At 34.2% G+C, this 109,154-nt stretch overlaps 5 protein-coding genes across 6 annotated transcripts; 3 read left to right on the forward strand and 2 right to left on the reverse strand.

The window, feature by feature from the left end:
• Window positions 1-17,683: 17,683 nt before the first annotated feature.
• Window positions 17,684-25,336, reverse strand: LOC110100396 (O-fucosyltransferase 6). Its single transcript, XM_020827881.2, has 10 exons — window positions 25,115-25,336; window positions 24,966-25,025; window positions 24,781-24,871; window positions 24,378-24,454; window positions 23,666-23,754; window positions 23,377-23,563; window positions 19,214-19,395; window positions 18,899-19,001; window positions 18,339-18,670; window positions 17,684-18,268 (listed from the first exon to the last, which is right to left on the reverse strand). Exons 1-10 carry the CDS (start codon window positions 25,313-25,315, stop codon window positions 17,836-17,838), a joined length of 1,755 nt encoding a protein of 584 aa, XP_020683540.2. The 5' UTR covers window positions 25,316-25,336; the 3' UTR covers window positions 17,684-17,835.
• Window positions 25,337-37,090: 11,754 nt separating this feature from the next.
• LOC110100401 (protein STRICTOSIDINE SYNTHASE-LIKE 5) lies at window positions 37,091-46,331 on the forward strand. Its single transcript, XM_020827891.2, has 4 exons — window positions 37,091-37,699; window positions 38,905-39,212; window positions 45,355-45,487; window positions 45,874-46,331. Exons 1-4 carry the CDS (start codon window positions 37,277-37,279, stop codon window positions 46,141-46,143), a joined length of 1,134 nt encoding a protein of 377 aa, XP_020683550.1. The 5' UTR covers window positions 37,091-37,276; the 3' UTR covers window positions 46,144-46,331.
• Window positions 46,332-51,495: 5,164 nt separating this feature from the next.
• On the forward strand, window positions 51,496-55,998 carry LOC110100402 (ultraviolet-B receptor UVR8). Its single transcript, XM_020827892.2, has 5 exons — window positions 51,496-51,628; window positions 51,747-51,900; window positions 54,192-54,238; window positions 54,349-54,476; window positions 54,549-55,998. The coding sequence occupies exons 1-5, from the start codon at window positions 51,571-51,573 to the stop codon at window positions 55,815-55,817; spliced, it is 1,656 nt and encodes a 551-aa protein (XP_020683551.1). The 5' UTR covers window positions 51,496-51,570; the 3' UTR covers window positions 55,818-55,998.
• A 916-nt stretch (window positions 55,999-56,914) lies between these two features.
• On the reverse strand, window positions 56,915-64,785 carry LOC110100410 (vacuolar protein sorting-associated protein 20 homolog 2-like). The gene is made up of 6 exons (XM_020827905.2): window positions 64,110-64,785; window positions 62,535-62,687; window positions 62,277-62,429; window positions 59,280-59,363; window positions 57,502-57,718; window positions 56,915-57,413 (listed from the first exon to the last, which is right to left on the reverse strand). Exons 1-6 carry the CDS (start codon window positions 64,209-64,211, stop codon window positions 57,388-57,390), a joined length of 735 nt encoding a protein of 244 aa, XP_020683564.1. The 5' UTR covers window positions 64,212-64,785; the 3' UTR covers window positions 56,915-57,387.
• A 7,817-nt stretch (window positions 64,786-72,602) lies between these two features.
• LOC110100404 (penta-EF hand domain-containing protein 2-like) lies at window positions 72,603-108,147 on the forward strand. Of its 2 annotated transcripts, XM_020827895.2 has the most exons (10): window positions 72,603-72,760; window positions 72,875-72,933; window positions 73,023-73,063; window positions 74,604-74,635; window positions 77,237-77,265; window positions 81,264-81,300; window positions 86,061-86,117; window positions 96,377-96,453; window positions 107,300-107,373; window positions 107,815-108,147. In XM_020827895.2, the coding sequence occupies exons 1-10, from the start codon at window positions 72,677-72,679 to the stop codon at window positions 107,832-107,834; spliced, it is 510 nt and encodes a 169-aa protein (XP_020683554.1). In that variant the 5' UTR covers window positions 72,603-72,676; the 3' UTR covers window positions 107,835-108,147. The 2 variants fall into 2 exon arrangements, with proteins under 2 accessions (XP_020683554.1, XP_020683555.1); XM_020827896.2 differs by lacking the exon at window positions 107,300-107,373.
• The last annotated feature ends 1,007 nt before the right edge of the window (window positions 108,148-109,154 follow it).

The raw sequence follows: 109,154 nt of genomic DNA on the forward strand, positions 1-109,154 counted from the left end.
TTTTTTTTTTGTGACGAGTAAGCACTGTCCTTAGGCCAGTGAAAACCCTGGTCAACTTAGCATGCAACCCACACCAATTTACACGGGCCAACACTTAAGGCTTTCACCGCTTGCCAAGGGATTCGAACCAGGGACCTAGGCTTTGCCCAGCCGGCTCTTCACCACCCGGACAAGCAACGGTGGGTACTTTTTTTTGTGACGAGGAAGCACTATCCTTAAGCCAGTAAAAACCCCGGTCGACCTAGCATGCAACTCACACCAATTTATACGTGCCAACACTTAAGGCTTTCTCTACTTGCTAAAGGATTAGAATTAGGGACCTAAGCTTTGCCCAGCCGGCTCTTCACCACCCGAACAAGCAGCGGTGGATTAGAATCCCTCTTTAGATAGCGGTGTAATAATATGTTGTAATATATTGAGTATGGGCAAATTAATTAGAATATTATTCATGCTCTAAAATTTCTTCTTCACTGTGTTGAATTTACCGAAGTAGACTTCTTCTTTGATTTCATGTTTTCTATCTAAATTAATAAGTCATTTTTGTTGTTTTCATTCTTTCTTTGTTAAAAGGTCTTCTTTTCATGTGATTTTAGCCACTTTGTTACTGCGTTTAATAATGGAATTGAAGAAGGCACTTTGCTACTTCTATTACCTCAGCTTACCGAGCAGTTACTAGTTGTATGTTTGGTTTTATCATCCAAAGGACCAAAAGCAACATTCACTAATGGTTATTTAGTATAAGCCACTCGATATAATCTTATTGGCAATATAAATCGTAGGTCTTATTAATGTCATTGGCATTTGTGGAGTTTTTAGTCAATAAAGTTGGTGTTAAGGGGAGGGCGGCATTAACATTGTTTAGCTTCATCAGGGCATCGACCTTATTAGCAATGATGAGAGTTGGCATTGGTGATGATGGTAGCCATCGTGTTGGTGTTGATGATAGGCTTTGATTTTGGCGGTGACATTAGGAGTCAATTTTGACATCGATAGTGATCTTAAAAGTCATGCTTCAACATTAGTTGTTTGGAAGTGAAACTTTGTATTCACTTAGCTAAGTTTGAACAGAAATGAAGTTATATATGGTCTTAGTTTTGAGTTGGTTGCCATTATCTAAATTATTGGGGGTTTAAATAATGACTTCTATTAACTTCCCCTTTTGCCATTAACAAAAAACTCATATTATTTATTCTTTTCTAAATCATTTCTAATCCACTTGATTTTGGTTATTAGAATTATAGCGATCATAACAATTGAAGTCTTAATCACTTCAACAATATCTTAGTTTGATCTCTCCTCAACTATCATCATGTCCTTCTTGCCATCACTTATATCTACTCATTGCTTTAACTTCAGGGATAATGACTTAGATTCTTGACACAAAATAAAAAATTATCTCAAATCATAGGACGGAGGTGAAAAGGACCAAAGTGTCGGTGGGTGACGGAGGTTGGAAAGAATTTAGTCTAGCGATTAAGGTCAAATTATAATAGGTTGGAGGTGACGAATGTTAGAAGGATTTTAGTAAACATGTGACGAAGGTCTAAAGGACCGTAGTCAAAGCGATTAAGGTCGAAGGATTGTAGTGGGTCAATAGTTGTCAGAAGTATGGTAATCGATGGGTGATAGAGGTTAGAAGGAATGTAGTTGTGCGACAGAGATTAAAGAATAATACTCAATCATTAATGAAGGTCAAAAGTATCGTAACCTTTGGTGATGCTTTCTTACTTGGTTGGATTACTTGATTGGAGCGCTTTCTTCATCAAATTGCATGGTCCGTGCGTGCCTTCGGGTAAGCTAGGAGCCTCGGCCAATTACTGAGCCCTCACATTGATTTCACTTTGTATTTTCTATTTTTTTTTTTTTTTTTTTTTTTTTTGCATTTTCTCTTTTCCTCTTGTGCTTCCATTTTGGTTCAATATAATTTTGCTTTTGGTAAAAAAAAAAAAAGTATCGTATTTAGGTGATTGAGGTTTTGGACGACTATACTTGTTGGGCTACGAAGGTTAGAAGGGGGATAGTCCACAATTGGGAAAGTAGTGAAGGATCAAGGTCAAGCATCTGAGGTCAAAAGATAGTAGTAGAGCTACGACAGTCGGATTAGTTGTAGTCGACAACGAAATTTCAATATTTTGTATTTTTTTTATTTGGTCTCTTGAGAAGCCTATATAGTAGGATTTTATTTTTGACTTAAAATTGCCTCGCTTGAGATAAACTATTATTCTTAATAATTTTATGAATTCAAAGGAATTCATTTCATATTTTTCTAGCTTTTCTTGAAATTTTAATTAATTTTCAAATTTTTTGATCAATTAAGAAATTTGTTTCATTTTGCAGTGAAAAAGAGATGCTAATTGAATTATTTATTTATTTTATTGTTCATTAAGCTTTTATAAGTTTATAAAAATTTATTTGAGATTTTTTTAAAATTTCTAATATTTTTAGTGATTTTTCTAATACTTTTGTAATTTATTATTCTTTTATGGTTGGTGATTTTAATATGACTGGATCGATTTAATTTTGGTTTATTTAATTTGATATTATTTTAGGTCGGATTTGCCTTTTAGTTTAATTTGAGTTTAATTTTGTTATTTAATTCAAGCGTGTGTATTAATGAAATATCTATACAGTAAGCTCTCTGAATATTTGTTGGCTTAATAATTACAATCAAACTCATAATTTAAACTGAATGATAATGTTAACTTCAATTTCTAAACCTATTCGTAAATGCAATGCCTAAAATTTTAAATTTATCATAAAATTAATGTGTTTATGCATCAAATTATTGAAATTTAATAAAACTAAACATTTTACTCAACACTATGTCATATAGTTTAAAATTTAGATGATATTATCATATATATCGCATCCTAGGGTTCGCTTGGTGCGTCCTGGCGGCGGCCTTTGCCGCTTTCTGGCTCAGGGAAGTTCTTCTTCCCCATTTTTCTTTTGTTTTTCTCTTTTGTGCTAGTTGCTAGGGCTGGTATGGCGCCGTCGCGTCTGTTGGACACGGGTTTTTTATCTGGTTCTAGGTTTTTTTGTTCTTTTGTCGATGCTTTAGTGGTTTCCACTCCTAATGGAGATTTTCCATAGCTTACACCTTCGTCTTTCCTTGGCTTGCTATCCTTATGGATTTCCGAGGACGAAATTATGGCACTGGCTATTCCTTTCTGTTTCTCGCTTGTCGATTTGTTTCCTTCTCGTCATCCGAGTCTTGAATCAATAAGGAGGATTTTAGTTAATCTTAAACTAATAGCGGATTGCTCTGTCACGGTTTTGGATTCTTCTCACATTTTGGTGAAGCTTTTAAACGACCTTGATTACAGCTAGGTCTTCAACCATGGTTCATACCTAGTTTATAATTGCTATATGAAACTAACTAAATGGACCCCGACTTTGGACATCTCTACTTGATCTTCGAGTCTAGCTGGACTGGCTTCTTTGCAAAAAAAAAAAAAAAATCATAATGATGTTATTGATTAATCATTCAATTTCTACAAAATGCATGTTGGAGTTGCCTTAAATTTGGCTCGACCCCTATTTGTTTTTATCCTTGATCGTTGTACATTTCACATATATGTTGGGAGTCCAACGGGGCATTACCCCTTGACGGGGTTCGACCTAAAAACCCTTAGGGGGGGCAATTGCCTAAAAACCATAGTATTCTAAAATTTTTAGGGGTGCAATTGCCTAAAAACTCTTAAAATAACACCTCGCAGTTGCATAAAAACTCCTATAAACTACCTAAAAGGTCATATAATAAACCTGAACACATAGGGATTCCGCCCCTAGCCGTCATGAATATTTCGATCAATAACAATAATATTCATAACAGCTTTTAAAAAACACTACGTTCCTCAAAAAACTTCACAAACACTATTATAAATTGTTGAAGCCTTCCCAAATAAGGCCTTAGTATCAAAAAAAAAAAATCTATTCACATGCGCATTGAAATCATTTCAAAATCTAAATGCAATAAAAAAAAGGGAGAATCAAGTACATAAATTTAAATGACCCTTTAAATGTAAATTTTCAAAATCATCTAGAAAGTTCTTTAAAAATATTTTCTATATTCTGGAATTTAGAGATTTTAATCAACAAGATTGATGTCTAAGATTTAGTGGGGCATATTAAGAAAAAGAGATATACATATATTAATACATCATCATATATTAGAAATCATTTTACTGTTGGCAACCTAGTTGGCTCTTCTCTTTTGATTTTGTGTTTATCAGGGGATGGCCCCGCCCTGGCTACTCGAAGCTGGTCTGAGTCCGAGTCTTTCGGCCCTTATTCTTAATGGTATTTTCTTTGTTTTTGTTGTTCTTCCTGTAACTGTAAGCTTGTGTTATGGCCCTTTGTGAGGTCTTCTTTTGTAATATTTCTTTATTAATGTATTTGATGTTTTTGTTATATATATATTAGAAATCATTGTATTTTAGGCCAAAATTTTGTTTAGAAAATTGAGTTATTATTATGTTATTAATGTGTTCATGAAATAAAATTGTTCCACTTAGATAAGCTGCTTCTTTTAGAAGTACAAGTTAAACTGAAGGGAAATGTTTTGGTCTAATAATTGTGCCACTTCATGGATTGGCTACTAAAATTTGTTTATTTCTATGCTTAATCTACATTTTATACGGGTTGGTTTGATTATAATTTAATTTGGCTATTATTTTCTTGATGTTTTCTTATTTTTCTAAAAAAAAAAAAATGGGAGAGAAAGCTGTTTTCTATAATCATAATAGTGAAGTTGTTTTCTTCGCAACAACTTTATCACATCCCAAACATAACATTTTTTTTTTAACAAAAAGAAATATATTAAATAATGAGAAGGTTACATCAGTATGCGGAAAAAAATAAAAATGAGTTGCAAAATAAAAGACCTAGCAAAACACCCTCGAAAAACAAAAACGACAATCCAAACGATTCAAACGAGGGCTCAGTAGAACACCGAGACTACCAGCACCTCGAGACCACTCAAGGACCATCCAAAAGGCACCGGTTGCCACAAGAACGATGACGATGATGCGAGCCTCAGCACATCATAGCCCCTCAAATTAAAATCCATACGATAAGCAAACCGATGAAAACGCCAACACAAGCAAAGATAAAAACAAATTATCCTTTTCTACCACCTCGCTTCCAAAATTTCGGGTCAGCGGGTCGGGTTCGGGTCGAAACCGAGTTGACCCGGTTCTAAACGGGTCAACCCGAACCCGACCCATTTTTATAAATGGGTTGGCTTTTTCAACCCGGACCCGACCCGCTCGGGTTGCCGGGTTGACACGACCCGAACCGTATTTTTGAAATACTCCCGGCGGCGCAAGCGCAGCGGTAGCGGCAACACGCGACGCAGCGAGCCAGCGACCGCAATGCTTTGAGTTCGCCTGTTCGGGAGTCGAGACGCACCGCGGGTTTGCGCGTTCCACGCCACCGAGGCGACCGCGCACATGCGCACAGTGCTTCGGCCTTCGGGTTCGGCACGCAGACACGCAGCCGCGCATGCGATGGTTTGGCCTTCTGGACGCTTCGGGCCCGCCGCTCGGGACTCGACTGGTCGCTTCGGGACTCGGGATGCTTCGGGCGGCACGCGCAGCACGCGAACAGCGAACTCGGGTTCGACCATTTGACAGAGCAGGGCGGGCAGCAGACGTGGGCAGAGATTTTTGGGTCATTTTCGGGTTGCCGGGTCAACCCGAACCCGACCCTTTTTTTAAAATGGGTCAGTTTGTTGAACCCGAACCCGACCCTTTTCACAAACGGGTCGACCCGAACCCGGATATTTCTGGGTCAGGTCAAAAATTGACACCCCTAGTTGGTTAAGAGCTTAGGCAACAAACAAAGAGGTCTTGAGTTTGAGTCTTATGTATGTGATGTGTGTATGAATTTGCCTTAAGTGGCCAAATGTCCCAAAAAAATAAATAAAATTAAATTAAAAAGCTATCTCTTGTTCCGGTGAATCATAATTGACATATTTCTTTACAAAAGATTTTGTGTATTTTAGACTTTTGGTATGTTCTGTTTTTTTATAGCGCTTCTATGCATTTGTTGGAGAGTTCAATAAAAAGTTCTTTATTTATCTTAAGAAAATGCGTTTGACCGAGATAAATCATGATGCATTACTTATTTTGGAGACAGAAATAAATTCAAATCATTCACGTTCCAATTTTAAAAACTTAAAAGTCAAATTAAATATCTAACCATGGTTGAACATTACCAGAGAAACCTAACAACGCTGAAGTTTAATCGATTCAAGTACAAATAAGTCCAAATCAAACATTTGAAGGACGGTTAAGAACTTCAAATTATTAATTGAAAAATCAAATGATCTCTAAATATTACATTCTTATAATAATTTTGTGCATCTCTATAAGGTAAATCCAAGCAGCCCGAAATTGATTTCGAGGTCTTTAAGGTACTTGAATAATGAATGAGTGATTATTTATCAAATGATTCAATATGAATTATTTGATAGTTGAATCATTTGATAGTGTTACAAAATCTTGGATAGATTTATCAAAATGAAACTTCTAAAATACTATAAATAGACCGTCATTCTTCATTTGATGGGGACCTAAACTTGATTTTGTTGACAAGTTCGAGATATAAAGATTCTAGATCTCAATTTTACATTTAGATCGACAATGAGCACTCGCTACTGACGTAGTTTGACTATTGTCATCCGATCACTATCACTTCATTGTCTTCGTCTAATCATCTTAGCCAAAATTTCATAATACATTCATCGTCATTCAAACATTATTATTCGACCACCATCATCCAACCATCGTTGCACAACTCACATTTTGACTAGAATCAACCTATCGCCATCATCATCATCATCCCTCCACCACTCCAACATTACTTTTTGCTTTCTAAAATTTTCAAGTAAAAACTCCAGTGACACACAATAACTTTGAGTGGATTCACATATATGAGAAAATTATTTACAAATTTTCTTAGAAGCTTAGAACATTTACGCTCAACATTTTGATATATTCTATCTGTTTTACCAAAAGTTCGTTGCTTATAAAAAAACAATGGGTTGGTTTTAGAGATTGGGATATGTCTCGGGGATTAATTATTCTATGTGAATGTCAAACATCATCTTGAAATCAATTAAAATGTGTCACATCATCCTTCATACCGGTCGGTACTATGGCTCTCCGAACGATCTTCTGCCGCCTAGCTGCACTCAGAATAATATCTGTGATGCAGCGTTTAGAACTGCAGACATTAATATTTCAGGAATAGTTTATTCACTGTTTGTCTATTGTCTTTTCTTATTCGCCCTTTTCATCCCTCTTCTATTAAAATTGGTGGACTTTATTCCTTCGTAAAGGAATTTCTCTCTCACTGTACAGGAAACAGAGACTATAAAGCTGAAATAGTAAGAAAAACCGAAAAACCGGCACTTATATGCTCCGCTTCCTTCCAACACATCTTCTTTCTGCGTCTTTGGATCTCGGCCAATTGGCTTCCCTTCCATATCTTCAAGCGCTATGTTTGTCATTAAATAACTAAATTCCTCTGAAAATTTACAGAACACAGCAACTTCAATCAAAATAAAAGCTACTGCTACACTGACGAAAAACCCTAAACTTCTATTTTTGACGAATAGTTTGACAATTTGCCTCACACAGCATTGGTATTACTTCGTACAACAATTACAGGACAATATCAAACAGTACAAGCAAGAACATTTTGTTAACCGGAAATCAAAACGCAAACAAACAAAAAAGTTTCGTTTTTTTTTTTTGTTATTTTGTATATGACTGACCACATATGAGAGGTATATATGTTCTTCACTGCAACTAATTCAAGCAAACATCCAAATCCATATAACCTAGCTTGAACCGCCAAGCTTCAGATCCAAAACCAAACCAAACTCCCCTTCCTCACTCTCCAAAGGAGGCGGCGAATTTAGGTCGAACAACTGAAGCCGATACTGGTCATCAACAATCTCCCTCGCCCTTCTCTTCCTTCTTCTTCCATCACCCTTGTTAACCTGGCGAGGCCTCCAGATCGAGCCATTGAAGCAGAGGCCAGAGGAGAACCGGTCGGGGTCGGCGGGCGGGCCATTGGCGAGGAGGAGGAGAATGGCGGCGACCTGGAAATCCTCGTCCGTGAACTGTGCCCGGCGTGACGGAGGCGGGGGTTTAATGCCGCGCCATTGGCGTTCCGGATGGCATCGCATGTGGCCGAAGAGGGCTTTCGATGAGGAGAAACGCTTGCCGCATTCAGTGCAGGGAGGGGTGTCTTTGGGTGGGTTCAGGTTCGGGTCCCGGTCGGGCTTTCTCTTGGGCCGGGGTTTATGGTGAAGAGGAGTGTGAGTGGAGGTGAAGCTCATAGCGGTGGCGTTCGGGGGTTTCGATTGTAATGTGGGGGCGCAGAGAGTAGAAGAATGGAGGAACTGCGCGACGATTGATGTTGGAGCGGTTCCTGTGCGGCTCCTCTTTAGTTCCGTACTAAAGGTCTTCTTGGGAGTGAGTGTTGCGTGTTCTGCTAAACGGGTTTGGTTATTAGATTGCGGTTGTATCCGATTAATCCGGGTGTGTTATATCTTAGTTTTTAATTATTTTTTAAATGATTAATTGATCCGCTCTTTTGGTGAGTAGGAGAGAGAGGGATGCACGTGAGGGAAAGGGTAGGTTGCGGCGGGAGGGGCACACCGGCCTGAGCCGTGCAGGGAATGCTCGAGGCGATAGTACTGTTCGATCGGAACATGGCCGCGAATGCTTTCATGATTTCTTGATGGCCTTAAGAGGGGAGATATATATAGACAGGGGTACGTGTCAATTTCGGGTCACGGGTCGAACCTGAAAATGATCCGGTACTATTCGGGTCAACCCGACCCGACACGCGGACGGTTGACCCGAACCTGAAATTTCTGTGTCGTGTTCGGGTCGGGTTTTCGGGTCGTGTCAAATATTGACACCCCTATATATAGTTAAAAGGATTGTTGTTAGGTGTGCGAATATTTGACACGATCTTAAAATTCGACTTCAATCTTATCCGAAAATTTAGAGTTATGGTTAACCCGTATGTCAAACGGGTCGGATTTAGGTTGATTCTGAAATCCGAGAATGACTTGGAATTGACCCGACTTTTGAAATGAGTCGGTTTGTTGAACCCGAATCCGATCCATTTGACAAACGGTTTGATCCTAACAAGAAATTTTTGGGTTGGATTTTAGTCGGATTTTCAGATCCCCTATGACTCATTTAACGAGCAAATTTAGAAAAAAAAAAAAAAACTAATGATATCCTATTTCTATTTCTATTTATTTATAAGCTGTTTCGAACAAAACTGCTATTATACTAAGTAAAATTAAATTTATTAACCTGTGTACTAATCTACTTATATTCGGCATTATTTTTGTTGATAAAAGATATTAATCTTTGCAGAAGAAACTTATGTTATATATATTATGGAGAAGAAATTTCAAAGGGTGATAAGTAAGATTTGGAGAAATATAAATTGGATATATTAGAAATAACGAATTAGCAATCTTGTCTCAACAACTCCATAGCTATTTATCTGCAGTGTTATTTGAAATTATAAATATTACATTTTCAGGATTCTGCTTGAATTTCAAAAACTTCAGGATTCCATGATGTTTCTTCATAACTTACGTTTAGTTTGGGATGCCTTTCTGCTTTTTAAAACATCTTTTCAGTAAAAAAAAAAAATTATGCTAAAAAGATCTTGAAGAAGTATTAAGAAAACCGTCGCAAACAAAGCCTTAATAACATAAGAAATTTCTTATGGTTGTATTTAATTTGTTTTATGCTAATTATTTACCAATAACTCATCAAATATCCTTCTATTTCTCTCTTAAGAAAAAACAGCCACATTTATGTATCTCAAATCAATAATGTTTATGACAAATCCATTAATGTTTTTGATTTATTTCTATAAAAGTTAATTTCGGGTCACGGGTCGGGTTCGGGTCGAACCCTAAACTGACCTGGCACTATTCGGGTCAACCCGAAACCGACCCGTTTTTGAAAACGGATTAGTTTTACAGAGCCGAACCTGACCCGCTTCGGGTCCGGGTCAACCCGACACGACCCGAATGATCCATTTTCAACAAAAAAATTGCTAGTTTTCGGTTCAAAAATGGGTCTATCTCCTCTTTTTTAGGTCAAAAACGGGTCAATCTCGGATTGCCGAGTCAAAATCGGGTTTTTAGGTCAAAAACGGGTCATTTTCGGGTAAAGGGTTAACCCAACCAAATTTTTGAAATGGGTTGAAATGTTGAACCCGAACCCGACCGGTTTCGGGTTGACCCTAACCCGAAATTTTCAGATCAGGCTCAAGTCGGGCTTTCAGGTCATGTCAAATATTGACACCCCTACTTATTTCTATAAAATGTGATGCATTGTAGTATGATTTTTTTTTTTTTTCAAGTTCATTCTACTGTCATTAATAAACATACAAAGATCATCATAAAGTTACAAAAAAAAGTTAAAAACTCAGTAAAGCCAAATACAAACAAGAACTGATTGAAATATATTTAATCATAGACCACTACTTTCATGGCTATAAAATTTTCCCTTGTTCTTCTCAAACGATTTCATTATTCGAACATAGATTTGAAATCATATGAATGAAAACTTTTCTCTCAACATATTTCTTAAGTTCTTGAAAATTCGCATGAGTAGTATATAGAGAATTTAACGTCTTAATTTTGTACATAAATCCCTTACACAAAATAAGATAATACATGAGGCACCAAAACTTTTATGTGAAAATTCCATGGATGGCTTAACTATAATGGTTCGATAGTTATGGTTCAACGATGGTTCTGCAACGATATTTGTCTCGTGGTGGTTCAATGATAGAAGTTAGATAACGATGGAGTTTTTGTAAGAATACAGTGATGATTAAAGAAGAATGTATGTCAGATTAATTCAATAACCAATAATACTCAAATAAATATATTTGACAACCATGCGATAAACTAAGAATAAAAAATTATTAAAGTTTCATTTGTGACTGCTTTATTATTATTATTAAAGTAATTTCTTATTTAAAAAAAAAAATTGTGATAAAAAGCTACTTTAAATAGCTGTAAAAAACTTTATCAAACCAAGCCTAAGTTGCACTAAGAATCTTATTATTTCTCAAAATATTGCAGCATTATTCTAAATTCAACTTCACAATGCAATACTATACTTCTTTCGCTTGGCAACGAAGTATTGAGAGAAGTTGCGGAGGAACATTCAGCAATAGAGGTCTGGGAGAAGATTGAGACATTTTACTCGAAGCGATCGCTTTATATTTCAAGAAATCTTTGTATACATTTGTTAGTTTTAATGATCAAATTTCTGTATTTTTGTTGTTTGTTGTAAACAGTTTTTGTGTAGCCTTGTTTTTTCTTTATATTCACTTGTGTAAGTACTGTCAGGGATAGGTTACAAAGGGTAATCTGAATAAAATTCTATTCCTCTCTACATTCCTGTGTGTGCAAGTTCCTGGAGGTACCAAGAATTTCATCTCTTGTTTTTGGCTGCTTTGTTCTTGAAAACAGAATTCCCGGTTTTGAAAATTTGGCTTCAACTTCACATTAGAAGGGAGGTGAATTCATTTGTCTTTTTAAAACCAGACTGTGATTCTGCTTTCGGGCGTCGAACACAAGCCAGATATTCATTTAGTTCGTTAGATTATGAACAGAATTTGGCTTCTGCTTCGCCCCAGCAATCAGCAGCTCTTTTCTTTGTGAATTTCGTTTTCTATAATCAAGATTTCGCTTCAACAATTGGTATCAGAGTATAGAAAAATTCAAGATCATGTTCATGCAAAGATTTGAGATCGACAAATTCCCGAGCGAGAATGATTTAGTCTTTGGAGAATAAAAAAGAAGGCGTTGCTAGTCCATTAGGGACCATCAAAGGTGGTATCCAGAGACGAATTTGCGGCACTGACGGATCGAGTGAAGGCAAGAGAAATGCAATTGAAGGCTCGCAACACCATATTGCTTTCTCTTGGTGATGAAGTGTTACGTGAGGTTGCTGAAGAAGAAATGGCCATTGATGTATGGGAGAAGCTTGAATCATTGTTCTTGAAAAAGTCTTTAGCGCATTTTTTCTTCAAGAACTAACTGTACACATTATAAGTGGATGAATCAAAGGACCTCAAGAAGTACATGGATGAGTTCAATAAAATCATTATTGACTTTGCCTCCAATTTTCAAAACCTTGTTATTATCACTTCAGCGCATATATAATCATCTTTATAAAAAATTGTAGCGATCTCAAGCAAACCCTCAGACTGATTTTTTTATCCTTATGCCAATCGTAGTAGCATTTTCTCAGACCTTTATGGTACGGTACCATGCGCTTTTGTTCTTTTTGCGCCAATATATCTTCATGTTGACATATATGTTGTACATTTAGAAAAAAATTAACACACCTATCTGATGCTACCATGCCGAAAAAATTATTCTGTGCGGATACCGAACGCCGTCCGAAGACTAATAAAAATACACCACGTCACTCTTTTACTGTGCCACGGCTCAGTACCGCTCGGTACCACTGCATCCGGACATAGAGATGCGTCCAACGTCTGCACAGAATAATTTATCTTGATGTTGTGTTTGTTGCAATTAAAATTTTGAATTTCTATTGCAATTTTGGAAGCTAGTACTCTTCGAATAGCAAGTATTTTCATATTGCTTTAGGCTTCATTTGGGACGGCTTTTTACTGTTTTGCAAAGCTATTTTGTAGTTAAAAAAAATTCTTAAAAATATGAAAAAAAAAATAGTGATCTAAAGCTGTCTCAAATTAAAGTTTTGTTTGGGATAACTTTTCTGTTGCTTTTAAAAATAACTTTTTAGTATAAAAATTTTTTGAACTAGAATTTTTTATACTAGAAAGCTGTTTCAGAAAGCAATAAGAAAGCTGCTCCAAACGAAGCCTAAATCTTAAACATGCAAGAATTGTTTCTGCTTTGCATGATTATCTACCGGAATAAAACTATTTTTTGCAGTAGACAAGTTAATTAGAGGACAATTTCATAATTATCTTTTGTTTAAGAATAGTTGGGGAGGAACCCATCTCTTAATTAAGCATGGACTCCCCAGGCATGTAAAAAGTATTGCATGCAGTGGAAATTTCTTATGATGGGGATGGTTATAAAATTATGCAGAATACATGTTCTTCGCAGATGGATGGGTACATTTGCAAATGTGAATTTTAAAAGTTGAACCTATCTCTTAACTATGAAACCTAAAAATTGTTGCTGGTGCAAACGGCTAATAGTTTTCATTCCCCGAAAACCCTTTTCGCACCGCTTAGCCCTATCCCCTTCTAGAGGTATTTTAGTGATAGGTTCTATAGGAACTGGACGATCCTGTTAGGTCAAATACCTAGCGACAAACTCCTATGTTCCTTTCATTACGGTATTTCCGAACAAGTTCCTGGATGACAAGCCTAAAGGTTATCTTATTGATGATAGTGACGATATTGATGATAGTGATGATGACCTTGATATTGATACGGAGCTGCTAACTATGTATATGACGCCGAAAATAGACCGATTTGATATCACCCTTCAATTTTTTTTATAGTAGTGAATAAGCATTATTTGTAGAGAATTGGATATATATGAAGAGGTGCCTCATAATGCTCTGTGATATGTTGATTTCTTGAGGATTTGATGGAATTTATTAACGAATTATGCATACGAAGTTATATATTATATGCTGGTTTTAGTAGAAAGAACTATGCTTATGAAGCTTATTCATGAACAATAATGATAAAGCACCTAACAAGTTGCCTATTACACCATTAAGATGAATTATGAAAATTAATCTTTTGAGTGCAGTTCCTATTGGGAATGTACTGTAGAGAGGAAGAGAAGCCTTAGTTTGAATATTTATTATTTAAAAGGATTAGAACTTGGAAGGCATAGCTATGAGTGTCAGCTCATTCGGTGGTTTTACAAATTTTCAGGAAGGAGTCAGGATCAAGTATTAGAGTGAAGATACATATGAGATTCAAATTTTATTTTGTTTATGCATTTTGTTTAGTTTTATCTTTTTGTAGTCAAGAGTTAAAGATAGTGATGAATGAATGAATTAAACTCTTGGCTATTGTATAAAAATTTTGAATAATGAATATAATTTTATGTTTATTGAATTTCAAATAAGCTAACATATGCGATGGTAGCAGTAGTCGCCAACGAGGTTGCGGTGATGGTCATAGATGCGATAACGACTACTAGGTGGTGGTAATTGTTTTTAATTACTTAAAATACCTAAAAAAATTGTGTCGTTATTAAAAATAACTTTTTTTTTATTTTTTTTTATTTTATTTTTTTTTTTTAAATAACTTGATTTAAAATAAAGCCCAATTTGTTGAAGGCTTTGTTTGGTATGATTTTCTTACTATTTACTAAAGCTACTTAGTACAAAACTTATGCACTAAAAAACTACTTTAATAAACAGTAAGAAAGCTGTCCCAAACAAAACCTAAATGACGATTATAAGGGTATATCAACAAAGGAGCTACACCAAAATACATAAAGATTTCCATGAGCTAAAAAACAAAATGTAAAGGAAAAACTATTGACAAATGAGACACCCCCATTGAAACCTACCAAAAAGCAGGGATGGGTTCAGCTGAAAAGTTGAAAATAACAAGCACCGAATTTGAGATAACTTTTCTTACATCTTACCTATCGCTACCACACTTCTGTCACAAGTAATTTTGTTTAATTGGAGGAGCTGTCACTGTGGTGAGAATCAGCTTTCCACATTCAGATTGCTAGATGGTGGTAGCTGACGTTCAGCATTTTCTGGAAGACAAAAGTTTAAAATTCATAACAGTAATCAAACACTTTTTTTTTTTTTACAATTGTTTCAGATAGCTATCTCAAACAGTATCTATGAACCACTTTGTAGTGTAATCTGAAATGGATTTTAGGTCAGTGCAGGCAAGGAAAGCTGTTCATATTGCTGCACCTCTTCACCAATTTGTTGTTGGGCTTCATCAATTTTGTTTGAATTTATATCCTTTTTCGATCTTGTGAAGAAATGCTCATACTGTTTCAGTGGCCAAAAAATCACTTTTTTTTAGAAAAGCATTATCTATTGAAACAGCAAAAACTCCATCCAATTACTTAGTATTCTAAACTGTAATGAAAATTCTGCTTTCATCCCCGTAAAGCAAAGGACTTAGTTTCAATGCTTCAGTTATCTGATCTTAGTAAAGTTTGGCTGTGTTACCCGATTTGGAGAAAATTTTTCAGTTTCTAAATTCTAAGCTTGTTGGATATTAAAATTTGCATTTCGTGATCATTTCTTTGGATACAAAGAATAAAATTCTAAAGTAACATATTTTTTTTAATCATTTTATTATAATAATTATTTAAATAATAAATATTTAATTTTAAAAATAAATAAATAAATTCAAATTTATAAAATAAAGCTGGAGCTCGACTCATTTACATCTCCAGACCCACATACTCCAAAACTGTCAAATATACAACTAATTTTCCTTAATTAACAATAAACCGATTGATAATTTTCCTTTTGATGTAGCTCAAAATATAAATCAAAATTCAACCACGGCTACTCCGAAAATTGAAATCATGATAGCGATCAATTCCATGTATGGATGGATGTCTTCGACCGTTCGTGACGACATAATGGAACATTGCTTGCAGATGAAGAAGATGAACTAAGAGCCAATTATGTCGCAATCAAATATTTTTATTTATGTTCAGAGCATGTACTTTACCATTTGCGGGCTCCTCATTAAACGAAAGGTGTGTCGCTTCCTGGGGGCAATATTGTATGGTCAGATATTAAAGAAATTTCTTATTATAGGGATTGATAAGTGATGAACGGTGATCCGCCATTGACTGCTATAGGTACAATCCCTATAGAATTTTTTTTTCCCCCTGAGATGGTAGTAATAATGCATTGCAGTCGTCATAGATTCGCGTCTATGAAAAAGACTAATGTTTTGTTTGCACTTTGCATTGAAGAAATGGAATGGGAACATAATAATTTCTGAATTAATTATAAATTTGTAGTCAATATTTAAGATGAATAAATGTTATATTTCTTAAATAGAATGCTAAATTTTAAATATTTATAATTTTTTTTTACCTATTTATGCTGTTAAATGATCTGTGCAAGAAAATAAACTTTTATACTCGACTATTTTGATAAAAAATAAATACGATAAATCTCACAAAAATTTATAAATCTATTTTGAGATAATGGTAACTGATATGTCATCAAAAGTTTGTCTTGATTGAGCACGACTAACTATGCAAAAATAATATTAAAGTTTTAAAGAATTAAAATTGGGACCATCTGAACTACAATTTTAATAAGTTTATAGTCAAATTGAACATCTCGGCTAGACATATCCAACGACATCAAAATCGGTCCAATCCGGGTCACCCAAATGGGCCCAAATCAAGGGTCTAATGTATATTTGAAAGGTTTAATTCATTAATTAGATGATCAAATGATCATTCAATATGGCATGCTTATAGTCGAATCAAGCGGCTCGACGAGACAAATCCAACGAGCCCAAGATCGCTTAATTCTGATGTCATTAAAGCGCATAAATACTTGATAAACGCTCTATAATCAAAGCAATTATTAATAGTCATCTGATGGAACACGCCTAACATGCCATTAATTCCAACCATCGTCAAACTCCTTCATGTTTGTCGATCTTCTGCCTATTCTTTGATCACCATCAACAAATTTTCATTCTTTTGTCCACCATCCATTCAAGATCATAAGCACCGATTTAGATTTGGCAAAATATTCAACATATTATGTTTTCTTTGTATTTAAGTTTGGGAACAAATCAATCTCTGCTTTTAATTTGAACAATAGTAAAATCCTTTTAATTGGACGAGGCACCATAATTTTTCCCTTTTTAGAATTTTCCACATAGAAACCCTGATGTCCCTTTGTTCTTAATTCTTAAGTTCCTATTTGTGTGTTAAATTTTCGAGCATAACTAGGACGTAATTTCTCCGCTGCGAATTTCTCCGCCGCAACCATAACATATAAATAATTAATTAAAATAATATTATGCTCATTTTTAAATGAATTAAAATGCTAAAATTTATGAGGACAAAAAAATTGGACAGAATGTTCTTATTTAAATTTCCAAAAAAAAAAAAACTGCCAATCGAGCCCAGACCAACTTCTTGCCATAATACATTGACAATAGAACCTTAGAAAGAAAAAATAATAATAACACATGGACTGCAGCGTTACAAAGTAAATCATCTAAAATCCAACTTAGATGGAAGCAAAACACTGTACAGTTCTATCGTCAAAGCTTTTATGTACAATTTCAGTGATAGAAAGCAAGAAACACACCTTCTCCTGAGCATGATTCCTCCTTTATGCATCTACCTCTGCCTTACCAAAGCTCTACTTATGTGGCTAAAGTTGACTTGACTTGAACCTATTTGCTTGCTTCTGCATAGAAAATATGCTGAAATGACAAAATTTGTTAAATTCCATCATTTCACACACACAAGTAATGAAAAAAAAATGAAATCCTCATTTTCGAATGCATATTTTCTAGGTAGAAGCAAACAGTTGGGAATAAAGGCAAATTACTAGGTGCGGACATCGGACAGAGATAATTATCCGGATTTCTCTCTGTCTACAATAAAAGCTCCGTCAAAGCGCAGCTCAAAGCGCAGCTGCTAGAGCGGCGCTTTGACTATGCTTTTCCTGTAGACAGAGAAAAATCTAGGTGTTTCTCTCTGTCTGGTGTCCGAACCTAATAATTTCTCGGAAATAAAAAGAAAGAATGGCTGAAGCAAAAAAAAGAACTCAATTAATCAGAGAACTCTTCCAAATCTGTGTCTTCATTCTTGAGAAAATGATCATAATCCACGGCTGTTCTGTTGGGTAAAGCTTTTCCTACCGGTACTGTTTCTCCATAATCCCAGTCACCCCAGTCTTGCTCATCAGAACCTGATAAAGCCTCACTTCTGCTTAAATTATCCCTTCCATCTTTGATTTCCACTCTCTGCTGGACTTGGGCAGAAAAACCAGCTTCGCTCTTAGTTTCACATATGCAGGTTGAAGGGTTTTCATGAAATTCACCTCTTCCAGGTCTAATCTCATTGGGCTCTCCCATAAATCCTTTCTGAAATGTGCGGATCTTCGATGCAAACACATCCCAAGTCAAACTGGTTCTATTCTGACACAGAGAGTAAAGCTTTTTCGCATTAGGTCGAATGGTCCTTTTGTGCCCAAAATACCTCCTGCACAAAAGCAAACAAAATCTTCAAACATAATTCAAGTCCATAATTACTAAAATATCTTAGAACATACCTTCTTCCAGCTAACATTTTTGCCATGTTGCCGTTGTTATTGGTAACAAATACATCACTTTCATCGCAGACAATGTAATCAAGAGCTGCCATGCGTGATGAAAATGGCAAAAATGGTGAAAGCTCCTCCTTGCTTGCTAATGTGTCTTTGGAATGGAAGTTAGGGAAGAGTGCCTTAAGAGGCGCCAGTGTTTCCTCCCCTCCATATACTTCTCCAGATGCTACATAGATGTGAACATCATTTCCAAAACCTAATGCCCTCAGCATGAGGCCTACCTCTTCTGGAGTAAGCGGACACCTACCCTGCCTGCGTTCCTTATCTGGGTTGCTTTCCTGCAAATAATTCGATTAAGCTAATCAACTGCCCGCCCATAAGTTTTTTTTTTTTTTGGGGACATTTTGACCAATTAAGGCAGACTCATACATACATCTCATACACAAAGACTCAAATCCAAGACTTCTTAATTGATAGTCAAAGCTCCCAACCAACAGGTCAAGATGAGCTGTGTCGCACGGATAAGGTAAAATATTTGAATGCAAGAAGAAAAGTTATTCACTCACGTGTAAATTTTTCCACCTCTTCCGTATGGTGCCTAATTCCAATCTTTCCTTATCACCCCCACCATAATAGCAACCAGAAAAGGCAAGCATGTCGGGTTCAAATCTGTCACAATAATCGTCCATCATGAGCCATGGAAGAACACCATTTTTTTATTTTTTTTTCATTTTAGTGGTGCTTTTGAATATATATACAATTAGTAGTGCTGATGAAAATTACAATCATAAATAGTAAACTTGATATAAAACAAGAATAAAACCATTTTCAAATTAACAGAGGTTTGCATCAAAATGACACCGTCAAGAGAAGATAATTACCTAAGGTGAAGAGCAATGAAATGCTTACTCTTTGATTTCATTCTCTTTATCAACGTTTCACCCATCTTTCGTATTGGATCAGTGAATCTCAGAGCATGATAGTTAACTCTACAACGCAGTTTCTGAAGGTCATTTTCCAACTTATTTGAAAGCCTGTAATCAAACTTTGTCAGCTGAACCACCTGCACCATAGTAAAAAGAAAAAAAAAAATTGGCCTCTATAGCGATGATTTCTTGATACTAGAGAATGCAACAGATGTGAATTCCACATTTATCATATATAAGCCAGCTAAAAAAGTATGAATTGCAAAAGACTAACTTTATAGAAATTAGCATATAGGATTTACAGATGTCCATATTTCCTTTACATTGTCATGTAAACATGTGTAATTACTAGAGCAATACGAATGGAGTGCTTTAGGAACTTCCACTATGACAACATGGAAATCCACACTAAAAGTTGTGGGAACGAGTGAAATTTTGAGGATATAAATCATTTTTACTGATTGACACTTCTTATGAATTCAATAAATCAAAATTTAGTAGGCTATTTTTTAACTATTTATGAATTAGATAGGGATATTAAAACTGCAAATTATATTTCAAAATCATGCAGACTTCGTTGGCATCTTTTCAACTATTTATGGATCAGATTAGTAGATTGAAGCCATAAAATTTATTCACTTCTGGAATATAATTTTTATTTTGAATTACCATAAAATTAGAAAAACTAACTTCATTTGATATATAACCGAATGGCTTTCATGAATTTCACACACCTTGCTAATAATGACAAAAAGAAAAAAGCAGATTAAAAAAAATGGAGTCAGCCTGCTTTCGTGAACTGTAATCCAATTACCTATTACCCCAACTGGAACACTCGCACAAAGTTCCATAAAGTTGCGTACAATTTGTTTCAGAAGATGCATATCAGAAAAAAACCATCCAATTTTTGTGAACCAATAGTAAAGGCAATCCCGCATCACCCAAGACAATGGTGGAGGAAACAAGGAGCGCAAGAAGGAATGGAAGGGGGGATGAAGTAACAAATTAAATTGCAACTTCTACCTACCCCTTTTTCTTCAGTCCATAAATGAAACTAAACCAATTTAAAAACTCTTATCATCGATAATGGAATCCCTATCAAAAGCACCAATTGTTTGATTATCTTTTTAGAATTCATCATTTACAAGCAATTAGTTTATCTGCTCCATTTCCCTATAGCAAAAATGGTCCCTTTTTCCTGGAGCAAGTTGTTATTTCAAGTTTAGAGACCGTTAAGATAATAATTATCTGTATGTCCATACATGCCCATATAGGTATATCTCATATGCCAAGCAGGCTCACACTCAAGGAGCTCGGTCAAGAGATACGCTTGCCCAAGGTGAGCCTCGGCCCGAGGAGCATTCACCAGAATAAAGTTAGAGATAGACTGGTATTCATCCTAATGAAGCTCGCATTATAATGTATCAGTCTCTCAATCACATGCTCAGTAACAGCAAATCATTAACAATGAATCAATAAAAATAAATCAGTGTCTTATGTACATGTCCAAGCAACATATTAAAAAAAGAATTCCAGCTTGTGTGGTATTTTTAATCAGTCATATTAAACAACTAAGAAATTCTAGCTTGTGAGGTGTTTTAAGCAGTCATATTAAACAAGTAAGAAATTCAAGCCTATGAAATGTTTGACCAGCAAATATTCATAATTAAGTACTCGGGTGGCTTTAAGTAATCAGAGTCATCACTCTTGCCCGTCAACACAATATTTCTTCTTATGACCCCAATCAATAAATCACGTGAATCAATAGAGGATACCATCACACATCACAATATTTAAAGATAAGTTCGCCATCCACCATCCTATACATAAATAAATCAGCTTTCAACCAGTCTCGGTAATAACGCAGCCTTTCTTGTTGTTACACACATAATATCTTAAAAGTAATTATGATCAGCTATTACTCATTCGCATGCTCGTACATATTCACAATGCTTGCATTAAAAGTATAATCATATCAAAATACCCAAATCATTATTTTACTCAAATTGTACAAAATACAATAAATAATATTTTAACCAATAAAAACACAAAATCATTCAATCAAAATGATCAGAATATTCGGTACTACTATATACCAAAAGCTGTACGTACAGTGAAAATTCATTACATTAGGAGAAAATGTAATAAATATATATTTAAATAAAAGAATAAATCCCAAAATCAAAATATTTAAAAATAAAGATAGAATAGAAGTCATCTACAATTGAAGAAATTTCAAAGAAACAGTGAAACGAATCGGCGACCAAAAGCCTGCTTCCTCTCTCCTTACTCCCCTTCCCTTCTACCCCCTTCTTCCCTTCCTTTCTTGGCAAGCCAAACGAGAGAGGAAGAAACGGGCTAAGTGGAAAAAGAAATTTATATTAAAAAATATTTTTAGTACTTTGCACCGTAGTGGTCCAACCTGACGTCGTAGCACCGCATATTCATTCCATAGTTACTATAGAATATAGAGCATCGGCGCTACGACAACGAATTCCGGTGACCCTAGAGTCACGGCGCTCAAAATCTCGGCGCCACAATGCCACGGTGCAATTTTTTTAAAATTTTCAAATAAATTCATTTAAGAACTCTAGGTTGTTACATCACAGCTACACTCATTTATAAAACTCATTGCTCACCCCAACGGGCTTGCCACTTGTATGGGAGATTCGGCTTCATGGACTCGCCTAAAATGCCCATCCCAGAAGACTCATCCAAAGTACTCACCAGAATCAGCGACCAAAAACTCGCTTCCTCTCTCCTTTCTCCCCTTCCCTTCTACCCCCTTCTTCCCTTCCTTTCTTGGCAAGCCAAATGAGAGAGGGAGAAATGGGCTACGAGGAGAGAAATTTATATTAAAAAATATTTGTTAGTACCTAGCGTCATAGCGCTCCAACCCGGCACCGTAGCACTGCATGCTGATTCCATGGTTATTGTAGAATGAAGAGCATTGATGCCAAGATGTCAAATTGCGGCGCACCCATAGTTGCCCCCCCCCGCCGGAGTCAAAGCACTCAAAATCTCAGCGTTGCAGTGCCATGGTGCAAATTTTTTAATAAATCTATTTAAGAACTTTGGGTTGTCACATCACAACTACAGTCATTTAGGAAATTCATTGCTCGCCTTGAGGGGCATGCCACTTGTCTAGGAGGCTCGCCTTCATGGACTCGCCAAAAAATGTCCATCTCGAATGACGCATCCAAGCCACTCACCCTCTAGGATTTATCAAGGGCACTCACCCCCGAGTACTCGCTCAAGGTACTCATTATGGGCATCCCAAGCCACATCAGAGAGAAAGGGCAATATGTATACATTTCATCCTAGTCCATGTGTTTGTGTCAGTATATACTTAAATCATATATTATTTTTCTATTTTTTTAAAGTAGCCTAGCACTCTTACTCCTATAAAGGAGTTAAAAGCCATATTTTAGACATCATGTCATTTTTAATATTCATAAAGATTACTTAGCTTTTCATCTGCTCTCCATAATCACTGATTTCCCCTTTCTATTATCTTACTCTAGCTAGCCAAACTTATTAATAGGGTCTGGTGTCACCCAAGAATAAATTTGAATACAATGTTACCTAAGTGCAGCAGAACGCAATTGAAAATGAAACTCTTGCAATAGTTGCAGTTTACTAATAAGACAATTTTCTTTTTTGCAAGTATTAGCAGCACAATTGAGCTTATTGTTCTTAGCCTACGTGCCAACTACCTGCCAGATTTCAGAAAGATGATTTACTGATCTGTAAAAAAAAAACATGATATGTCCAAGGCCATCTTTTAGGAGAAAAGGTAATTAAATATGCCCTCCTCAAGTTGTAGATTATTATAACACCAAAACAATGATAACAAGAGATTATAATTCTAAACTTTAACGGCATTATTCATGAATTGCAGATATACCAAAAAGCAACAAGAAAATAGATTAGTATACTCTTTCATTTCCTTGCATCTTCAAACCCATTTGTATCGGTTATTTAAAAGGTTTAAAAACAAATATGAACTATAGTTAGAAAAAGAAGATTCAAAATGGCAGTAGTAGAAATATAAGTATATGCACGACAGAAACAACAGGGATATGAAGTTTTAGATCTTGCAGAAACTTGAAACTTACACGTTTTTTAAGAAGAGCAGGAAAAACACGATTTTGATAGCATCTTGGAGTGCATTTCCTTGGAACTCGCATTCTATAAGGAGTAGCAATAACTTTACCTCCCTTGCTTGGGAGCTCTTTTACTATCTTGACGTCTTTTGAGAGAGATGAGATGAACCATTCAACATCAAATACTTCAGTGAAATTGCTGTGAACATATAAAAACCAAATTCACAGCCACTTTACTCTTTAATCTTCTTTCCACGATTTTTTTTTAAGTATTTAAAAAAGTGCAGAAACTGAAGCAAACCTTGCATCCTTCCAGAATGACATTTGGTCCAGCGTAGGAACAACAAGGGTAGCATTCAATATTCGAGCGGCAACAACAGCATCAGTAATCTGAATCCATCAATAAGCCACAAGAGTTCTAAATCAATCAGTCTAAACTCGCAGAAACTTAAAAGATAACGTTCCATGAATTATGATCTCATTCAAGTCAATACAAAGGCTTGAATTAGAATGTAATCACGAACTATTTTCTTGATGACTTAATGTGCAAGAATAGGGTTCAATACTTTAACACAAGGCTAATACAACAATAACATGCATCCAAAATGGTAAATTATTGAAGAATTTAACTGCCACCAAAAAATCATGGAAAAGTTCCAATTTCGGGGAATCAGGCGAGGAGTGATTCAATCAAATATAAATAAGACATAAAGAAGATCATCATGCAACATATCAAAAATTTTATATAATCTCACCCAATTTATGTCCCGAAAAATTTATATAATTTTCCCCAATTTTTTTACTATGTTAATGCTGTCACATCAACGATTGAAAGCTAGATATAGGTAGACATATATACACACAACTCATTCTAAAAAAAATAAAAAATAAATCTCAATGCAAAAAATTATATGGAGAAGTGAATTTTGTCAGAAAAAATGAAAGGCTAATAAAAATTTTTTAAAAAAAATCACCAAAAAAATCTTTGTCAGAACGAACAAGAATAAACTCACCCCTGTTCTCTGTTGGTTTAACCCGCCACTTGTTGAAATCATCAGATACCTATCCGGATAAATGATCGCATCAGCTTCTGCGAACAAGGAAGCCATGTGAAATTCAGCATAGCTCTAAAGATTGCCAGAACAATGGTTATAACAAAAGTTCGAAAGAAAGCATGAAAGTTGGGTAAAACCACGAGGGCAATAAAGAAAAAAACATATCGAATTTAAATCCTTCCAATGTGGGAAAGTAGAGATGGGCAACATCAAATTTCAAAGAATCGAATAGACTCCAATGCAATCCTCCGGAGGAGATTCTTAAACCATCAGCAAATCCGGAAGGAACCATCGGATTCCCAACTCAAACACAGCGCGCGGAAACAGGAATTATAACAAGAAGTGAAGAACTAGCACTTACTCTCAAACTCCTTGCTCGCATTGCTACACCCATAGAAGTATCTCGATCCTTTCGATTCCCAGATATCACTCCCCTGCATATCGCCTCCGTTCTGCAATCCAAATCCTGATTAATCATCCAAGATCCCAAACAACACAGGATTCCCACCAAATCAAACCCAGAAGAAACGGATGAAAAGGACAAACCGGCACGCGAAAAATCTCGCCACCCGACACCTTCCCCTTCATCTCCATAGGATTCTCCAGCTGCGTAGGCATCAAATACAACCACAAACAATCATCATGGCATCGACCCAAAGAAAAAGGACCGAAAATAATAAGCCATTCTTAATTACCAGCATCGAGGAGCGCCTCGCCCTCCGCGAGTGCTCCGGCGGGTTGGGAAACGCCGGCTGGTCCACAAGCGGCGGCGCCAGCACCGTCAGGAATGCCAATACCATGAATATAAACAACGCCGCAGCCGATATCGCCGTCATCCCAGACATTCTCGCCGCCGTCACCATTCTCTCGTGGTGCCGCCTCCTCTGAAAAGCCATCTCTCTCTCTCTCTCTCTCTCTCTCTCTCTCTCTCTCCGTTGAAAGCAAAAAAAAAAAAAACTCTTCTCATACGAAGCGCGAAGTAGATGAAATAAAATAGGGAGGCGAATAAAAGAAATCAATTATAAGATAAATCAATAACAGCGATAATGGTAGTTTCCGTATCGTTTTCCATTTGCCTTCCGCCCTCAGCTTCTCTGATATACTTACCCTTTTGTTTTCTTTGGTGGGTAGAATTGTGTGCAGTGAACGCATAAAAAATGAGAGCAACCAACCGATGCCGATCCGCCAGCTTCGGCTCTGATTCTGACTCTTGTTATTATTTTGTTTTATTTTGGAAGAACTCCGATTCAGACTCGGTTCCTGTACCCTCCAGCCAATCACGTGACAGCAGCACGCTATCGGAATTAATATTTTTTTTTAGATAATTTTTTAGGATAATCATCACAGTGAGTTGGATAATCCGCCCTGTATATTACCCGTTTCAGTTATTTGGTTTTATCGATACTACAAACATAACGAAATAGTCAGCCGGCGCTCAGTATTTATTGAACATTTAGCCCAATTTAGACGAATTCTAAGTTGTTAAAATAATTAATAAGTTTGAGCAATTTTTAGCAAAAGCTAATAATTTTGAACATAATTTTTTACGCTCGTATTCATATTTATTTTTGTTGTGTGCGCCAGATTTTTCTCGTTAGACCGTCAATTGAAGCCGAATTTCTGCCTGACAGCTAAACGTCGCCGGATTTATAATCTCCTCTTGTTACTTTATTTCAACCCGAAGGTTGATTGTTATACTCTGATCATCCTCAATTTCAAGGACGAGTCAGCCACTTGTAGTTTAATCAAACACTAGTGGAATCATTTCAACTGGGTGTGAACCCGTGGCTTTTCCCTTTTCCAGAGTTTTTCATATAAAAATTATGATGTTACATTTTTCTTCTGTTTGTGTGCAGGATATGCATAAATGCTGACACGAAAATTCTTAACTCTATCGCCGTGTATATTCTAGCCCGCAACAATTATTTTAAACTGATTTTGTACACTCATATTTATGCACTCATTTTCATTTTAAAATTATTTTTATTATACAATTTTAAACTTATTTTAATTTTATTCTTATAAAAAATATGATAATTTAATATGACGAGTAGACGCGATTAGAATGGACTCATATTTTCACACTATCTAATTTTGCTGCTCTTACATTGAGCCATATTAGTTATCATATGATCATTTTATAAGCTGCTATATATATATACTATCCGAAATCTCAATTGACGATTATGTCCTTATGATAAGAACAAATTGCTAAAGTTAGCCCTATGCAGGAGGGAATTTAAGCTCATTCATATGGGCAGTTTTGCACTTTCAGTTTTATACCGCCCAAATATTCTTGGGCCAGGTTAGTACCTCAACACATGGAACAATTATTGGGAACAATTATTAGGTCAGGTGACCTGACGTAGCTATACGTTCGGACGCCAATAACATGTCGCCACGTGGTCTTAATCAATACCACGCGGCCCGACGACTTGACCCGGGATTGCTATGCTCGCGTATTGCTCGATATTTCTAGGTATTGCTCGGTATTGCTAGGTATTGCTTGGCAATAATAAAAAATATCGCTCTTATGCAGATAAATCTATTTATATAATTTTGTCTCCAGAATCCACAAACTGAACTTTTTTAACTTCTTACTTTAATTTGTACAATTTTTGTTATCTGGAGGTTACGGATTTGTGGCTAGGAAAAAGCCTATATGCAAAGCAGGGGTCGGGTAGGGCATGTGAGCTCCTCTCAAGAACCTACATTTCTGGAAGCCTCTGCATTTTATCTCTAGATTTTTATTACCATAGTTATGAAACTTGAAGCTGCTTTTATTCTCAGTTTTCAGATCTTATGGCGAATTCAATTAATTTATCCAATTTCAGAAGAACCATCTTGACTTGGTTTAGTATATCAGGGTCCGTGGATCCCCTAGGAACATCCCAAAAAAATACAATAATCTAGTGTATCTCACTTGGCTGTTGTGGTTAAAAAAAATCCAAAACAACAACATCAATCATTTATCCCACTGTTTGGGGGGGGGGGGCTACATGAATCATTTTTCTTTATTGTGTCCTATTAAGAGTCAAATTCTCATTTAAATATAATAAACAATGGTATTTCTAATACTTTTTAACCAAGTCTTTTTAGGTTTGCCTCTATCTTTCTTAACATATTTCGGATATAATACACCTAATCTCCTAACTAGGTTATTGGAAGGCCGATACTTTAGTTCAATATTATTTGAAAAATGTTGTTATCTCGATTAGAGTAGTAGTTGCATTTAAGTGCAACCTACCAATAATTATATGTTCGGTCCGCGATTAGATCTATAAAATACAAGCCAACATGAATGATCAGCAGTTGTTTATCTTTTGATTTTTATTTTTGGTTCCTTTTTCGTCGAGATATCTAGAAGCTAGGATCTAGATTGTTTGCCTGTTTCCTAGATTACAATTATCTTTAGTTGCAATATTGAGATGGCGCAGAAACAAACAAGCCTTATATGCTACTAGAATAATTTTGCATGTAATTTGTCAGCAAACCCAATTGCCTCTAAGTTTGGTCTTAGCTTTTTTGAGGTGGAGTGCATCATTTGCTATACTGCTAGAGTAAGAGTAGTATATGTGGTTAACTGAATGTTTCCGGTTATGTTATAGTTTTATACAGCAACATGTATCTTTTGTTTGGATAAGTTTATGAATTGCTGCGCAGCCTTTATACTTGCGTTTGAATGTCATTGAGGAAGAACCTTTTTTTACCGTTCACACTTTCATCTTTTGCCAAGAAGGAAATAAATACTCCTGTTCTCCTTGTTTTTTCAATTTCTTAAGCTGCAAACCCTCTTTATTAGTGGAACCCATGACTTCAGCATGAGACAATTTTCTGGCCAAAGTTAGAGTTTCATTATCAAGAAGTAATGTCTACGTTCTTTCCAGTTCATTTATGAATGCTCTTTTAGCTGAGTTGCTTGTTGAATTCACCTTTTTCATAAGTATTTTTGGAGATAACTGTAATCAAGTAATCAAGTGATCAAGCAATGTGACATTGATAGGTGGGATAAAAAATTGATAACTTCTGCAATACTAGAACTTCAGGAACCTTAAGCAAACTACCAGCTAATTAAAAGGAATGGAGAAGAAAAGATTACATAAATTACATGAAATAACAAACAACCACAAGAATTCCTTTTTCCTTGTTGTTCTTCACCAGATCAGGCCAAAAGAAGGATGCAGGGAAGTGCTCGTAACTGCTGCACCTCTGATTTGATGTTTCCCGTCACTTGTCACTTGTCACTTGTCACTTGCTACCTGACCGATTCCTCCCCTCTCCTCCTCCAATTGGTGTAACTTCTGCCCATCTTCCAAAAGTGGGCTGAAAAGAAGTTTTTGCTGGAATTCTAACAACCTGCAATTTAACTCAAGAAGAGAAAAGGCTAGATCAATGATGAACAAAGAAAAAGAATTAAACAAGCACAATTAGACAATAGAGAACCTGATGAAAGCACTTGTTGATTCAAGAAAACAGAAGGATTCCTTGGGTTTACAAGCTCCTAAGGTACAAAGATAAACCATGATGTCATCAAAGTATACTACGATGAACTTGCGAAAGAATGGCCGACAAATTTGAGTTGTAAAATGCATAAGGGTGTTGGGTGCTTTGGTACGGCCTAATGCATCTCCGTCCTTTTGTATAATCCATCTCATGTCTTAAATGTAGTCTTCCCTTTGTCTCCCATCTCCATGAGTATCTGATGGTACCCATTACACAAGTGAATTTTGGATTTAAGAGGCACTGTGTATTTGATTAAACATATTGTCTAATCAAGGAATTATGATTCAAATTTTTCTTGTAATATTATTTATTGTTCGACTATCAATACACATTTATCACATGTTGCCTTTCTTTAGGACTAGTAAAGTGGGTATAGTGCATGGAATGACACCCTTATTAATTAGGCATTTAGGAAGGAATTCTTTCACTTGATGTTGCAATTTTTCATATTCTTTGGGATGTGTTCAGTATACTAGCCAATGTGGAATTACAGCTCTTGAAACAATCTATCATTTGTTGTACATCCCTCATAGGAAGTAAACCAATTGGGTGATAGGGTGTAAATATGATGTAGACACACAAGCAAGAAAACCGACACAAAGAGAAAAATGGATAGAAATGAAACCAAGTTCTATTAAAAAGTAATAATCAACTAAAACATTCAAAATCCAACAAGAAAATACTAAGAGTTTTTAAAGAAACAAAGAAAGTAAAAAACAACGCTATCCTCAGACAACCGTCAGAGCGGGTTCCTCACATGCATCGAAATGTAGGTTAAATAAATAAGTGCATAGAACTAGCAAACCGATGGTCCACCACTGCAAGATTGTTCAATTTCCCCAACAAATGCTTCCAAATCAACCAAGATACGACACTCCAAAGTTGCTTCACTTTTGAGAAGAAGGATACAGATGGAGTGGTACTTGCGGAGAGACGAAAGAGGTTAGAAACCGAGATGAAAGGTTGGAAAGAGCTTGCAAGATTTCCGGAGGGGATGAGAAAGAAGGTGGACAAATCAATAGTAATTTTGCTCACAATAATCAACTCCATTCCTTTACAACAACTTCTCATATTTATAGGCAAGATAGGGGAATGCCAATAGTCTCTCTTTATGAATTTTCACAGAATTCCAAGCATCACTAGCATGGAAACCCCCCATTCATTCACGGGAAACAGCCCAAGCCCAGGAACCGAAGGAGAGGCCACGGGATCCAAAGAACTGCACGGAACCAGGCGCAAAAGGCCACGGGAAAGAACCCAGGCTCGGGAAACCAGCAGCCGGCCGGAAATCCAAGAGGCAAAGGCACGAAAAACAGCAACCCCACATGAATCCAAGACACCGATTTTAGCCATCATTTAAAACAAGTCACGGGATTCCAAGAGACAAGAAGAAAGGGGAAGGAGAAGGGACAAGACCACTCCAAAAGTAAATCCATCTTAATGAGTTACCTTTAGAGAATTAATGAGCTACTACACTTCAGCTCAAGTAACTAAGAGAAGGAGTTCAACCTCAACCTTCTCCAATTAACCCTTGAACCAGCAACAACAAATGGACCAATCAAGCCAGCAAATCAAAGGTCTACCAAGCCCCATGCACAACCTACCATGATCATTGGATGCTTTCCCATCATTAAATAGCTAAAAAAAGAAAAGAACATAAAACATACTATTGTTCAAATAAAAATAAAATTATAGAAATATTTGATAGCATCAGAATACATCTTGATATTGCTATAACAAAGGTTCAACTTTTTATTTTACATACCCCTCTTCGCGATTTTCTTTTAAAACCACGAGAGCATATACAAATGCGGAGTCTTGCATAGCTCGCGTGAAAATAAAATTATTGATTAATGTGTCAGCCCCCACTTGTTTAATTTCGTCAAATGAGAATGTCCAATTGTCCATCACTCCAGCTCTCAAAACCTCAGCCTAGGAGGAGAAATTAGAAGCAAAATATGATCCCAAGATTTATTTAAAAAAAAAAAAAGGCTTAAAAAGCCATATGGATTATTTTAGAAGGAAGTCAATAACTCATGCTTGAGACTCAAACACAGAACATGCATATGATATCCTTTATAATGAATTGCTTTTACTAATTGCAAAATTGCATTATAAAAGCTTAGAAAGAAACATTCTACTTTAAAAAAGAATTTTGCATGCTTAGAGAGGGAACATAGCATCTTGCAGCATGGTTTAGATGAGATGAACTCCTTGTATAAAATTTGAAAGGGAATATCATTTAATGTAAAAAGAGTTTTTTGGTTATGGATAAAATAAAGTATGTTTTATATGTTAGAATATGATCACTTACTAGTGCTAATCAAGATACGAGATAAAAACTAAATATATTAGCATCTTCCACTATACTACATTTCACTTACATGCACTATATAAACAACCATCGCATATTTCATCTACCACTGCCCATAATAAAAAAATTTAGAACAAATAAAAAGTTAATACATTCCATGTCAAGCATTAGATGTTACTCATGTGGTTTATATGGACATATAACAAAAATGTGCACTGACAGAAGATGCATGAGCACTAAGTACAGATGAGTACCTTATATTTAGGGCTGCGCATCATGGTTATTTGCTTCTTTTAGTGAACTCAAAATCAAAACCTATTTTTTCTGGATCAATCTCCATTGTAGGACTGGTGGAGGCATCTGTTACCTTGGCAATGGATTTTCGAGGCGATTGACTGGAGGTAAAATAAAAATCCTATCACTTTGATCCTGCTAAGGAGGTAAAGTTTCTTCCTATAGAGTGAAAATATGCATTGAGTCATTTGAAGGATGTAATTATTGTAGATCAATATGTGGGAGTTAGGATTAGGAATGAACTTAGGTTGGAAGTGAACCATATTGCATTTATTTCCTTGATAAAACCAACTAGAGTAGCAGCATTGGTCAATGAATTCTAGATAGTAGATAGTGGCTTTGTATGAGAAATCAAATCAATTAAGGGGCTGTTTGGTTGCCTGAAAAAGAAATGCAGTGTAAAGTAAATGCAATGTAAAGTAAATGTAATGCATTCTAAATACATTGAGCATGTTTGGTTGTATGCAAAATAAACGCAGGAGAATTGTTTCCCTTGTTTGGTTATGTATATCCAGAGTAAAGTAAAAACATATTTTTGTAATAATTTATTTTAGCATTAAAATAAGTATATTTATAAAAACAATGTATTTATAATAATTAGTATTATTTGATGTTATAATTTTTTTTATATAATTTAATTTATTTAAACCAAAATCGAATTAAGGTAAAATTTACTTCAATCAATTAAGCTATTTCAATATCTCTGACATAAATGGAATAAATAAGTGATAAACGGAAATGCTTCAAAATAAAACAAAATATAATGTAATGATTAATATTATGGCTTTAATGGCTAAGCTATTTGCTGAGTTGTTGAACCAAATTAATTCCTTATAGAAAAAGTCCTAAATAGAAATAATACACAGACCAAACTCAAAGTATGAATGCGGCGAGGGATGGCAAGGGAGAGGGAAGACCCATTCAAAGGGCTTGTGGGAGATGACCCAAAAAAATGTATACAATATTCACAAATTGTTTCATTAAGGATATTTTTAGGGATTTCACATATAAATTTCAGTTGCCTTCTATTTTCATTATAAAAAGGTGGTGTCATTATTAGAGTTTCAACACAATAGACTTAAAAAAAATGTAGAGAATGCATTACACTGTGCATATCTCCAGCAAAAACTTCACCATCTTCATCATAGTGGAAACTAAAGTACAGAAACAAGAAGTAGACACAATGAGGCGGACCTGAATAAAAACTCTACATGTTTTTGTGTATTGATTTTCTTCTAATTATTTGCTCTCAGTGATTTCAATTAGATCATTAACTAATTCACTTGCATCAAATAATTTATCTATCTGCCTCTACTTGCGTTAAGAGGAGATCAAATGAAATTCTTTGTCCCACTTCTTCGGCTACATATATGAGCTCTAAACAACCGAGCTTGGGATTCAACTTCTCCTCGCTCATTCAACGCCAGCAAGCAGAGTCGAATTACTTCTTCCTCCTAGCCTGCTCCCGTCATTTCTTAGATTTCTTCTTCTCCCTGCCATAAATCCCAAGCCGATTCCACCTGCTTTAGTTCAGACCTCAAATCCAGCCTTCCCATCGCTTTCAACCTCCGATAGAGCCTTCCTATCCGATTCTTCCTGAGTTCACCAACTCCACTGCTCCCAAACTCCACAGAAAACTTCTGATCTCCCCTGGCTGTGACGGCTTCTCATGCAAGCACTGAGAGATAGAGAGAAAGAAAGAGAGAACACCAATCTCTCGACTCCTTCTATAGTTCTATTTTCATTATAAAGAGGGGTGAAGGTGAGGAAGAGGAGGCAGCGGCCGGACCCAACTTGGTTTTCTTACGTCGGTGAATCTGCAGCGGTGGTGTTGGATGAGTCGTCTCTACTCCGGTGGCGAGGAGGGATGGAAGATAGGACTTGGATACCGCGGCTTTCAGCCGACACCGCTACGCCGTCGTACTCGTCGTTTCTATTGACGGCGGATCTCGTTTCCTAGAATGGCAAAGCGGCTTCAGGGAGGAGAATGAATTTTCGTCGAGCGAATTTAGAACCCGCTCGATATGAGCGGGTTTGTAATTCGCGTAAAACAGTGTCCGTAATACACCCCTAATTCTTCGGAGGATTTTCATTTATTCCACTCAAAATTAAACAAACAACCAAATTTAGTAAATACATGCATTTGTTTTACTTTACACTCCTAATTCAGGCTCCACTCACCGGCCACCATCTTTGAAGCTTATATTATATTCACTATTGTTCAAAACAAATAAAAAAAAAAAACATTCACCTGTATTAACTTTATACACATACAAATAACTCCAAAGTATTCATTTTAAATTACATTTCTTTTTTAGCAAACTAACATCCACTTAGTCAATTTTCAAATACAATATAGATTTTCGGTTGTTACTAACCGCCACTGCCCCTTACAGTCATGTATCTCCTACCATCACTTGCCTCCATCGGCCACTACCACAGTCACCACTATTGCCAACGATCGGCCACCATCATTAAGCTTTACATTACATTCAATTTATTTTAAGCTAAATAAAAAAATAACAATTAACATGCATTTATTTATACTCATCTAAATGACACAAAATTATTTTTAATATATTGCATTCTTTTTATATTGCATTTATTTAATTCTTTAACCCCTTTTCAACAAATTAAATAGCCCTTAAAAAAGTCCAATTAATATAGATGCTACGTGTTGTAAAATTGTGGACATTGAAGTTAGAGTTTAGTGTATCAGCATTGTACAAAAATTAAGCGTGCACAAATTAGAGGAACTTAAATTTTTTTGCATAGAAAATCTTAAAAGGTTAAAAACCATGGGCGTTACTTAGTTGCAATAAATATGTAAAATTAGATATACAATATCCATCATTTTCTCACGATTGAAGAATATGTGATTATTTATAATTGAGAACAAGTGATTGAATCCCATTGAAATTAAGGATTACATAATTTAGATGTCCACACATACAATTATAAACCCAACAATAGTGTTAGATCTTGACAAAAAATTGAAGGCAATAACAATGACTGCTAGAGATGTTTATCAACAGTGAGAGCTATAAAAAACAATAGAGCTCTTTCATTTTATGTGATGAAACTAATTATATACTATAAAATATTATTTCAATAAATTTTAGATGAGGATATCTTGATCATAAATAATTAGATGAAGTTTAAATTATTGAATATAATTTAATATGAATGGAATATATAAATAATTTATGCTATTCCCATTTTAACATATATTCAAAATTTTGAAAGCTAGATCAAATATTTAATTAGAATAATCTTACCTTTTTTTTATAGACACTGCAAGTTATAGTCCCCTTCTTTCTGGAGATTATTCTTTGTGGACTCCGGACGTAGCTTTACATTTTGACTCTAATTAAATTAAGACACATGAATTTCTTAAGACCTGATGATGTGACCCAACCCAGCTATGAAATTTTTGAAATCACAAAAGCTCTTAATATATATTTAGGATTTTTGTGGAATAAAACTTTTGGTGCCTGTTGAGAAAAAAATGAGAAATAGGCAATGAAGATGGAGATTGGTTTGGACTTTAAAGCCATTGGAAAAGAAGAAAAAGCTTATGCTTAAGGTGCTTTTTATTTACCTAATAATTTCTTTTCAATGTATATTATAAGACAATATAAGTTTTGTTGAGCTTAGTTTTTCAATAGAGAAATCTATCGTAAAGGCAAATACCATAGAACTGTATTCACCTTCACGGCATATCATGTTCTCAAACAAGCCCAAATACTTCAACGAGGAATTTATAAACTTTGCATCAATTGTTTATGTATTTTCTTGCGATGTTTCACACACATTCATTTAGAATGTATTCTTAAAAAATGTATATGCCGAATGCCGCAAAAACGCGTGCTTCTATAAATCAAATATGTAAAATTATAATTTTTTACGTTCATTTATTCTCTTAGATGTAATTATTATATATTTTTTATCATTCGTTTATGTATTCATTGTTGTGTATTGTTATATACTATTGTATATCGCTATGTACTACTGTGTAACACATTGTACTGCTATGTATTATTGTGTATTGTTGTGTACTACTATATACATCTATGTATTGTTGTTGTGTATAGTGATTTATTTTTCACATGAATTTGACATATGATTCCTAGAACAATTTCTGAAAGATATTTTACAAAGCTATGTGGTACAAAAGAGGCATGAGAAGATAATTGTTCAAATAAGAAATACAAAATAAATAACATCACTTTTTTTTATTCAATTAATCTAAAAGCACCCATTCTCCACATTCAATGTTTCATCATACAACTTTCTGCATTGCTTATTAAGCCTTAAAGATTTTATTTGCATGTACATAATGGGTTATGCAACTCAATCTATTCATTTAAAGAATAATAATGATGCAGATCGATGTTAGATACAATTATTTTGGGCAGCTGATGTTTTTCATATGCAGTACATATCAACAATACACTGTAAACATATTAGTACACTATAATACATAGCAGTAAATAGCAGTATATAATAGCAATACACAGCAATGTACAGTAGTACACAACAATAATTCACAATAATACACAGCAGTACACAGTAGTATATAGCAATACAAATCAATAATACACAACAGTACGCGTCAACAATACATAGTTAAAAAAAATCAACATACTTTCCGTAATACACATCTGTGAAAAAGCTATGAAATCTTTAAAATGAATAAAAATATCATTGAAAATTTTACATAATTGATTTGCATAAGTATGCATTTTCCCGTCAGGGCATGTCAACCTTGCGCTTTTATTACAATCTTCAAAAGACAAATGATCTGCAAATCACAGAGTACAAACGACTTACAAACTATAAAAACAAACGAAACTTAAAAATTACTCTTATAATCAAAATTTGTTTCACGGGCCCTGCCCCTTGACCCTGCGACATGACCAGTTAAACCCAGCTAGGGGCGTTGCCCCCTTGGACCCCTCTGGCTTTTTTCAACCTCAAGTCTTTTTCTTCATAGACATTTACATACCTCCCTTCGAATTCCACATCTTATGGACATATCATCTGCTTGAAAAACACAACGTCCTCCTCCAAACTAATATTCATCTTTATTGGCTCTTCCTCATTTTTTCTTTGTCAATAGATACCAAAAATTTTATTATGCAAAAACACTAAATATTTGAGAGCTTTTATGAGATTTTTTTTTTAACATAAACAAATAAGTGGGCTGCCGGGATTCCGAGAGATTATTAGGTGCGGAATGCAGACGGGAAGAACCGTCCGCACACTAGTATAAAATCCAGCTAGGTACCGTTCGGTACCGCTGGGTACCGCTTGGTACCCTGTGTCTGTGTCCCCGTCTGCACTCCGCACCTAATAATTTTTCCGGGATTCCAAAATTCTTATAAGTGGGCTGAGTCGAATCAAGGGGTCTTATGAAATCCACGTGTCTAAATTTAATTGGAGTAAGTCCCTACGTCAGGAGTCAATAATTTCTCCCAGCTTTCACTATAGTTTGTTGTATGTTCAAATAAAACATACTCTATCCTTTCTCGGACTCCTTAATCCTACTCGCTTACCCATGGCTAAGCCAAACCACTCCGGTCACAGCGGTCCACGTGGCCGTCTCGCCCTCCGCCTACTCCTCTTAGTCCCGACCCCCCTTCTAGTAGCTTTTCTTCCCCGCCGCCCAACTCGTTGACTTCAAATAAAACATACTCTATCCTTTCTTGTCCTCAATCCAATTCCTATTCCTACTCGCTTACGCATGGCTAAGCCAAACCAGTCCGCCGGTCGCCGCAGTCCACGTGTCCGTCTCGCCCTCCGCCTACTCCTCTTGATCCTGACCCCCCTTCTAGTAGCTTTTCTTCTCGCCGCCCAACTTGGTGACTTCGATCCAGTGCCCTTTCCGGCAGGCTTCGACTCACCGGAGATCGCGGCAGTTTACAAAAATCACCGGGCGGTGCTCGGAAAAGAGAGCGAACGCTTAGGCGATGGCCTGTTGCCGGGGCCCGAGGATTTGGCCTATGATGCGAAAGAGGGGTTTATTTACACCGGTTGCAATGATGGGTGGATCAGGAGATTCCGGCCGGCGGAAAAGGGCGTTGAAGACTGGGCTTACGTCGGCGGACGGCCGCTTGGTGTTGCTCTCTCGCCAGATGGAAGCATTGTGGTTGCCGAAGCTTACAAGGTCATTTTCTTTTGGAAAATCTTAAGATCAATTCAATTTCTGTGATTAAAAAAAATAGTTTTAATTTTTTTTTAAGAGATATGTCAGAATATTTTGATATAAAATATTTTTTAATGTGCTTTAAAATCTGTAAATTTATTTTGCATTTGAGTCTTGACATACCATATATAATATTAATTTTGAAGCTTATAAAAATATTCTGATATATTATTTTATAAAAAAATTATATGAAGTAATAAAATATGTACGGATGCTTTTGAAACAATTTTTGTCTTTTATATTTTATATTTATTTTATGTTGTCTTTTTTTAAATACTTCCAGCTTCTCTTTTGGCTTTTTGAAAAAATTGACTTAAAATACTTTGATTAAAAAATATTTTAATGTAACAGAATAAACTTCAAGAATTATATTTATTTATTATTATTTTTAATTCGAGTACTCACCCTGCTGGTAAAAAAGATTACTATAAATATAAAAATCTTTAAAGCTCATGCTTTCTGGACATTTGATATATGTGGCATAATTTTTTTCATTAAAGAAAATATTTATAAGCTTTTAAGATAAAATTATGTATAAATAAAATGTACTTTTCTGATTATTAAATTCTCATTTTAATTATATTACAATTTTGAGGGGCGCAACTCCCTTTTTATTTGTTTAATTCATTTTATAGGCAACCATTTAAAGTATTATTAAAATTTAATTAATTTAATTATAACAATAATATGTAGGCTGTTAAAGGCTGGATATACATCATGATCCAATTAAAGTTTGGGCACAACTGATTTGACTCCCCCCCCCCAAAAAAAAAAGCTTAGCTCTTTAATCTTTGGGAGAGATTATTCCGGAGGCCAATCAGGGGCCACCACATCACGCAATGCATTGTGCATTGGGTGATGTGGCGACTCCTGATTAGCATCCGAACGCGCACGTAATAAATTTTTCATCTTTAGGGGAGCAAGAGCTTTGCTCTTTTTAAGCTGCACTTCTGTTCTTTAGTAAATGTGAATGAGATACACTTAACGTTGTTTGGATTTCTCACAGTAGAAAAAAAAAATCTTCCTATGCCATAATATTTAGGGCAGTATAAGAGCTTAACGTTTACACACATAAAGATTAGTAGTTTGTGGATTATAAGAAGCACAGGATTTTTAACATGTTGAGGAACTTTAATTTGCATGTTGCCTTCTATGGCAAATGGCAGGGACTCTTGAAAGTGAATGAAGATGGGGAAGTAAACTTGCTAACAGATGAGGCTGAAGGTCTAAAATTTAAATTGACAGACGGCGTTGATGTTTCATCGGACGGCTTGATTTACTTCACTGACGCATCACATAAGTATGACATAGAGGACCATGTTTTGGAATTTCTTGAAGGAAGGCCTAATGGACGGTTGATTAGCTTTGATCCATCAAATAATCAAACAGCAGTGCTTGCACGTGATCTCTATTTTGCTAATGGTGTAGCTGTTTCTCCTGACCAACTCTCTCTCATCTTCTGTGAATCCTCTCTGTAAGTAGCCATTTTCAGAATCCAATTCATTTTAGGAGAAAGTATTTTGCGAGTTCCTCTTATGTTTTTAATGATATTTAAAACTGAAGTTTAGTCATCCTACAATTAATATAATTGGAGGAGATGAATTACAAAGGTAGAAAAATATTTTGAGGTTGATAATCTTAACACTCCCTCTCAAGTTGGTGCATAGATTTCACACACACCTAACTTGTCTAAAAAGTTTGAGAGTACCTGATTGAATACACCTTTGTTAAGAACATCTACTACTAAAATTTCTGACTGAATCCTTGGTAGCTTTGCAACCTTATCATCCAGTTTCTCTTTAAAGAAGAATATATCTGCCTCGACGTGCTTTGTACAATCATGCTGAACTAATTATGAACTATACCACTTGCGTTACTATCACATCATAGTTGGATTGGTTGCTTTTGGGAATGGCTAGGTTTGGTAAGAGAAATTTTAGCCACAATACTTCAAAAATTCCTAAGATCATTCCTCCATACTCTGTTTCTGGCTTTTCCTTGTAACTAAGTTCCCACATACAAAAGTATAGTATATTGATATTGATCTCATGTCATCAATTGGTCCTGCCTAATCAACATCTGTATATACCTCGATATTTTATTCATTTATAATTTAATTCAATAGAATTTCTTTCTCTGGGGCAGATTTAAGATACTCAAAATGCATATGACTATATTCATATGTTGCTTTCTAGGACTATACATGAACTAACTAGGTATACTCATAGCATGGGCAAGATTTGATCTTGGAAGAGCTAAGTACATTAGTCTTTCAACAAGTCTCCATTATCTCCCACTGGTTACTAGTACTTGGCTTGCTCAACATAGCTTCAAACCTTCTTCCATTAGAGTGTCAACTGATTTGTAAGCTAATATACTAGTTTCATGTGGTAGATCTAATTCACACTTTCTTTGTGATAGGAAAATTTATTTTCTTAATTGAAACACCAGAAGATTAACATAATGGGCACAACCAGCTCAATGGTCTTCCTTCCTAGCCCATCATAGATACCAATGTCTAATAAAATATTAAAAAAAAATTTAATAAAAATACAGGGACTTATTAAGAATGAACAAAATTTTAGTAAAACATAATTTTATGGGGTTCAGTGTATACTTGATTTTAGAGTTCTCACTTTTCAAGCCACTTGAAATTTCAGATGTATTACAGAACACTTGTGATCAGATGTTCACTTGCACTTGACTTTCACATTTCATCAGGGTTCATATAGAAATTCAAAATTTGCTAATATTCAATTCAGAATATCACATATACCTTGATTCTTTAAATTATTAATGTATGTAATGCATGATTACAATACACATGTATCGTGCATGTTTATAATTCCACTACCACTTATACCTTCCTTTAACCTCCCACACCTGCATATAGTAAGTGGAATCATAATTAGAACAAAATAGTACCACATAACCTCCTACGCGTGCTTTTAGCAAATAGGGTTAGAATCCCGCCCACATTCACATTAAGTAAATGAGGCCATAATAGAACATATAGACCCTTATATTATAATAGAGAGTGTATTTTTCACATATCAGAACTCTTCCAATGTCATGTTATAGGTAGTTAAATGCAAATACAACAATAATTAACTATGATTTTAATGCAATACTTGGATAATATATGAATTGTCAGAATTACCAATAAGGAGCCGCGTTGCTCGTTTAATTATACTCACTAAACTTTTTATGTTCAAATTCCAACTTCATAGGGATATTCACTTGAACATTTTGAAACTTTTATATCACTATTATAATTTCCAGAAAAATCTCAATTGACTTAGATCTCAAAAGTTTGTGTAGGAAAAACAAATCGGTGAAATTTAATTTCTTATAGTCAAATTATTCAGAATAAAACATACAATAACATATTAAAAGTTATACGGTAAAAACATTATAAAATCTTTTAAAAAAATATTTTTTCTTCCATAACTTTTTGTAAACCCATAGTTTGCACATTGTTGCACATGACTCCATGACGCTTCTCATCCGCTCACACCCTCGGATTTGAGTTCGTGCGTTACAATGCATTTGTCGTCATAAATAATTGTGCGTGCAATGGGCAAGATGTTGAAATCACAAATCATTTATGAGAAATATATGCATGCAAGCTTTTTCTAAGTCAAATCTTCACTTACATAAAAATTTACGATCGAGATATTATTTTGTAAAACAAACAGCATGAGCATGTTTTGATCATCTAGACAGTTTGAATAAGCTCGTCCGCGAAGATAAAAAAACAAAGCATCTACAAATGGCCCCGCTCAAATCTTGTGCTTGCCTTCTTCACCACTAAATCTTTCACCGATCAATAACATCTTCGTCATGGGGACCCCTATGCCATTTTGCACCACTTAAGAGTCCAAGTGCATTCTATCTTTATCTTCATCAACTGTATCTCCGTTAGTTTGTAGTGTAGAAACGTAATCTTTGAATCTTTACAGGAACAAGAAAACAAGTGAGAAAGGGAAAGTAAACAGAGAGATATTATTCATTTTCATATTTGCTTCATATGATACATGTGTATTTATAGATTGTACTTGATACATAAAAGGCTATATGCTATATAAGCTACAGATTACAATTTAAGTAAATTAAGTATTCTTGTGTTGCTGCTCTAATATGTAGTTCATGTCGTTATTATAAAACTCATAATTTACATTTTCATGCTTATCAAATACTACTTCTATTTCATTGGAACTTCTCCACTTTGGGCGTTTATATCTGTTTAACAACCTCTTATAAATACTACAAATACTATGTTGTAGTTGTTGATCTCTTTAATGGATACATCTAGCTCTATCATGTTAAGAAAAATGTAAGTTTCTCTCCATTTTCTCACTTTAAAGCCTTGTTAGAAAATTACATAGCTTTAAAAACTTTTCTTGACTCCGCTGGCAGTGCTTATTTCACCAGTCTTCACATTTCAAAACATAATGATCTATGTGAATATGTTCATCTTTTTCAGACAGATCTTACTCTACTTTATCAAGCACATATGCCACTTACATTTTGGCCTCTTGTCCTCTCCACCACCACCCATCTTTTGCAAACTGACGCCCTTCACGTATACGATATTTTATCTGCCGACCAACTTGCTAATGCTCAAACCAAACCTCTTGTCTCAATCAATTACATGTCAACATTGATGTCATCTCCAAAGACTCCATCTTGAAGGAGTTTATTTGAAGAAACTCCTAAATGAATATTTTTTGCATTTGTAATTTTCCTTATTTTTATCTTTTTTTATGCTATCAAATATTTCTGTAATTTTATTTTTATTTGAACAATAGTATATTTTAAGTTTTTTTTTTTAGCTATCCAATGATGGGAAAGCATCCAATGAACATGATAGGTTGTGCATAGGGCTTGGTAGACCTTTGGTTTGCTGGCTCGATTGGTCCTTTGGTTGCTGCTGGTTCACGGGTTAGTTGTTTGGAGCCTTTGGTGATAAATGGAGAAAGTTGGGGTTGAGCTCATTCCCTTAGCTGTTTGAGTTGAAGTTTAGTAGCTCATTAATGTTCAAAAGGTTGCTCATTATGAAGGATTCAATTTTGGGGTGGACTTGTCCCTTCTCCTTCCCGTTTCTTCTTGTCTCTTGGGAACCCGTGGCTTGTTTTAAACGATGGCTGAATTCTGTGCCTTGAATTCATGTGGGGTTGCTGTTTCCGAGCATTGTCTCCTTAGTTCCTTCATCGGCTGCTAGTTTTCCGAGCCTGGGGAAGTTTCCCGTGGCTTTGGCGCCTTGGTTCCGTGCTGTAAAACCCCCTCCAAAGCTGATTTTTTTTAGTGCAGTTAGTCCGTACGAACTGGATTTAGTACGGGACGAACTGAAGAAAATTGTGAAGAATCTGTCAATTTCGTCTGTACGAACCTGGAAGGGTCGGGACGATCCGTCTGGACGAAATTTGTCTAGAGAGCAAGTCGTCCGGACGCTATTTAATTTCGTCTGGACGAAATTCTGCCAGAGGGCAAATCGTCCCAGGACGAAATTGGATCGTCCGGGACGATCAGTGTTAATAAATATCCGATAGAGATATTTTGGATTCATTTGAAGAGAGAGAAAGAGAAATCAGGAGAGAGAAAGAGAAGGAAAGAAATGAAAAGCTTGGTTTCGGAGGCCGCGGAGCGATTTTCGTCCGTCGTCGTTGTTAGAAGATTTGTTCGTCTTGCAGTAAAGACTCCGAATCCTATTTCTGTTTTCTTTACCGATTGATAATATTGACCAAAGATGATTGATTTGATTGATTCGATATTGATTTAACTGATATCGAGACGATGATTTTCCTCTACCGATTTGATCGAGATTTCATTGGATCCTTACGAGATTTATCGTATGTACTGATTTATTGAGCTTTACGGATTTCTTCCTGCTGTTTAACGATTCTTCTACTGCTGACTACGGATTTTATTGAATGTGCATTAACTACTGATTTCCGTATCTGCATTGATTCACTGATCATGTGCAACTGACTGTTATAGATTCGACTGATTGACATGCATATTGCTTCTGTACCGTACTTTGATTTCAGTTGTAGGTTTTTAGTGACCTGCTGGGCTTTTTGAAGCTCATTATATGTGGTTAACAATTTCAGGTCCGAGCAAGGGAGCAGGAATGGAGATTGATCGAGACTGTCAGACGAATCCTTTCACTATGTATGCCTGGGGTGTCACACGTGCGGCCTCCTTGATTCCTGTGGTTGCTCCTTCGGTTTCTTAAGCTGGGCTGTTTTTCCGTGAAAAGCAAATGGGAAATTCCATAAACTTGGTGCTTGGGTTCTTGTGGAAAATTAATGTATGTGACTAATGGTATTCTCCTATCTTGCCTATAAATATGAGAAGTTGTTGTGAAGGAAGGGAGTTGATTATTTGAGCATATTTGCTATTGACCTGCGGGTTATTGGAAAAGCTTGCGAGCTTGTTCCATTCTTCTTTCTCATCCCCTCCGGAAATCTTGCGAGCTCTTTCTAACCTTTCGTCTTGGCTTCTAACCTCTTTCGTCTCTCCGCAAGTTCCAATTCATCTGTATCCTTCTTCTTGAGCTTTGGTGATGATTGTTGGTTGATTTGGAAGAATTGGACGATCTTGCAGTGGTGGACCATCGGTTTGCTAGTCCTATGCACTTATCTTATTTAACCTACAAATCGATGCATGAGAGAAACCCGCTCTGACTGTTGTCTGAGGATAGCGTTGTTTTTCTCTTTATTTCTTTAAAAATCCCTTAGAGTTTTCTTGTTGGATTTTGAACGTTTTAGTTGATTGCTACTTTTAATAGAATTTGGTTTCATTTCTATCCACTGTTCTCTTTGTGTCGGTTTTCTTGCTTGTGTGTCTACATCATTTCTTTATTAGGTAGAGCAATTAATTACGTGTTAACACCCCTTCCACTTATTTCTCGATGCTATAATTATATATCGCACTATCACATGTGGACACACGAAATAAAAATAATTGTCTTTCGTATCAAATCTTTCTTCTCTACATGACCAAACATCCAAAGTACTTCTTTAATCATTTATTTTAATTCAAAGTGAAATGAAAACCTAAGGTTTTGTTTGGGATAGCTTTCTTACTGCTTTGTAGAGCAAAGTCCTAATATAAATATTTCTAGTTCAAGAAATTTTTGTACTAGAAAGCCGTTTTAGAAAGTAATAAGAAAGTTGTCTCAAACGAAGCCTAAATACAATAAATGCAATATGGCACAACTCAAACTATGATCATCAATAACTCTGATAGAGCTACTATTAAGTTGGGTGGTGGGTCTCATGTCAGTAGTCAGTCTTCATTTGAACAAAATTTGATTTTCTTTATTATTTTATTTCAATTTTGGATGTAAATGTAATAATTTTAAATCTTAACTGAGACAATCAAAATGGTAAGGATCAAAACGAAGTCAGAGCCAAAGTATTGCATTTATAAGAAAAAAGGATTGATTCTTCTATTTTTATCCGTTGGAATATCAGTACAGAACAAATTAAATAATTAACATTAAAGATACAAAACAAGCCAAAAACAAGGGAGAGAATCGCACGCTTCATTCATCATTGTAAAGTTCCTAAATTTATTATAAGCTTAATTCTTCATTTTACTTTATGCAGGAGAAGATGCAGTAGATATTTCATTAAAGGTGAGAAGAAAGGGGAAATTGACAAGTTTGTTGAGAACTTACCAGGATATCCAGATAACATTAAATATGATGGAGAAGGTCAATATTGGATTGGGTTAAGTGGGGTAATTACTCATGCCTTCTCTTTTTGGATTTTATATAATCAAATTACTGATAAACATAAACCAGCTCAGCTCAAATAAAAATAAGTTATTTAGTTAAAAAAGGTAAGGTATCTCACATATAGGCTTTGTTTGGGACGACTTTTCTACTGCTTCTTAAAGCAGCTTTCTAGTTAAAAAAATATTTTTTTTCTGTTAGAAAGTTGCTTTATGAAGCAGCAAGAAAACCGTCCCAAACAAACTCATATTCATGATTAAATGCATTAAAATAAGTTCTTTCATTTTTCATAGCAGCTGATGTTGCATGATAAAAAATTTTTAAGCAACAAGTCTAAAGTTTATAAACCAAATTAGTTATAATGTCCCAAGCTTCTTGTTGGTTTTTACAGGGAAGGTCCAAGTTATGGGATCTGATATTGAAATATCCCCTACTTAGAAAATTTTTGATGATTCTTTCTAAGCTGATGAGTCTTCCCCCACCTAAGGAAGGTGGTGTGTTAAGTGTAAATTTGGAAGGAAGACTAAAAGCTCTTTATTCAGATCGAGATTTGCCCTCCGTCACATGTGGACTAAAAGTGGGGAAGCATCTCTATCTAGGCTCGATTTCTAAAGGCTATATTCTCAGGATTGACCTGCTCAAATTTGAAGCAGATATATGATCATGTGGAAAATAAAAATTTGGCTGTGAGTATTCTGAATTGAGTTTCTTTCAAAAATATAAGATTACTGGTTTTGAACTGCAAGATAGTTATGTTTATTTTACACAATAATTGTTAAGTAAAGTTTAACTCTGGATCTTAGTTTTATCCCTTAATGAATGTGCTGGGTGTATGTTATCATTGTTACTTGTTGAGGCCTAGTTTGATTGGATGTTTTTTGTGCTTATTACTTTTTAAAAACGATAACGTTATTTCTTTTTTATTGTTTGGTTTCTCAAACCACGTTCCTAATAATAACATTTTTTAATTTTTCTGTTGTTTTGATAAAGCTTTTTATATGTGCTTTCTCCGTTAGAAAACTCATCTTTCTGAGCCATTATTTTTTAAAACTGCCTTTTACAAAAGTACATAATAACCAAACGAAACCTGAGTGTTGCATGCAATGATTTTTGTATGGGTTGAATTAGTGGAGCTGTGATGTTTTTCATATACAAAACATTTGTTTCTCAATATGATGAGTGACTTTGCATTTCTTTGTTTTGAACTACATGCCATAACTGAATTGCACTCAATTGACTTTTTAGGAGAATGACACTAAGGCTTCATTTGGGCCAGGTTTCTTACTATTTTTTAAAGTAATTTTTTAGTATAAAATTTTTTGAACTAGAAATTTTTGTACTAGAAACTCGCTTTAGAAAAGCAATAAGAAAGCAGTCTCAAACGAAACCTTTGTTTGGGATGGCTTTCTTGTTGTTTTTTAAACAACTTTTTAATAAAAAATTAAAAAATTTATAGTAGAAAGCTAACTCAAGAAATAGTAAGAAAGCCATCCCAAACGAAATCTTAATGTCATATATTCTTGGTCCTCTCAATGTTAATGCAATATAACATGCTCTAAGAATATTCCTGTTGTGCTTATGTGATTCTTAACTTATTTTTGAGTTTGAAAGTATCTATTGTAGCCTTATTGAGAAGGGCATAGAATTTAACCTTTGAAATTTGGATTATGTGATAACAAAGTATAGAGAGCTTTCAATCCCTCTAATATAATGACTCCATTTTGGCTCAGGAAATCAAACTCCTACCTTAGTTTCAAGAAATTATAAGGTGGATGAAATTGTTAAAGCCATCATATGCACATCTGACATAACTAAAAAATATTCATCATCTCTCAAACAAATTGACTAAGTTGTTAAATAGTCATTTTCATATGAATCAACTCATTTCTTCGAGAGAAATAATTTAAGACTGCCACATCTATACGTTTGGAGGAATTTTTATTCGGTCTGGTGTCCTGATGTAGCTCTACGTTCGGACGCCAGTAAAATGGTGCCACGTGCTCTTACTCTTTACTGTGCGGTCCGACGACCCGACCCGGACCTGACCCGGGATTGTTATGTATTGGCTGATTTGTGCAGATCAGGGTATTGCTAGGTATTTCTCGATATTGCTCGACAATAACAAGAAATATCATTATGTCAAGATCAATACCTAGCAATATCGAGCAATACCTCTGTTTTGCTAGGTATTGCTCGGTATTGCTAGTTTTTGATCTTGACAAAGTGGTATTTCTCGTTATTGTCAAGCAATACCGAGCAATACCTAGCACTACCCGAACATAGCAATACCTGGTTCTGGTCCGGGTCGAGTCGTTGGGTCACGCAGTAAAAAGTAAGAGCACATGGCGACATGTTATTGGCCTCCGGATGTAGAGCTACGTCCTGTGTCCGGACCTAATAATTGTTTCGTTTGGAGAGGCTAGATGCAAGAGAGACCTAGTTAGTTTAGAACCCTCTAAGCTATTGATTTGATCGATTTAGATGCCCAAGAACTCGGTGCAACATATTAAACATTATAGATGAACTTATTTTGAGTTTGTTCATCTCCAATTTGACCAAATAAGGTAAAATCATACACTAATTTAGTTCACACATATGAAAAATTTATATTAAAATATTCTAACATTTTTTTTATATTAGGATGAGTAGACAAATAATCAAACTTATATGGATAATAATGCTCAAAAGTATAGGATATTTGGACATAAATAAAAACACGTAAACTCTTACAAATTGGTAATTAATGTTAGTTTCTATTTTAATGAATAGAATATTTATTCGTACTTTGATTACTTATCTTCTCAACTTCACACTAAAATGAATCAAAATATCATGTTTTCACATATTTCATCTGATTGAGCGTAACTTTTGAAAAAATTATGAATATTAAGGCATGCAAAGTTGAACCAATAACTTCTGAAAATTATTTGGATTAGTAAAAGGACTTTAAATCTTGCAAAATTATAATCAAAATGATTAACTCATCTCAATAATTCAAATAACATTAAAACATTAAATTCATAAGCATTTGGGTCATGGATCAATCAATTCAAGCCCCTTTTTCATAAGTTATAAAGCACTTGATTGGGGATCACCAGCATCACACACCAACTGGTTGGAGGGCTGATCTCAACCACCCATCCTCCATGAGTGATCATCCTATGGCCTCAAATCATTCTAAAGCTCATCAAATTTTGATCATTTATCCATTTAGATCTAAACATGTTAGACCTCTTGTGACCATTATAGAACTGATTCACAAGGTATTCACGTCATTGGATTGCTTTAAATAAAACAAAAATTTTGAACCCAAAAAAAAAAAATTGGAAGCCTAAATAATAGGGCTGCAAATGAATCAAATCAAGCCGTATGTGAGTGTTCATGTTTGAGTTCATTTATTATTAGCTTGTTCGGTTCATGTTTGATTCAAGCTTTATTATTTGTATTCATGTTTGATTCGTTTAAATTAATAGTGTTCATGTTTGGTTCATGTTTGATTCATTTAGTGCTTATCGAGCTTTAAACAAACACCTTCATTAACAGGCTATGTTCATGAACATATTTAACGAATTTTTTTACACTATCAAACAAGCATGTTCATGAATAAATTTAGTGAGTATTCTTGAGCTATCAAATGAGTAAGATCATGAATATATACAGAACTAGTATTTTCAAGCTACCAAATGAGCTCGTTCACTAACAAATGATTTATGATTCATCTTAAATTTGTTCATGAACATTTTAAATAAATAATCTAGCAAACATTGACAACTATGAAATGTCTTTTGGTCTTGAACAAAATTATTCTACTAAAGGTGTAAAATAAAATGAAATTAAATTTATAATAAAAGCAGTTGTTTATTTAAAATGAAAAATATGATTAATCTATATGAATATTTTTATCGAGCTTATTCACGAGTTCTAAATCGAACACGAATGGAGCTTTTATCGAGCTTAATGTCAAGCTTGTTCACAAGCTTCAAATGAGTTGTTCATGAACATAAATGAACCGAACACATTAGTGTTCAAGCTTGTTTATTTAATGACCGAGTATTAAAAATGTTGTTCAAGTTTGCTTGTTTAGTTATTTAAACGATCACAAATGAGCTTTAATCGAATCGAGCAACGAGTAACTCCTCAAATATTTGGTTCGTTTGCAACCCTAAGCCTAATATGGCAAATTTTTGTGACCATAAATTTGATCTCAACTTCATCCTGAAATTAATGGAGCTCATATTGCGCTTTGATTCATAGATCATTTGCAATATTAAATTCCTCTTGAGGGAATAAATATTTGATGTTATTTTGTGGCCTATCATTAGTATTTTCCAACAACCTTAATTTGATTCAAGAATAATTTTAGAATTATTCAGCCTAACTCAACCATGAATAAATATGAATATTAGTATTTTAAAAATATTACTTATTTTCTGAATGATTTTAGGAATATTTAATACTTAAATCATTTTTTAATAATATTTTTTAGGGATATTAACGCAATATTATCCAATTATAAATAGTTGAATTTTTTTATGAATGCAATAATTAAAAGGCTTTCTTTATAAAATTATTGTGGAAGAGTTTTAGAGAAAACAAAAGTATTCGTCATCATGTATCCTTATTTGCTTGAGCTTTTTATAATGTCTTTTTCTTTCTATCTCTTAGGCATTTCATAAAGAGCTTTTATAATTTGTAAGTTTTTCTATTTATTTGACGACATTTTATTGGCGTCCAGATGTAGAGCTACATCAGGTGTCCGAACCTAATAAAAATTCAAAAAATACACAGTAAAAAGTAGTTTCAAATAAAACCTAAAATATCTAATATTACATATAAATTAATAAATAGAGAGCCATTAATGATTTAGGCCTCATTTGCGACGGATTTTTACGGTCCTACCCGGTTGCGTAGCAAAGCAGAATTTATCCATGTTAGCAACTAGCAAGGAGAATTTCTTCACGTTAGGAAACGTTAGGCTACCTTACCTGTACCCATAAATAATTTCGAAGCTGCCGGGGAACAATCCATGTGGCTAAATACGTTTGGTGAAAGCATACATAAAGTTGGAATTAATTTTATTGCCAATAATGCGTAACATAAAATATATATTTATTTTAGCTTGAGTATGATATACAATTAGAGATAAAAATAAAAATAGATTTTTTATTTTTTTATATAGATTAAAATAATTTTTTACTATTTAAAATTTTTATATTGATCTTTTAAAATAATTTTGATTGGTATGTAAAGGAGGAATACACAAAATAAATATTTTATATAATTGAAGATTATTTTCATCATTTAAAAAGAGTTCATGGTAGATTTTTTTATATAATTAAATATTTATAATTTATATAATGTTTATTTTAAAATAAATTTAATTGCTAAACTTGATTAAAGATGTTCAAATCTAAATTACTTTTACTTATTTTCATTAATTTATAAACAGTAATTCACACAATATTTTTGTATGCTAAAAATATTTATATATTTTTATGCTCAGTTTTCAAACTTTGATATAATGATATGATATAAATATAACATGAACAGCACATATTAAATATTTTTTATGTGAAATAAATCATGAGTTAACCGTTAGAGTAATTTTTTTTTTTAAATCATAAATTTGAGGTATATATTTAAAATTTATTATTTACTAATATAAGAAAAAATTAAACATTCTGTTTATACATTTTAAAATAATATAAATTATATAAATAAAATAAACACAAAAATAAAAACAAACTTTTTTTTTTTTTTGCAAAATTAGTAATCTTTCAGTCTTTGCATAAGTAGTGAGGCACATTTTATCTATCCTACACGTACACAACTCTTCTTGGCCTATTGGTTGAGAGCTTAGGCTTCTAACTAAGAGGTCCAAGGTTCGAGTTCATGTGTATGCGTTGTGTGTATGAGTTTGCCTTAAATGGTCTAAATGTCCCAAAAAAAAAAATCTATCCTACACGTGTCAAACCATTTGATATATTATAAATGTGTCCACTGATTTCCGAATCTCACGTTCAGGTTGTTCTTCTCGTCGTCGACCACAGACGACGGTCTCAACCGCAAGCTCATCGGAATCGTCAGGATGACGAAGAAGGTCGTAAGCATCGCAGCTGGCGAAGCCCATACGCTCGCTCTCACTGGTTTCACTTTCTCTCCCTCACTGGTTTGGGAATTTTGTTCTTCTGCACTCTGAGAAGAGAAAGGATGCAATTCGTTGTTAATTGGCGTGAAAGGTAATTTAGATTTTTGGAATCTCAGGAGACGGTAGTGTATTTTCATGGGGAAGAGGCACTTTTGGACGATTAGGTACAGGGAAAGAGACGGACGAGCTTTCCCCTGTCCGAGTATCCTTCAGGGGAGGAAGTGGAGGAAGAGGGGAACCTAAGTTTGTTGGAGTCGCCGCTGGGGCATAAGTTAGGCCCAAACTCAAGTTAGATGCCTAGTCAAACTTAGGTTAAACACAAAAATCTAATTGGATTGATGGAGCATACAAGGCTACAAGGACACTACAAGCGGACAACTTTTAATTCAAGAGGAGCTTGAATTTAAAATCCAAAAACCTCTCCCTTATAAGCATGGTTCAACGACCATGAGGAAGGAGAAAAGAGATTGCATTTTAAATTTAAAAGATTTATCATAACGTAGAAGAAATTATTCAAATAAATGAATAAGATTATCAAAATAATAGGAATTATCCAACAACAACAACATCAAGCTTTTGTCCCATTATGTGGGGTTGACTATATAAATCTTTTTTATCCATTTTGTCCTGTTAAAATTCAAATTCTCATTTAAATCTAATAACTAAATATCATTTCTAATATTTTCTAACAAAGTCTTTTTAGGTCTACATCTACCTTTCTTAACATAAGTCAACTCTAATACCTCTACTTTCCTAACCGGGTCATCGAAAGGCTGTCGTTTTATGTGACCAAACCATCTAAGGCAACTCTCTCTAATCTTATCTTCCATTGGTGCTACTCCAACATTTTCACGTATATGCTCATTTCGTATCCTATCTCTAAGGGTAAAGCCACTCATCCACCTGAGCATCCTCATCTCTGCAACACTTAACTTAGTATTATGCTTCTCTTTTAATGGCCAACATTTGGCACCATAAAGCATTGCAGGTCTCACCACTATCTTATAGAATTTTCACTTAAGTTTGAGGGGGACTTTTCTATCACACAACAAGCCCGATGCATTCCTCCATTTCAACTATCCAACTTGAATTCTGCTGATAATATCCTCATCTATTTTACCATCAATCAAAACAATAGATCCAAGATATCTAAAATATGTACTCTTATTAATAACTTGATCTCCCAAAGTCACAATCCCCTCACTAGGTCTATTCTATTGAAATTACACTCCATATATTCAGTTTTAGATCTACTCAAGTGAAAACCTTTAGACTCTAAGGTTGACCTCCATAATTCAAGTTTACCTTCAACTCCCTTTCTAGTCTTATCAACAAGAAGAATATCATCAGCAAAAAGCATACACCAAGGTACATCCTCTTGCAAATGTCTAGTGAGAACATCCATGACTAAAGCAAAAAGATATGGGCTTAATGCTAATCCTTGTTAATAAGAATTCTCTTGCAAGTAATAAGAATTATCCAATCTAATAATTTATCTCATGCATGCATGTAATAACGAATTAGTCATATCATTATTTAGATTTTATTAAAACTATGCATTTAGGAGTCTGAATATAATAGATTGTATGTAGGCTAAATCAATTCCAATCAAATTCAACCAAGGAATGAATTCAACCATGAAAGAAATTCATGGCATGTTGATGTCTTTCCACTCCCCTGCTCTCTCTAGCTGACCAAACATTAGTTTACTTGCAAAATTTAACCAACATTAGGTAAACCTTCTCCAAGTCCAAGCTGTCGTTTCTCTTTCATTAGAAGTTCCTCTCCCTCTCTCTCTAATTCTTTCTCTACCTTGAGCCAAGAAAAAGATGAGAAGGATCTTGGTCCATTCATCAAGTAGGAAGGAAGCTTTCACAGAGGCAATCAAGCAAGGAGAGGATCAAGGTGCAAGTGAGCAAAGAACACAAGAAGGAGAATATCCAACCAAGAGCAAAGGAGCTAACTTGGGTAAAGTGTAAGAACCGGTATGTGAACCAACCAGTTAAAAAAAAAAAAAAAAAAAAAAAAAACCCAACCAGTTAATAAAACAGGCAGAGATGAACAAAGCGGGAGGGCGTGAGCGGATCGGACAGTCCGCATGTGCGAGCTACCCAGAATGGAGACGAATCGCGCCATTGAGCAAAGGATCGCGTATGAGGGAAAAAGTAGCGACTCCTCGTGTAAAATAACTGTGATTTGCTCCCTTTTTTTGAACCGAATAGGCTTTAAATGAGAGGAAGCTGTGCCAAGTGGAAAAAGGAGAAGGGAAAAACTAGAGAGAAAGAGAAGGAAAAAGGGAGGAAGAAGGAAGACAAGTTTGTGCAAGTTAGAGTTCGGATATGATCAGCAAGCAAGGGAGATCGAGAGCCAGCGAAACCTACGTATAACATTCATTTTTTTTTAACATTTTTTAAAACTTGTTATATGATTATTATCTTCACTAGTCCTAGGTAATTTTACGATTTAGTAGCACTAGTTTTCTTTCACAACTCACTTTATTGTCTGCTGCAAAATCTCATACAATCTTGGCATCGTTTGGTATGTTAACTTCAATTTCTTACTCATATGGCAGATGACGGTTCAGTTTGGTCATGGGGTTATAACATCTGTATCCTTTTTCATTTAATCATGCCATAAATGGATGAATCAATCAATACAGGATTCACTAAGAGAATGTTCCATTCTAATAAAGAATCACTTTCCTTGACAAATTTATGGATGGCCAGCTCGGCCATGGTGAAGAGAATTCTTCAGTGCCAAAAATCATAGAGCAGTTCAAAGAGTTGGGTGCGCCAAACTCCCTGTCAAGGGATCAAAATGCAAACCGCCAAACTACTCCTTTGAAGGTAGGTTATATTCAGTAAAAGTGCTTGAATCCAAACATGATTTCATCAATCTAAAATTTGCAATTTTTGCAGGTTTCTTCTATCAAAGCTGGAGGAATGATGTCGCTTGCCATTGATAACCTTGGGGCTTTGTGGATATGGGGCAACAGCCCTCAGCCTAGCAGCACTGAAGAAGAGATTTTCAGCCTAGTGAGCAGCTCTTCTCCTTTACCCGTTTGGGACTTTCATGGCCATACCGTCGTCAAAGTGGCCTGTGGAAATGAGCATGTGGTGGCCGCCGTTAGTGCCGGCGAGAACTTTAGTGGCACTGATCTCGTGTGCTATGCGTGGGGCAACAACAACCATGGGCAACTTGGTTTAGGTGACAAGGAAGGCAGGGCTCGCCCACAAGCCATCTCAACATTTGGTGAGGATTCCCCTTGGGCTATCTATGAGATTTCTTGTGGAGCCTTCCACACTGCCATTCTCACACATAAGAAGTCATACGACCAGGAGATTGAATCTAGGTGCTGGACCTTTGGCCTAGGCGAGAATGGGCAGCTTGGCCACGGGACTGCAATGAGCACATCATTACCTGAACCTGTTGATGGATTGCCTATGGAAACCATTTTGATTTCTCTCGATTGTGGACTGTTCCACACATCGGTCCTCTCTGCAAGCGGAGAAGTCTGGTCCTGGGGAATGGAGAAGGGTCTTGGCTTGTGCCCTGATGCTAGCTTGGCAGGAGACAATGCTGGTGATGCTCTCTTCCCCATAAGGCATCGTTGCAGTGAGACACCTGGAGGTCTATTTCCTGTTCCAGTGCAACTGGCATGTGGGGCTGCGCATACTGTTCTAGTTGCAGGCGATGGAGAAAAGCTCTGGGCTTGGGGAAGGGGACGAAGTGGCGTGCTTGGGAGAGGTCAAACTGCCGATAGCTTTGTCCCAGTTCCTTTGATGTGGCCATCACTCGAAGCAGGCTTGAAGAGGAACTATGAAAGCAAGGCTAGTTTTCATCGAAGCGGGAGTAGTAGTTCGGAGACATCGGCAATGGAGGAATTGAGTGTTCTTCGCGAGAAGCTGACGCTAATGGAGCGGTATGCGACAGTGCTCCATGTCTCGATCTTTAGGAAATCTCTTGATCAGAGGAACTTGCCGAAGTCACTGTATGATTCTGAAGTGTTTGATATCAAAAGAGAGTTAGAAAATGTGATGGAGGCTGCCGACACAGACGAGCTTGCCAGGCTGAAGATGTTCTATGAGGGCATGCTTTCTGCGGTGAAGGATCGGTTGATGAAGAGAAGGATACAGGAGGTTGTCAAGGAGTATATTCGTTCTCTTTCGTTGGGGAGGCAACCATGATCAGTTTATGTGTGTAAGGTGGTTATACGTGTGATGTCTGTATGCGGGAATAAGCGCTTAATGGTTTTATAGAATTGAAGTGCGAGGTTTGATTGCTTGATGGATTGGTTTTGAATTAGTATATGTATGATTTTTGTTTAAAAAACTAATATTTCAATAATGGTGTGTAGAATTTTTATTAGGTCCGGACACCTGACGTAGCTCTACATCCGGACGTCAATAAAATGTCGTCACGTGCTCTTACTCTTTACCGCGCGGCACAACGACCCGACCCGGAACGGAAACCCGATATTGCTATGTTCGTGTATTGCTTGATTCAATTTGGTTTGATCCATTCATGTATGGAGCTGTTTGCTCAATAAACACACATTAAATCTCTTTCAAAAATAAAAAGCTTTGTTTTATTTCATCTCTTCAACAAATTTAATAATAATAATATAAACAAATTCAATCGAATATTTTTTTATTATTATTATGTTGAACTCCATGTATCCCTCTATCCCTAAAGTACATTAAATATATAAAAATGAATAAAATTCTCTTATTATTTATGAACTTCCAAAAGGAAAATTTCTTAATAATGCTCAGTAAAAAATACATATGACATCAAGTAGTGCGGAGTCTGGAGACAAAGAATCGTTCGATTTTATAACTATAAACAATAAAAACACAATTACTATTCACGCCTACGCTTTTACTATTCACAATTACAAAACCGAACGATTTTTTGTGTCCGAACTCCCCATGTATTAATATCTCGATGTCAATATCTATTTTTTAATTATATGTTTTCATCATCTTAACAAAATTTTGGATTTGAATCTTGTATATATTATATGTGTGTGAATTTGACTTAATTGGCCTAAAGATCTAATAAAAAAATAAATAAAAAGAAAACAATGATATATTGGTTAGGAGCTTTGACTACAAGCTAATAGATCTTGTATTCAGATCTTGCGTATGTGATGTGTGCATAAATTTACTTTAATTGGTCTAAATATAAAAAAAAAAATTCTGAAAAGTTCTTCAACTGCTTAGGGTGTGTGAGCATTCCCCTTCCTTACTACTTGTTTTAACTTAAAAAATAGCAGAGTTAGTAGCAGCAAGCAGGTCGCATATTTTTTATTTTACAGGGAATCATGAGAGAACAAATAATCAATACAAACCAATAATTCTAAGCAAATTCCAATAAACTGGATGCAAAATCAAGTGCATCCAACACCTATGAGAGATTATTATGTGCAAACACTGGACGGAGAGAATCATCCGATTTTCTCTTTGTCTATAGTCAAAGCGCAGTTACGGTAGCAGATGCGCTTTTACTATGGGCAGCGAGAAAATCGGTCGATTCTTTCCATCCGGTGTCTGCCCAAAACAAAAAAGTCCAACGCCTATACAATTGTCCAAAAATAGAGTTCATTGCAAATTGGTGATAACATTTTTTAGATACCTGGATACACGTGAAGGGACAACAGAGTAGTATTTCAGGAAACTACCTTCTTCTCCTTTACAAATATGGATATAACAAATGATAGGAAGGTGATAATGAAGTTAAATCCCTCGCCTCTTCTCAGGAAAGCAGTGGTTCCTCTAGAACTGCAATTATATAATTCATAAGAAGCGGTTAGATAATGGAAAAGTGAATAAATAATTAATAGCCTTTTCTTAAAATCAACAAAGAAACCTTTTGTTCTATTAGGTGCTTTATTTGAGATATTTTCTGTAGTAGCTTCATTCACCGCGGCAGTAACTGGCTTGGTAGGTACATCTGGAAGCTTTAGATCTTCTTCGTCGCTGTTTTCTGCAATCTCACCAACCGGAGGTTGTTTTGCTTCAGCTAAGTTTTCAGAAACCTTAGCTTCTGCTGATTCCGGAACTTCTGGCAAACTTTCAAGAGTAACCTGCCAAGTGGAAAGGTAAATTATCACGTTTTGGTCCGTTATTCTACAAGTAATAGAACTGTGATCAAAACAAATCTAATATCCCATCTTCCTTCAGATGTTAATGAAGTAAAACTCTGGCTAGCAAAAGCTATTTTGAAAAGAAAAACATATCTAATATCCCATCTTTCCACAGATGTTGAAGCCATACATAGAATTATTGAAACAACAAATAATTTTCTAAATTGAAACAATGATAAGCGCACCAATTATATGAATCGTGGACTTCTTTAACATTCATTACAAGCACATAAAAATTGTGCCTCAAATTTCAAATAGTAATTTATAATTAAATGAGGCAAAAGTATTAATGTATTATAGAGGCCAACAGCAGACAAATCATTCTAATCGGACTAGACAAGATAACTTTTCTGGTCAGAGAAGAAATTTACTAGACAGTTATAGCACCTAAATTTCAGGAGTATTTAGCCATCATTGTTGCTCCTAAATCCCTATGAATAGTGATAGAATGTTCCCTAATTTCTTGTAAATGGTTTTTTATACACTTCAAAGGTCAACTTTATCTTCCCATGGCTTTCACCAAGTTGCCATAAATAATGATAAACTATATGGGGATGTTTAAATTCTCCACCACCAATTGAAATATTTATACATGATAATCTCGATATTGCATAGATACAATTGCAAATTGAGTTTGTCTTACCATAGCTACCAACATGTGACTACTGAATTTTGCATGATACTTAAATCTAAAGTCTCCAAATTAGATGCCATGCATCATGTCTACACATGTCGAAGATTCAAGAGATATTCATAATGCAGCTACAGCCCCGCTATAGAAACCATAATTCCATGAAAAGAGCTAATGCATACCACTTACAGAGAAGAGATCTATGGTATCCCATGCGAATTAAATTGGGATTACCTTTATTTTTAAGAATAAAGTCTTGGTTATTTTTAAGAATATTCTCCCATTTAAATTATTTTAGGTGTATTTCTATATTTTATTTTATTATTGGGATTACCTTTATTCAAATGATATGACTAGTAAAAATTATAAAGATTTATATTAGATTTTGACACAATTTGATTTGATAATAGCTTAATAACACTTTATAAATAGGAGACTTACAATTTGATTGAATAATTGATTAAATTAAAGATTCCTAATTTATTTGCATTAAGTTTCCTTCAGTTTGAACGTGATTTCATTTCAAGTCCAGAATATGGAAATAAGAGCAGATTCACTGAATTTAGCAGATAAAGCAATGTTGGACGAATAAAACCATTTTATAGAAAGATTCAAGGAGGTTGCTTATGCCCCTTGCACGATATACAATCATTCAGTTCATGATCTTTGAATTTAATATTAAGTTTATAGAGCATTACTACAGAATAAATCTCTTAAAAATTCTTAAGTTTATAAAGAAAGCAGCTAATTTTCAGGGTTATAATTTGTGGAAGACATAAAGCCAACGTGGCATGCTTTTAGTTAACAATTTCTGCAATTACAATATTACAAAACTTAAAAAATATACAGAGAATAGGATAGCAGACATACCTCAGTTTCCAATGCTTCAAATTCAGCCAAAACATTTTCCTCATCTTCAACAGAAAGACGCTCCCCTAAAATTGCATTTATTTCCTTCAATGACCAAAGAAGAGCCTCAGAATGAAGCTCCATTTCATATCAATAACAATGGCGTGCGAGTAAGATTAAATGTGTGCTTGGTAATGCATTCCACCAGAGACTAAAGATTCATATCTTCGTTGGATTTTAATACCATAAATTCTTTCATGTTTCAATCAGTTTATCTTGAAAACATTTTCAACTAGAGCACATTGAGCCACAAAACAGATAAAGAATATAAGTAGCAACACAAAACAACCATTCAAAGTTATATCTTTCACATCATCAATTAAAATCTTTGATCGGCTTTCTATTTATAAAATCATTTCATATTTCAATCACTTTCTTTGAAATGGCATTTGTCTTTATAAAGCATAATTCCCTACAACTATGATAAACCATACTATCAACCCAAAGAAGCTAGAACATGCTGATCATTTCATAAAAAACGAACAACAAAGGAAACCAGAATGAAGTACCATAACATAAAACCAAAGATTAAAAAAAAAAACTTCACCTTCGATTAAAAAAATAAAGTAAAAATCTAATACATTATCCTAAAACATTCAGACAAAGAGAAGAAAAAAGATTTCACATGAAAGAATTCATGCTCAAAATTGAATAAGCAATGGTTACTACTACAATGAACCGATCCAACCAAAACTAGCCTTCTTACACAAAAAAAGAGAGGTAAAAAGCCAAAATCAAATAGGGTGAATATGAATTAGAACCCATGGACATAATCCTTACAATCTTCGCAACTCCAAAAAAGATAATGAAGCAAGAATAATTCCATTCCTAGATGTTCTTGTTAAAAATGAGTTCAAAGGTGCTCTGCAACTTGGAGATGGTACGATTTCACAAACATTGCTGGGATATATAATTCTCACTCATGGTTACTGTTTCCCATCAAATTTTACTGATTATTTCCACAAATACTGCAGTTTTTCTAGATATAATTCAAAAACTCAGAAGCAAGCGTCAAGTGAGCAATGCTAAACATACAGCAAAGTTCTCCAAATAAAATATAAGCTAGGTTTAGCGAATTTACAATTACCTGTCAACAATATCTGATTTATACGAAAAATATAACTTTAATTGCCAGATGTTGAAGTATAGAAAGATTAAGAAAATTGGGATCAAGACGTGGCTATATGAGACTGAATAGTACAGCAAAACAACTGGCAGAGAATGACATGGCTAACGGGAGCTAAATAACAGCTTTTTTTTTTAATAATAGCTAAATATGACGTTACTGAACGATGAATAATCGAAAATAGTTATACATAAATGAATAAACCACACACAAAAAAAAATTATGTAGTGATAAATAAAATCCCAGTCATAACACTTCATTCAATTTAAGTACCCAAAATTTATTTTGAAAACCTACAGCTAAGATATAAGGTTCTAATACAAATACAACAAAACGTGACCTAAAATTATATTTTGTGGGGAATGCCAAGTGCTCAATGGAGACACTATGGCATTTAGAATGAAATGAAATTCACTAAAAAATAAAATATAGGTATGGTCATGTTGTTTCTGCCGAAAAAGTCAGACATATAAGAAGGATAATTATAGGAAGACGTAAATGTAAATTGGAAATTAAGGACATGTCATTTTTTCTCATGACACGAAAATAGCACAATTTCCAGGTCCTACAAACAAATATCTGAGAAAACTAGTTTAGCATATGAAGGTATATTTCCCGGAACTCTGTGCCAGAAAGAAACCTATAATGCTGATAACTAAGGCAAACAGGGGGACACAATAAAAATGTGGAATAAGTAGGGTAAACCAAATCCATTTCTATCTATCTCTTCTAAGTAAAAAAGCCAAGAAAAGTATTGATCTAACTCATGATAGAAAATGGGATGAGGCGCAAAAGGGGATTATTAGATGCTAAAATTCCATAATAAGTAGGGTGAATGGAGAGCATGTTGAATGGGAATCATTAAATGAGGTATCTTCTCCTGGGAGAGCTAGCCTTAAGGGAGTGATAAGAAGTGGGATTTTGCAATTCAAGTTGAAAGTTTGAATTTTTTTTGTTTTCTCTGCTTGTGCTTTATAGTTAAAGTAAATGAACTTTTTTCCAAAAGAGAGAGGATATCTTGTCATTTTAGTTCAAACTCTTGACTTTAGCATTCAAACTTATAGTAAAAAGGCCCAAAAGTCTTGTGCAGCATGGATTTATTCTACAGATCTATTCTTAGTACCTCGTTAAAAGAAGTTTCAAGTCTCCAAGCTATACCAGATAAATAGAGCAGACTCGGGTGAGATTATACATGAAAGTGTAGAAATCAATCTTCATTGCAGAACTACAACCATTAGCAATTTAGCATGTAAACCAGATACCCATACCAAAGAAAATTGGCAGTGAAAAAGGGTAAGCAAAGACTTTGGCCATTTATCCTCTACAAGGACCATCTTAAAATGGACACATTTCCTAGGTCAGAAACTACAAATTGACTTTTGGGAGCTCTCTTTAACCTCAAAATACAAAGTATTTAGACAATATTTCACATCAAACCTAGGGAAATTAATGAGAACGTGCTAAAAAGGAAGCGCTTTGTCTCAAAACAATTACTTCTTACAGTCATTCATCCTAATGATGTGTTTAAATTGTACCAAACTATAGAAAAGAGTTTAAAAAGGTAAAAAAAATAATTGGTCAGCCTTTGACAAATATCAAAGAAGCTAATATAAGGTTCATTAAAATTTATATATCTAAATTCCATGGCTTGGGTGAAACTCTTTTTGTTGAGAGTTGATTAATTATATTAACTATTATCCACGTCATCACACAAAATCAGGCCAACCTATTCATAGAATGAAACATGTTTTAATTGCAGCAATTTACGCAGAAGTGTAGCAAAGCTTCAAACATAACAGAGTGGGAAAAGCAAAGATCTAAAGCAAACTCACGTCTTGATATGCCTTTGCCTCAGCAGAATCATCCATCAATTTCTGGACATCTTCCAAGTTTATTTCACTTTGAATAGCTTTCAAAGCATTATTCCCTGCCTTTAAACTTTCAAATACAGCCTTCTGCTTGCTAGCTAGTTCAATGTCTGCCAACTATAAGTCAACAATCAATACATAACAAATAAGAAAATTCTAACTAATTGGTACTCTAAATGAAAACTAAAAGGACAATTGTGTTGCTAAGAATTTATTTTATACCTGTTGCTCGACATTAATGAGCCAGGTATCAACTTGCTTCAATAATTCTTCCTGGACCTTCTTCTTCTTCAAAGCTATCAAGGCCCTATCCTTCCTCTTCTGTCGAAGTAGTTCCCTTGCAGCTTGCTTCTCAGCTTCAATAACAACATCAAGCTGGAAGAGCAATCAAATGCAGTAATCAAGAACATCTTGAAGAACTACAATAATAACATCAAGGTGGAAAAGCAATCAAATGCAGTAATCAATAACATCTTGAAGAAATAGTGGAGAAGGCACAAGTTTCACATCTAGAACTATGTTGGATCTGTTTACTTCAGCAACTAAAGCAAGTAGCAAAAATAAAACTGACTGCATATCCCAAATTTTCAGACGGTACCATTCAAGGAGAGTCACCAACACAAGCAAAAAGGTTGTAAAAGTATTGAACCGGAAAACTTGAAAGATCAAAAGGTGTCAAGCAAGCCTTACAATCAATAAAAAAAAAAGGCCAAATCAAATCTATGAAACTTAACCTCAGATCTTACAACCAAATGCAATAAGACGCTAGCAAAGACGTATAGCATTAATCCATAATCAATATTACCATTTGAAACAAATGAGTGTACAACACTAACAGTTTTGTTTTCCAATTTTACATGTATACCCAAAGTGTTCCTACAGTGATATGATGGCTTAAAAAAAACAAAAAAAAACTGAAAAATATAACTGAATGGAACAAGATTTATCCCTGGTTATAAATCATTTGAGCAGAAAACTACCATGCCCATTTGAAAGAAAAAAAAAATCAACAAATGGACAGTTAAAAACAAAATATAGAGAAGTTTTCAAAGCTTATAGCAGATTCGATACAGATAAAAAAAAAGACTGTATTATATCAAAGGTATGCACAAATCAAGAGTGTTTTATAGGAAACCTAATCGCAAAAATTCAACTTTAAGAGAACAGAGATTATAAGCTAATTAAATAATCAATGCGAGAAAAAAAAAAGCTGATAAGAAAGAAAATGAATATTTAGCAAAAACAAAGAATAGGGAAGAGGTGGGCTACGAAAAAGAATATGTAAAATCTTTTACAAGCATAAATACTTGAAATAAGATAAATGGGAACAAGAAAAATGAATCAAAAAAGAATTCGGGCAAAAATAAAATGATTTCCTTGCTTTCTTATTTATTCAGCCTTTGACAGCCAAAAACACATATATTGGAGCCCACTTAACCAACAATCTATGATCCGGATGATGTTTAAATATTCATCAATAATCTTTTCCATAATTGACCAATTTTCCTGCATTTGGTACACATGTCATAGCATAATCTCCTAGTTTTAGAAAAATTTCTAAAATTCTGGTTTTTTCAGGATTTTAAGAATATGATTCTGTTTTGTTGTAAAGAAGAGAATTGGCAAGCAAGGAACGTAAATAGCAGAGTTAACAGAGGTTGGAACTTCAAAGAAACATCGACAACTGAGAATTTGATACCCCATAGTAATCAAAACACCATAAGCAAACGTCACAACAAGGCAAAAATGAAATGTCAAAAATTCACGAGACGTGAGACAGCAAAAAAGGCAACGAACCTTCTGCTGATACTGTGCTAGCTTTCGACGTGTAGTCTTCAGGGTAAGAATGGCGCGATCGACCTCAGTGATCTTGGGCTTCTTCACAAAAATGTTCCCCATCTCCAAGACCAAAACCCTAACCCAAAAACTATCCCAGCTTAAAGGCAGAAGATGTGGGAGACTATATATTTTCGTCGTAGCCAAGATTTTCAGCTTCTCGCCAAAATTCGAAGAGAAATCCCGTCGAACGCTGGATGATCGACGATCGCCTCCGCGGATGAAAGGTTGATGACACACCTTGGCTTCCTTTTGGGGCTGTTTGGATGCAGGATTTAGGTCGGATTTGAAGCGGATTTGAGATAAATCCAGCCAAACGGCCAAAAATGCAAAACCAATCTCACGGTAAATCAAAGCCTCGGTTGACGGAAAATTCCCTCTTTCCGTGGTAAATCCCGGATTTACGAAATCCTTTGGTTTGGCGGATTTACGGGATTTGGCCGAAGAAGGAGAAAGTTATCTTTACAGCAAGCGAGCTCCCGTTGTTGCTTCCGATCCAAAAAAATGTCGTAACTTCCGATCCAACAGGAAGGGAACTTCGTCGAAGGAGTAAAGTCGACAGCTACGAAGAAGAACTCGTGCAAAACTACACTCATATGAAGGAACGAAGCCGAAGCCGAAGCCGAAGCCGAACGAAATAGAGAAGGGAAATGTAAATTCCCAAATGTAAAACCTACTACTAGACTCCTCTAAGTTATTGTTGAATAATTTAATTAATATAATTTAAAATAGTAATAATTAAGTGAAATTAATTAAATAATATTTAAATAATTAATAAAATTATTACTTAAATACTTACTTATTTCAAAATAATTAATAGGATTATATATAATTTTAAATAAAAAAAATTTATTATAAAATATTATAAATATTAATTAAATAATTTATTAGTATTGATAAGCTTTGTTATATTTTATTTAAACTTCTATTGTTGTACTTTAATTATCCTAACAATGCATGTCAACTCATTTTATAGCTTTAAATCCTAAATTAAACAATCAAATAGTCACAAAGAATTTAACAGAATTAATCATGAATGTTACCAAACAATTTTTAGGATTTAACCCCCCCCCTCGATTTCGTAAATCCATATCGGAGGATTTACAAAATCCTACTTAAATGAAATCCTAGGGGCTACCAAACAGGCCCTTTAGTTTTGGACCGATGGTTTGTCTGGACCGACCAGCCCATACATAGGATGCATTTGGAGCAGAGCACGAATGCTGTCGAACACGAAGCTCCGCAAGACGCGTGTCCTGGGCCTAGGGGTGTAATGGTGGAGTCGACTCAAATTTTGGCAATTCTTAAGTGGGCCCAATTAAGTGCGGGCCAGAAAATTTTTTGGATGGTGTCTCTTCTAGGTCAACTGAGGATTAGTCATGCCGTCAAGCACCCTTTCAGGGGTGGCATCAGGTCGATTCCCCTTTCTAAAAAAAAATTAGGCAATTTGAGATTATCTAACTAAGCTCATTTTGCCCATGCTGAGCTCGAGCTCATCTCGGGCTCATTTAATGAGCTCAAGCTCAACTCGTTTTAAGAAAATAAGATCAAGCTTGTCTTAATTAATTGGTCCGTTTAAAAAGCTTAAACTCTACTCGTTTATAAAGCTCGATTCTTATTGTTATAAATTTAAAAATTGAGGTTATTTTATTTTTATTTGTAATTTAAGGGGAAAAAAGATAACTTCATTAAAATATTGATTTTCACTTCGAAGAAGTGTAAATAAATATATATGAAATTTAAAATAAAAGTTAATAAATAAGAAGTGAAATTAAATATTATTTTTTAAAAAATCAATAAGTTGTGAACTTGTGTTGCAAGATGATTTTGAAGTAAACTTAAATAGAAAAAATAATTATCAATTTAAGAAACAATCTCAAAGCAAAACCACATAAAAGTTATACTATTCAAGTATATCAATATATTTACAGCATTTTATAAAAATATATTTACATCATTTTATAAAATGTGCTAAAAAATATTACAACTTTTCTTGGGAATAATCCCAACTCAGAACTCGGGAAAATAAATTACATCCCAAGAATTAGTAGGATATATAAAGCAACATGGGCAAAATTCTCCTTATGCCAGAAGTGATCATCCATTTGATGGTTGTCATTTGCAAAGAGTTGAAATATATAGTATCTGTCCACAAATATAATATGCGGCCATCCAATTATAATTACCAAATCGACCAACACAGGAAGATAATTGGGGATATAATTAATTCATCATCTTTCATCTGTTAGAGTTCAAAAATCCTCAATAATGCTTGTCACCTATAATAGAAAACTACTACACCTCCCACATACAGCAGAAGGCAACACTACCTCTCATGTACGTCAAAAAACACAAATATCAAGTTAATGATTGCAGGAAAATACAACATCAACCTTTACATTTGAGAAAATATACAGCATAAATCAAACCAACCTTCTCACATATAGCATAAAAAATAAAATGTCAAGTTAATGATTACAGAAAACAACAGCATAAATCTAAACTACTCGCACGCTTACACCAAACAAAATGCACGAAACAATAGGATTATAGAAATCCAAACAACCCAAATGCTTATATCAAAAATAAAATAAAATAAGCAATTAATCATTGCATCAAAGGCAGACTCTCAAAGTTAACTTCATAAGCAAAACATTAGTAAAGCACTAAAGCATGACAGATATTAATAACTAATTTGTCCTCCATGATGCAACCAATAGAAAGATCATCTTGTTCACAACAACCAAAAATAACTGCAAATTTATAAAGTTTATTAATTGCATTCTTAAAGATATGTATCTTTATCATTCCCTTCAGTACATAGTGGCAACGAATCCAATTTGAATCACACAAAAGAGCTTGTACTATTTTCACTCCTACTTTAGAATGACATGTGTCAACCACCCGTTCACCTACACTAGAAGTGGACTCTGAAGCTATTGTATTTATTGATATTGATAGAATATCCACAGCCATTTTCGTAAGTACACAATATTTCGTTTGATTGCTCTTCCACCGTGTAATAACATCATTTTTTTTACCTTCATTATTAATTTCTAATCCATCATCCAAATATTTATCTACATTGGATTTAATAGGTTTTGTGCTTGTTTTAGCCGATACATATGAAGTGAAGTCATGCCAACCACTATATTTCTTTGATTCATTATGTATTTTTGTTACTTTGCTTTGAACTGCTTGTGCTCCTAGAAGGCACAATGTTGTTGCCTTTAACTTCTTCTAATTTTGGTCTGAAACTTAAAACATACTCATACAACCATATATGACATCCTTTGATTTTTGAATGTCTATAAGTTAGTTGCAACAAATTATTTTATTAATGATCTTCAAAGCATTTTTCAACTTTCTTTTTTTTTCGTCTTACATACCAACATAACATCGTTTCTTGTTGTTGCATGTGAAAACATCAGGAAGTAAAGTGACATGGTTTTCAAAACAAGATTGAACCCATGCTCTTCAACAATAAAAAAACAGTTTATAATTTATGAGAATATGATGAGCAATAGATCCCCTAACTTTGTCATGAGCATACTTGAAACTTGTTAACATGCCTCATTGACTAGATTGTGCACATGAGTTATCAATTTCAACATTTTGAAATTTATAAGCTTTTGCTTCTTCAAAGCACAAATCCTAGCTAAACAACGTTCCAAATGTTGTTTAAAATGAGTGGTGGAACCTATACTACTCAAAGCTAGCTTATTCTTACAATGAAAACATTATGCTTTCTCTACCCATCAGTAAGAGCCACTTCCTTGAATTCATCCCAAACTTTTGATATTTTTCTCTTTTTCCTCTCAATAGCATTTTCATTTTCTGGAACTCCATCATTCACTCTTCCACCATCATTCTCAACTTCGTTAATATTGTTACAAATCTCATTATCAATTAGAACCTCATTCACTTGCTCACTAGCAATATCAGAGTGAGACTATCTATGAATACTTATATTTTCAACATTTATTTATTCACTGAATTCATTTGTTGTGCCTCTTGGGGTTGACATTATAAATTGAAAAAAATGACCATTATTCTCCAAAATCAAAGAACAAACCAGCATTGAATTGGAATAACAAAACAATACTCCACTAATTGAACACATATCCATTAACTTCAACAAACACCCACAAACATTAAAGGGAATTGAAAATACATCCACATACTTCAATATACATCCACTATCTTCAATATACAATCACTGACTTCAACAAATATCCATTGACTTCAACATACATCCACTGAGTTGAACATACAGGCACTAAGTTCAACTCAACAACTTTTAAAATACGAATGTGAGGATTCATGATAAGAAAATTTTAATCAAACATCTATACCCCTTGCTCCCCTGATTGCCCAACGACCATCAAAGGGGATAAAAGTCTAATTATTAAGACAATAACATCATCATTCTTGGCAAATAACATTATCTCATCAGACCTTAAATTTTAGAAAACACAATGACAAGATGAACTAGAATCAAAACTAGAAAGGCAGCATAAGCAGTGCAATAGATTATGTATTCTAGTTAATGGTTGTTTGTTTAAGTTAGTGGCAGCAAGACACCTTAGCTTAAAAATAGAAAACCAACTACAACATGAACTAGGATCAAATAGAGAGGGGACTCAGGGGAGAACCAACAATAACTATTGATCAAATTGTATGTTCAAATTAGCAGTGGAAAGCCACCATACTATCTCACTCCCCCTGGTTGCCAATCAACCATCCAAGGAGAGAAGTTCTACTTATCAAGGGAACAACATCATTGACAAACACAAAAAAATAAAACCCTAGCAAACCTCAAAAGATATAAAATTAAATGACAACTAGAAGAAACGAAAGGTAGCAACAACAGAGCACCATAGTGAGATAATAGAGGAGAATTATAGAATAAAACTAGGCCATGTCACAGAGAGTTCGGTCTTTTCGAATCCAATTGTAGAAAATAACACCAGAAAAAAATTTACAGAGCTTCAGGGTAATCAATCTTTAGAGTAACGGAGCTCCTTATATATATATATATATATATATATATATTATTTAACCTACGAAATCACTGGATGTCGCTCCAAGGCATGGAAGGAGAAATTCTCAAATGGTCGCATGTCAAAACTAGGGGTGTCAATATTTGTCACGATCTAAAATATCGACCATAATATTTTGGGTTAGGGCCAATATGTTTTCCATACAAGTCACATTTATATTCAACAAACTAACCTGTTTCAAAAATTAGGCCACACTTGGGTTGACCTAAAAGCCCAAAAGCTACTAAATTGACTTGGATCTAACCTCCCAATTCATCCCATATATGCTTCTCCCGTGCATGGGTATGTACTCACCTCTCTGTCCCATGCACGACTCCATCATCTGCATTTTCCTGGTCAATGGTTGCTCTTGCGACTCTCGTGTCACACATTTACACTCGACTTAGGGCCTCAGACTGTGCCGGTTCTGTTGCTTTCATATCCATCTCGACACTTACATAATGTGTGACCTGTTGACGCTACGTCCACTCTCACCTCATTGTCACTGTGATGCATTTGTAGTCTGCACAATTGCACCCAATGGCCCGCATATAACAACACGTTCTCAACCTAGGAAATTCGGGTTACCTTTTCAAGTTGGGTCAACCTAATAACCCAAATGGGTCGGGTCTGTGTCTAAACTATTGACCCGTTTATATAACCGAGTCAGGTTGGGGTCAACCCATTTAAACTCTGGTTAGTTCAGGTTAGACCTGATCCGAAACCCAATTTTAACACCCCTAGTCGCAGCCTTCACAAATCACAAGCTCTTAAGGCCAATTTAATGAGAAACACTATTGTTGCGTCCTAAAAAATTCGTGCGGTAGAGAATGATAAAGTTTATCATCTCAGCGTTGTATGAAGATCCAGAACACAAGCATAAAAAGGGAGGGTGTATCGTTCATAAGAGACACTAGAGTTTTTTACGTGGAAACCCTTGAAAAAGGGGAAAAAATTACGGGGCCTGGCCAAGTTTGAAACAATCCACTAGTATTTGCAGTTGATTACAAATGAGGCCCTTCCTTGAGAGAAGGCTTTGGCTTGATGTTATAAATATACATCATATATAACGCATCAACATAGACATATTTATTTGGTTGGCATGACCATAGTCGATATGACAGAGGTCAGAAAGACCGTAGTAGGTGATGGAAGTTGTAAGCATCGTAGTCGGTAGAAGATAGGGGTCAGAAAGACCGTTGTCTGGCGAGGGAGGTCAGAAGGACCATAGTTGGTAGAAGACCAAGGTCAGAAAGACCATAGTTGGCGAGGGAGGTTACCATAGTAGGCAACGGAGGTCGGAAGGACCGTAGTCGACAAAAGACTGGGGCTAGAAAGGCCATAGTAGTAGGACGATACTCCGGCAGAACTCCGGGCATCAGATGGTGGTCCGACAGAAGTCCGAGTCTTAGGTGTTGGTTCGACAGCACTTCGATGTCAAGCGGTGGTCCGTTAGTGGCACTTCAGCATTAGGGGGCACTCCGCCTTCGGGTGGCACTCCGGTGTCCCCTGGTGGTCCGACGATGGTGCGGTAGAACTTCAGAGTTGGTGCGTCAGAACTCCAGCGTCCCTTGGTGGTCCGGCGGTGGTGCGGCAGAACTCTGGCGGTGGTCGAAGAGGAGCTAGGCCGCTGGAGCTTTCTTCCTTCTCTTCCTTCTTCTCTTTTGCCTTCTTCCCTCTTGCCTTCTTCCCCCCTTTCAAGAGGAAATGGGGTTTTTATTTATAGAATTCTTGAGTGGCATGACTTGCAAATAAGTGGAAGATCAATGGTAAATTGGGAGTGGTTTGGATGGACGTCCGATATTGATTCATACGATTGTACGCCGTTCAATGGACCTTTGATTGTCTTAATGATATCAGAATTTGATGATCTTGAGCTCGTTGGATTCGTCTTGTCGAGCCGTTCGATTCGATTATAAGCATGTCACAATTGGAGACCGTTTGGTAACCCAAATTGTGGTTAGATTCTTCCAAAAGTGCTTCGAGTCTTTGATTTGGACTAATTTGGGCTCGGATTGGGTCAATTTTGGTGTCGTTGGGTTCATGTTTCTGAGATGCTCGGTTTGACTGTAAGTTTGCTGAAATCAGAATTTGAATGGTCTCCGATTTAATTTTTGAAGTTTCCAACTTGATTTTGCCCTGAGATTCGTGCTCGATCAAGGTAAATTTTTTACGATGTATCAACTATATATAGGGGTCGAGGCTTCAGACCGGACAACAGATTGCTTGTGGGTCGTTGGTTCGACCGACCAATTTAATCAATTGTGCCGCTCAATGAGTGTTCAAGTAGGGCTCAACTCGAAAACCGAACTTATATATTATTCGAGCTCGATTGAAAGCTCGAACTAAATACTCGATAAGCTCAATTTTTGATATCGTTAATGAGTCAATTTCAAGCTTACTTATGAGTCAGGTTGAGTCACTTACACCCCTGCTTAAGCTGGGGCTGTTCTCTTTTTGTACGAAAATAAATTTTTTATAGAAAGAGTAATTATATGTAGATTTAGGAGGAAAAGAGAATGTCCATGCTTACTAAATTCTTAATATATATATTTTTATAAAAGTTATATTAATAATTTTATGTTACTTGCATTAGTATTATTTTGATTAACGCACTCATCAATAAATGCCTAAAATGTAAATTAACAAAAAAAATAAATTTTATTTTGGATAAATTTTTTATTATTTTATTTTTTAGGTCATAATCATAATTTTTATTTAACTATTTTTTATTATTTAAAAAAATTATAGTAAAAAGTTATTTTTATAACAATTTTTTTTTAAAATATTTTCTTTATAATATTTTATAGCGGTTTTAAAAAAATCCAAATCCTTAATTTTTACCACTAAAAAGATATTGTTTTATTTTTCTTATGACGTGTTTTTATTTAATTATCATGCATAAAATATTTTTTGGTGTTTATTATATCCATCTTTTAAGGTGATATAGTATTAGTTAAAAAAATTTTATGCGAGTGCTATATCAATGTTGCATTATTTCTATATAAATTTGTAAATATTTTTCATACGATTAGACTTTCTTCTATTATTTTGATAAACCAGATATAATGGATTGATGCAATTTATTTTTTAATGACATGTCTACTTTAAAATTTTTTACTTCTAAGCTATAAAGTTATGATTAATAAGGCCTAAAATAATAAAATAAAAATTGAAAAATTATGAATTGCTTTGGAATCCAATAAAAACTTATAAGATGATAAAATAAATTCGCTCAATTAATATATTGAATATTTTTATTACTAATATGTATTATAACAGACGTAAAGATTGTGAGATAATAAAGAATATTTCTATATTTTTATTTTTATTATATTTCAAATTTCTTAATAAAACAATTTGAGATTTGTCTAAACTCTAAACCGGTTTTTTTTTTTGCATGGATAAATACTGACCTGCAAATTCCTTAAACCCCGCGGGGCGCTATTGCTGCGTTAAACCGGGCGGGGCAATTGGTTGGAAGGAATGGAGAACCCTAAAGTGTTGAAGGAGTGGTTTCATCGCGTAGATTCCAACAATAATGGAAGCATCAACGCTTCTCAGCTTAAGGTTTCCTTTATAGCTATTGTTCGTTCTATTTTCTAGTTAGCGCCATATGATTGAATTCTAGCCCTAACTGATTATTCGATTGTTATCTCGTTCTTGTAACTAAATTCTTATTAGAATGCTCTTGCCGTTGGGAACCTAGACTTCCCTCTAGCTGTGGTTCAGCAAATGATTAGGTATTCACATTCTATCCGTTCCTTATCTTCTTCATTTATCCATATTTCTTATTTTTGGAATTTATTTTTTTGTATTAAATTTTCTACAGGATGTATGATTTTGATAGAAATGGGACTATGGATTTTGAAGGTTGGTTCAGTTACAGCTTTTCTGTATATTTTTAAAAAAATATTTTAAGAATATCGTTCTTTGCGACATGATCGTGTCGGCTACTTGTAGATCTATCATTCTGTCAGCTTAACAGCATTTATCCTCCTAGACCTTGAAGCTCCCAGCTATTTCATATTACTTAAGGGTCAATGCATTCAATTATAATTATCTTATGCAACTAGCCAAATCGCTGAAGTTTAGCATTTCCTTAGATCATCACCAAATCCAGACTTAATCCATATTCCATAGTTAGTATAAAACAGGACAGCCCTTGATAATTGAAAATGTCAGTTTGTAATATTTTTTGCACAGTATTAACATACTTATTATGAAATTAACGTTGACTAATGAAGTGCTTTCTACCATTGATGAAATTTATGATATCACTTTTGTTATGTTTATGTTTGCATCTTACTTATGTTTCCGTGAAGAACCAAATTGTTTTAAAGTGAGTTTCCAATTAGGTGAGTTTCAATGATCTCTGTTTGTTTAAAAGAAGACAACTTGTTAATACCTTGGTTATCGTGCTTGATTGAACTGCAGTGAATTTCAATTTGCCCACCATATCATTATGTTTATAGAATATTATTATTATTGCAAGTAAAAGTAATTTTCTAACCCATCATTCAATTAATTTAAAGTTATTCCATTACTATTAGATTTTAAAAGCCAAACCAAAGGCGATTTTTACACCCATGTGATTGGAACTAACTGCTCAACTATATGAAGATTTGTTTAAAATATAGGGACCCACTTTCGTTAATTTTTAAAAATGTGTTTGAACTCAGTTTCAAAGTAAGTTGCAATTACTTCCATCCTCCAATCTAAATAAAAACTAGCCCTAAATGTAAAGCAAGGTTATAAAGAATAGTTAAGTACTTGAGGAATAGAGCATAGAATCTAGCTATTGATTAGGATGATCAATTATCATATGGGTTTGTAATGTTGTAGATTGACGAATACAATAGTTTTGTCTGAGAAACATTGTTTTGAAAGAAAAAAATGAAAATACCAATTAAATATTTCAATCAAATAAGTTACAAATTGTGATATGTATTAAACTGGATTACTTTATGAAAACAGTAATTAAACCTTACAATATTCACTTGGACTTATATTAATTGTTGTTGTTGACCCATTTAGATGGTGGTTCCTCCTACCCCCCATGACGTGCATTCCTTATTTGATGGGAATGGGGTTCTCCTAATCTGGTCTATATTTGACCTTGTTTCTATCAGCAGGCAATCCATCTAGTGAACATTATGCAATATTTTGGATGTTATTCCTTGTACAATTGAGGCCTTTTTCATTTTCTTATTGAATTCATTTTCAAACCTCAAGATTAACCAACTAAAGATCTAATTTTGTTGTTTTGCATTGTGGCTATGAACTCAAACAGCTTGTTGTAAATAGAATTCAAGGTTATAGAGCTTTTCTAAATATTTTCATTGTTGATTTCTATGAGGGATGATTATGGCATATTTATTCACTTCATTTCATTCCATGTGTAATCTTGCAGAATTTGTTGCTCTTAACAAGTTTCTACTAAAGGTCAGTAGCCCTAAACATTGAATTCAGTAAGTTGAATAACATTTTTTTTGTAAGAATTATTCTCTTAACTTAGCCTTCGCTCCTTCTACAAATGTTATGCTGAAAAAAAAAAAGCTAGAAGTTCATTTCTTGATGTCAAGCTTTATAACCACAAACCTCAAATTCTTGCTATGCACTGAATTTTGCTGCAAAATTTTCGGACAAATAGTTCCTAAAATTATTTGTCCTAAAATTTTTAACTAATATCCTAAACTAGTTTAGTTACCAACATGTCTCATTATTATTAATGAATTTCTAGAAAAGGATTAATGAGATTTAAAACAAATTGGTTTACAGTTGATTTTCATTCATTATGGAGATTCATGAATTTATTAAAATTATTTTTGTGGGCTATTGTATAAAAATCTCTAGTTTGCCCTTTTTGCGTTAAAGAATATTTTTTTTAAATTTTTTGTAAACAAGTACAATAATGTAACCAATCTGCAAATAAGTAAAACTAACCCTTACATACTTTTGACGATTTCTTGAAACCTTAGCACGTATGCATATGTTTCTAGTAAATATTGGCATTACTACTTGAGTTTGTTTTGAAAATCGGGTATTGTTGCTAGAGTAATGCCTAGTTTGTATGCTAGGGACTCAGGGTTAGTTGTTCTTATTTACAAAATATCATAAACTATTATGCTCGTTTACAAAATTTCAAAACTATCATTATTTTTCACAAAAAGACCAAACTACATGAATGCCTATGTTTCTAGGAGTTTGTTTTGAAACTCTGGTATTGTTAATAGAGGAATGCCTAGTTGGTAAGTTAGGGTTATTTCTTATCTACAAAATAACATATATTGTTATCCTTGCATGCAAAGTTTCAAAACTATTGTTCTTTTCTCACAAAAAAAGGCCAAACTACAAGGAGTAACCATATTTTTAATCATTGAGATCATTACCTTCATCATTTAAAAGGATATTAAGTTTATGTAGGACAGCACATGATATGTCTACTTATATGAATTTGATTTCTATGACCATGAAACTAAAAAAAAAAATTCTCAGCCATCTGATAAATGAAAATTATGCTCAAATGCTTATTTTTCTATGTAAAATTTAACTATAAATTGTTTTCCACATTTTTCTGTTTGAGATATTTATTAAGAAATTAAAAAGGCACAGTTGCATCAAATTTTTTTTACATCACCACATTGTGGTTGTGTTTCCTTGTGCTTTGGTTCTTCATTTATCTTTCCATATTTTGTTGACATGTAGACTCAAAGTCGTCGTTAGGTGTGATTAGTTTATTGATTTTACCCATCCTTTGAGTTACCGCAGTTAAATGTTTGATTACAACTCAGTTTATTAGTTAATCCTCCTTGATCCTATTTCATTTTTCTTATTTAGTGCCCATAAGTTTTTGGTGCTCAACAATTTTCATCACTTGCATTAATGTTATCTTCATGAACAATGTCTAAGTTGTTTGTCATTGCATAACTATTTCATAGGTTCTCTACATATTTCATAATTGAATCTTACCAAAGTGTGTTGGGAATTAGTTTTGTTGCAATCATGCATGTGACGCAAAATGGCGCGCACCATGGCGTCTGCTATTTTGTCAAATTGTTATAAATTTCAAATTATAAATTATAATTAAAATTTTTAAGATTTATATATTAATATCACTGTTAATTATTAATTAATTATACATCAAATTTATAAAATATAAAAAATATAAAAAAACATTAAAGGATTTGCCTTTTTTTTGTAGGATTTAAAGCTATCTTTTGTTCTATTTGGCGATATTTAGACTAAATTGTGCTTACATCTTGCTCGAATCTATTGATGTAAGTTTATGTAGGATTTAAAATTGTCATTTGTTATTTGACAGGATATTTATGTTTAAATTATGCTTTAATCAACCTATTGTTTGCTATTTAATGATATTTAATATTAACAATATATATATTTTAATTATTTTACATTATGCTTCATGTTTAAAATGGCGCGCCACGCTTTTTGCTGTGTTCATGTTTAAAATGGCACGCCACGCTGTGTGCTATGCACCATAGCTCCACAATGAATTTTGCGCCTTGGTGCACCTTTCACCATTGACAAGTATAGTTGCAATACAATAATCAACTTTGGTCTGGTCATGTTCTGAGTGTTTTGGTGGCTTTATGTTCTAGAGTCTCTTACTGGATATCAGTAGATTGTGTGGACTAGCTATCGGTTTGATGTAAATCATAATGTGCCAAATCTAAAAAAAAATGTTTTATTGTGTTCACCGTTCAAGCTGAATGAAGTTTTAATTATTAATGAAATGAACTGAAGGAATTTGTAACAGGCTGTAGAGGAGGATTTCATTCATCTTAATTCATCTCAGTGCTTTATTTTCAGTCAATTGTCTCTCTTTTTCTGTTTTTGGAGTTAAAATTGTTTTGAATAGATTAGTACTTTTCATTAAGTTTAGTCATGCCCATTAGCTTCATTTCAACTTCAGAAACATAACTTTATGATAAAAAATCAAAGAACCGGGTGGCAAAATTTTCATATTTTGAAAACATTAAATTATTATTTTTCCACTGTAGCTCATTTTTACTATTGTTTCAGGTTCAAAATGCATTCTCTCAGCTAGACAGGTATCTTATTTTGGCGTACATTAACTCATGCTACTTTGTCTTAACTTTTATTTTACCTTGAGAATGTCGCCTTGTTTCAAGTTTTGAAAATTTTTGCAGTCCTTCCAATGACTAGTTTATGCTTTCATGCATTAATATTTTTTTAAGAGGTGATTTCCATGAGTAATTATATTTTGTCGATGTTTGCTGCATTGCATGTAAAAAATAGCAATGCCAGGACCCTACATGCTCCGCTCATCTCAGTCTCTCCAAGCCCATGATAACTCATTAAACTAAATGAACGGGACAAATTATTTGTTTTTAAGGTCATGGGTAATTGTAACAGCTTTTTTAGTGGTTGCAGGGGCGGTGTAGTCACGAAGAATATTGTCTAAAATTTCGTCAATTCAAGATGCAGTTGGAGTTGTGCTTTTGTAGAAATTTTCAGCAATATCTAAAGATGGCAAGTGCTTTGGAAAGCAGGCTAGTTAACCAATAAATTTATGATGTGATAATACTTTTTAAAGAGTGCTAGCACTGTTAGGCCGAGTAAGAGTAATCTGAGCATCACTTCAGCCTCAATCTTTTCTAGACGATTCGCTTAAAACATCAAAGTCTTGGTAGTTTCTGAATCAGTCATTAACTACTTTAGCGAAGCATCTCTTAGTCTCAGGCAATTATTTTGTCTTTAACTTTCGATATGGCAAGCAATTTTAAGTGTATTGATCCATTTTGATAGCTGCAAAATAGGTTGACGCATCATAAAACAGTCAACAAGAATAAATTGAGAATGCGGAGTCATAAAATTAATCTCAAATGATTAGGATAAAGCAAATGATGATGATGAATGTTGGCCTGGAAAAGTGCCGCTTGACCAATTTTGTGTAGAAATTGATTATTTTCAAAAGGCAGCTTAAGCAGTGAAAAATCACTACCCAAAAATGCCACCATCTTGCAAAAAACTTAACCTTCTTAGTTCAAAGCTTCTCTTGGGCCAATCCCCCATGATTAATCACCCTCTTGTGAGGGAGAACTTTTGACATTAACAGTATAGACTCCTTAGTTGATTGGTTGTTACAGTGGCTCTCTTGGTGATATGGAAAAGGTGATTCGCTCTAATGCTTTGTAGGTTTTGTTTGGGGATTTGATATCCCATGATTGTGTTATCCTAAATGGTCATGACAATGATCTATTTAATCAGAGCGGAGGAATTCTATCTAACCAAACTTCAAGATGATCCTTTTCTTTAGTCATGCAAGGAGACTTCATAAATTGAGGGCCGAAGTTGATTGAGTGGCTAATTTCATACTAAATACTGACATTGACAGAGGTCTTTGGCTCTAGCAGATGTCTTAGGCTAAAGTATAAGCGGGAATGCATGTCATTGGGAAGCATATAAACAGTTGTCATAATGGTAGCATAGTGGGTAAAAAAAAAATGGTAGCATAGTGGGACTTGTGTTATCCATGCTAACCACCTAATTAGAAGACGTTTTACATGCTTACGTGGATTTTTGAGCTAGTATTGCTTGAAGATATTTGATACGACATTGTCTCGTTTGTGGACTTATTCGAATTTACATTTGATGCTTCTAATCAACTTAATGTTGAGGGCAAAATTTACTCAAGGTACAAAATGATTGATATATATATATATATATATTTCATTTTTTTTGAAGATATTGCATATTTAATGTTTGTAGGTTTTGTTTGGGGATTTTAACAGGACACAATGGCGAAAAAGGATTCATGTAGCCGACCCCACGTAGTGGGACAAAGACTTGTTTTTGTTGTTGTTGTATTGCATATTTAATGTTTTTTTCCTTAATGTTTTAAGATAACTTTCATAGATTTTGGAATTTGTTGCTCCTTTTATCTTTATAAAGAGGTCATTCATGACTAAAATTTTTTTAGGGCATATATGTATTTATGAGAGAATCAAAGGATTTGGAGGTTTTAGGGGATGATGGCTTTGGTAAACAATATATATATATATATATATATATATATATATATATATATGAATTTATTTGTGACTTTGAAATTGAATAAATTTTACATGTTGAGATTGTTAAATCAATTGAGCAAACTAATAATATTATTCCTTAGATATTATTTATTAAAATTTTCCATGGGTCAACAAATCACTCATATTGATTTTATTTTTGGTTCTTGATTTCTTCATTTGAAGATCCTTATTCAGCAACTCCAATTGTGCCAGTACATTAAAATAGATTTATTCATGATAACCATTTTTAAGACATTATGAAATTTAAAATTCATTGCATGGTTGAATCCATAGGTACATAATCATTATGTTTTATCTTTAATTCAATTAGATTACCTTTTTTAGATGATGTCAGAGCATATAATAATTAGGCCTTATTAAATAGAACATGTGTGTGGCTTGCTAGTTACTTGAAGAAAGTATTATGGAATCGTACAAATAATCATTTGAGTATTCTTCAATATTTTCTTTTCTTGAAATGATTTATAGTGTATTAGTTAGAAAGCATATAAGTATTTTACCATTACTTTATATGCATTATCTATTAAACGTTTGCATGATTTGATGAAAATAGTCGTCATAAGTTTCTTGTTAAGGAGATTAGTTCATGTCCATCTAAATTCAAAATATTATCTTCTGTTAACCCTGTAGAAATCAATTGTAAGAAAAGTAATTCAAGAAAAATTCGTGCAACTAATTGGAACTAAAACATAAAAGTTAGAAATCTAAAGAAATTTTTTAATATCAATACTAGTTTTAATGAATATAACATGGCTACATGTCATATTTTTAATGAATGTGATTTAACCTTATATCATGAGCCATTAATCAATGTTATGGATTCGTCTTTTTTTGCAGCCCTAACTTCTAGTTTGACATCGAATTTGTCTACAAGTTTTATAAATGGTTATATTAATCTTATGTGTTAAACCATAATTAGTGAAATTCTATCTAGTTGTGATGGTAGTTATTAATGGTTATTTCATGGGGCGGAGAGACATGGCTACATGAAATGCATCATATATATCTCTGTAGAAAATTTAATAATTATGCCCATATCTATTGGATGAATATCCACTAATAGTTCATGGGAGCCAAATATTTGCTAGCCTACAGATTTGATGTTTCCAATCTTTCGTTTATTTTTTGATAACAAGGTATGTGTGGCTCTTCATGCAGAATTAGCTCTCCTTCTATTATGTCTATTTTGCAACTGTTTCAATGGGTTATCTTTCTTTCAATCCTGATATCATGGTCGGAAGATGATATTGTGGATATATTGGGATTTCTACGACATTTTTGAGGTTTTAGCTGCTGTTATCTCTTGTTAGTGTGGTTATTTGGTAGTTACTATTGTTTTTTCTTTTGGTGGCTGCTTCTTAGGAGATTTATTTATTCCATTGGTTGATTATAGGTAGGGTTATAGTGAACCTAATAAACAAACCTTAGTTGTGGAAAATTTTGCTTTGTATGAGCAAATCTTTTATTTGGGACTCAACTCCTTGATGAACTATGAGACTTAAAACTCGAACTAAGGCTATCCTCTTCTACAAGCATGCTGTTTATTTACCCTCTGGCTTTCCTTTTCTTTCTTATCCTTTCCCTCCTTGCAGTCATTTTTGTTATTAGTTGAAAGACTGATTTCCAAAATTTGCTATAATATGATTTTTTTTTTGGCATGAAATTTCAATTAATTTTGTTGCTTCATGATCCTCAATTTTCTTGTTACTAGTTTATGGTAAAAGATGATAAAACTTCTCTTAAATTGAATTTTATCAATTTTTGGGTTTTCTTCAAACAGGGTAAATAATTATTTAAGAGTAATAGATTGCCAAAATTTCGTGTTGCATAATTTTCTGTATGGGATGCTAGGTTTGCATTGGAAACCCTAGACCTTATGACGCCTTCTTGATCTCACTCTCTCTTACACACAATACACGTTATGGGAATTGGTATAAATAATTTCTTAGTCGGCTTCCATGCATTCACTCATGTTTCCACTCTTTTGATAGGGGGAATGGATTTCTCACGCTAGATGATGTTTATCAGGTACTTTTATATCTAGATGAGAGTGCCTCTTCTCTTGGATAAATGTAGACATACGAAATTTTGCTTATATTTATTTTAATTTCTGGGTGGTGTTTCATTACTTATTCTCCTTTTTTAGGTTACATTTTGGAACATTATCTTGATGTGATAATTGCTTTTCTTTGTGTTGTTTTGTCAGATTGAGGACTTAAAACCTTGTAGAGAAGCTAAAGATCTAAGATGATCTTTAATTATAGGAAATTAGAGGTTTAGTGAAGATTGCAAGTTAAGAAAAGATCATTTGGATCATTGTAATGTGACAATATTACCTAGATGTTTTCTTATGACAGCATTGCTAACTTTCACCACTATATTGATGAGTTGAAGAGATAGTAGTTATAACTTTAAGTAACGTGTAACTAATAAAACTATTATTTCAATGATACGAGATACTAAAAGACAAATATTCTGATGCTTTTTGGAAGTAAAAACAACAAGGTAACAATCAGAAAATTATAGGAATTTCAAAATAGGGGTTGAGTTTGATTAATTCTTCAACAATAATGAAATATACAATTGATCTACTATTTGAGAGGTAGATCCGCTCTCCCAAAAATCTAGATGCTGCTAGGAAACTCACCAAGAGAAAAGCTACAACATAAATAAATTGTATAAACTCAAAATACAATATAATTAGTCCTAAATAGTCTCCCCTAATTCTCTCCAAAATCAGCTTACTTTTCCCAAATGATTTCCTCTCTTATTTGAATTTAATTTGGATCTTTCCCTAAATAATTTCCTCTCAATTTTAATTAAAACCTTCCTAATTATCTCTCCCTCTATTTATCCTCCTTCCATATTAAATTACAGCTCTCTTGGCCCCACAAGAGGATCCGAAATCCCCTCCCTATTCACGCCCAGCTTTTTTGCTGGGTTCAGTTCTTCCCTATGCCAAAATAATCGATCCTGTATAGAAGTTGACTGGGAACGACCAAAATCGTCAATCTCCCACCAAATAATCTCCTCAGAAGGCTCAATTATGGGCATTAACGGAGATCTCCTCCAATCGAACATCATTACCTGACAAAAAAAAGGACAATGTACATATAAACAGTGACTGCAACAAATTCATCCCGTGAAAAGTCGCACAATGAATTCGTGAAAAGTCTTACAATGAATTCGTTGGGAGGCAATTTGTTGGCTTTTTTAAAAAATAAAAAAAGAGAAAAAAATGAACAATTGCACTGCTTCAAAAAGCGAATAATTGATCGAACAGTTGTAATATTTCACGAAATGATGCATCCCTTTGTCTATACAATCGATAAATACACACTGAAAACTGAACGGAAAAAAAAAAATAGATGCTTGCAATACCTGCTCTCGAATTTGACTCCAAGCTATCTGTTCTCCCGCACTGTCTTCCATTAGTAGCCTTGAGCGGATACTTATCCGCTCCAATCGAACCCAATCCACAGCTCTGACCAAAGCCTGTCGATCCGCCGACCTTTCCACTCCATATCCGTATGCTTGCAATGATCGCTCACCCTCGACCGCGACCCAGTCTCCGATTTCAATTCGGACGAACACACTTCGTTCGATCTGCTCTCGTGTGAGACTGCACGACCTGACCTCTCCTCATGAGAACACACACAACCCGCTTCAACTCACACGCGAGCGTCTGCCTCCGGCCCCTCAAACAACCCATGTGTCTTTTCCATTTGCACGCAAGGCCGGCCTTCTTCTGTATGCCCCAGCCTACAACGACCCACTTATACGCACACACGACCCCCTTCGGCCTGCCATACCCCGCCTCCGTCTGATATGTACATCACAAGTGATTGCTCTGATTCGGCTTGACTCCAACACACTAGAAATCCTTTTGTGTTCCGTTTATTCCAGATTGAGGAGACAACAATCCATATTGCTTGCCATTGCATTATACTTCTTCTCCAACCGATCACAATTGAGTTGAATAATAAAAATAAAATTGTTGTATAATTTGTATTGTTTGGCAAAGCAACATGTATTATAATTTTAAGACCTGTGCCATCGATTTTTGATTTGGACGGATGAATTTTAAATTCGAAGACCACGCCGTGATCTTTGATCCAGGCGGACAAATCTCCAATCTCAAGCTCCTACGCTATTGATCTTTGATCCGAGTATGATGAGTTTATATTTCGAAGACCTCGCGCTGCAGATCTTTGATCTGGGTGGGTAGAAATCATGACAAGCGTCGTCCTCACTTCCCCTTACAGGGAGGGGATGCCGGGAGGTTGCCGAAATAATTGTAGGGAGGCTGACAAATTTTATTTAAAAAAGAAAATTTTGTTTGAAAAATTGGGGAGCAATTTGAGAGCAATAATGTAATTAATTGAATAATTATAGCTAAATCTAATTAATTAACTAAAACATAAAATTTAAAAAATTTTAATTAATAAAACTAAAGCTTTAATCATTTAGTAATTGAAACTAAAATTGTAATCATTTTATAATTTATAAAAAACTCTAAACTTTAATTAGTTAAAACATAAACCTTTAATTAACTAAATAAATTTAAATCAATTTAATAAAAATCTAATTAATTGATCAATTTAAAACAAATTTAAAATCTACTTAACCAATTTAAAACCTCATTTAAGTAAACTAAAATTAAATAGTTTAAAATCCATTCAATGGAATAATTAAAATCTAAAAATTTAATCTATCAATTTAAAATGAATTTAAAAACTAATTAATTAAATTAAATTAAAATTTTAATTAGTTAACCAATTAATCAACTTATTAATCAACCAATTTAAAAATCAATTTAATCAATTAAATGAAAAAAATACAAAAGAAAATACATAATAAAAAGTGTTCACACTAAGTATCCTAAAACAAACTCACACCAACTAAAAATCGAACTCCTAAAACTAAAACTCAAAACTCAAACAAAGCTCTCCAAAATTTTTAACTCTTGTTCAAACTCCAAGGCATCTGTGCAAGCTCCAAAATTTCTGGAATTGCTCCAAAGTAGCTCGAACTCCTGCAAACGAACAAGCAGACAAAAAATCAGTAACATCAACAAAAAATGCAGTGCAAGAAAAGAAAAGAACTAGTACTGTAGTGCAAGGAAAAGAAACCGTCGAAACTAAGAACACTGTTAAAGCGAGAAAAATGAAACTTTTGTAACAAAAATACTAGTGGCGGACTAGTAAACAATTGAAAACCAAATTGTAGTGCAGGACTAGTAAACAATTGAAAACCAAATTGTAGTGCAAGACTAGTAAAAAATTGTAAGCCAAAATACCTAATGTACAATCTACCGAAATCTATATGCTACTTCCCAAGGGAATTAGTAAGACCTATCCATACAAATCCCTGGCCGCTTTGCTTATAGGGTTTGGTTGTAAGACCCATATTCATGCTACTTCTAAGCACAAAAGCCGTAAGATCTACCAAAAAAATTCAGGCATCTTTTGAGGGAAGTTGTAAGAAATGCTATTTAAAAAGCCTCTACAAGAAATGAGCAACCTTCAACAAAACCATTAGGCTACTTCTAAATATAGATGCCGAAGGCCTTCTCAAACAATCAAACATCTTCCAAAAATAGCTGTAAGACTTGTTTTCTGAGAGACTTCCAAGAGTAGTACTAACAACTAAACTTACGGGCAGCTTTCAATGAAAGTCGTAAGTCCCAACCCAAATTCAAACCTCCGGGCAACTTCTAAACAAAGCCGTAAGCCCCAAACTAAAACTAAACATACGGACAACTTTTAATTAAAACTATAAGACCCATTTTTAAAACAATCGGGCTACTTTCAATAAAAGCTGTAAGACCCATTTCTAAAACGATAGGACAACTTTCAATGAAAGACGTAAGACCCATTTCTAAAATAGTCGGGCAACTTTCAATGAAAGCCGTAAGACCCATTTCTAAAATAGTCAGGCTACTTTCAATAAAAGCCGTAAGACCAATTTCTAAAACAATTGGGCTACTTCTAATGGAAGTCGTAAGCCCTAAACCAATTCAATTAACCGGGTGACTTTTAAATGAAGTCATAAATTCCAAACTAAATTAACTACTAAGTATTCTAACAGTTTTAAACCCCAAACCTCTATTACAATCTACCTTAACCACCTTAATTTACTCCGGATCTCTGAGAAGAGGCAATCCATGACTGCTAATCAGATTATCTGGACATTATGATCAACGATCACTAATATTGGTTAACTGAAATCTACGGTATTCCCTGCACGATGAAACCATGAGATCTTGATCGGGTTTATCTCCATTTCCCCTACAACTGAGACTAAAACACCTAAAATTATTCATTCTTAATTGAGATTTCTCTTTTACGCTGTAAGAGGTGTATTAACTATGAGGGCTTGCACTCATAGGAAGTACAGACTTATATCTAAATAAACCCTGATACCATGCTCAGAAGAAATTTGGTTAACTACTATCTGCCTTAAGGAGAGTGTAATCCTATGTTTGTAATGCGGGATTTAGGCGGACGTGCCATTTTTCTTGAGCAAATATGCATCATGCAAAAGTAGGAATTATTTTAGCATGTTCATCAGAAAGATGAAAGCTGTTGATGGCGTTTACTTGCAATTTCTGAGAAATGTAAAGTTCTATAGTATTAATCTTTATCTTGGATGCCGACCTTATCAAATTTATTCCTTCTATTGCATGGATCTTTTGACTTTATATTATGTCGCCATGAAAGGTTTTTTTTTTTTTTTCTATTTTATGGTAAACTTAAATGCGGGTAAATTTGGCACATCTTTGACAGGCTCTGGTGAAACTTGGTTTCTCCCTGGACTCTCCTGCCTTTTTCACTGTCTGTGAGGTAATTTGTTTATGTTTTTCCCTTCATTGCTTTAAGGAATAGATATTTTTATGTTCATCTTGCTTTTATTATCTAATAGATGAAAGAGTATCTATTTATTGAGGGGGGCAAGCAGGTAGGGGTGTGATGGAGAGCAGTATAAAGCTGAAAAAAAAAAAAATTTCAGTTTATTTTATGGTCTTTGTGGTGGGTGCTTAGCCAAATTGGCACCAGCATGGTTTGGATCTTGCGCAAACTGAAGAAGGTTTATATTATCAAACCTCAGGCTGGCTTTAGTCTTAATATAACTGATTGCTTAAGTTGTACCCAATCATGTAAGGCCTATTATTCGAACAAACCAAATAAAATCATGAGATATCCAAATAAAATCGTGACTGACCAAATTTAACTGAACAGAATGAATTCAAATTACATTATGTAATTTTTTTAAATTGATAACCCAACTTAACTTTTATGCTTTGTTGCACTTCAATTCTAACCCATCTTGGTTTCAATTGGGAACTTAATTGCTCATTTGGGGCTGGACAGTGGTCAATAAGGTGCAGCCAATGTATCTCTGAAATATCTGCAGATGGATAGTGAAGTAGGTTGTTCCATTAAGTGTTAAAATTTTTTTTATTATATTGGTGATTCTAATTGTTAATGAATTTTTTCCCCTTCTATTCTACTCAAGTGCTTGCTTAATTGGTACTTAATGTTCATATTTTAGGTTGTTCGGGCACATTCATCATGGATGTGACTGGGCTTTGAACGAGTAGTTTTTAGAGCACCTAATTTTTGAACAAACAGGTTAAGGATTTGTTTGGTCTGCGTTATGTAGGGCAGGCGTTGTGCACTGGCTGTGTGCACTAACACCTACCTATATAATAAAAAGTTCATTTTCTGGCACTAGTTTCCCTCACCACAAAACAAACTCTAAATGTCCTTTTTTGAGCAAATTAAAAATGCCTGCCCTTCTTTTGGGCTAGCTTGGAAAGTGTCTGTGAGGGTTTTTTTTCCAAGCAACACCACAAATAATTTGTTAGTATGCATCTTACATGACACAAGGAATCATCTTGCTCAAGTACACAACTTCCGCCAACATCAAGAATTTGGTTCCCCTCACCCCCATTGTTAAGGATTTATCTTGCGACCGTTGGGCTTGGTAGGAGATTGTCATTGATGATGCTGAGCACCAAAGCTTGTGGACTAATTCATGTCTCATGTTGGAGGAAAATGCTATTTGGGTTGCATGGTGAATAATAACTTGAAGGTCTAAAGTGGTTGAATGGGCGGGAGGTAGAGACATTAGGGTGATACTATTTGATAATGGTTAATGGTAGGAGACATAAGGATAAAAAATGTTTGACTAGGGCTTGAAAAGTGGAGAAAAGTGGTTGAGCAGGGCTGGAGTTTGGAGACAACAGATATTAAGGAATTAAGTTTAGGCTAAAAAAATTGGAGCTCGACAAATTAGTGAATTGCTTCAACGTGCCGCAAGTTTCAAATCTTGGATTAAGTTTTATGCTTGTTCTATGACTTGCCCTGAATTTAGTAAAAATAAATAGCCTAGCCAGATTTGTCTTTGATTACGTTAGCAGGCAAATAAAAGCTTCTTTTAAGTTAGTCCACTAGCAAAGGATCTATGGAATTTATGTTTATACTTTTGGAAATTGTTATATTTAAAAAAAAAAAGGCGCTCGGTAGATTTTCCAAGCTTAAATGATGATCAAGTCTAGAAGATATTTCTAATATTAATGATTTATGGGATCTAGATGTTTGAATCTTGTGTTATCCTTAAAGACTAACAATTGAAGGGTATGATCGCCGAGGCACGTCTGGGAACTATACATGTGCCTGTACTTGAAGAATTGAATCTAGTCCTTGACCATTAAAAATTGAAAAGAAGCATAGTCAATAATAGGAAATTTTGAATAGTATGGATGGAAAGTGAAGTGAGATGGCATTTGAGAGGCATATAAAACAATGGTTATATGGATGCCATATGATGTCTGGATTGAATTTATCTGTCTGCAAACGTACTATTAGACTTCTTTCATACGACAACTAAAATTTGAGTTATGTTGTCTTTTGAAGTTCTATTACCTAATGGACAGTTTCTATAGGGCCTCATTAGCACAATTTGTATGAAGTGCCACGTATGGCATGCTAGGGCACTTGTGAGAAAATATGACGATTTAAGATACCTCTTATAATTGGTTATTATCCAAGAAACCAAATTTTTGCTTGAAACGTCCTAGTATTCTGCTTTCAGTGATGAGATGGCATTTCTTCGGTCTACATCAGCTTTGTTTTAGTCTAGAAATAGAAATATGCTTCCACCCCAATCATGAAGTAATGGTTGTGTCTTGTCTTCAACTTACACCGACCTCCTCTATGATTAAGAAGTAGAGATTGTTGTATGGCTTCATCCTATGCAATCCTCTTTGTTAAGAAGCAGAGGTGTTAGTTTGGCTTGGCCTACGGTAGCTTCTTGTTTTCTCAAGAAGGTGAGATTTCTGTGTGGCTTCAACCAATGCTAGCCTCTTGTCCTTTCAAGAAGTATAGGTCCTTGGATGGATTCCGATTGTTAGCCACCATTCCATTAAATAAACAAATGCATTGCCATGGCCCTGATCTACACTAGCCCTTTCTGCACTTAGAAGTGAGGACAGTGCTTACATTAAGCTTTAGGCTCTGTTTGGAAACTCAATGATTTAGAATCTGTGTGCACAAAAGTGTCATGAGTTTAGCTTACATCAATATTTAGCCTAGGATTGGAAATTCAATGACCTTTATCCGGGAACCTCAATCTTTTTTGGATCTCTTAGTCCGATGGAGAGGAAAAGAGGGGGGAGCTATTGAAATTCTAAAGTAATTTATGACAATGCCATCTAACTTCCTTCGACTTTTTTGTCCTATTGTTGTACCGACATGTATTGCTGGTCATTTATTTTGTTGGATACTATTGATTAATCAAATAAAATGCTGCATGCAAGTTGACACTATAGTAGTAGGTTCCTCAACCTTCAACCAATAGGTCCAATACTAATGCGAACAATTGACTTTGATGTTTCCTTGTCTTTCTTTGTATAAGAATAGGATCAAAATAAATGATGTCTTCCTGATGTGAAACATAATGCATGGATGATATACTTAATGAATTTGCACGCTTAATTTTAGAGAGAACAAATAAATATGTCTTTATGATGATTTGAACGACGAGATAAAACGTTAAGAGCGGTAAAATGAGCTTAGGCTAAATCACATAAGGAATTAAGATCGTAAAACATTCAATTTAATCTAACGATGCCTACGTGATTGGTTTTCAACGATGAATCCCTAAAATAACAGTGAGATTAGTCACTACAAGAAGATCCTTCACACAACTCTTCCAATTACTAGGTTAACGCGGAGAAGCATTTATATTAGGACAATTATGCATTATTCTATAATCATTTATTTTTTTATTAAGATATCTTGTATAGATCTATAAATAAGGATAGTTTTATATGATAAAAAGGTCTTTTCCCTCTCAAAATCTCGTAATTTAACATCGAGTTTCAAACAAACGAGACTTATCGAGCTATGAACTAACTTTACTTTCTAATTGTTCATTAGCTTAATAAACGAGCCTTATCTAGCTTATTAAAAAATAATAACCATAGAACCTATTCACGAATATATTTATTGATGTTTTCGAGCTTCAGAATGAGCTCATTCACGAACATATCTAGCGAGTGTTTTCAAGTTACCGTTCACAGATAAATGAGCTTATAAAATAATTCTTCTTATAAACAAGCTTGTTCAGGAACATTTTAAATAAACAATCTAGAAAACATGAATAAATAGCTCTTATTCTTGAACAAATTCATTGTAATGAAAGATTATAACATGAAAAATGAAATTAATTTTTTATTAAATATTTTTTTATCATAATAAATTAAAAAATTATGTGAAAATATACCAAATAAATAGATATTTATGAATAGAAATAGTTATAATTAAGATATGTAATATTAATTTAGTAGATATTTATGTTTTATTTTAATTAGTGTATGCTATAATGTTTAATTATTTTTAAAATTTATTAATTAATGATTATTATATTATTAAATTATAATAAATATAAAATATTTATATTTGATTATTCATCATTTTCATAACTAGACTTAATCGTCCCCATATCAAAGATTGATCAAGTTTTTTAGCTAGCTTGTTCATAATCTTTATATTGAACATGAATTGAGCTTCTTAGCAAGCTTCTTATTGAGCTTCATATCGAGCTTGCTTACGAGTTTTAAACAATATTGTTCATGAACATAAATGAGTAGAACATAGAGTTGGTCAAGCTTGTTTATTTAACTATCAAGTAATTAAAAAAAATATTCTAGCTTATTTGATTATTTAATCAAACATCACTAATAAGTTATAATCAAGCTGAGCCACTAGTAGCTCGTCAAACGCTTTGTTTGTTTGCATCCTTAGCAGCAATGCAATGATGAAGAGGAGCTTATGACTATTTTGTTTAAATCAGTATCATTTTGCGCAAGCATATGTTCAAGAGCTTGTCTTTACTCAAGCTACTAAATGAATGACCTGAATATAATCTTATTTAACCTTTGAATTTATTTTAAAATGTTTTTTTAATGTTTATGTTAATTGTGTTGATTTGAAATATATAATGTTTATTTTCTTCTTTCTGAAAAAATTGATTTGAAATATATATGTTGTTTTTTCTAAAAAAGTAATTTCAAATAAAGCAAAAAATAAGCTTTATTCTTTCAAAAAAATAATTTCAATTAATAAAAAATAGCAAAGTTAGCTATAAACAAATTTAAAATTAATCAACTTAATATATATTTTGTTCTCTCTAAAAAAATTAATTTCAATATAATCAATATACAAATTTAAAATAATGATATTCTAAAACAAAAAATGTAAACTCATTCTATTTTCTTATAATGGAATGAGGATAACATAAATATTAAACAAATCTGTGATAAAAAAAAGCTCAACACCCTGCATAATCTTATTCAACTCCTACTTATACATGAAGTTAGTTGTTGTACCCAACCAATTATGATCAGAAAATTATATTTACTTAAAATTCATGATGAAAAAACATATTCTAAATATATCCTATTTTTAATACCATTAATTCAAATTTTTATTTTCGTCCTTGTTTAAGAGTTTGGGGACTAAATTGGGATTTTTATATGGTTTGGGATCATTTTGGTCCTTCGTAGATAGTCAAGGGATTATTTGTGTCATTTTCTCTCCTATGCATTGCTAACACTATCAATATGTTAACGGAAAGTTAGTCACGTAGCATGGACGCATCACTCATTTTTTGCATTTGAAGTATTAACGCACACTCTTCAATCATGGCAAAGCATTCGCCTCACAAACTAGCACCATTGTGCAAGGAGGTTTTGTAAAACAAGCATCAAAAGTCTTAGAAAAGTGAAGATTCAGTTTGAAATAATTTATATAAATTGTTGATGCAAAAGCTTCAAATTATGGCGATGAATCTTAAGGATGGAGAAGAGTGTGAGGAGAAAGTGGAAGAAAGGGCAAGAGACCTATTAATTGAAAGATTGAAACATCTTTATGTGAATGTATAAAGGCCCAAATATCGAGAAGGTTCTAAAAAAATTTACTTGTTTTTCATGCAAAATTTTATCCATTTTATCATCAGTTGGTCTATCGTAGATTGAAAATCTAGAATTAGTGATGCATGCAAGGGGGGGGGGGGGGGGGGGGCAAAAAAAAATGGATATTTTCTTCTTAGGGGGGGGGGGAGGGTCAAAACAAAATGGATATTTTGCTTGCATCAATTTGGTATCAGAGCAAGTTGTGTGTATCTTGGTGTCATGATGGTTGTGTGTGAGTCTTGTTATCAAGTTATTTAAGTTGAGTTTTTTTTAGAAAAATGAAAAAAAAACAAAAATAGTGATCCAGTGGAAGAATGCAACCCAGAAGATTCTGAAATTCAAAGTCCAATGGACAGATGGATGCCGTCAGAAGGGAGTTCAACTAATCCACTTCAGAATGAATTATACAAACTTCAATTGAAGATGCATGTGTACGGAGAAGTACATGAAAAAGAAGCAACTGTTGCAAGCTCAGTTTATACAAGAACAAGAAGAAATTCTGAAGAAGTATGCGGCAAAGATTCAAGAGTTAGATGTACTTCCACCGTCTCCTCGGATCAAATCAAAAGACAACTCATCAGGAGATGAGGTTTTCAAGTAGGGGAGTATCTGATGCATGCAGGGGGGGGGGGTTCAAAAGTCAAAACAAAATGGATATTTTGCTTGCATCAATTTAATTGATGTAAGCAAAAATTTGGGAGAGGACCCCAAATTTTTGCTAACAAAATTGACTCTTCCTAGATAATATAAGATACACAAAATACTAAAAGACACCTTTTATATCATATAAAGACACTTACAACTCTTGAACACTAACACCTTACAAATTTGGACACAAACACCTTACAAAACTTGGGCACAACAAACCTAAAGGAACTTGCCAATCGTTGAGAAGAAGGATACAAGTGAGGTGGATACTTGCGGGAAGAAGAATTAGATTAGAAGCCAAGACGAAGGAGACGAGTAACTCACAAGTTATCCCAAGATAGAGAAGAAGAAGAAGTGGACAAAGCTCTCAAGCTTTTCCAAAAAAACCTCTCAGGTTTTTATCCAAAAATCATCATCATAAGCAATTCTCTTTTTACATCCCATAACACCTCCTATTTATAGAAGAAGAGGGCAGCCAAACAGCCACCTAAAACTATTAAATATAGAAGGCCAAAAGTCACCAAATGGAAGGCCAAAAGACAGCAAGAAGAAGGCTAAAAGATAGCCCAAAAACTACAGCAGAAAACTGCACAGAAAACCAAGAGGTAGCCACCGAAATCCCCACCCAACAGCCACCAAACAGCAGCCCACATTCGGTACAGGAAACAAAGAAGAGAAGCCACGGGAACCAAGCAGCCAGCCATGGGAACCAAAGGGCCAGCCACGGGAACCAAGCAGCCATCCACGGGAACCAAGCAGTCAGCCACAGGAACCAAAGTGCCAAGCCACGGGAACAAAACAACCATCCACGGGAGCCAAGCAGCCAGCCACGGGAACCAAACAACCATCCACGAGATCCAAGCAGGTAGCCAAGAGAAACCGAGGAGACAAGGAGGAAACCGAGAGAAAATATGTGGAAGAGAAAGGGCCAAGATCCACCGTAATGAGCTTCCACTAAACTTACATAAATGACCTAAACTTTTTTACTTCAGTAAATGAACTAAAAAACAGCTCATAATGGGCTAAATTTCAGCTCAAAGTATTAATGTAGTCAAAACCAAAATTTAGGATTTGATTTGACCCCCTTGCTTACATCAATTAGTAAGAGCAATGGATCAAATATGGTCAAATTGAAGACCCATATTATTGTTTCGTCGGTGACTATAATGAAATGGGCAAACTGCTTGCTTATTATCATGTCCATGGTGCACATGCAAAGAGTAGGGAGTATGGTCAAACCTTAATCAAATAAATAATATGGATAAAAATTGGATCCCAAAATTTCCCTGCACAATTTAAAAAGCATAAAATATTAGATATATGGCCATAGCAGTAGCATAACATTTTGAAACAAGGATAAACTATAGAATAAATTTGGAAGCATAATCATAGTTTTTACGTTTCATTTAAAAGTCATGCATTAACTGAAGAATAATCATAGCATTTTATGAAAACTCTAAAATAGTGCTGCTACATGTACGCTACTCATGCCAATACTAAGAATTTTATTAAAGAATCATGGTAAATTCATAGCATAACTTTTGCATAATGAACATATTATAGTAGAAAAATTGAATTAATAAGTGCACTCTATTGCAATAGGTCTAGTGGAAGGAAACATCACTCTTAAATAGAAATATAATTAACCACATTAACGCCATTAGGTGAGCTGGCTTATCAACCTCAACATCAAGTCATCCTTATTTATTCTCCATGCAGCAGCAACAACAACAACAATAGTATCCTTGCTTATTCTCTATAAGAAAAATAAATTGCTAAATGTGTGGCATAAACCTATTGAAATTACAGAAAATTTTTCTTATAAAAACATTGCAACCTAATACTTTCAGCTTGCATGTATTTGTTAAACCTCAACTTAGGGCCAATTTGGCTCAGAACATTAACAAGGATTAACTTGGGGTTTAAAATTTACCTTTTTTGGGTGGAGAGAAGGAAGTTATTTTGCCATCTCTTTTCTTCAACAATGCTTAGCGTGCATTTGTTAAAGACCATCTCTCATCGTGCATTTGTTAAAGGTCATCTCTCTCATTTTTCTCTTTGATCAACCCTAGAAATCGCCCGTGACTCCTCTCTCTCATTTTATCACTCCTAGAGCTGCTTGCTCGAGCTCTAATCGAAGTTCGTTGTTTCTTTGGCTCAAACTCGCTCTCTCTTGTTTTCTCGCTTGTGCCCCATCTCTCGCATGAAGCCCTAGCTTGTTATCTTATTGGCCTTCTCATTGCCTCCATTGCATTATTTGTTTTTCGTGACACCTCTTAATTGTTTTTAAGAATCTATTAACTATTACCAAGCTTAATATATTTTGAGCAAATTGATAATCAAGCTTTATTAATTTTGCTATGAATTCTCAATTAGTCATGATATGCCTTCATGAATTTAGGATCATTACACTATGAGGTATGAACGTCATAGAACAAATGTTGGCATGAAAATCGAAGTCCACCATTGTGGCACTCATCCCATAATGTTGATAACTGGTCATAGATGTGTGATCATGGCATGATTTTCAAAGTGTGATCATGTTATGATCATTAAAGTGTGATAATGGCATGGATCCTGGAGCCTAATCATGACCATCAACTCCAACAGAAATCATGGAGCTAGCATGATACTAATCCATTTGCTTATAGGCTTAAGAACAATCGAGTCATGTGACTTTGTTGCATGCTCCATGTTGATGGGTTGATGGATTGGAGGTATATTCTAGTTTTCTTCTATCACTTTTTTTTCCTAATATCTTCAAATTACATTTGAAACACTGCTGTTGCCAGATCCCAAGTCCTGGATGAGAAAAGTGAAGGGTTGCGTTAGGTAGTCTACAACCAGCGTAAAACTTGTCGAATAATAATGACATGAATCATTTAAGAAATTGTGTTAATGCTAGGGTGTCCTCTGGAAGCGACGCGTTGTATGACTTCCAATTAGCCGGTTAGAAGTGTAGAGGTATTAGATTTGACTTATGTTAAGAGAGGTAGAGTCAGACCTAAAAAGACCTGGTTAGAAAATATTAGGAATGACCTTTCTTTATTAGATTTAAACGAGAATTTGACCTTTAATAGGACACAATGGAGAAAAATGATTCATGTAGCCGACCCCACATAATGGGATAAAGGCTTGATGTTGTTGTTGTTGTTGTTGTTGTTGTTATTGTATCTTCAAATTACATTTGACCTTGACCTATAAATGGGCTTCTCCATCTCATTAGGATCCAACTATTCATTTTATTTTGAAATTTTAAGGTCCTAAGGGGTGGCTATTTCATACAAATTCTCTTTAGAACTAAGACTTGTTCAACCTAAAAGAGCTGATTTGAGCAGCAGAGTGACTTCTTGGGGACTGTCACCCTGATGGTAGCCTTGACTTGATTATTTGGGTGCAGGAAGTGGTCCTGTTTAACTAGTTAATTGGCTCTCCTATTTGCAGCTTGAGGAAGACTGAGGAATTATGTAATTCGTTATTCCTTTTGGGGAATTGCCTAAAATTTTGATGGACAGTTCTAAAATGGTTACGCAAAAATTATGTGATTGTTTTTTTTGGGACTTTGAAAGAATTAAATCGTAAACTCACACACTGCATATGCAAACTTCGAATTCCAAATCTCTTGGTTGGAGCCTAAGCTCGCAACAAATATGCTAAGGTGGGCAGTGGGCTGCATAGTTTTCATCAATTTTACACAATATGCTGTACAGAAAGCTACAATGATTGCATACTGCGATCTGAAACTGCATGTGACCTGTGCCTGGAAGTTCCTTTTCTATTCGTATAAACTGTGAATTCTTTATGATATTTTTATTTATTATGACTACAAACATTGTCAGTTTTTTGTTCTTTCAGAATGTATTTCTAGTTTCATAGCCAAGGTGTTCACAGCTATGCCAGTAATGCCAAATACTGCCTTGTGAAATAAATTTGATTTATAAAGCCCTGATGGTTGTTTTGTTTGGTCGTTTCTAGAGCTTTGATCAAAATAAGATGGGGATGGTTCGTTTGGATGCTTTCATATCTCTATGTATATTTGTACAATCAGCTCGGTAAGCTCAATATTTTTATGTTTGGTGAGTTGTAAATTGTGGTTTTTTAGTGTTGAGAGTGTTTATTTATAGCCTTTTTTATCTCTTTTAGTTAATAGAGCATTATTTTCACAAAGTACTTGAGATTGCTAGATTCTTCTCTAATTTAAAAGGAGCAGTTTGAAAGTCATGTAAATTAACTTCATTACCTCACTTTCATGTTCTTATTTTATTCAATTTCATATTATCCATATTATTATCTTATAATATTAATCTTGTTTAGATTTGTGCTGGTCTTAAATGATAATGGAGCTGATGTTGCAAATAATTATGTTTCTATAGCCCTTGTAAAAGGTTTTATTATCCAGCCTCATGTTCATTTGTATTTATATCCTCAAATGCTATGTACTTACTTTTTTATTCTTAAATTATGTAGGATAACTATTACTCTCCGAAAAATAGATAAAGCTGCGGTCCCATAGATTCAAGATTGAGTCAAATTTATAAAATGTTCAACGTCATAATTTGAGTGATAGAATTGAATCACAATTAAAAAAATACTAAAAAGAAGGCATTTATAGAGATTCAAATAATAAGGATGAAACTCAGTGGATGACTTGACAATGCAAAGAATAAATTATTCTATTTTGATCAGGCTCAAGAGCTTATAAGTAATATTCGTGTCATGTTTCACCTTCATACCATTGTTCAATTAATGATGATGGTTTGAACTCTGTTCATAACAAGACATCCAGTGATAGAGGCTCATTTGTTTTGATATCTAAATGATTTATTTTTGAACTATTTTGCCCTTTTGAGTCCAGTGTATTTTGTTATTTCATATTCTTATACGTGTATTAAAATCTTTATTTATTTCTTGGTTGAGCATTTTTAATTTTTTTCTACTACTAAAGAACTTATTTTCTATTTGTGTTGAGTTGTAATTTTATCTTGATTTGTAATTAAAAGAATAAATTTTATCTTTATTTTATTCAAAAAATAAATCTTGTGCATTGATGCATTATAAAAATAGTTAGAAAAGTTGGAGAAGATTACATAAAAAGTCTATTCTTTATGATATAAAAAAGGCATCACAGAGAAAGTGGAGGGTTGTCACTTCCTATTCAACAGAAGAATGAAGCATATTGTTCTCCCAATGTTTCTGTGTTTTGTAGACTCCAAAGTTTAGTTGGGATTTCCAATCTTTCTTTTTTTCAGTTTATAATAAATAATGTATTTTTTATGATGTTATCTTAGTATATTTTAATGCAATTAGTCTAATACATGTATCCATTTCAATATTATTCTTTGAGAATATAATAATTCACCACTTTATTTTTTTGTCAATGCTTAAAAGCTATAAGAAACCTGCAAGCAAATGCAATATTTTTATGCAAATTATGCATAAGTTTTTTTAGAAGAGTTAATAGAATTATTTGTAACTTCATAAAACTTACGGTATTCATGTTTTATTGTTTAACATTATTTGGCCTTTTTTATGGAATTTTTTCTCTTCTAATAACTTCTCTCGGTGCATCTCATTTATATGATCAACTTTTAAACGCAAATGAGATATTATCAATAGAAGTTCTTATAAGAGAAAATGTTAAAGATGAAAAATCAAATAATGTTTAAAAATCACGTTAATACCGAAAGTTTTGTAGCTTACAAATGATTATATTGACTCTTTTAAAAATCTTATTCATGATTTGCATAAGTGTTATGCTTGCTTGTTTGCTTCTTGGTTTCTTGTGTTTTTTTAATATTTACACAAATATGGTGAATTCCTATATACTAATAGAAAAATATTAAAATTGATTCATATATTAGGCTGATTGCATCACAAAATACTAAGATGACTTTGTAAAAAGAATGCATTATTTATCATAGCAAAAAAAGGATTATAAGTCTTAATTAACCTTTGCAGTGTATAAAAGATAGATATTGAGAAAATAATGTATTTTTTTCTTCTGTTATATAAGAAATGACAAACACGATCATTTGCTTTCTCTATGATGCCTTATTTATAATATAGAGAAAGAAGTTTTAAGTTTTTTTTTTTACATTTTATAACTATTTTTATGATGCACCAATGTACAAGACTTATTTTTTAGGTAAAGTGAGAAAAGTCCATTCATTTATTATGATAGATAATTCTAAATAAAGATAAAATTATAATTTAATACAAATGAGAAATACGCTATTGAGTTGCAGCAAAAAAAATAATAATATTCAACAAAAAATTAAAAAAAAATATTTTGATGTAAGTAGGAGAACATAAAATAGTAAAGTACAGATTACTCAAAATAGTTAAAACTGTCCAAAATCGAATCATTGTAAAGATTAAAATAAGAAATCAATTTAACTGGATGTCTTGTTACTAACAAATTTCAAATCATTATTATTCATTGAATAATGACACGAAGATGAATCATAACGTTAATATCACTATATAAGCTTTTGAGCCTTATCGAAATTTAAGGACTTATTATTTGATCTATCAAGTTTTTACTTAGTTTACTTCTTAATGTTTGAATATTTACAGAGGTATTCTTTTTCTGTGTTTTCTTGTTGGGATTCAATTTCTTCACTTAAATCATAATGCTTGACATTTTATAAATATGTCTCAAGCTTAAACCAATAGGGCCACTTAGTCTTATACATTTTTCTAAAAGCAATGTATATCCTTCATAATTTAAAAATAAAAAAGGTAAGAGTATATAAGCATTTAATGATATAGTAGAAATATAAATAAACATGAGGCTGGATGATGAAATTTTTTATAATAACCTACAGGAACACAATGATTTGTAACATCAGCTCCATTATCATTTAAGATAATATAGATCTAAACAAAATTGATATTAGAAGATGATATGAAATTGAATAAAATGAGGACAATAGAATAGGAGATCACAATTTTTTTTTTGAATTTATCAAGTAAGGAAAATAATATCATGGAAGCAACGAGCAAAGTGAGATAAATTGGTGACATATGATCCTATAAAACAAATCACGGTTCAAATCCTTGTAGTGCAACTTGTTAGAGGCCTAGTGAATTATTTCCCTCATAAAATATTAAAACAACTTTTTTTGTAATCATGCAAAATATGTTTGACCTAGGAAATGAAACAATTGATAAATAAACTCAATTCTGTTTACTTGACCATGTGATTGAATGTCAAATTGCATTCTAAGGTGAGAAAGAAAGTGATATAGTATCAAGATCTTACAGGGATGCAACTAGTATGCAATAAGAAAACAATGTCCTTTCCAATATTTTGCACTTAATAAATTAAAATTGTAGAGTTAACGATGCATTAACAAATGCCTCAACACAACACCAGGAAATATTGACAAAAGCAAAATTGAGAAAATTATAATAATATATCTTATAATCATAAAAGATTATAATAAATAACTTACCAAAGGAATATTAAAATATATTAGGACAATAAAATAATATTTTATACTTACCCAACTCGAAGGGGAATTGGAATTGATTCAATGAATTCTCCAACCTAACAATTTTCATGTTGGATTCGAACACTATATTACACTCGCTTAAAAATGACACATTATAAAATGGCCTCACAAAATCATGGTTGTCAACATGTGGCGATATGCAACACTAGGTTCATAAATATTAATAATGCAGTTGTCAGGTATACAATAAATAGTCATCATATGCCAATTAATTAACCATTTTATCATAATCTTGAAGAGATTTTGGATATGATCAGTAATCATATTATGAAAGATACTAGGAGATATTCTTTTCTTTTCCTGTTATGAGCTTGATTGTCAGTACTCTATATATTTTAAATGAATAAAGAAAAAAGTTAATAAGTTAAAAGTACAATCGCATAATTATGATAGCATCCAAATTGGATTATCACCCATTCTTTGCCACGCATTTACTTTCTTGGTTCATAATATGTATATTATATAAAATGAATTGTTGGCAAAAATCATGGACACTAAAATCATCTAATTTAGATGGACAAAAGCTCCTAGTTGGTTGAGGGTGAATTGGGCTGGACTTCTCTATAATTTGTAAAGGGCTGCACAAAAGTACAGAATTTGCTGGCAACGATCACTGACCTCTAAGAGACCACTAGATTATCCTCCCTAGAATGCTTACAATGATATCTTCTAATTGTGTTGATGCTCATTTGCTAATATACAAATTATCCCTTGAAGTGACTATGACTTTTATAAATGTCCTCTTTTTGAATTATTTGCGACAAAATACTCTTTTTGAGAAAAGAAGAAAGTTTTCATGTTGAAATGGTGGGAAATGGTCATCGTTTCTCAACAACCAAAATTAATGACAATAAATCTTCTCAAAATTATTTCTGTCATGACTCGGCCCGGTGACTCGAATTAACGAGGCGAGAACAGACGGTCAGACGGTGTTTTAAATTTTCATTTGCTGAATCTATCTTCAATACACTGAAAAAGCCACTAAAACTTCAACAAAATATAAAATGAATTAGATATCTTTCATTCGGTGCGCAACATCTACAATACATATTTTCACATCTTCTACTCATTTTGATTATATTAAATTATATATAAAAATATTAGAGTAACTAAAAGTAAGTTACAGCTGATTGAGTAGAACATGTTTCTAAATTACAGTAATTCAAGACAATTGAAATAATATGAATGAGTATTTAATTCATATCATAAGTAATTTCATTTAGATTCATTTTATTTGAAGACTTTTAATATTATGCAAATACTATATCTTTATTTATATCTCTATTCTTTCTCATAAATAATATAACCGGTACATGAGCCACCGTCTAACTTAGTACCAATGAAGGTGCTTTTTATTTCCTTTTCCTTTTTCATAACCTTTTTCATTTACGCGCACGGGTACATTGCGTCCCCAATCAGTATCATAAAGGAGTGCGCTCCATCGGTCAACATGTATATGCAAACATACTACATAAATTATATTATTTACTTTCTCTATATTATTTTATTTCAAGTCTTCTAGTTTAACATGATCAATTGTCTTTAATTAAAAAAATCATGTAACATTAACATTGAGCAATTAAATAATAATAGTGCTTGATGCATCATGCGTAAGAGAAACAAATATCATTATTGTAATTAAAAGATATGAGTACTCATCTTAAACTTAGAAAATAAGCTGTTATACATTATAAAATTTTTTTTCATCTGAAAGTGAGACTTTAATTATGATATTTTCTAAATTTAAATAATGAGAATAAAATTTTATTGCTAAATTAAAATACAAGCACTAATTGAATATATTTAATAAATAGTTAATTATGAGAAAGAAGTTATAATCAATAATATTTTAGATGTTAATTTGAAATTGAAATTATAATAATTAATTATAAATATTAAGTTAGAGAAATAAAATGACAGATGATAAATTAAATTTAATGAAATAATCTTTTATGGCTTTAAATCTACCATCATTGGAATAAAGAGTAAAAATGAAGCAATTAATTTTCTAAGTTTAAGGTGAACACTCATGTCTTTTAATTACAATAATAATATTTGCTTCTCATATGCATGATGCATCAAATATTATTATTATATAGTTGCTCACTGTTAATATTACATTATTTTTTTATTAAATATAATTGATCTTATTAAATTTGAAGACTTGAAATAGATACAGATAAGATAAATGATATAATTTATGTAGTATGCTTGCATGTGCATGTTAACTGATAAAACACACCCCTTATGGTACTGGCTAGGGACACAATATACCCGTGCATGCATATGAAAAATGTTATGGAAAAGAAAAATAAAATAAAAAAGGATGATACCAAATTAGACGACGGCTCCTGTGACAGTTGTATTATTTATGAGAAAAAAGAAATATATAAATAAAGATATTGTATATGCATAATATTGAAAGTCTTGAAATGAAATGAATTTAAATAGAATTACTGATGATATAAATTGAAATGCTTATGCATATTGTTCCAATTATTTTAGGTTACTATAATTTAGAAACATATTTTACTCACTGAGTTGTAGCTTATTTTTAGTTTCTCTAAAATTTTCAGATATAATTTAATATAATCAAAATAAATAGAAGATGTGAAAATGTGTATCGTAGACGTGACGCACCGAATGAAAGGTATCTAATTCATTTTACATTAGTTTATATTTTTTTAAAGTTTTAGTGACTTTATCAATGTATTGGAGATAGATTTTGCAAATAAAAATTTAAATCATCGTCTGACAGTCTTGTTAATTTGAGTCTCCGAGTCGGATTGAGACAATTTCATTGATCTAACATCAAAGCTTCAATCTATCGCCATGGATGTGGTTCTGGCGTGGGGATTTACAATGTTGTATATTTAGATATTGATAAGAAACATTGCCAATAGGCAATCGACAAATCACATCCACCAGACCATTGTTGACCGCTCGAATCAACTCTAATTTAGGTGGAATGCCATGTTAGACCAAAACCGCATCTTTTGGTTTCATTTTAATTATAAAAGGGTGTGATCTCCACCATCTATATTATTAATAACAAGGAGCAATATTTTGAATAAGGACCATAATGACCCTTATGAAAATTAGAAATAAACTCGCATTATAACTCATTTGATAACTTTTACTCTACGAAGAAATAGCTCTTGAGCATTCCTCATCCCGAGTGGAATTCCTCTCTCATCATTTTGCTATTTTACTGTTGCAATATTGGCATTGAACCAACTATCTGTGATAAAGGCAAGAGCATTACCCGTTGTAGCCTAAATACTAAATGGCATTCTTCTCCCATCTATGGTTTTTTAATCGGCACAACAACGACATCGGAGCCATATTCTACAATGACTACAAGCATGTTTCCTACCTACACCATAAGACTGGACAGTGCTTTTCTCTCATTTACAACTCTCTTATCATTTTAGCAATGTTGGACTTGTCATTTACGATAATTTTAAATGTTGTCCATAGACTCCTGGAGATGGAATGGTACTACTCTCATGTCTACAGTCCTATCGCTACAAAAGCGACATTGAACTTGTCATTTATGATGACCGGATGTGCGTCACTTGTCTGTATTTGTAGATCAAACATTATTCGTCTCTAGTTTACAACAACCTACCCCTCGAATAGTGGTTATGGACACGCACCACTCGATGACGATGAATGTATCTCTATCAACTGAAGACTAGATAATACTTTTCTCGTATCTTTTGCTATCCTACCATTACCTCTATGACGATCGTGTGGGATGCACCCCCTACGATGGTTTTTGTAGTGTTGTTCCCCATCTGAAGACTTGATGATGCTTAAGCCTTGTGTTACGATGGTTTCACATATGACTTGTGATGTAGCATTCTGACCTAGCCTTTAAAGGGTAGATTCAAAGCTTCCAATTGCTATGTTGGGTGGCTGTGGATGTGGGGAACACCCTTGAATGGTTGGAGAAAGTTTATTTGAAGTGCAGGTCAAGGAAAGAGGGTTGGCCAAGAGCTTAGGTCAAACCTGCTTTAAGATTATCCTTCAGGATTTCATATCATGGATGGGACTTTATGGTATGGATCTTCTTGGAAGTTATTGGGACAGATTAGGATGTAATATGTAGCTTTTGGAAGGAATCCAATAGGTTTAAGGGTGTTTGATGGAGGTTACACCAAGTTTAGGTCAAGTTGAAATTGGGCTGATTTTGGCTGATCTTGAGGTATGTGATTGGGGGATGGTTTTAATGGTATTTTTGGGGAATGGAGACAATTTGGAAGGGTTAGGGGAATGCTTGTATGGAGTTTTTGGTTGTCTTCCTAGGAGATTGGAGAGTGGTGGAAGGGGGAGGGCCAAATTACATTAAGGGTGCCCTAATTTTATTCAACTACCTGCATGAATCTTATGGATTTATTTTATTGTTATAGGAGCTAGAAAAACTTGTAGAAAGAAGCTAGGATGTCAGGGAAGGAGTAGGAGAGGTGGAAAGAGATTAGCAAGAAATAAGGAGGATGCTTAGGTCTTCTACTAAGAAGAGACATAGAGGTTGGCCATCAAACACAGAACCAAGGAAAATTTTTGCCCTCAAGCACAAAGTCCTAGAAACTCTATCCTCTATATTTTTTATCAATATCTGAAGCTCTAAATAAATATTTAAACTTATATATCTAATCCTAAAATAAAAAAAAAAAGTGGAAATTTTTTAAGAGGGAGTAGAACGGGCCCTTTATAATTATTACCCCAATTAGGGAGCGGTCTCCCCCAACCTTGAAATTTGTAGCATAAGCAAATAAAATGCGAGAAAAATAATAAAATAAAAGCCCTTCACAAGGAGAAAAAGACTTCAAATTTAAAATTCAAATATTAAAATTTAATCTTTGAATTTTAAATTTAAGTCATGCATATAATTTCAAACTTTCTAAGTATGGACTTCAATTTTTTGTTTTAGATAAATATCTCTTGGCCCTTGATCTTGCTCTATTAGTCGGCACTATTATAATAGTGCATAACTTTATGGTTAGCATCAACTACCCTGAGCCTTTTAGAATTTTGTTCTGTAGAGTTGAAATCCAAATATTCTTTAACAAATCCTAGTGCCTGTTTCTATAAATCTTTTTTTATTACCCATGTGTCCTCAGTGGTTGACTTGTTCACCCATTTGATCAAATATATGTGATCCTCAGCTTGATTTATAACATCTCTTCTGTAATAATAGAGTCCACTTTAAAAAGGTTTGATAGTGAGGGTACTTGCAATTTGCTAGAAGTATATCCTACTAAAGAGTTTGCTGCATCACTTGGCGATTAGTTAACTCCTATAAATGAAACAACATTCTCAAAATTGAAAATTATTCCAATTAATAATTCGGATGGCAAATGAAGATGTTATGTATTAGGATCAAGTTTTTTTTTGTAGTTTTGAATGGGTTGTAAGTTTTAGTTTGCAAATTCTTGTATTTTGAGGATGAATATCTCTCAAGATTAATATGAACAAACAAATTATTGTTTTCCTCGTGTTCTTTGAAAAAAGCGGTGATTTACCCTTTCAGCATAGTTAATATTGTTTTTAGGTATTCATTTCCCCAGCTTAGTGTGAAGCACTTGAAAATCTTTTATGAATGTAAAAGTATAATCAGAAATGCATGAGTTGGGATGACAATCACATCCATGGATCTCTTTGTATCAGTGACAATCATTTCCCATTGTAGTAAGGGATCTAATCATCATCAAGGGATGGTTAGCATTCTTTATATGATTTTGTTTTGGTTGGATGATAGGTGTAGAATTATGAGGTGCAATTGGAGGAGCATTTTATATATATTTGACAAATAAAAGTTTGATAAATTGGAGGAGCCTCTATCAACTAATTCACCTTGAAATATCTCTCCATTCGTTATACATGGCATCCTCCCCTTCGAATACCGGCATCTTCAACTTCCTCACTCCTCCAGTGTAGCTATTGTCATGATCCCTCCATATTTCCCCAATGTATCGAGAGTGGGAATCCCACCTTTCCACCTGCCTCACATGACTCAATCCCCATGACTCGGCTTGTCCCCCTCTTTGTTTGGTCCACTTCCCTTGCCCAAAAGACCTCCCATAGTTGTCGGCCACCCCACCAAATCCACCACGACACTCCCTTCATGCTTCCCTCTCATATGAAACCCTATTATGCCCCTTGTCAGATCCCTAGGAGGTGTCTCTTAACCCTCTCCTTCTTTGATGACCTACTCCCCTTTGTTCGAAATGCATCTCATAGTGGTCGACCACTCTACCACCTCCATAAAAAAATTTCCTCCTTGCTGTCCCCTCATCCAAAAACCCTGATCTGCCCCTTATCAGAGCCTCAGCAGGTGGCTCTTGATTAAAGAAACTCTCCTCATCGAACTCCTCTTATTCAATCTCCTTTCCCTTCGCGACTCGGCCAAGGGAATCCCTATCAAATCTTGTCATGGTTAGCCATCAGAATTGTCGGTGGATTTTTTGATTGCATCTCCAAGAGCTTTCTCATCATCTCCTACAATCTTTCAAATCGGTTTTTCATAGATGAAAACCTTCCCTCCATAGTTGAAAATCTTCCTTCGATGGTTGAGAACTCCATCCCGGATTTAATTTGCTCCACTTCGTCTTCCAATGCTTCCATCTTCTTTGCTGGCATTTCTCACCTCGTTCTGATACTAATTTGATACATCTTGGAATTAAAAACAACAAGTAGGCAATAAGGAAAATGCAGGAATCCAAAGATTAGGGTTGAAATTTGATTATCTCTTTAACCAGAAAGAAAGATACAATTGATCTATTATTCAAGAGGTAAATCAGCTCTCCCACGAACGCTAGATGCCGCTAGGAAGCTCTCCAAAATAAAATTACAGCAAACACAAATTATCTCCTCCCTAACCCTAGACAAAATTTTCTCATAAGTAGTCCTAGCACATAATAACACATAGAATCTTCCTAAATAGGATAAAAATAATTTAGAAAACTTCCTAAATAGGATAAACATAATTTAGGAAACTTCCTAAATAATTAAAATCTTCCTAAACACAATAAATATAATTAGGAAACATTTCTAAATAGCTCTCCTTGATTTCTCCTCCTTCCATAATGCATGGCAGTTTTTCTGGACCCCGCAAGGCTGGCTGAACCCTCCCCTTGACTTTCCTCCTGATTCCACCCAGCCCCCCTCCTGCCGTAACAAACACTCGCGCAAAAAATAGGGCCTTCAGAGTACCAGAACTCTTGTATTTAGTAGTCTATTTTTGTTTCAGATAATAAGATTAAGAAAACAAATAAATTAAAAAGTAAATAAAAACAAACCCAACCAGCCCTTTAGATTCGTTAGATTCTTTTAACATTTCATTAGTTGATTTCTGATTTAGCTACGTCTTTTGCAGAAATCTTTTTAATTCCTTCGATACAACTAAACAGGGAAGAGTTACATTGGACTTCAATCAATTCGTTTATTGCAGTGAGTAATAGTACTTCATTGATAACTTCCCTTCAATTACTACAATGCTATAATTGCCATTTATATTTCTTTCCATTACTCTGCGGAGTGCTTACATGTGGCCTTTCACTTAAAAATATTATTTTTAATTTGTTTTTAAGGTTTCGTTTGAAACAGTTTTCTCACTACTTTCTACAATAATTTTTTAGCACAAATCTTTTTTTGAAAACAACAATAGTGGTCAAAAGTTATCCCAAATGAAGTCTAAGATTTCGTTTGGGACAACTTTCTTATTGCTTCTTAAAATAATTTTTAAGTAAAAAATTTTAATTTTTATATTAAAAAATTATTTTAAGAAGCAATAAGAAAACCGTCTCAAACGAAGCCTAAATATAATACTATTGCTTTGATAAATTAGCTTAATTGTTTTACCTGCTTTAATGTTTTTTTTTTTAATTACAGCTGCGAATTGTAGGATGTAAAACTTCCGCTTCCCTAAGATACCCAGCAAGTCTGATTTTCTCAGGTCGGAATTCTGCCATTTTTTTCTGCATATGTAGAATATTGCTGGCTTTTTTAAGAAAAAAATTTGTGAATGTTATTTGCTTAGGCCTCTGTATAAAACCTTGTAACCTCTTGCACGTAGAACTGTTATAGTGTTAGAGGCTGTGTCCAGAGTATTTGTGATCAACGCATTTATATGAGGAATTGTCCCAGTTGTATTTAACTTGATTTTACACTTTGATAATATATTCATCACGAGTGAAAATAAGAAATAAAATCATGAATTATATATTTCTTTTTTTCCTAATTAATCTATGTCATGATTTTGTTTCCCTCCATGAATCATAGGGATGTCAATTTTTGACACGACCCGAAACACGATCCGAACTCGACCCGGAAAAATCCGGCTTAGGGTCAACCTGAACCTGAAACAGGTCTGGTTCGGGCTCAACAAATCAACCCATTTTAAAAAATGGGTTAGGTTTGGGTTGACTCAACAACCCGAAATTGACATGAAAACTCGTATTTGACCCGAAAACTAGCAATTTTGGGTCAACCCCGGGTCATTCGTGTCAGGTCGGGTTGACCCGGACTCGAATCGGGTTGGGTTCGGGTCCGAGAACCTGACCTGTTTTTAAAAACGGTTCGGGTTCGGTTGACCCGAATAGTGTCGGGTTAGTTCCGGATTTGACTCGAACCCGACCCATTGGCCCGAATTGACACCCCTAATGAATCCGCGTCTCGTATAACTAGAAATTATTGCATCTCTCATTTCAGATGTGTTGTAAAGTCATTTAGGGGTTTATTTTTTAATTCTTTGCTATTATGAGCCTTTTAAAGTCAAATTCCCTTGTTATTTAGGGATTTATTTGTGGTTTGATTTGGTTCAAGGATTTAAAATTAAGGTTCTCTTTGGTTTTATTTTTAAATATGTTCATTTGTATTTTTAAATACCCTTGGGATTTTTAGTATAAATCTATATATTTATTAAAATACTCAATCATTTTATTTGTTTTTATTTGCAAAATATGAACTCATAATCAATTGCCTTGTTAGCTAGTCAGTGTCATCATGCTATCAACTGCTAATGTTGTAGAAATTATTCTGTGCAGTCAAAGGATTGTTCGGAGGTAAATCAGAGCGTGTCATGTCATCTATTATAGAATGGTACATAACATCAGGATACAACAAAAAAGAGACGTGGCACGCTCTGAGGTGATCGAACATAATAATTTTCCTTTGTGAACAAGCATCATTGCTTCATCACCTGTCTTTTCATTCGTTGCCCAAATAATTTT

This window comes from Dendrobium catenatum, unplaced genomic scaffold (assembly GCF_001605985.2).
Source record: "Dendrobium catenatum unplaced genomic scaffold, ASM160598v2 fragScaff_scaffold_1220, whole genome shotgun sequence".
Taxonomy (NCBI): Eukaryota; Viridiplantae; Streptophyta; class Magnoliopsida; order Asparagales; family Orchidaceae; genus Dendrobium; species Dendrobium catenatum.

Coding starts and splice junctions, on each gene's coding strand:
- LOC110100401 (XM_020827891.2), top strand. CDS start 37,277: ATGGCTAAGCCAAACCAGTCCGCCGGTCGCCGCAGTCCACGTGTCCGT. Junction 37,700..38,904: donor TGGTTGCCGAAGCTTACAAG/GTCATTTTCTTT, acceptor GGCAAATGGCAG/GGACTCTTGAAAGTGAATGA. Junction 45,488..45,873: donor ATTGGATTGGGTTAAGTGGG/GTAATTACTCAT, acceptor TGGTTTTTACAG/GGAAGGTCCAAGTTATGGGA.
- LOC110100404 (XM_020827895.2), top strand. CDS start 72,677: ATGGAGAACCCTAAAGTGTTGAAGGAGTGGTTTCATCGCGTAGATTCC. Junction 72,761..72,874: donor TCAACGCTTCTCAGCTTAAG/GTTTCCTTTATA, acceptor AATTCTTATTAG/AATGCTCTTGCCGTTGGGAA. Junction 72,934..73,022: donor GTGGTTCAGCAAATGATTAG/GTATTCACATTC, acceptor AATTTTCTACAG/GATGTATGATTTTGATAGAA.
- LOC110100410 (XM_020827905.2), bottom strand. CDS start 64,211: ATGGGGAACATTTTTGTGAAGAAGCCCAAGATCACTGAGGTCGATCGC. Junction 59,364..62,276: donor AGGCAAAGGCATATCAAGAC/GTGAGTTTGCTT, acceptor TGGTCATTGAAG/GAAATAAATGCAATTTTAGG. Junction 57,414..57,501: donor AGCACCTAATAGAACAAAAG/GTTTCTTTGTTG, acceptor ATATAATTGCAG/TTCTAGAGGAACCACTGCTT.
- LOC110100402 (XM_020827892.2), top strand. CDS start 51,571: ATGACGAAGAAGGTCGTAAGCATCGCAGCTGGCGAAGCCCATACGCTC. Junction 51,629..51,746: donor CCATACGCTCGCTCTCACTG/GTTTCACTTTCT, acceptor TTGGAATCTCAG/GAGACGGTAGTGTATTTTCA. Junction 54,477..54,548: donor GCCAAACTACTCCTTTGAAG/GTAGGTTATATT, acceptor CAATTTTTGCAG/GTTTCTTCTATCAAAGCTGG.
- LOC110100396 (XM_020827881.2), bottom strand. CDS start 25,315: ATGGCTTTTCAGAGGAGGCGGCACCACGAGAGAATGGTGACGGCGGCG. Junction 25,026..25,114: donor CGAGGCGCTCCTCGATGCTG/GTAATTAAGAAT, acceptor ATGCCTACGCAG/CTGGAGAATCCTATGGAGAT. Junction 18,269..18,338: donor AAAATGTTAGCTGGAAGAAG/GTATGTTCTAAG, acceptor GCTTTTGTGCAG/GAGGTATTTTGGGCACAAAA.